The sequence below is a fragment of the Myodes glareolus genome, chromosome 5, assembly GCF_982192425.1.
Source record: "Myodes glareolus chromosome 5, mMyoGla1.1, whole genome shotgun sequence".
NCBI lineage: Eukaryota > Metazoa > Chordata > Mammalia > Rodentia > Cricetidae > Myodes > Myodes glareolus.
Window position 1 is genome coordinate 59,552,941 of NC_142030.1, and position 144,179 is coordinate 59,697,119.

The 144,179-nt window shown below is 42.2% G+C and overlaps 1 long non-coding RNA gene across 1 annotated transcript; it reads right to left on the minus strand.

The window, feature by feature from the left end:
- Positions 1 to 43,456: 43,456 nt before the first annotated feature.
- Positions 43,457 to 97,456, minus strand: LOC125391903 (uncharacterized). Its single transcript, XR_015001348.2, has 4 exons — positions 96,921 to 97,456; positions 96,075 to 96,115; positions 45,780 to 45,923; positions 43,457 to 43,893 (listed from the first exon to the last, which is right to left on the minus strand). It is a non-coding gene; the product is annotated as an uncharacterized LOC125391903 (long non-coding RNA).
- Positions 97,457 to 144,179: the final 46,723 nt, after the last annotated feature.

Here is a 144,179-nt window from a genome sequence, read left to right on the forward strand (position 1 = left end):
CACATTAGCCGAGAGCATGTGTGTATTTAGAAAAATACAGTCTGTTTTGCAAATAGTAGACACCACCATGAGTTAATTCTTTCTACTAAATAAATCCCCAAATGCATTCCCTTTAATCTCCTAAACCTATTTTTATTCCTATTTCCCTAGGTTAAATCTAGGTTTCTAAATTTCTCTTAACTTCAATTAAATTAAGAGAACTAATTTTCACGGCCAGTTTCATCATGGACACTGCTCTGGCAGCTACGAGTGATTTAACTGCGACTCAAGGTTTCCCCTTCCCATCACAGAAGATATAATGTGGGATGCAGTAAGGTTTGGATTTGCATAGCAGCTATTATATAAAATCTCCTCTCCTCACCAGAGGCAGCAAGTCCCACCTGTGCCATTGACCTCTGCCCTTTGCGAAACATGATACTCCGGGCAGGCTGCTCCTGAAACTGAAAGGAATTGGAACTGGAATTAAATAAATATCCTATGAAGAGAAAGGGTGGTATCCAACAGATCCTCCTACCTTCCTCCCCACTTTCTTGGCTGGAAAGTCAAGAAATATGTTTCCAGGCAGCAAGATGACGTTGCCTCCAAAAGGCTACCCTAGAACAGAATGTCTGCCTCCCAGGATCAAGCATGTCATCGCCACATTCTACAGTGATGGGAGCTTTGGCAGAGTGCAGAAGAAGCTGCTGAGAGATGCTGAGAGGGAGGAAAAGTACCCCGCGCTTCCGCAGTCTCTTGGGGCTACTTGGCACTCTCACCACAAGTCGCTCTCTTCCGGGAGATTCTTTAACTCCCTCAGAGCACAGTGAACTTGTGTGTAATGTTTTTGGTCCTTAATATCCACTTAGGAAATGGAGGCAGCCATGCTTAACCCACTGACATTTCCTTGTGCCTATAGACTATGCATGCTTGGGTTCAGTGAGCAGGATTCACATAAAACACTCTAACAAAAGGCCTGGAATTGCCCCGGTTCTGTCTCCGATAGTTTAATTCACACTTAGACCTTGAGGAGAATTTGAGTTGCATACCTTTAAAAGTTATCTAGCCCAATACAGTTTCACCATGGCTCAGGAGTATTGATTAACTCAGAAGTTTGTTTGCTATATTGAAGCACAGTAAAATATTTTTATTTTCTCACTTACTTTTTTGGTTGCTTATAAGAACTCACTGAGAGTGACCATCATCCAGAAAATCTTCTACTAGAAATGGCACCGCCATCAGATCTAGGTAGTAGCTGATAGAAACCGGGAAAGGGATGGCAGTGCCTGACGTTAAGAAGCCTGTTAGTCTGTGCGCTTGTGGTAAGCCTCTGTGCTCTGGAATCAAACAGCCCAGGCTTTGAGACTTTGCCTTGCCACTTTCCGGTTTTATGATTTTGAGGAACATAAACAAAATCCTTGAAACCTTAGCATATTCATCTGTAAAATGGGGTAACACTAGTATCCCCTCATTGACGAAAGGACCCAAGTGTCAATACTTGGATTACGGTGATCCACAGAAGGACTCAGAAAATCGCAAGGAGGTTTCTCAGTGGGGCACATTTATCTTTGTTGTATATCTTACCAATCAACATAGATTTGCAAAGTTTCAGGCACTGGACTCAACACCAAGACATTAAACTATAACTAATCTCCAGGTTGAGCCTCAGGTTCTCCTAGCATTGAGTGTGACCCGTGAGGAGGTGAGGACCCAAAAAGACCAGCGCAGCACAGAATATTAAAGCAGTGCAAATATAAATATAAAGCATGAAGATGCACAGTAGAGGTCCAGTGGGTAAGGCGGGGACAGCCCAGTCTGTTTCCTTGACAACTTGATGCCTAAGATACTTTGGAGGGGGTGTGGCAGAATCTGGACGAAAATGAGTGGATAGTAGAGATAAGGGGGAAGTATGCCAGACATATATATATCATATATCACCACATGTGATATATAGTTGTGATTGTATACACACACACACACACACACACACACACACACATATAGTCAATTATGATATCAATGGCATGAAAAGAAGAAAGGTTACATGTTCTCTCATAGCATATTCTAAGGCCTTTGAATTTTCACAGAGTTGCTAAAATTATAAATTCCACTTAGTCACAGGGGCATATTGTAAATCTCTATGGTAACCACAAAAAGAATATTTAAAAGGGAATAACAAAGAAGGAAAGTTACCAATAATAAATATGCTTATTAACAGAGAAGCAAGGAAAAATAAAAATCATGGAATGAGATTTAAAATAGAAAACACGTATATTAGACGAAAAATTTTAATACCCGCCTGATGCAGGTCTGCTCAGACGAGGTCCAGCCTGCTAGGACCCTCAAAACCCCCGCAGGTGAGAAGAAAGCCAGCCTGGGTCCTTAGGCATGTGGATCCCATCATTTTAAGGAACTATGGGGTGGAAAAGTGGGAGAGACAGAGAAACAGAATGGTCCATGCGCCGTGGAAAGACACATAAAGGAAGAAAAGTCGATGGAAAGGAGTGGGAAGATGTTGGAGGCCAGCTTGCTGCCTGGGTCCACGGCTCCTGTGGCCACCGAGCGCCATCGAGTCGGCTGGGCTGCTTCCTGGGGCCGTGTTCGGGTCCACAGCTGCCGCTGCGGCCGTACTGTTCCGGATGGCCTTTACCATCACCTGGGACCATGGTGACAGCCAGACCTAGGCTGCTGCCGAGGACCATGTCTGCATCCGAGGTCCTACCGCAGCTGAGGTCTATGTTGGCGCCCCTGTCCCCACGGTACCACCAAAGGCCACATGAAGTCCGGGGTTTGGGCTGCATCCTGTGGCCTTGTTAGTGTCCAGGGGCCATGCTGCTGTCGGAGTCATTCTGATCTGAGTAGCCAGAGCTACCACTTGGAACAAGGATGTCAGCCAGGCTGAACTGCTGCCTGAAGCCATGTCTAGGTCCGTAGCCCAGCTGCAGCTGGGGTCCGTGTTGAACTCTGTGGCACAGGTTGCCAGTGGGATCCATACAGAGGTCTGGGATCTAGACCTGAAGTCTACGGTTTGGATGGAGTCAGCTGCTTGGGTGGAGTCAGGGGGCCATGCCACATCAGGGGCCATACAGATATGGGTGGCCTGTGCTGCCACCCGGGGCCAGAGTGTCACTGGGTACCAGGCTACTGCCGAGGGCCATGACTGGGTCCCCATGGCTCTAAAGCGGCCAGGGTCCGGAATGACGTGTGGCTCCGGTTGCCACTGAGTACCATGAAGAAGCTCAGGGCCAGACCAGCCTCCTGAGTTCAGGTTGGTGTCCGAGGACCAGTACGCATGCAGATCTGACTAGCCTGTGCCGCCACTCAACAACATCAGCTGGGCCAGAGCTGCAGCTGAACCACATGTCAGGGGCCATGGCCCTACTGCAGCCAGAGTCTGTACTGATGTCTGATGCTCTTGTTACCACGAAAGGCCTAATGTCTCAGGGCCAGACTGTCGCTGGGGGCAATGGTGACATGTAGTCCCAGTTGCTGCCGAGGACCATGTTGGGGTTCATGGTCCTTGAGCGGCCGGGATCTGAGCTAAAGTCCAGGTCCTACATTGCCACCAATAGTCACATAGAAACCCAGGGTGCAACCTGAAGTTTGGTGGTGTCTCGCTGGTCACTACAGCAAGAGAGCTGGGCCCTGCACTCAGAAGAGAGGATCCCTACCCTTCATCACAGGCGAGGGTGAACCTACCCTCAGGACATGCCTGTAGGGGAGCTGACTCCACCCCTGCACCTGAGACAGATGGCCCCCGTGTCTCAATCTGACCTGCCTGGCTAACACCCAGGCCCACAACTGGGCCTTGGGTTGACCCACTCTAGCATCAACACCTACTGGAGTTGGTGAAGGGACTGGGCCTGAAGAATACCAGGAAGATCTCCAAGACTTGGGGAGGCCATGGAATACCCCAGAGGAGCTCCGGTGAGGACCCAGTACGGATGGTGTGCCCAAACCCAGGAGCCTTGAACCAGACCAGCGACTCATTACAATGAACATTTGCCAGTCAAGTTGCTGGGGCCAAGGGGTATACTATATAACACACCGAAGCCTCCAGTGTCGTCAGGATGGGTGGAGAGGTAGTGGCGAGGCAGGGGAGAAGGAAAAGCAGAGATTTTTCTGTTCCTGGTTTGCTTTTTGTTCTGTTTTGAATTTGGGGGGATTTTTTTGCTCCTGTTTTCATTTGCTTGCTTGCTTACTTTGTTTTGTTTTTTTGGGGGGAGGGGCAATGCAGCAGGAATAAGGGAGGGCTATGGTGGAACCAGGAGGGGAAAAGAATTGGGGTGCATGAAGTGAAACCCCAAAAATTCAATAAAGAAGTTACAAAAATTAAAAAAAGAAAGAGAGGGATGAAGAGTTAGTGGGGGAAAAAAAGAAAAAAAAGATGAACGATTTTAGCCCAAGTTACCCTAAATGTGCTTAGAATAATCCTGAATTAAAAATAAAATGTATCACACTGGGTGGGTGAAATAAATATGATTCTATATTCTTTACAGCAAAGCTCTTCTTAAATATAAAGACCTAAGAAGACTGAAAGTAGATGGATGAAAATAATTTGCTTGAAAGACTAACCACTTACAGCCGGAAGGATTCTGAGTAAAGCAGACTTCACGCCTAAAATATGTAAAATGTGATAAGCAGCTTTGGGACGTAGATGCAGACATAGAGATGCATCCATAAAAGTATCTATAGATTTATAGAGAACAATGACTATACATGTCTATATAGACAAATAGAGGTCTAGATGGATATACTGTGTAATGTTAATATACAAATTATTAATAAATATACATACTTTGTGTTGGCTCATAAACAATGTCTAAGCATATTCCAAAACATAATTTTTCAAAGTATTCATATCAAAACATAGTGGATTTAGGATTAGTGAATTTCTGCTATAAAATAACAGCAGAAATATGTTTCAAAATTTCTCAGCTTTATAGGAATTAATCAGTACTCCCCCAAACATCCATTAGTTCAGAAAAGTAACTGCAATAGAAATTTAAGGTATTTTAAAATAATTAAGTAGAAAGGCATAAAACATATAACTATCAAGATAAGTCTAAAATGGTACTTAGCAGATGAATATACATATAAAATCTGCCTTAAAATGCATAGAATGAAAAATACTGAGCTGACATAAATAACAAATAATGGTAAATAAGGCTTTTTTAAAAAAAGAGCAAACTAAAACAAATCTCAACAAACTAAACCTAAAAGAAGAGGGGAGGGCTGGAGAGATGGCTCAGAGGTTAAGAGCACTGACTGCTCTTCCAGAGGTCCTGAGTTCAATTCCCAGCAACCACATGGTGGCTCACAGCCATCTGTAATGAGATCTGGTGCCCTCTTCTGGCCTGCAGTCATACATGGAAGCTGAACACTGTGTATATAATAAATAAATCTAAAAAAAAGAAGAAGAAGAAGAAGAAGAAGAAGAAGAAGAAGAAGAAGAAGAAGAAGAAGAAGAAGAAGAAGAAGAAGAAGAAGAAGAAGAAGAAGAGGGGAAAATATAAACGTAGAAAACGACGGGAAGCTGGTTCTAGACTGAGGAAGTGGGTGGTGGCAGGTGAATTTATCCCTGTCCCTCCTCCCCCTTAAAGCACAGCTTTCCACTTCGACAAAGTGGGTTGTAGAAAACAAGTCGCTGGTTTGGGGGCACATTAGCCGTGGCTTTTCCTGTCTTCCTGCATCTTGGATGACTGTGAAGAAAACAGTTCCTCCCCCACACAGTCCTGTCACCAAGAACTATTGTCTGTGTCTTGCTGTCTGCCTCACTTTCCCCACCATGATAGACTGAAACCCCCTGAAACCATGAGCCCAAACTTACTCTCAGCCCTAACTGAATTCTCCTCAGCCCTAACTCTCACTCACTCTCCCCCTTCTGCGGGACCCTTTGCAGCACACTATGTGGGATCATTCTGCACTACTCCATTGGGCAATTCGTTGCTTTTGAATCTGGCTGATCTTGTGTGTTACTGCCCTTCCTTTCGTTCCTCTACAGAGGCTTGAACACGGTAAGCTTCTTCAGTGTGTTCCCTGGTAGCATTCCTGCCACAAACGTCGTGATTGAACACTGGGATTACGCCTTCCTGCCACACTCCAAGGCCTTTTGAAGCCTGCGTTTCCCTTCTTTGACCACAGTTTGCTATTAAACTATTTAACCCCCCGACACTCCCTCCTTTCTATCTCTTTGATCTGCTGTCGACTCTTTCGTGAACAGTGCACTGGACCAGTGTTGAGGGAAAGGAGTCAATCATCCTCTGATTTTGTTGATTTTTCAAAACTCTGCACTACCAAGGAGTGCCTTGCTTAACCATGTTGAAAACTGGGTTCTAAAATCAATCCACTATCGTTTCATTTAGCTTGGCATCTTATATGTTTTTATAGCTAGTTCATCTCAATTAAATTATAAAAACTGGGAGGAAAATAAGCACAAGCAGGACTCAAACTAGAGGGGGCTTTTCGTTGTTTTGTTTTCTCAGTTCTGAGTTCCTATTCTGTGACGCTGTCTTTATGCTTTATGTTTTGAGGCAATGTCGAGATTAAAATTAAAGGAAGCAGAAGACATGCACAGGCTTCTAGAGTCAGAATCTGGAGGACGGGAGCCAACTTAAGTTTGACTAAGAAGTTGTTTGGAAAAAAATTAATAAAACATTACTTAAGACATAAAGTAACCCCAGGGATAAGAACTTGACCTCTTCTGTGAACAAAGAACTCAATGAAAACTAAGACTTATGTGTGAACGTATTTTTGTTGAAGTTTTTCCATTGAGAATGAGGGAGGGTGCGCTGCTTTTGATAAAAGGAGAACTGACCTCGGCTAACCCAAGACTCTTGCCCAAAGCACAAAACAAAGCCCCAATCTAACTCCGGTCTCAGGAAAAGTTCAGAGAAAGGTCGGGAAGGGAGGGCCAGTGAGGGTGTAGACTGAGAAGTGAAAATGTTGGGATGAGGCTCCTCTTCCTGATCAAGACTTGCACTGCTAGAGTGTCGCCAGAAAGGCTGGGTCTGCAAACATCCCAGCCCAGCTGACGTCCATGCCGTCAGCTCACTAGGACATTTTACTTCGTTCCTGAAAAAATGGTTCCTCGGGGCGGGTTCTTAGTGATCGAAAGCAAAAGTCTCACACCCTTGTCCCAGCAAGGTGTAAGCGGGGTCTGGACAGTTATTGAGAGTTCTAGTGTAGCAAAGATTTTCAAGGAAAGGGTTGCACGAAGTTAAAGGCAGCCATTGTGTGGAGTGGCTTCTTAGGGCTGCTGATATGGAGGCTGGACCCAGGTCAACATCTCCAAGCAAGAGCACAGGAACAATGTGCAGATGTTGATGCTCCCCGAGAGATACCAAGCAGCATTAGAATTAATCTGTGCTGAGAAACCCATGAGGTCATAAGAATTGTTTTGTTTTGAACTTTAAAATCTGTGGATGATATTAGAAGTCCTTATGCTCTGTTCCAAGGTTTACCTTCAGGGGTCATAAGAGAGAGGGGGTGGAGTTGAATAGGCCACTGTTTTGATTTAATGTGACACCGATCATATTTTACTAGAGATCTAGGCAACCATTTGAAGGGCAGAAAGAAATTATTTGGGTAAAGCATGCTTAGAGTAGCAATTATCAAGCCTGTACTTTAGTTAATCACTGAAAACACAGTCAGCGGGAACAGCTCGGTGTGTAAAGAGCAGGCAGGTCTTAGCTCTCAGGCAGGTCTTAGATCTCAGAGCTCTGGTTTTACCACGGTCCTTATTTTCTATTGAACCCTAAGCTCTCCAAGAACAAAAGCCAAATCTTAACCATCCTTCTACCTGCAGTACATATAAGGAATTGAAAATGTGGCCCCAGCCAGAGCATGGAAAAATGAAAAACTGATCCATGTGACATAAAGTCTTTACACTGACTGGCTGGTTTTTATAGATAAAACTCTGTGCTGTCTTTTGTTGTTGTTGTTGTTCAACTTGACACAAGCTGGAGTCATCTGGGAAGAAAGATCCTCACCCGCATTTGAGGAATTGCCTCCATGAGTTTGGACTGCGGGCAAGTCTGTGCAGCATTTTGTTGATTAATGATTAATGCAGGAAGGCCCAACCCTCTGTGGGAGGTGCTATACCTGGCAGGTCCTGGTGTATAAGAAAGAAAACTGAGCAATCTAGGGATAGGAAGACAGCAAACAGTTTCCTCCATGGCTTCTACCTTTGCCTCCTGCTTGAGTTCCTGCCCTAACTTCCCTCGGTGATGGGCTATGATCAGGACATGTAAGCCAAATAAGTCCTTTCCTATCCAAGTTGGTTTTGGTTATGGTATTTATAACAACAATTAGAAATTGAGCTAGGACAGATGGAGTGACATAGGAGAGGAAGACATTTGATAATCTGCTTAAGGAAGAAATGAATTAGGCATTACAGACTTCTCAAATACTGCTGTTCCCTACTTTTTCCATCTAACTAGCTATGCAAACAATTATGCTTTTCACACTGTGTATAGCAATAGCTATACTGTATTATGTTTTACAGAAAGCATGGGAGAGAAGCTAATTCAGTTATAAACAGATGTTAAGCACCAATTTGTGTGCCAGGAATTGTACATGACAGAAAATAGCATGCATAAGATTTGCTTCTGTCCTGGAAAAGATTATGGCCCAATAAACAGGAAATAGGCAAACTGGTCAAGGTTTGAGACCGGCAGGATCCCCCCCCCCCCCAGAAACATGAAGTTACTAGATCTTTTGGAAGATCCAGTAGAGTAGAATCCAAGGCAGCTAAGCCCAAGCACATGGTACTGGAAGTGGTATCTTGGGAGAACTGCATTCTGCTTTCCAAATGGCACTTTGTTACTGCGTCCTCTGGAGGGGACAGGGCATTCTCACGTGTTCAGTAAGAATGAGACTTAATCACCTCACAGAGATCACACCTTAAGATAATATTTCACAAAGTCTGTTTCAACATGCGTTTGGAAAGGAAACAAAACATTGGAACATAGTAGCGTAGTAGCAGGTACTGGGCAAGTAAACTAGGGGTGAAAAGAGAGAGAGAGGGGGGAGAGAAAGAGAGAGGGGAGAGAAAGAGAGTTCTGTGTCTTTAGCCTCAGTTAATCATTATAATATACTTTAGAAGTAAGAATAATTTTTGTCACTTTCACTGAGTTGCAGAGAATTCAACTCATTTTCTTAGGTTCTCATTAATTTTAATGGTCTTAAATGTTAAGACTATATATGCACTAACTCACTCAAATTCACTAAGTGGACACCACTGTGGGACTCACCATACAGTTAAGAAAATGAAGACCTAGGAAGGGAGAGGGAGGAGTGACATGCTTTCCTTATGCAGCTGATAGATGTCATGTTGGGAGTTGAAATCATGAACTTCTGACTGGTTGTCTCAGCTGGGGTTTCTATTGCTGTGATAAAACACAATGACCAACAGGGAATGACAACCTCGGGGAGGAAAGGGTTTATTTCAGCTTACAGTTAAGAGTCCTTACCAGGGAAGTCTGCACAGGATCTCAAAGCAGGACCTGGAGGAGGAGCTGATGAAAGGCTATGGTGGGGTGCCGCTGACTGACTTGCTCGTTCTGCTTTCTTATACAACCCAGAACCACCTTCCCGGGGTGGCACTGTCCTCAGTGTACTGGGCTCACCTGTGTAGTCATTAATCAAAAAACTGCCCCCAAGGACTAGCCTACAGGTCCATCTTAAGGAAGAATTTTCTCAGTTGAGGTTCTCCTCTCTCAAGCTGACAAAAATCTATCAGGACCCCAGTCACTGGCCAGCCTGAAATACCTTACTTAAGTCTGTCTGGCTCTAAAACCCATTTTCTTTTCTGTACAGCACATTTGTGGCTATGCACACCATATGCTTATTTAATCACAGCAACTTATTTACCATAATAAATAACTTCCTAAGAAAAACAATTGTCCCCAAAGGGAACAGATTGTAAGCGGTGAGTCCCACTCCTCCTGTGTGTTGAAATGGAGGTCACACGGCAATTAGAAAAGTCACTGCAGAAGGATGTCAAACAAGGTATTGAGCTAAATCGCTCCTGTGGGTTGAGTCCCCACCACAATAACAGAGCAAGTCCTAGTTTGACATTTTCCCATATGATTCCTAATCGATTAATTTGGAATCTTCGTGTACTTCGTCTTGATCCTTTGTTCTAGTTTCGTTCACATGTTGATAATCTAGGTAACCCCAAAGCCTGTGTAGCTTGCAGCAAGCAGAGTCATTCCCCTCCCCTTAGAAAGCAGTTAGTTTAGGCATGGGTATTGTTACCATTTTAACAAAGACACAGTTATCAAAGGCAGTCTGCTGAGGCTCCGGGAAGGCTTCTCTCGCTCCTAAAACAAGGAACTAGTCTAGCAGTTTCATTGCTGCCTCTGAACAGTGTGACCTGCTTACAACAGCTTCAAGAAGAAAACTACCTGGTGCCGTTGTCGGAGGACAGCTGGAGTCACTGTCACTGCGAGCAGAGAAAAGGATGGATACCGGAGCTGCGGTGACGTCACTTACTATGAACTAACCAGCTTCTGAACTTCTCTCTCTCGCTCAGCTTCTGCTCATGAGAGAAGTAGAAGGCCTTGCTGCTTGCTTGTGGTTTTTGTCGTTTGTCTTGTTTTTTTTTTTTAACATATAAAAGCATCCTAACTGATAAATTGAGCCACCACAATTTATTCACAGAACATTGATTCTCCAAGGATCACACCACAAAATGTGAATTTGTCTAGGAAGACTATGAAATTAAAAACTAAGAGAGAAATAATTCATAAAACAAAACCATAATCATGATCATTGGATTTTACAACAAACAGAGACCTGGGAAAAAGATAAATGTAGATTCAAAACTCATGTCTTTATTGGGACAATTCAGTAATCGTGAAAGAATTATCTAACTTCTGTGGTACTCATGCCTTTGAGTTTTACAAAGTTATATGAAATTAGATTGTGTACTGGTACATACCGGGCAGCAATAATTACTCATTCTATCTATTGGTTTGCTGCTCTTCTGCAAGACCATTACATGGAAACAGCTCATCTGGTACACATATGCTAACAGAAATGGGGAATGGACTCACCCAACACATTATACATTGTGGTCTGGTCTATCTAGGAGTGGGAATGGAGCGATGAACTGATCAGAGAATGGGACAAAAGCACTGCTTCTTGAAGGAGGTTGGGAGGCACCAGTGCAACCCTGGATGTTAAAAGAGATGTAAACCCAATGGGCAAAGGATCTCAGACCAGCCCATATCTCCTTCGGTATTTTTCTACATGCTGGCTGTCATTAAAACTAGAAAACAGGAAGCAAAAGCCATGTTGTAAATTGTCAAAACCAGCAACCCAGATGAACTCTGGGAGATATTTTTTATTGTTTTGGTGTGTGGGAGAGAGTGTAGGCAAAAGTTTTCTTTCCTGCCAGCCAGCTCCCAAATAATCACACAGAGACTTCTTATTAACTATAAAATCTTGTCCGATAGCATAGGCTTATTACTAACTAGCTCTTACAACCTAAATTTAACCCATATTCTTATTTACACTCTATCATGTGGTAAAATCTTTTTAGCACAGCTTGATCATTTGGTTCTCAATGTGTCTCCTGATGACTCCACTCTGTTGTACCATAAGCTCTTTTTTTGTCCACAAGTCCAACTAACCCTTTCCTGCCTAGCTGTTGGCCAGTCAACTCTTTACTAACCAATAAAAGTAATGGATACTCACAGTATATACAAAAAAAAGATTGTTCCACAGTAGGAACACTTTGTGACTTATATTGGCCTGGATCCACCATGTTGCCCAGATTAGCTTCAAATGTGTGGCAGCCATCCCACCTCAGCCTACCAGGTACTGGGATTGTGGTTGTAAACCACCATGCCCGACTGCTTCGCCCTCCTACTAGGTCTCTTTGGCTTTTCCATTCTTTTATTAAATGTAACTCTGTGCTTTGAGACATTCAGGAGTTTGACAGTTCCTCAGAACTCCAAGTTCTTCCATGTTTTATTTTATCAGTTCCATTTAAAATATTAAGCTGGTATCTTTAACTTTGCTCTGAACCCAGAGCCAAGTCGGCTTTTCTCCAAAGAATGCTGGCCATATGATTCTCCTGTTTGAATACCAGGAAGTACACCGAGCAGAGAGTTCTAGCTTCAGATAAGCGGTTGATAATGGATGACTGTGACCGCATTCCTTACCGGGGTCACTGCTGACTTGCCTTTGAAACAAGAGCACTGAGTCTCTTCTCTGACTTTACCTGGCCCCTGTTTGTGGCCACTTAGTCATGTTAGCATTTTCAGTTTATGAGCAGTAATGTTTGTCCACATAGCTGCCATATTGTACAACTATCTCCCTCTGCCTTTTTCTGTCATGGCCAGACAACCTAACAGAGATTACTGAGCTCATTTCCAATTCATCCTGATATAAAGTTGAAATGACTTTCCTGGCTACCGTGTAGAGGTGAGGCAACATGACCGAGTCTTAAACAGTGCAATATGTGGCAAACAAACGTCCAAGAGTGGCCCTGTAAACAATGTCCCCTTCTCTCTCATCTTCTAGTAAAGCCAGAGACCTAGTAGCAGATTTTGAGATTCTTGGATTTGTGGATACACACAACGGAGGCCATCTATTTACCTCATGCCTTAAGACCCCATCCTTCCTGGCCCTCTGCTATCTCTTACTGAAGTAGAGCATAAATGAAGAATACCCTTTTATTGTTAGGCTACTGAAATTTGGGGCTGATTTAGTCATAAGTTTTGGCCTACTCTAACTGTACATTCAATTCTAAAGTGCCTCTTTAAAACCAAGTGACATTTTGTCTTCATTTACTAAGGCAAATTATGAACCCTGATAGATTACTTGGCTTTCATACACACACAAAATCAAAATAATACTCTATTTAAAAGAATTTTAAAAACAACAACAGCAAACAGCCGAGTAGGGAGGGTGATGGTATAGGCTTGTAAGTCAAGCACTTGGAAAGAAGAGGCAGGAGAAAACATGAGTTTGAGTGAGACCAGCCTGACCATAGAGAAAGTTACACATCAGCAAACCAAGGCTGTATTTGCCTTCTTCATCAAGCCCACTCCTGAGAGAACTACATCCTTATGAGAAGAACATTAATTCACACAAGAGGCCAAGATACCCATAACCTAAGCTCCTCTTTTTAAAGTCCAGCTTCCAGCACTGTTGCCCTGAAGAAGCACATAAACGTTCAAACTAGAATATGAGGCTACTTGCCCCACTCCGTTCTCTTTTGCCTCAAACCCATTTAAAGCTCAAATATGTATTATATATAAAATAAGCAAACTAAACTAATTTCCAAAATATTAATAAGGAAAAATATTGCACAAATATTGGTTTACAACTAAATCTATTCCGTAGGGAAATAAGTTAACAGCTGCCCATTATTTTGAAATAATCAATACAATAAGAGCTTTTTGGATGGGAAGATAAACTCAATAATGCCATGTGTTTTAAGACTAAGGGGAACATGTGTCATTGGCCACTAGATTCTTTGAGACAGCATCTAATTCATCTTTACACTCCAGAGTCTAACCCCAAGCCTGGTACTTAGAAATTATGTGATGTTTTTTGCTGGATTAAACTGAATGTGTTTTGGAAACTCCAGGGGTAGATCCTTCAGAAGGCTTCAGGAGTAGTTTATATACAGTGAGGTGGTAAAATAATGTACATTCCTAGAATTTTAAATCAACACATTGTATTAAGAAAATATTATGATTGGCTTTTTTAATCTGAAAAATAAGGAAAAGCAAATGTTAAAATTTAGTTAGTACTCTGTTTGGTTAAAAAAAAATACTTATTTTTACCAAATTGGGGTAAAATGAAAAACTACATGGCAGAGTAAGAAATGTTGTATCTTAAAGAAATGTTGCCTTATAGAAAATGAAAAGAGCTGAATCAGACACTCCTGGTTCTTCCATAGAACTGTATTCAAAATAGACAGATAGGAAGAAGAGGAGATGCAGGGCAAGAGGGAACAATGGAGCCAGATCTGCACTTTCCCAGATTCTAATGATGCTCTGGCACAGAATTACATAAGAGCTTGGGATATGGTGTTCAAAATACAAGAGAAAGATGGAAAAGGCTCTGCTGTAATGAGGACCCTACTTTATTTCAAAAGATCCCTTGGGTCAATCAGGAAAGTCACTTCATGGTGAGCTTGGAACTTATGTTCAGAAGAAAGAGCTAACATCAACTCCCCCGCATTTGACAGCAAACTCTAAATAATCATGCTCAATTTTCTTCAGTTTTGGAGCCTAGAGACTGAAAAACAACTAAATTTTAACACGGTTGTGAGTGCAGTTGCTTTTTCATGAACAGAATGCTGCTGGATCTCCATACTTCACAGGTCTTATTAGTATGATAGATGAGTGGATTTCTAAGCAGAAAAACAGCATCACTGGCCTCACTAGATTATTCAAAGAGATGGAGTCTAGGAAGCAGAGGGCTTGATTCCAAGAGGCTCTATCAGGTGCGACCCTGGACTTTATTGTGTCTGGAAGACACGATACATGGCTAAGTTGTCTTTGTATCCTTTGTAATACATAACTTGTGACCTATGTTCAAACCAAAGAGCTGAACTGAAGCAACATCACATCCACCAAGCTTTCACGTGTACCCTACCAAAAAATAAGACACTCCAGCAGGCTTCAATAAAATAGGAAGTAGTGAACTTGAGCCCACTGCAGTAGAACTGTCCATCTTTACCTTAGGGGAACACTTTCCGGGATTCTTAGTAGATGCCTGATACTACAGATGGCCTACTGGTTAGGATTCGGTAATCTCTCCTGGCATATATGCTTGTTATAGAGATAATTTATAAATTAGTTATAAGAAGAAACTAGCAATACATAATAAAAAGTATAATAATAGTACATGATAATAAAGTATCACTTATTTTTCTCTCTCCACTAATAGTTCATTGCACTGAAGATTTTTGCAATCATAGAGTAAGAATTTCTTTCCTTCTTAAGCTGAAAATGTTTATTCTTCTGCTTGAAAGATCTACATTGTGACTTCTTCTTTTCATGCTCAAGTGGCCACCATCACTTGTTCTGAACATTGTGGTCATTACGTGAGGACTAATTGCCACAAACACTGCCAACAGCAAGCCAGTCATAACTGAGATAGCTGAGTTACTAATGTGCTGGTAGTGTATACAGCAGGGATAGTGTGGTCGGAGGAATGATTCGTGTCTATGAGAAAATAAAATAGTACAGCATCAGATCTCATCTTCTTCCTACCAGAATGGCAGGCAATTGTTTATTTGTAGAATTCATTTCACTTACTTCTGAAACTTAATCTACTGTGATAACTTCAACTGTATAAAATGGCATCAAAGATAAATTTGGAATAATGAACTCATATCATCAGGGATGGAGAAGATATTGGCATATTGTGAAAACAGATCCTTTTAGGAAAGTTGGTTCCTGATAGAATATTTCAGTGTACATATAATACACAGGCACAAAAGAATTCAGATGCTTTGCCCATCCCTTCTCACTGACCTTGGTGAGACAGCTTACCTAGCCACACATAGAAATATATAATATGCAGATGACCATATATCTTAATGATTTTTAAAATTATTATATATGTGTATGCACACATTGGTGTGGGTGCCCAAAGAGATCATTAAATCCTGTGGAACTAGAGTTACAGGTGGCTATGAGATACTTGATGTGGGTGCTGAGAACCAAACCCCAGGCCTCTGCAAGAGAAGTAAGCACTCTTAATTTCTGAGCCATGTCTCCTGCCCCTATTTTAATGTTTTTAAAGACAATCAAGATGTCTAATACTATACTCCAAAACATCATTTTATGGTACAGAAGAGTAGAGATGATAAAAAGAGGTATATAGATAAGAGAGAGAGCGGGGGCGGGGGGGAGCTGGGAAGCTAGTCAGTTGCCAGAGAGTGGAACTCCAGTGAGGTGCCACTGGCACACACTGGATGAAGAAGCCTGCAGAAAGTGCTCGTGCTCTCTGGGCGGCTCCAACTTTCTCTAAGGACTTATGTGCCAGTGCTTTACATGGAGCTTGAGTAACCAAAGCTGAAGCATCCAAAGCTAGAAGGACTTTTCAGCACCTTGGCTGAAGGTACACCAGAGAAAACCAGGACCACTCTCCAATACTACATTTTAAGTTGGGCAAGTAGAGGTAGGAAAACCTCACGCCAATGAAGTGTTTAAATTTGTAAAAATTAAGAAATTTTTTATTCTATAAAAAAACCCATTTATACAAGTGTCAGAAAATGCGATTGTCAACAAATGTGCTCCAGTTTTTACCAAGGTCAGGTTACAATCTTGATTCTGTGCAGAAAGAGATATAAGGCCATAAATTTTGAACTCTCTCCTAGAATTGTATTTTGTATGTATGCTGCATGTGTGTATTGAATAACTAAATAAATGACTCACCTATTCTTCTCATCTCATAGACCTAACTTCTATTTTAGCTTTCATGTGCTTTACTGAATTACTATGTTAATCAACTTTCCCTTATTGCAAAATAAAAAATAAAAAAAAAGAAAGAAAGAAGAAGGGAGGAAAGAGGAAAGGAAGGAAAGAAGGAAGTTAAATAAAAGATTTATTTGGGTTCGTGGTTTCATAGGTTTCCATCCATCATCAATTGCCCCAGTGCTTTATGGCTTGTGGTGGCTCTCGGTGTGGAGAATGGGATGGAGCAAAGTTGCTCACTTCATGGTGGCCAGGAAATAAAAGGAAGAAAAATAACCAAGATACCAAGATACTAACACTTCTTGAAAGGCATAATGACCTACGGCACCCCCACTAGAACCCACTTCTTTGAGCTTTCACCTCTTTTTTTTTTAACCCCTTTATAGCACCATGGGTGACCAACTTGTAATGCCTTTGGTGAGAAAACCAAGTACATTCTACAGCAAGTTTAATAGGAGAGTCAAGGCCTGATGACTGTGTGGCTTGCTTTGCTACCCAACTAAATCCAACTCTACTCCCTTGATGAGAGAAAGACAAATATCCCAACTTCACTGGTTTAAAGAAAGATTGTTTTATGATTGATAGAAGGACTCTAAGATGGTATAATGCCCAGTGACACTACTCCTTGTTCTTCCTGGATGTGGTGGGTAGGACCTGTGACCAGGATGAGAGACTGCTCCTTAGTTATATCACCTTATATGACAAATGAACTTACTGATGTCATGATGGTCACATCTTACTCTAGAGCAGTGGTTCTCAACCTTCCTAAAGCAGTGACCCTTTAATACGGTTCCTTGTGCTATTGTAACTGTCAAATGTAAATCTATTTTCATTGCTACTTCATAAGTGTGATTTTGCTACTGTTATGAATCACAATGGAAATATCTGTGTTTCCCATAACCTGAGGTAACCCCTGTGAAAGGGTCGTTTGTGACCCACAGTTTGGGAACCACTGCCCTAGATAGTTGGGTAAGCCCTCAACACTTGGAGCAACAAAAACTGACAACCATGTTGTGAACCTTCTGCTTGTGCAGAAGGGCAGTCTCCAGGAGCCAGGATAAAAACAAGAGAACACGGGCCACGGTCACAAGAGCACAAACAAACAAGTTCTTCCAGCAGCCTGTGTGACCTAGAAAAGGGCCTCTCAGAGAACAACTGAGGCCTCAACCAATACCTTGGTCACCATCTTATGTGACCTGAGCAGATGACCCAGCTAAGTTCCTTGCCTGTGAAAACTTTGAGATTGTGGATGCATTTTGCTTCAGTTGGTATTGACGCAAAAAACACAAAATCTAACCTCAAAGAGGTTAAGGGATGGATTGTTCTAGAGCAAACTGTGAATGACCATGGTTCTGAAAAAAGATTTACATTTCCCTTAATTCCATGTTCCAATATGTCAGCAGCTTGATGGAAAGGTCAAGGCAACTTTCGAATACCTTGGTGGAAACATTAACTAGGTGGATTGAAGTAAAGTAGAGAAACTTCCACTATAGACCTTGTAGTGGTCTGTCCTGATCCTTTAAGAGACAAGCCCTGCCCATTCCCCCATACTCCCCCCCCTTCCTTTTCGCCTCTCTCCCAAAGAGGCAGTTTCTGCCTCTCTCCCTTCTCCCCATCCCCATTCTCTTTCCCCTCTATAACCCACTAAATAAATACCCACTTTCTCTGCATGGCGTGCATGGTCTCTGTCTCTCACCCACCATGGCTGCGGCTCCTCGTGGGACTGCCTGCCCCACCGCCGAGGTCTCTTACCTGCCACATGGCTCCCTGCCTGGGACCTGCTGCCTTTGTGGCCCACCACGGTCTCCTGGCCTGCTGCCTGCTGCCCACTGCCTGCTGCAGCCACTCGGGGAATGATACCATTATATTTTTACCATAACAGACCTCAAATTTTTATTTTTATACTTTTGGTTGTTGGAAACTAGTGTTTCATTAAATTGATATAATCAAGGATGTTAGGTCCAGCACAGATGTAGGCAACGAATGACATTTATGGGCTAGTGATAGGCCAAGATAAAGAGTAATTAGGCTCTAGATCTGCAACCTTCCTACCTCTCCACAGTTACTGATGGTCTAATCTGTTAGCAAGTGTGGCAGAAGGTTCAGTTTAAAGGGCAATTTCTTCCTGGGAACTGTGTTTACAGTGGTAACTTGTTGCACATCAATAAAAAAGTTAAAACAAGACCACTATCAGGCTCTGCATGGTATTGACATCCCACCCACTCTCCCCTGCATCTTGCCCAGGGCTATAAGAGCACATGAAGGTATAACCTTCATGAAAAGAGTGTTTAATTATGTGTATATCTAAGGCATCAAAGAACTTGAAACTTCTTTAGTACCGTAACACGTGGATTTTCTCCACTCTACCAACTCAAAAATAGACGAGCAGATTTTCTTTAGAACTTACCCAAAATAAAGATTGTTCTTCAGGGCTAAAATCAAGGCTGAGAAATGCTAATCTAGAGAAGGAAGGAAGCTTAAGCCATGTAAATAGCTTGAAATAGGCTCCATAGACTGACCTTTTGTGTTCTCTGGAGAGAGCTGCTCATTTTTTTAGAACACAAGGAAGGCTTGGTTGCAGTTGCATGCAAGGTACTGAAAGAGGCCTGTGTTGGTTGATGCCTAAGCTTTCTGGGGAGTAGAATCTGAACTGCACTCAAGCGACTGTCCCTGATCAATGTAATGCCAAACTCATCTCACCTCCAGACCTGACCCTGTGAGGCCACATGGTCCTTCGTGGCTTTAAACAGAATTGTGAGTACAGCAAAATAGCATGAACATAGCTCTCCCTTTCCCTCTCTCTTTCTTTCTCTCCCTCTCCCCCACCCATCTGTGTGTGTGTGTGTGTGTGTGTGTGTGTGTGTGTGTGTATGTGTATGTTTGTATTCACTTACATATGGGCATACCTATGTTGGTGTACCCATATTTGTGATGATCTGCTGGCCTGGTCTGTCACCTAGGTATCCAGTCCGTTTAAGAAAAAGCCCCGCCTACTCTCAATCCCCTCCACTTCTGCCTAGGCAAGCAGATCTCCTAGCCTCCTAGGAGATCCTAGCCTCCTCTAGCCTGCACACTCTCTCTCTGTCCATCCCTCTCTGAAGAGGTAACTTATGCCTCCCCCTTCCTCCCCCTTTCCCATTCCCCCCTTTTCTTTCCCCTCTACAACCCACTAAATAAACTCTATACCCAAACTCTCTCTGTCTCTTCCCACCTACCATGGTCTCCTACCCACCAAGGAGACTCACCAAGTCCTGGGGTGTCCACTGCTGCCCCGCCAAGGCCTCTGGGGACCAACCACAGCACCTCATGGGACCAGCCCTCCCCCTCCCCAAATATTTAAAAAAGAATAGCAATGTTCATGTGTACACACGCATTTGGAGGCCAGAGGTTAATGTTTCTCACCAGCAGGCCACTTTACATATTGAGGCAGGATCTCTCACTTGACCCCAGAGCTCACTGGTAAGTTAGGTGCGCTAGACTGTTTCCATGGGAATCCCTCCTCTGCATCCCAAGGCAGTCACCACACCTTCCAGGCTACCATGCGGGCTCTGCGGCTCTGAGCTCCCCTCCTCACACTAGGACAGCAAGTGCCTTATCCACGGAACCATTGCCCCAGTCCTTGAGCTAGTCTTGAAGGTTCTTTTCATTTCTGAGCTTCTGTAATAAGATCCCTCTCTCTTTTTCTCTTCAGTTTCTCAGTTTTGTTACCAGAGGCTGAATACAAGAAACTAACACAAACCACGAGTGCGATTTAGTTATAGACAAGGAATTAACAACGTCACTGTAGCTGTTGTAAAACTCTTTGTCACGGGGCTGATTTCCCAAGAGTTTTCATTGCTTTTCAGATCATTATGCATGACTTCTCTCCAATGACAGAAGCGCTAGAGACAGACTTCTAGGTAGAAGCAGCTGTTACAGGGAATTCCAGATTCTTGGCCTTGACGCCTATTTAGACAACCCTTTACAGCTACTCATAAATTCCAGCAGAGGGCTGGGGTTCCATGCCCTGATGGATATCTCCACCTGGAAGCCTCCTGTCTTCAAACTCAGCTCACCCCAAATGAAGTTTGCTATTTATCCTCCCCAGGTCTCCTTATTCCTGTTTTTTCAGTCTTAATTACTCAGCATTAGCATGAACTTAAATCACCATTTCTTCTTATTTGTGTTCTTTACAAATACATACAAAACTTTATTTTTTTAAGACAATTAAAATTTCTTTCAGTGTGTTGAAATCATCTTTTTCAAAGTCACTTGGAAAAGTGATTGAAACCAATTTGTGTTCTTCTTCAGGGTTCCCCTTGACCTAAGTGGCTCACTAGTCAACCTTCTCCCTATCGCCAAACCTCTGCCAATGAGTCTTCTGGGACTCTACTGTGTTCCCCCGTGTATTCACAGGTCCTGGGACCTTTGGTGGTGGGAGCTTGTGGTTCCAAGTTGTTCACACATCAGCAGGGAACTTGGACTGGAATAGGGACTCAGTTATAAGCATGAGTGCCTACTCTCTCAACAACCCACTTCCTCCAGCAAAGCCTCTTCTCCCAAAGCTCCCAGGATTGCCCAAAACAGTGCCCCCAGCTGGGCCCATGCTTGCAGACACTGTGGGAATCATTTCACATTCATGCCATGATGGAACTATGGCCTCTCTGAGAACGTGGGTCTCTTTGGTAGCCCAGGGCAGTAAACAAGCAGACTTCCATGCGTTGCTTTGGTGAGGAGGATAAAATCCTTTCAGCTACGATGCACCATCATGCTGAAGTAAACCAGGGACTCTCAGAGACAGTATGATGATATTCATGACAAATTCCTGCTTAGCATACTGGCAATTACATTTCACAGCTGGTTTCCTGGGGTCCTTTGCAATTTTTACGAAGATAGTCTCAGGAGGTTAGTAACAGAGATTATTCTCTGGTTTCCTTTCATTTTCTTAGCTGAAAGAAGCAGAGAACAGTATTTTAAGAGCCACACTGAGAATATTCAATATAAAAATTAATGTGGGAAAATAATATATATTGTTTTGGATCTCTGAGCCAGTAGCACTGCTTCACTAAGAAACTTTCTTATATTCTAAAGAGAAGCAAATAGCATCTCATCAATTCTGCTCGTGATAGTAGTCCTGGGAGAAGAGGATGTCTCTAGGCCTGAATTCCAGCAGACCTGGCACATCTCCCCTCACCCTTGCCCGTTTGCTATATAACAGCTTCTGAAAAATAATAAAGCATGGTTTGATCAGAAACCCTGTCTTGCTGTCATTTCTCGTGTCTCTTGTGTCCTTCCATTCCTCTTCCTCCTCTAGGTTTATCAGGGACCACCGTTCGTATCCCGCTAGATGGGATAGATGGGGATGAATTTCAGAACTAAAGCAATGGCATTGCTAGAAGAATATAGAGAAGTCTTGGTAGTTAGGGATTATACAAAGCTTTCTGAAATGAGAAACACACAATTCAAACTTAAAAAGAAAAATGGCATTAAGGTGAATACAAATTTAAGGTTTCCTCTTCAAGATGGCACAGTTAATGGGGAAAAGAAAAGTCATAGATTAGGAAAAGATTTGAAAGTACATATCCAATGAGTAGCTTTGTGTGTTTGGGATATATATATATATATATAAGGAATACAATTTAAGAATAAAAAAAGAGTTCTATAAATATGAGTGGGGTAAGGAAGGGTTTTAATAGACTTCTCATCGATAATATGTGTATTGCAAATAAGTACATAGAAAGATGCTGGTTTAGGTTTCTGTCATATGGAAAGACACCATGACCATGGCAACTCTTATGTAGGAAATATTTCATTGAGGTGGCTCACTTACAGTTTCACAGGTTTAGTCCAATGTCATCATGGAGTGGAGCATGGCAGCGTGCAGGGCAGAGGTGGTGCTGGAGCATCTTAACACAGAAGAAACAGGAAGTTGACTGACAGTCATGCTGAGGGAAGCATGAGCAAAAGAGACCTCAAAGCTGCCCCCACAGTGACACACTTCCTCCAACAAGGCCACACCTCCTAATAGTGCCACCCCCTTTGGGGGCTATTTTCTTTCAAACCACCACAGGCGCCCAGCATTGCTAGTCACTAAGGAAACATGTATTAAATCCACATTAAGGTACCACCCTGAACCCACTGCCATGGTTAAATTGCAGCATCAGTGATGTTCCTGTCAGGACCTAGAGGAACTGTAAAGCACAAACACTGAAAATGGTGCATCTGTTTTGAAATAGACTCCAGAAATGCCTTTATAATCAACAAGTAATCCAATAACCCTATTTTGTTTTATTTTATATTTAAGTGCTTATTTTGTGTTTGAGTGTTTTGCTTATATGTATACCACATGTATTCCTGAGATCCTAGGAGGCCAGAGGAAGGACTCATGTTCCCTGGAGTTAGCCATGTGGGTGTTGGAAACTGAACCAGAGTCCTCTGCAAGAGCAGTAAGTGCTCTATTGAGCCATCTCTCTGGCCCCTACTAACGCAATGTCACTTGTTGACCTAAAAGAAGGAACAAGTGTGGCAGCACAGACCTGCACCATGATGGTGAGTACAGGCTCATTCATGCCAGTGAGAAACTTGAAACACCCAGTAAGTGGTGAATAGAGGATCAAATTGTGCTGTGTCTGTATACTGGAATGCTATTAGCAACACAAAGGGGCAAGCTGTTGACACACCTGGTGTCATGGGAGACACTCAGAAACATAATACTAGCACAGACATTACTAACAGTAAGATTACATTTACATGAAATGTTAGAAAAGACCAAACTATGCATTGATAAAAAGCAGGTTATGGGATTTTACAAGGATCAGTAAATTGGAAGAAGGAAATAAAAATTGGATGAAAGAAACAGCTTTTCTCTTAATTTGGGATATAGTCACACAAATACAAACTGCTATCAAAATCTATCTGACTGCATGTCTAAGCCAGTGAATTTCATTGCATATAAATTGTTCTTTAATAAAACTTTGGCAAATAATATATAGTGATAGATTACATAAGAATTTGTTGTATTTCCCTGCTTTAGGTGATATATATACTTTAGTTCCTATTTTTAACTTAATCATAAATAAATATTTACCATGGTGCTGGAAACTTTAATTCTTACATGATTGACCATGTAGATGTGTGTAATCAAGTATAACCATTTCCTAAATTTTAGAAATTTCTATTGTTTTCAAATTTCCCTTAGTTAGTTGTTGTAAATAGGAGGAGGGGCAGGCCACTTCCCGCTGCCTGGCTCCTGGCTAGCTTTACCCAAAATAGTTACACAGAAACTGTATTCATTTAAACACTGCCTGGCCCATTATATCTAGCCTCTTCTTGGCTAACTAACTCTCACATCTTAATTAACCCATTTTTAATAATCTGTATTTCACCACGAGACTGTGGCTTACCGGCAAGATTCTAACCTACATCTGTCTCAGGCTGGAGAATCATGGCGTTTGCCCAACTCTGCTTTCTTTCTCCCAGCATTCTGTTCTGTCTACTCTACCTCTTTAAACTGCTGTCCTATCAAAAGGCCAAGGCAGTCTCTTTATTTAACCAATGAAAGTAACACATAGATAGAAGACCCTCCTACACCAGTTAGTGTACTGACATACTTTGTTTACACATTCTTACAAATTTTAAAACCTTTCTTTTGAGTAGGTTTTTTTCCCCAAAGATACTGTTATTACATCGAAACACAAGCAGACACTAATAACCTTTAAACATGTTAAATGTTTTCCCAGGAAGGTTATACTGATTTTACTACCACAGTTAGAGTGTGGGAAGAATGGTATCATTTCATCCCACCATGAGTTGTAGCTTTCTCTATACATTTATGCTTGCAGGTACAGTCCACAGCATTCACAGTACTATGTTAGTCTGTTCACCAGGACCAGGACATTTGCAGAACCCTTGGGCTGTGGGACACCTTCCTAATATTCAACAAGCGTGGGTGATTCTCCATTGCTTACTTCGGCCTGCTTAGTTATGTCTTAATGTGTGTTTGGAATCCCTGGTGTTTATAACACCTCTAGTGCTTATAACTTCAATGTAGCACTAGATAACATACCTATGTGTCATGGTTCTTCTTTTTCTATGATGTATATCTCAGAAGCCAGGCATAATTCAGCCACAGTGTGGATTTTCATTCATTGATATTTTATCTCCTGATTCTACCTTTTAACTTATGGCTCTCATCTCCCTGAACTGGCACCTAGCAACTAGCACTAAGCAATGCTCACATACATAATTAAATGATCATCATTCAGAAGACATTTGAGCTCTCTCCTCCTTGGTCCTAGGCTGGTCAACTTTCAGTCTATCATCTCTTGTCTCACCCCCACTAGACTCATTGTTTCCTTCCTCCTGTCCTAGTCCTGAGTCAGTTTTGAGCATAGCTGCTTTGGGTCCATCAGGCTCCAGCTGGATCTGAAGTTGCCTTACGGTGGGACAACCACTGACTCCCAGTAACCTCTGAGGGTCAGGGTGGGCATCCCTCTGCCTGTTGCTCCTAGGACAGTCTGCTGCTCTTTGTGTACTCTTCAGTTCCCTTTATGCACACCCTACCTGGCGTCTAGTGATGACAATCTTCCCTACCAGAGATAAGCACCCAGAAGGGCAGAGTCTAGCTCTTTCACTCTGTACAAGTGACAATTTGTGTAGTCCCGGGCCTTGTTTTCACTCCTGTTTCCTACAACATACTCTTCAGAGGGTGGCTACATTATTTTTTCAGATAATTAATAATTTTCCCCTGCAATTCATAGATTTTAATAGAAAGATGTTTGTGCCCTTCTTCCCTTCAGGGCTAGGGATGATATGTTTTTGTTTTGACTGATGGATGTATGGTCCTCTACCTGTTTCATTTGTTGCTACTATTATTGTCTATAGCACTTAAGAGTCATGAGCTCTTAACACACTTTAAACAAAGCAGTCCATTTCAGTCACTTGATTTTGGGTGCTCAAATTATTCCACCTTATTCTAGCTAAACATCCTTCAGACTTGCCCTAGGGGAACCCTTTGATATAGTTCTATTATTTTTGGTAAATTCTTTGCTTACAGACACTACAAGGTTTCTCGGGTTCATCTTGCCTGTTTTCAAGCCAAGACTTGGGATCAGTCCTCTTTGCAAGAAACCTTAGCCCCTTTGGTCTAAATGTTACTTAGATTTTGCAATCTGACTACCAGGAATATTTTTTGACCCTGGTTTGTCATTTGGCATTTCTCCTAGAAATTCAGGGTGAGAAGAAATAAGGCATGTACAATTATTTTGTTCTTCTGTATGACTTAAAGAGTTTTAACAAAAACTTTAAAAACCCCAGAGTTGACGAGAATAATTTTCCTTTTTAAAAAAAGTGATTGTAGCTGGGTGTGGTGGTGCATGTCTTTAATCCCAGCACCAAGGAGGCAGAGGCAGGTGGATCTCTGTGAGTTCGAGGTCAGCCTTGTCTACAGAGTGAGTTCCAGTACAGACAAAGATAGGCAGAGAAACCGTCTTGAAAAACCAAAAAAAAAAACCAGTGATCGTTATTAAATGTAGAGGAATGAATAACATATTTATAACTATTAGTGAAATCATCAGTTGAGGTAATGAATATCAACAGATGCTAAAACTGTGGGTGGGGCCCCCGCTGGGACTGTCATGATGGAAGAATCAGGCTACCTCATCTGAACTCACTTATCAATTTTAAAAGTCACAGCAGAAAGATACTAGACATTATTTGCCACATGATGTAATGCACTTACACATCACAGTTTTTCAAATGTTCCTCATTAAAAAAAAGCACTGGAGTTAAATGTAGTCAAGATTTTGATTTAACTTTTGGTTTGCAGAACAGCCAGAGGAGAAAAGAAACAAGTTCAGTGTTTGGAACATTTGCAGAGCCATGAAACCAGTTTCTTCAACAGGTCAGGTATGTTCTAAGGGTATAGATTTTAAGAGCTTTACAAGCAAATAAAATAATTAGATCTCGCTTTGATGCTAATTTAAATGAATCCATTGTAAAAGTCTTTTGTGAATAGGTCAAGTGTGTAGGGCAGCACACGGGGTAACTCTAGACCTTCACTGCTTCAGTTCTGCCAACATCATCCCCCCAGCCTTATCTCTAGCTCTGCAGCAGAACACCTGCTGAAGCCTTCCTGTCCCTCTACCCCACCTCTAGTGGACCACATCTTCTTGTCCTCCATCACTGCTTTGTCCCAGCCCCCAACTCCAACAGGCATTGGAACCCTCCTCCATGGGAACCCTGGCCGCTCCAACCAGGGAAGCAGGGAAGCTAACCCAAGATCTTCACCTATCCCTCCACCCCACATCCAATCCTTCAGGCTCATCAGCAGGTCTGTAACAGACCATCTGCTGTGGCCTCTTCTCACTCTCTGCACCCATTCCCAGGGGACTAAACAGATCTTTATGGAGCACCCTGCTTTCCTCCCTCCTGAGAACTCTCTCAGCACCTCCCCACCTCAGCCTATCCACATTCCTAGATATCAGTCCCCAGTACCTAGAAATAATTCTACCCATAACCCCCAGGGACCACATCTGTCAGGATCCCAGAACAAGTTCCTTGCTTTCTACTAGGCAATACAAAGAAACACACTCTTCTAAGAACCTGAGAAGACAACAGAAACCAAGGAACAAAACACTCACCTTACAAAGACAAGACCAGATATTAGCACCTGGAACTACAATCTTCCTAAACCCAGGTGCCTAGAAGCCAGCATAGAAACACAGTCAGTAACAGGACAATGTCTCCACTAGAGCCCAGCAATCCTCTCACAGCAGGCCCTGCTAAAATACAAGAAAAAGACATTAAAATATGTATATTTTATATCAATATGATAAGGATTCTTTTTTATTGAAAGTAGATTCTTTGCTCATACAACATATTCTGAGAATAGTCTTTCCTTCCCTTTACTCCCAGTTTCTCCTTCCTTCCCCTCCCATCAGGATCCACTCCTTTCCCATCTCTCATTAGAAAAGAACAGGCTTCTAAGAGATAACCAAACCTGACAAAACAAAATAGAAAAAGAAGCAAAGACTTTTATATTGAAGTTGGGTGTGGCAACCAGAGGAAAAGAGCCCTGAGGACAGGCATAAGAGTCAAAGACCCAAACATTCTCACAATCAGGAGCCCCATAAAAATACTAAGCTAATAACCTGTGGTGAGTATGATAGGGGTTCTTTAAAAGGAAATTAATAATTCCCTTAAAGAAATCTATGAAAACACAAGTAAAGGGTGGAAGGAAATGAATAAAACAGTTCAAGACTTGAAAATGAAAATAGAATCAATAAGGAAAACTCAAAGTGAGGGAAATCTGGAAAAGATAAATTTAGGAACACGAACAGGAACCTCAGAGGCAAACCTCATCACCAGAACACAAGAGAATATCAGACATTGAAGACAAGATATAAGATACAGATATCTCAATCAAAAAAATATTAAATCTAAAACACAATGAGAATCCCACCACAAAACATCCAGGAAATATGGGACACTATAAAAAAAAATCTAAGTATAATAGGAATAGAAGGAGGAGGAGAAACACAGGCCAAAGGTACAGAAAATATTTTTTTAAAAAATCATGGAAGAATCTAAAGAAAGAGATGCCTATAAAGGAACAAGAAGCATGCACAATGACAAATAGACTAGAGCAGAAAAGAAAGTCTCCTTGGCACATCATAGTCAAAACACTAATCATACGGAAAAAAGAAAGAACATTAAAAGCTATATGACAATAAGACCAAATAATACATACATGCAGACATACTAAAACAACACCTGACTTTTCAATGGAGACTCTAAAGGCCAGAGAGGCCTAGATAACAAATGGGAGACAGGAAGGAGGTGGATCTGGATGGGAGGGGATATATTATATGAGGGGAAAAAAATCTAATTCAGTAAAAGAGAAAAAAGAAATGAGGTTCTATTAATTGATTTATGTTGACTCTGCTAAACATGACAGTAGGTTGCTGATGTATAAATTAAAATAACCACTGAGGCACATGTGACTCATATCAACATCCAGCTCTTTGGGGGCTAAGGCAAAAAGACTGTTGTGAATTATTCAGCATATATATATATATATATATATATATATATATGCATATATATATGTGTGTATGTATGTATGTATGTATGTATGTGTGTGTGTATGTATGAGATTTCCTTCTGTATGCTGTATTGGTCAATAAAGAAACTGATTTGACCTATAACATGTTAGAATAGAGCAAGGTAGGGAAAACTAAACTGAATGCAGGGAGAAAGATGGTGGAGTAGGGGAAACACCATGTAGCTGACAAAGAAGAAAAATGCTGGAATCTTACTAGTAGGCCACAGCCTGATGGTGATATGCAGATTCAGGGAAATGGATTAATTTAAGATGTAAGAACTAGCTAGAAATATGCCTAAGTCATCAGCCAAACAGTGTTGTAATTAATATAGTTTCTGTGTGATTATTTGAGTCTGGGCAGCCAGGAAATAAAAGCGTAGTCTCCATTTACATGTATGTATATCTAAATAGATATATACACACATATATATACATACATATATGTGTGCTATATATGTATATATACTGAATATATACATATGTGTGCATATATACATATGTATCACTAATATAAAGTTTTAATTACATATTATTTGGATATATACTATAAAATTGGGATTCAAATATAATTCACTAATATATAGTGAGTTATTAGGGTTAAAATGACAGCATAATAATTTGCTTTAAAATAAGCAATGAAATAAATGTGAAAGAAAGACAGAAAAGACAGAAGAAGGAAAGGAAAGAAGGAAAGGAGGAGGAAAGAAGGAGAGAAATGGGCAGCAAGAGTTATTAGGAAGGATCATCACATTGCTCTCTGCACAATCAACATTTCTGCATTCCAAAGTTTTGTGGTTGTTAGAAGGTCCAGCTGCGACAAAATACCCAGGAAACCACTAAAGGAAACAGGATGAATTTTGGCTCGTGGTTTCAGCCTTCCACAGTAGAGAGAGCATGGCAGAGTGTGGCAACTCATATCATGCCAGCCAGGATGCGTAGGAGAGGTGAGGTCTACACAAGGCTGCTAACTGAGTTCAATCCCTGGGACCCACATGGCAGATATGTCCTCCATGCGTGCACTAAATGATGGCATGGACACACAAGCATTCACACACACTCTCACAGACATACACACATACACACACACACACACACACACACACATAGAGAGAAATATGATGGATGGATGGATAGATATAGATAGATGGATGATTGATAGATAGATAGATAGATAGATAGATAGATAGATAGATAGATAGATAGATAGACAGATAGACAGACAGATAGACAGACAGACAGATAGATGGATAGATAGCACTTTCAGGAGACTTGGCCTTGTTGGAGTAGGTGTGGTCTTTTTGAAAGAAGTGTGTCACTGGAGGGGTGGCTTTGGGGGTCTCAGAAGCTCAAGCCAGACTCAGTGTCTCTCTCTTTCTGCTGATCCAGATGGACAGATTAGATAGATACAATTTTTCAAAAATGACTAAACACCTAATCTTTCAAAAACACACATTATATTAGATCATTCCTACTTCAACTTTCTGAACTGATGTGTTACTATGATAGTGTTTTGATGGGGTAAGGGTTAGAGGAGGATACTTAAATCAGGATTAAAGATGACACTTGGGAAGCAGAAACAAGCATATCTTTGTGAGTTTGAGGCCAGCCTGATCTAAAGAGTGAGTTCCAGGACAGCCAAGGCTACAAAGGGGCAGTAGAGATGGCTCAGCAGTTAAAAAGCACTGGCTACTCTTGCAGAAGCTCTGGCTTCAATTTTCATTACCCACAGATGACTCACAAGCATCTACAACTCCAATTCCAGGGATTCCAGTGTTGCCTTCTGGCCTCTGTAGCCAGCAGGCATGAAAGTGCTGGGCACAAATACAGGCAAACAAAACACTCATCCACATGAGATAAAACTAAATAAGCATTCTTAAAAGAACACAGATAATCATCCAAGGTCACGTGGATATGATGATCTAATCATTACTATTAGATCATTCTCACCCAGGCCTTACTTAGTTCCTCATATCCGTCAGCAACAGCCATTGCTTTGTGGCATCTATTTCCAGCCAGGAGAAACGACTCATCCTTGCTGCTGTCACATCTTGTCATCCATTCCCTGGACACTTACATGTCTTCCTTTATGCATTTCTCGATTTCTGGGAACCTCCTCTTCCCAGGATTGTTGCCCAGACACAGGGGATTTCACACAGATATGTTCCAAGTATTGATCAGACGTTGAAGGAATGTCTACCGGGGCTCAGCAGTTGTGAGAACATCAGTAATCTGTATCCCTGAAGATTCAACATTCCCTAGGGCTCAGGGCAGAGAGCGTCATCCACCTAGACACAATGTGCCACTCTGCTCTGAAAGTATAAACAAGGAAGCAGCAGGGGACTCCTAGTTTTTCTTGGCTACAAACGTCAGGAGGAGATGAATAGAAACCAAGTATTGGAAGAATATTGTGCACTATTCTATAATGGAAAACACACAAAAATATGCAACAAAATATTGGGGATATTTACGGATTGGAAGACTTGACCTCTTGTATTTAGGAAAGCAGTAAAAACAAGGAAATTGCACACACGAGTTTAGTCAAGCATGAGGCCCTTCGCTGACTTTGGTTTGTAACTTAAGTGTCTCCTTATGTTCTTGCACATCTCCTCCTAGTTATCTGTTCCCTTGATCACCTCTTGCCCTTGTCTAAAGCATACTATTCTTAAAAACTTCCAACAAAAGAGAGAGTGTCTTCCCTTTTTGTATTCTTTTTGAGTCTTTCTGAACCAGACTGTTAGAGGTCAGGAGTCTATGAAATCAGACCATAATCGGGAACTGATTATGCAGGGTGGAAACAGACAATGGAGAAAGACCACTGGATTACTAGGAATAAAAAAATTACCATCCAAGAGCTTACAAGAAATTAATATAGGAAAGCAGAGTTGGGAGAAACAAGGAAAACGGGGGGGGGGGGGGAGCAGAAAGGAAACAATTATCTTCCATCTATTCTGTGTCATCTCCAATTGACTTGGTTTTATTTCATCCTTTTAATTCTAAGAGACAGGTTTATTATCCCTAGTTCACCAACCAGGAAATAGAAATGCAAAAAGGTTAAGTAAATTTCTAAATGTCACCTGGCCAGTGTATATTGTTAGCAAGATTCAACAGCAGTTCTTTGTAAACTCACACTAGCTCCAAAGAAAAATGGGAAGGGGAAATGGGTCACAGAGAAACAATGGATACTGGGATATCAATTTTGATGATGTCATATTGATGTCACTTCTTCAAATAGACACAAGAGTTCTGCAGAATTATGCTTAACCATGGCAATTTTCTTTTGAAAACAACTGGAACAGATTGGCTTAGAGAGCAACCAGCCAACTCAGACAATGATTAAAACAAGGCTGGTCAGATATCTGGGAGGTGTATTTTCATTTTATTGGAAGGTTGCACTCCCAGAACTCTTAAAATCTGGAGACAGGAAGAAAATTAGGAAGAAAATATGATGTGGGATGTCCTTCTGTATATGTGTTGCTTTTACTGGTTAATGAATAAAGCTGTTTGGGCCAATGCCGTAGCCGAGTAAAGCCAGGTGGAAAATCAGGAGAGGGGGAAGGGGAGAGAGAGAGTAGGTGGAGTCAGAGACACCATGTAGCTGCCAAAAGAGACAGACGCTGGACTGAACCTTATGGGTAGACCACAACCTCATGGCAATAGATAGATTAATAAAAATGGGTTAATTCAAGATGTAAGAGATAACAAGGAATACGACTAAGCTATTGAACAAACAGTATTGTAATTATATAGTTTCTGTGTGATTATTTGGGTCTGGGTGGACAGAAAACCAAGTGTAGTCTTCTTTTACAAGACTATTATGTGTGCATACAAATTTCATCACCTGCATGACCTTGTGCTAGAGGACAACGGAACTTGATGCAGTCCTTGACAGGTATTACTGATTTTAGCTAAAATGCTCTCTATTGCCTTCCGCGTTTGCTTAGAGAATTCTTGTTGATCCTTCAAAGCCCAATTTAGATGTTCATTATGTAGAATTTAGTGTAGATAAGGAAAAAGCTGATGGTGATTGTCTCCAGAAGCAAACCATCAAATTTGCAACTATAATTTTAATACTGCATTAAAATCTGTGGTCATCCAAAACCTTCACTGTTTTCAACATTGTTCTTGGTTATTTCACTCTTGAGATGTATTTCCATTTACAAGGCAAACAGGATCACAGGAAAAGATAGCTGTCAGTGAAATAACTAGCTCTCCATCCTTTATGGGGAAAATGACCATGAAGGCTAAGATAAGGAGCAAACTTCTTGTTTCCATTATCATTTTTCTCCCAGGTGGCCCTTACACTTTGAATAAGTGAGAACAGAAATAACCAATTTTTCTTTTTCTCTCCCTTTGACTTTGCATTCCTCCTGTGCTGATCTGTAAGAAGAATAACTTCAGAAACCAAGTTTGTTTTAGAATGTTAATTTCTATGAAACAAAAAAACCTTTTCTCTATTCTTTTTTAAAATTGAAAGTGACCTTCTCTACTCCTGAAAAGTGAATGAGTGTTTGTTGGCTATTACCTGGCACAGTGATGGAGGACCGTGGCAATAAGAAGATTGTGTCTTCACTCTCTTTCAGTTTTCATTTAGGGATGAACTCTTAACTCCCAAAACTTTCCTTGGCATGGAGCATGGCTATTGCTGAACATTTAAAGTCATAGTTTAGGACAGAAAGCAAGGAGTCTCTCAACCAGTGGATGAGCCTATTAGCACCCAGATATACTGTTGGACGAAGTCAGAGTGTGTATCACAAATGTAAGGAGGGCACTGTAACATCCAAACCGGTAGCTCCTTTCTTGTAAAAGAAGTGGCACGGGCACAATATTAGTGAGGAATCTGTATAGCTTTCCCTGCCTTAACAGTTCAGGGATCAGAAAAGAGAAAGAAAAGTTTTTCGTGGTCCTTGGGTACCCTTGAGTGAGAAGTGGGAACATATGACTCAGGGGAGCAGAACCAAAGTGGGCGGACATGACATCCTACAGGAGAGAATAGGTCTACACAATCATACAAGAAGGTTCAGCATGGCTGCGAAGTGCCTGACAATGCAGCTAGCATGAGCCATCCTCCATGTCTCATATTCTCCCTCCTTTCCTCCCTCCCTGTTCAGATATCCTTCTAAACTTTTCTATTCTGTATAACAGAGGGAGGACTTGTACCATGGAAAATAGAAGGTGCCAAGGGAAACAAGGTGCAGTGTGCAACCACCACACACATGTCTGTAGTGCTGAAGCTGTCAGGGAATAAAGGGATTGTGACCCAGAGTTAGACATTATGCTTCCCAAAGAGCACAGCAAAGTGTAGCGCAAGGGACAAGGTGAGTGTCACATGAGTCATCACGGCACTCCCTCCATCACCTAAATGCTCCCTTGGGAAGACTGGAAGGGCATCAAAGATCCCATGTCTCATTCCAATCTTGATTACAGAGCAACTAAATTATGTGGATTTATAACTATCTGGGTCTAATAATCTTAGCTTTTCATTCTTTGAAGGCAGAAATTTGGAGGTAATTTATCTTGTTCTCTGTCCTTTGTTTGCTAAAATGGGGGGGGGTGCGCATTCGCCAAATATTAAGGAAGGAAAAAAGGAGGAAGGGAGGAAAGAAGGAGAAAGAGAGAGAGGAAAGGCAGAAAGAAGTTTATTCCCCTTAATAGCTCAAGATTTGACTCCATAAAGCAATTTTTTGAACTTGAAGATACTTGAAGTTTGTAAAGAATAAGTGTAAGAAAGTGCTCCCCATACATCACTGATGAAGATCTTGACTCCTAAAACACCAGGGAGACAATATGAGCCGAGGTCAAGAGTTTAGTATCCTGAATGTCCAGAATGGAAACACAGCCTCCTTCTGTTGGCTCAATGGAGACAGCTGATGCCAGAGGAAACCCAAGACCAAGTCTCCACATGAAACTTGCAGCACCGCTGCCTTCCACAGAGACGGCTGTGCTAGGGAGTTGGGCCAGGAGTAAGCATTCTTAAAGCTAGCCAAAGGCCTTCTCCAGAGTGCTCTTTATCAAATACTCTGCAAATAAAAAAAAAGCAAGTGTGGAACACATTTGGTGGATACCTTCACTGCCAGTGAATAGGATTCATTTCTTCTTTTAAAAATTATTATAGTGTTTGTTAGGGTGCTTAGCCATACAGTAGCGTGAACTATCCCATAGAGAGTAACGCAGGCGTTACAACCACCCAGAACTGGTGTCACAAGTGGTTGTGCCCCATCACGTGTGATGAATGGGAATTGAACCTGGGCCCTCTGGAGAAGTAGCCAGTGCTCTTAATCACTGAGTTGTCGCTCCATCTGACAAGATTCATTCCAAGCAAAGAAATATCAAAGGGGATTAGGAAACCTGGGTTCAAATGACTTACGGTGACTTGTGCACACATGTCCACACTTCTTTGGAATCCAGTAAGTTCTTGTTCTGATTCAACAGACATCTGGGTCAGAGATGCCCATGCTAAACCAGCCCATTCTTCTAGCTGTAAGTACTACTTGACCTCACTCTGTTCTAGAAAAAAAGCCTCCTCTCGATTTGGCTACGTCATATCCAATCTTCAGTGGAAGTCCAGATGTTCAGGTAGCTGCTACGGCCCTGAGCATGGCCACCACTGAGACATGGTCCCCTTCTTCACTACTATTAGCAGAAGTCTGTGCTGTTTGTTAATGACTGAGCAAGAGGAAGCTCAGAGGAAAAAGAATCTTAGCTTAGCCTAAATGATGGCTGCTGCTTTAAACCTCTCTGCTCAGCTCTAACACTGGGTGCACTGGAATGATGGGAATGTGGTTACAGTACGGAAGAAGCAAGAAGCCCAGAGCAACTACATCTTCTTGGTTGAAAGACTTATCCTATTTGCTTCCTGGCGTGATTCTGAGAAATAAAATTTATCTGACAAAGAGCTAATAATGCCTTCATCTAAGGGGTGACTAAAAGAAGGTCCCACTGTTTATCTTTCTTCATCTCTGCTTTTCATTAAATCCATTATTAGACAAAATAAAATTGAACTCCTAAGAACCTGCTGCACTTAGCATAACTGTTCTGAGACCTGAATAGTTTTGTCATAACAAGAATGAGATGGGAAGAGAGTCGTGTTAGATCATAAAAAACCCAGGGCTGGAAACTAGCTTAGAAGCTTCTTCTTCCAATCCTTCCCATTGGAAGAACAGGGAGTTGAGGCTCAGAAGGAGTTTAGAATTTCCTCCAAGTCCGACCGAAGTGTGGTGATGGAACCAGGTAGCTCCAGGGTACTCTAATCTTTTTATTTCTTCCTGTGTTGCCTCAACCAGACAGTGCTGAGGACAAATTTATTCTTATTTTTCTCCTGCTAGAAGATTTTCTCAGACAACAGGATCCTGAAGCTTCCATATGACACTCAACATTGTCTCTGCTCTACCAGAGTTCTTCACAAAAGTCAGAAAAGAATCCAGGGGGGGCATGATATGGAGAGGACTCACTGCTCTGGTCTGATGGCATGGTGTGGCTTGGATGTTCTCATGCAATGACAGGGTCTTAATAAGACTGTGCAAAGAGACAGATTCATGGTATCAGTCAACAAAGGCTATTTTGCCATTTCTTTCTCAATATCCATCAGATGGAAAATCCAACAGGGCACTCAACCTTCTAAAACTGAAAGTAATGTCAGTGATCAGAGCCATGTTATCTCTTTTTAAAGTGTGTACATTAATAGGAATATGAAAATTTTGGGAACTTGCCTGATTTCCTAGGACACCAGTGTTTTTCTTGTGTCTGTGTAAATGGGGACCTGGCACACGTTCAACCTCAGTTTCAGTTGTATGGGCTGAATATAGATCCTTCAGAGCTTGGATCTCTATTAGTTTCCATTTCTAAACTTAATGCCTGAGGAAACAGACTGACTAAACATTATATCATTTATGAATACATAATGCTTAGTTTAAAATGTGGGGGAAAAAAGACTTAGAAGCTAAGAGAATAATCAGGCTTAAATACCAAAAATGTCTTAACTCATTAGCCCCAGATTATTGAGGTGTATTAAACTGACAGTTTCTCAGTGTTCTAACTTATCTTCTTTACATTTAAAATATTAGTTCGTATTTGCCTAAGCATCAGACCGTAACAACTAAACAGTAAACATCCCAGACTCGAAAACATAATTTTTCAAACATGGAGAAGTCAAATAATAATGTCTTAAGGAATCTACTTTATTCCAGGTCCTTGGCCAGATGATTTTGGATGTGTTGTCTCTTAGCTTTGCATGGGAAGTACCATGAGACACATGCACGAGACACTTAAAATTTGGTTGGCTCTGAGAAGGACGACGGAATACATTCATAATCCCAGCACTGGGGACTTGAAGGCAGGAGGTTCAGTAATTCAATGACATTCTCAGTTACATTGAGAGTTTCGAGGCTACAAGTGACCCGGTTTCAAATAAACAAATAGATAAATAAATAGTTTACTCCACTGGAGCTATGCATGCTAGAGGGGAGGGATGTTCAAACCTGCCACGGTAAAGCCCTGGGAGCTCTTCCTCATGAGAAGCGGTGGAAATCCATTTAGATCTAGAGACAGAAGATATAGGAAGGTGGAGGAAGGAAGAAGGTGAGGAGTCAGAACTTCACTTGTACATTTTAAAGCTTAATCAAGATCTAGGATTTAATGTCTTCATCTGTAAATGAGAATGCTGGAGTCTACTTCCAAAGATTCTGGGAGGATCAGATAAACCTCTGTGAGCTATGGGAAGGAGTTTGAAACTGTTAAAAGTAACCAAAGGAAAGTATTGACTTGGTGCTGGCTGCAGTGAGCTACAGCCTCCCATCCATCCTGGGGAGGCCCTGGAGAGCTGAGCGGAAGCTTAACTTTCTTAACAGGAGTTATTTGCAGTCTATGGAATTCCATGAGCTCAAGCACTGAACAAAGTTATTCTTAGAAATTTAGCTTTTCATACATGCACGTATGTATTTGTATATACATGCATGTGTATGCAATAACAGTAGAGGAAAAAGACACCATTACTTTGCAGGAGAGAGAAGAAGGGTATTTATGGGAGGTTTTGGAGGGAGGAAAGGGAAGGAAGAAATGTTGTAATTAAAATATCATCTCAAAAATAAACAAAAAATAGCTTTTCTAGGCAATCAAAACAGTCTTGTAGAATATCAAAAGCCCAGAAAATATCTTCACACTTTTGTCTGGGAGATAAAGACCATTGAGGATGTAACTTGGTAAAGTCTTCAGTAGAATCTACTTTATTCAAATGTCAAAGCACTATAGAAATTATGTAACATCAAACCTCAGTTGTGTGCATGAAGAAATTCAGATACGAAGATGAGGACACACAGTGTCTTGTTTAAGGTTTCTATTGCTGTGAAGAGATACCATGACCACAGTAATTCTTATAAAGGAAAATATTTGTTTGGAACTGGCTTACAGTTTCAGAGGTTTAGTCCATTAACATCGGGATGGAACATGGCAACACGCAGGCAGACGTGGTGCTGGAGAAGGAGCTTAGAATTCTACAGAAGCAACTGTGTACCACATTGAGTGTTATTTGAGCATAGGAGACATCAAATTCCATTCCCACAATGATGCATTTCCTCCAACAAGGCCACGCCTACTCTGACAAAGCCACACCTCCTTATAGTACCACTCCCTATGGGAGCCATTTTCTTTCAAACCACCACACCCAGCTTATCAGCAACAGAACTTCAATCTGATATCGTGCCTGCTGACCCTGTTTGTGCTCCCATTCTACATGTGAGTTGCTCCTCTAATTCTATCCACTCATACAGCATTGCTTATAAACTTAATGACACCTTGCTAACTATTTGGCTCCATTATGAAAGATGTAGATGGATCTGAACTTGCTATGTGTCTCAGTTAGGGTGAAAAGACACATGACCATGGCAACTCTTATAAAGAAAACATTTCCTTGAGGTAGCTTGCTTACAGTTTCAGAGGTTTAGTCCATTATCATCATGGCTGGGAGCATGGTGGCATGCAGGCAGATGCGGTGCCGGAGCTGAGAGTCCCTGATCTTGACTCAGAGGCAACAGGAAGTCAACTGATACAATTCTGAGTATATGAACTCTCAAAGCCCACCCCAACAGTGACACACTTCCTCCAACAAGGCCATACCCACCCCAACAAAGCCACACCTCCTAATAGTACCACTCCCTATGAGATTATGGCACTATGGGACTATGGGGGCCAATTACATGCAAACTGCCACACTATGCAAGCTTAGAAAGTTTCTTCTTGTCTATGTCTCCATATCTTCAGCTATAATGTAGGAGCTATCATACTTAGAAACCTTAGAGCATTGTGATAGTCGTTCGTGAAAGTCTAAGCACAGTTCTAGCAATTGTTCACTTATCGTAGACTCAGCAATTCCTACGTATATCAAAACAAGCCCATGACTCTCTGGGGCTTCCTCCCTGGGACAACCCCAAACAACAGAAAGTCTAGCAGACGGTGTTCTGCCTGGGACCTAGGAAGATCCTGTCAGAGGTCAGTCTGTTCACCCCCAAAATAAAAGTATCTGGTTATGGCTGTCTGGTGGGAGGAGACTAGACATGGAGGGAGTGGACACGTGATGCTGCTTCCGAGCCCGCCAGCTTTGATAAGAGGTGTACTGCGCAGAGATGGCTCCTCGCTCTACAGGCTTACAGAGATCTGCACCTCTGCTGGAGGAGCTGCCCTTGTGCTAATGAGCTAAGCTGGCTCAGTTGAGCTGCTTGTTTATCGCACTCAGCATCTGGGGATTCAGTGTCGGTAATAATGAGTGCATGTCTCACTAATTGCCTTGTCTTGGAGCCTTGAGCTTGGGTGTTGATTCACCTCTAACAAGCAATAGTCCAGTCCTTGCCTGAGAGCACAGGACCCTTTCTCAATAACTTACAAGTTTGGGGGTTTTGTTTGGTTTTTACATTTGGGATGACCTTAAAGCCTTGTTTACCAGCTGCCTACTTGGTACACAGTCCTAACTATTTACTCCCCCATTTCCTTGTTTTCGCCTTTAACCGTGTCAGAGCAATAAGTAAATATCATGCATTGAACTACTTTGATGAGGTCCTAAATTTAGCCCTGTTTTCCCCTTTTTGGCATGATCACCTCCTTTTTCAGGGTCGTGACCCAAAGCAAAGAGACTCTCCGAAAAGAGAATGGGTGAGTCTCGGCACACTGATCCATACGCTCGTATTTGGTGAATTAAAACTGAACACAGCACGCCCAGATGAAACCTACTTTGCCGAGTCTTTTCTTTTTCCTTCCTGTTTCTCAATATTTCACCAATGGAAACTTGTACTAATTCAAAAGGCATTCCTAACCACGGCTCAGATTTTGATAAGAAAAGTGCATTATGATAAAATGTGCCTGGAAGGAACACCTTAACCCCCGCAGGATAATGCCACTTTTATGGGCCACACCTGAGATTATAATACACAGAGCAAATCTGAGCCTAAGAGGTCTTTATATCTCTTTTCTTTTATGATTTTATTTCCCTTTCATTCAATGGCTTTCTGAAATCATTGGAGAAATTAAATACAATTCCTAGGCCCTTATGAATGCAGATAGTAAAGGTCACTCAAGTGGTGGGGGTGGGGAGTCCTTCAGCAGTGTGGCTGGGTATCTGAAAGTCTAGTGTAGCACAGAATGTAATCAGTGGTTCTGGCTGGACACACCCTGCCCTGCCCCGCCCCCTTTTCAAACCAGTAATGCAGGTACCAAGGAAATACTAGAAAACAAGGAAGTCACAGAGCAGACTCAGAAAGATACTCAAAGTCTCGCTCTGTCACTATCTCAAATCAGGATGTGTTGTTTAATAGCTCTTTATTTCTCTGTCTATGAACATGAATATCACTAGTGCCTTTCTTTTAGACTTGATTTGAGGATATGAGAATATGCACACAGAGAGACAGACGGATATTTGTGAAGGTGTGTGTGTGTGTGTGTGTGTGTGTGTGTGTGTGTGTACGTATATACATAATCCTGCTCAATAAATGTTGGATGACATGCCCCAGGCCTTAGTTTCCCCATTTCTAAAACAGGAAGTTCGATCAGTGGGCATAAACTCCCTTCCCATCGAGTTGGGTGAAATGGAACCGCCTCTCAAATTCATAGACTTTCTGAAAACCTCCATCCCAACTGGCTGAGCCAGGGAAAGTTGTTTCAATTAAGGGTTATGGAGAACGATGCCATTTGATTCAGTGATTGCTTTGCAAAACTTTCTTTGGAAATAAATTTTTTTCTAATAAGATAGATACCTCCAAAAAATGATTGTAGTTTCTTAAGAAAAGGCGTTCATTTCAGAAAAAAAACAAAACCAACAAGCTGCTCGCTGGGATGAATGCCAGCTGTTCAGACTGCGAGTGCTTGTGTACGGTGCGGCCATGAAGACTCTGCACAGCAGAAGTGCCATCGAGATGGCTTCTGAGCAGGCCAACTCATTCCAGGGCCGTCAGTCCAGCCGTTGATCAACAACATGGGTCCAGGATGGGGGAGCCAGGCCGATCACAACCAATCTCATGATTCCCCAAGACCATGTTGAATGAACTAAAGAACACTTTTAACTCCCACAGTTCACCTGCAAAAAATAATTGTTTTTAATGTTATTTTGAAAGCATTGTATGGATTAAGAGGTGTTAATATGCACTTAGCCTTCATGAGAACTGGGGAATTAAGAATTCCTACATGGTTTCTTCTGTGAGAGGCCTTTGATGAAACACATGGTGACCGAATGAGCTTGAGCCTCTAGTTGGTCACTGAGCTGTTCCAAACCAAGGACTCAGATTTCTTCCTTGCAGGAGAAAGCCATGGAGGTGGGTTGATACGGTAGCTCTTGCCAAAGAATTTAAAATAATACTGAAAATTTAACAGATCTGACTTTGCCATTTATTCCTCATACATTAAATATTCTCATTTAACCAATTGTCTCAAACTGCCTCTCCACAGTAGAAAGTTAACCTTTATGTAGAATCTATTTTAATAAATTATCATTCCAGAAGCAATACTAAAAGATGACTTTATAAATTACTTCATCTATTACATCTTCATTTTCTTTTCCACAAGATGGAAATTAACATATTAATCATCATTAATGTTTATTTGTATATTATTTACACAGTATTTTGTTGGGTGCTTTTAGATAGATTATCTTCTTTGTCCTTAAAACATTCATATAGAGCAGAGGCTGATTGATTATCCCTGTCTTCTAGGTAAAGAGCATGGGTCCTTACAAAGTTCAGAGGCTTGCCCGAGCTGTGCCCGTTAACAACGAGTCGGAGCCAGAATTCAAACCCAGGCATTTCACAGTCATACTGCCTTGACCTTGAAACTTAGGGTCTTCCCACAACACCCCAACCTAGGGGTAGAGTTCCAGGAGAATTTCCTCAGCCTGTGCAATCCTTGTCATGGCAAGAGTATGTGTGCAATTATGGACAAGATTGCAGGCACGGATCATTACACACTTACTATGTTTCTTCTAGTATGCCAATATTCGTGTAGGTTGGAGTAGCCCTAGGTTTGTGTCTGAAGGTGTGTGCTCTGTATTCTCGGAGAGACACGCGCCACTGACAGTCACACAAGCTGTGTTTCCCTGGAAACAGCCAGAGACACGAACAGGGAAAGAATCCCAGAGTCACAACTGGCTAGCTAAACCAGAGAACCTAGATGTGTGAGATTTGGGAACTGAATCAACCAATACCAAAAAAAGATGAAATTAGGTCACCTATGTGAGACTCAAATGCATAAATTTGGCTTTGCTAATGTGCATCATTGATTAGACAAGTTATCTCCTAAAAGCTGCATTGAAATCAAGTTTATATGAAAAAGAATAGCTACTCAGCAACTCTCACTACTAGACAATTTTGTTGGTTCTGCTGTTGGGTTTGTCTGTTTGCTTGCTGGCTTGTTTCTGCATTGCTTGTCAAGGTATCAAATTGTTTCTGTATTGAAAGAAAGCCCTGGGGTCAAGCTGTGGACCCATAGACAACCTGGAAGGACCTGACCTTCCCCTTCTGATCTCAGCTCCACCCTAAGTGAGGGCAGTTGTCAATGCCCTTTGTATCCCACAGGACTCTGAAAGCAGAAAGATGGGGAAAGTTTTGGCATGGTTTTTTAAGAACTACGATCTTGTTGGATAACTTTTCTGTTTGATTAAACATAGGCTATAGTTTGAGATGGTCTTTTTTAGAAGTGTTCATTTTTTAAAAAATGTTAAAAAATAAACTTCTAAAAAAAAACCACCATTTACGCAAATAGCTTATTTCAATTTGGTTTTTGTCTCCCTCTATCAAAAAGTACAAAGCAATTACTCAGAGAGATAATTGTGGGAGTCAGAGGAACTGAAGACCTGACCGATTAGCAAACCTTCCACTTCCAAATTCTCCGGCTATCACAAGCAAACCAGTATGCTCCCAGCTGCCAAACTCAAAGACTGTGCAGGGGAGGCCCAGCGGCAGGCTGAAGGCAAAGGCTGGAAATATCAGCAACTTGAAAAGAGAAGGCCCATTTGCATTCGTGAAACTATTTTTGAAAGCTATCCTAAGTAGTTCACTGGAATGTTTAACAAGAAATAAGAGACATGTCCCAAAAAATGAGAAACTGAGCACCCATGAAAGAAAGGACAACTCAGGTTTCAAACCTGAGTCAGAATCATAATTGTCTTCACTTGTGCTGGTCACCAGAACCCTGTGAGCCTCTGAGCTTCAGAGTCTTTGGTTCTCCCTCCCTCCCCTCCTCTCCTCCTTCTCTCAGTCTATCGTCTCTCCTTCCCCACCCCTCCTTCTCTCAGTTCATCATCTCTCCCTCCCTCCCTTCCTTCTTTTTTTTCTTCTTTAATTTATAGTGCTAGGGGTCAATCCCAGCACTACAAGCACACACTGTACCACCGTGCTACACTCTAACTCAGAGTTTCGGTTCATCAAATCCCATTCTCAAGATGCTGTGAGGACGTAATAATGAGAATACAAGAGACGGGTTAAGTGCATGGACTGCTGGACTCCACAATTTTATTTTAAAACAAAATTAGAACAATTGAGGTGGCTTGGTTACAGAGATGAAATCCAGGCAACGGAATCATAGAGTTACATAAAGATACACAGAAAAGATCAACAAGTTACATAGAGATACACAGAGAATATCAACATCCTAGTTAGGTAACGCTTCATGTCTCATCATTAAAGGGATCACAATGCACTTTCTGGTTTTTAAAAAGAGTAATTTTTTAAAAATATTTATTTATTTATTTATTTATTATGTATACAATATTTTGTCTGTGTGTCTGTCTGCAGGCCAGAAGAGGGCATCAGATATCAGTTCAGATGGTTGTGAGCTACCATGTGGTTGCTGGGAATTGAACTCAGGACATTTGGAAGAGCAGGCAATGCTCTTAACCACTGAGCCATCTCTCCAGCCCTAAAAAGAGTAATTTAAAGTATTTGCAGTTATAAAATCCAGATAAATGCTTTCAAAACTCCAAACTATGGAAACTATAGGAAAAAAATCTAAAATTATGCTAAAATTATTTAGCTGAATTTTCACAGAAAATCAAAACATTTAATACATATACTAACAATTTCAAGATGAATCCAAGGTTCAAACACCAAGAAACTATGTCTTATGTCAATTGTAAAACATACTTTGCTGTATGCTTGGGAGAGCTGTATGACATGGAGCTTGTCCAATTCACATTACATGCTGCTGGAGGTTTGTTCCATCAAGGAAAACTATGATAAAACTTTCCATACAAATTATTATTTGCATTGTCCCTTATTTTACCTTTTATGTAAATATGGACCTTTTAGAGGTCATCTGATGAGTCATAGATGCCCCACCCAGCTATGCCCCTCACTCCAGCCCCGCCCCTCACCAATGGTCACTCAGAAACCCTGGAGGGAGGGAGGTCATATCATCCCGAACCAGGTCCAGAAGAGAGTCTTGGTGAAAAGCCAGGCTGCCAGAGCTGTCAGACCTGGATTTGAGACTCAGGGTTGACACCCACTAGATACAGCAGTGTGGACAAATGCCTCAGCCAACAAAAGACTCTGCCTCCTTGTCAAAGGGGAATGAATAAGAGATCTGACTGTTCCCAGCTTAAACAAGAGACTGTCTTCAAATCACGGAGAACAGCAGATGATTGGTTAGTTTTCTCTTTGCTGTGACAAAATACCAGACAGAAGCAATTTAAGAATGGACTGGGACTGGAGAGATGGCTCTGCAGCGAAGAGTGTGAAATGCGCTTCTAGAAGATTGAGTTTGATTCTCAAAACCTATGTCAGCCAATCCACAACTACCATTAACTCCAGCTCCAGGAGATCTGATGCCCTCTTCTGGAAACATATACGCACTGCACTTACATGCATATACCTACCCATACACATATATAAACAAAATTTAAAAGCCATCAAAGTATTTTTTAAAAGAAAGTAATTGGGAAGTGTGTGGTCTCAGAGTTTGAGGCTACTATCCGTCATGACAGGGAAGTAAAGGCAGCAGAACTGTGAGGCAGCTGGCCACATTGCGTCTGGAGTCTGGAAGCAGAGAACTGAATGCTGATTCCCTGGTCATTTTCTTCCTGTTATTCAGGAAGGGAGCCTTGCCCATGATGGTGCCACTCATATTGAGGGTGGTCTACCCTTCTCAGTGAAGCTTTCTAAAAGCGCCTTTATAGACACACCCAGAAGTGTCTTTCCGTGATGATTTCAAATTCAGTCAAGCTGATGATTACAATTAACATCACAGTGTCAACCGATGTGAGCTACTGCTACTCTTCCCTAGTCGGCACAGACGGCAGGAAGAAGTTATTCCGTGCAGCCAGGTCCTTGAGCTCTCATGCTATGCTCTTCATACAGCATCCAATGTGTAAAGAGCACAATAAGCCCACCAAGGACTTTGCCTTTTAGACCCAATAATGGAACTCCATTAGCTTAGGGAGGAGAATAAAAAAAAGTGAAAAAAGAAAGACTATGTACGTCTTTCCTTGTACCTCTGTCGCATCTTATAGGGTTCCTAAATTTCAGGATAATAAGAGAATTAAAAATATATGTCAGTTGATTATTTTATGTGCCTTTTCCATTTATTTGATTTGTGTGTTTGTGTGTGTGTGTGTCACAGTACACATGCAGGAGTCAGCGGAAAAAATTGTAAGTGGATTTTTCTCTGCAGCTGCTTTCCAAACAACCACTCAGAGTCTTAATATTAATTATAAATGCTCGACCAATAGCTCAAGCTTGTTATTAGTTAACTCTGACACTTAAGTTAACCCATATTTCTTATCTATACTTTACCACCTGACTTGGTACCTCTTCCCAGTATGGCATGCCCATCTTGCTTCTCGCTGCATCTGCTCGCGACTCCAGACTCCGCCATTCCTCTTCGCAGCCTTCTCTCTGTGTCAGGCTGTTTCGCCCAATCTCTTCCTGCCCAGTGATCGGCCAATCAGCTCCCTATTAAAATGAGAACAATGCGTATTTACAGTGTACAAAAATTGGTTCACAGAGACAACTTAATAGGAGTCAGTCCTCTCCTTCACAGTGTGGTTCCAGGAATCAAACTCTGGCCATCAGTCTTGAATCACCCCCGAATCATCTCATCAGACTCGCCATCATTTATTTCTACAAACCCAGAAATTATAGGTCTATAGGAGAGTCATTTCATACAGATACGACAGGAAAAAGCACACAGCAAGAGATCTGATCTATTGGCTTCATTTAGGGCCAATCAAATACTATTGTTATCTTCTTAATAGAGTAGAGCTTAATCTCAAGCTTTTACTGACCATGAAAATGCTCGCAATATTTGGATTTCTCAACTGTGATCGTTCATACAAAGAAGCTTGATCAAGACTCTGTGACACTACTGAAGTGTAGTAGGAGAGACTATGAAAAGTTATTGGCAAGAATGTCCCACAAAATATGAAAACAGCAAAGATTCAAATGAGTTGAAATAACATATGATAGTGGACCACACTGGCACTGGACCACACTGGCACTGGACCACACTGGCACTGGAATTGCTCTCTGATCTTGCCTTCGACCGAAATCCTTACATCCTACTAGACCAGCATTCTCAACCTCTCACAGTGGTCACCTAAGATCATTGGGAAAAAAAAAACCGGTAGTTACATTATGGTTCATACCAGTAGCAAAATTACAGTTATGAAGTAGCAACAAAAATAAGTTTATGGTTGGAAGGGTCACCACAGCCTGCAGAATTGGATTAAAGAGTCACAGCATTAGAAACTTTGAGAATCACTGCTGTAGACTCTACTGAACGTGAGAGAGAAGATAGTGGAAGAACTCCCCCCACTCCTTAGTTTGTTAGTTTGTGAGAAATGATTGCCTTAGCCAATGACCATGTCCTAGTTGCTTTGCTGTTGCTGAGATAAGCAAATTTGTGATAAACCGCTTATTTGGTTTAAAGTTTACAGTCCATCATTGAGAAAAAACAAAACAAGAACTCAAGACAGGACCTCAAGGCAGGAACTGAAGCAGAGACCAGAAAAGAAATTTGCTTACTGGCTTGCTCTGCTTGCTTTCTTATACAACTCAGAACCATCTGCCCATGAGTGATACCACCACATCAATTATTAATCAATAAAATACCCCCGCAAGCACAACCACAGACCAGTCTGATAAAAGCGTAACTGAGGTTCCCTCTAGAAGAAATCTCTAGAGTATGACAAATTGACAAACCAAGACAGCACAGGCTTCTTCGTCTCTTTGTCTTTTGCCTCTGAAATTTGGAATCTCCTTTAATTTGGTTCTAAATCAGAAACCTCCATTAACGATCAGGAGAGAAGAGAGAGTAGAGAACGTTGGTGGCTCCAGGAAGAGAAGAGAGATATGTAGGGGAGGCTCCCTCTAGAATGGTGCTCAGTGCATGGCGGGAGAGTAAAGAGGCCCTGCCACTGCTTATCCTGTCGTGAACACAGCAGGCTGTCCTTAATTCTCTCTGTATAAACATTCTAGGCACTGAAACAGCCAAAATGAGTAAAACTTGCTAAGGTATCATCTTGAACGAGTCGTGACGTTTAGGGAAACCAATACCACATGTGATGCAAATACATTTTATACTACAGGATGGCATGTGCACGTGCTCAATGTGAGACACAAATAATGGCTAAATGGAGTCCAGAGAACAGAAGACTGAACGGGAAACTGAGGCTGTACAGGAGCGTATGTTATACAGGATGGTATTTTTGTCTGAAGGAGGGAGCGAGAGCTTGCAAAGCCCCCGGTTTAGGTGAAGGCAATGGGGAGGGAACGTGCCACGATGAGATGATAAACCTTAGCTGAGGGCCAGAGACCTGAAGGGATGCTGGAAGACTGGTCTTGCTCAAGGATAAAGGGAAGAGCAGCCATTTCAACAGAGGAGATGCTGGGAGATGCTGCAAGCCACCTCACAAATAACTGAGTACATCTTTTTTTTCAAACATCTGTTTTTAGGCAGACTTTCTACAAGAATATGCAACATTGGGTCAGAAAACCTTTTGTGTACTAATAGCTCTTAATAACAAAGGTATATGGATGAAAAGGAGGGGAAAGAATGCCCAACCATTATGGCTTCAATTAAGTAAAATTGATCCTCGGTTGTAAACAAAGAGGTAATATTAATTCTCGTAGTTGATGCTGGATGTGAGTGGTATGATCTCCAGAGAAAACAAGGTCCTCGAATTTTTCTAAATTTGCATGACAAAAGTTTAAGAAAGACAGATTAGAAAACAAGGCATTTCTCCCCACCCCCACACACACCCTCGATAGCCTCAAGACTGAAAAGGAAAATACCATTCACTTCTCCACACCCACACAGATCCCTGAGCCCACACTGTTGCCAGGGCTGTGGTGGTGATCTTGCTTTCCTTTCACAAGGTCCAGGGCAGTATAATCACCCTGAGTAACTTCACACTGAGGACTCAGGTTTCAGATCTGGCTCAGAAGCGTCCAGCATGAAAGCGGTTCACAGACCCAAGCAGGGTCTCCAGTTACTGGGAATGAACAAAACCTGTTCAATAAGAGGAAGTGGGTGTGGGGAACACAACCGGAAACTGCTGGATTTCTCAGTTCCTCCTCTTCCTTTTTCTATTCCAAGTCCCCGTGGTCCTACATCTTCAGAACCACCAGCTCCTATCCCATCACAATGTAAAACAAGTCACTACAAACTAGGGGCACCAAATTTTAATACGGTTAGTTGGGGAAATTTTTTATAGCTTTCTGTACTTATAAAATATTGCCCAATTACCCAAAAAAAGTCCAAAAATAGTCCCTTTTCTTCCTGTAGCATATAGATGGAAGACACGGCAACCGAATGTCTAACCCAAACTAAGCACAACCCCAAGGCTCTAGATCTTGCTTCACATTTCCACAGCCCCGATGTTCACTGGAGACCAATCACAGTACGGATGAAACTGCCGGAGCAGAGCAAAGCAAAAGCCATCTCCGGACTCCAAACGAGTCAACGACAGAGCCAAGATTTAAATCCTGACGCCCTCTCACGGGATGTCCACATCCTTAACACCACATTATAAAGGTGCCCAGAAGAAAGGCCTCCGTGAGTCTGTACATATAGAACAGACTACATTTTACTCAAATTTCTTGAGGATGAATTATTCAAATGGGTTATCGCATCTTCAAGGGAAACTACTGAAAACCACCCTAGTATGGATGAAATGCCCAACTCAGGTGTGCGAGGTGAGAACATGTATCCGCATGAGTGGCTTGATTACTGTTCCTATCCATCGATGCCTGCCCCATCCCTGAATACCAGGGGTACTGGACCCCTGGCCTTGAAAACAGATGATCCTTTCAGCCTTGATTATACTCAATCAACAAACTCCTCATCCAGCTCTGCATGTTTGACTCACCCTGTAGACACGTGTAGTTGGTGTACTATGCTGCAACGCTGAGGATTTATCTGCTCCCATGGTTTCTGCAAGAAGGCAAATATCAACTAGAGCACAATGTCCATGGGATTATGGGGTCTTCACCAGGAACGACTCTAAAGCAAGTTCTAGCGGTCAGCACCTTTTCCAGAGTCCTCCACATGTCACATTGCCCTGCAAAGCTGGGAATGCAGAAACAAAGGCTTCCAGTGTCATTTCCATTTCTGAGAAGACTGAATTAACGTTGCCAGGGAAACAAAATCTCGGTTTCCTATTAAATTCACTTTCAGCTTACCTGTTGGGCCTCTCAAAGCTGGGTTGAAACATAATAAAGGGAGGGAGCTGCGGTCCTTTTATTAAAAGCTCTCGGAGCACATATTTCCCAGGTAAAGATAATCCAAAAAGAATAGATTGGGGCAACACTCATCTTAAAAGAGATTCAGCTCCTCCCAGACTGAGTGTGTACTATGGGGGGTGGCAGGATCGCCATTAGATGGTGCCCTCCAGGGTCCTTCTAACAGTAACCGAGGAAGTGCCGGACTCCAAAATTTCTCATCTCTGTTTCTAGTGGACACAGTTGACCTCAGGATTCTCTGTTCTGATAGAACTTGCAAGCTATGTGTATGAGGCGGCAACAGAGCAGAGAGGACTGGGACTAATGACTCGGGGAGAGCTGGAGTAGCATCGGGAGAGGAGAGACCATGTGGGAAAGGAGGAAAGAGAGAGAGGGAAACGGCCTGGTGTTTAAGGTTGAAGCATGAGAAGAGCTAACACCGTAAACCATAGATGACACCGGTGCCGCTTGCGTCAGGGCACAGCAGGTGGTGAGGGTGATCTAGAGAAGGGCTATGGGTTCCACACAAATGTAGATGTACCTGCGCGAGTATGGGCTTTTCTCTGCTTAGCCAGAATGCACCGTTGTCTTCAGCCAGAATGGCAAGAATTTCACAGAATGATTTTGCTAGTATCTGAGCACTCCCAGCGATTTGGTGAAGCCCAGTTTTAATCCATCATCAATCCCTAAGGACCAGGAAGAGGTTTGCGCTTTTCAAATCTCAGCCAAGACATTGTTTCCCGAATACAGCTAGCCCAGCTCTGCAGACTAGATTTAATCCATGTTACAATCTCTCAAAGCTTTGCTCCCATTTTCGTCAAATCACTTACCATTAGAAGCTACACATTTCTATTTTTCTTTCTTTCTGTTTTCCCTTTATTAGACTGCAAGATTCTTACTATTAAAAAATATGTATGTTTGCTTCCACTAAGAACTATGTTCTCGGTTTCTGCATGGAGCCTAGCACATAGTAGGTGCTCAGCAATGTTTGTTGACTAAATAAATGGACCTCAAGCATATATGTCCAAGAGGAATCAAACCATCCCATAAGAAACAAGGAGAGCAAGTCAGCCTGGCCCTTGAGAGACTTACCTAGCAGGTACCCATTTCCTAACAGTGTTGCTCAAAGGGTGAACCAGATAAAATGTGGGTCCAGGATGAGTTTGAATAGCCTTATCATCCACATATAATGTTGTCTCCATGTTTAGCTTTTTGCTTATGATAAGCTTTCAGAATGATATTCTGAATAAGTTCTTGGGGGAGGGGGGCTGTTGACTTCAGCCAAGGATCACTTGTCTTTCCTGAGACCGGAAAGATTTGGACCTCGTGAGTAAACAGCCTGTTGGATGAGACACAGAAACCTCAACAATGCTTGGCAGACTCCTAGCAGGTTACAACGTCTGCCCTTGCCAGCTCAACTTGGGCACTTGAATGCTGTTTCCTTGTCCCCTCAAAGTCTCTGAAAAGACCTCCTGCTGAAAGCGGGCATCCAGAGTCATACGGAGAAGGGTAGTGCCCAAGAATTCTTTCCTCAACATGGATTAAATCCAGCTGCAGTGAGACGCGGCAGACCATACATTTGAGAGCATTTAAATAATTAGGCTGGGTCTTAGTATTAATCCAAAAGTAGTCTGTTTGTTTCTGTTATTGCGTTTGTGCTACTAAAGCCATGAAGAAAATGCGTTGAGAAAAAAATGACAGACAGAATCCCCTAGAGTAGATCTGTAAGGCCACCCTGACAGCTGAGTCAACATCCAGAAGGACACGAGGAAGCACGAGAGAGCCGGAAGCCACCAAAGCTATCCAAGGTCCAGAGTTTCCTGAGGCAGAAGGAGTCGGAGTGCTTTGAGTCAGAGACACCTCCCTTGACTTCGGACTCTACTGAGGTGACTGACCTTGGAGAAAGCTCTCCACCTCTCTGAGCCTCTGTTCCCTGATTTTAGACCTGAAGATAACAGCACACCTGACTTCCAGCATTACTTCCAGGCAAGAACCATACAAGGAGCCGCCATCCTGTGCCAGCCTGAAGGAAGTATATTTGTTCATTCTACTGGGCATTTTTCTACGAACTGTCCTCCTCGCTGCTCCGCTTTTTTATCTCTGTTACAAAAATGAACCAATTATGGATCATTTATTTGTGCCACCGACTCGTATATTTTGCTTAATCAGTGGTGCCATTCTTTCGGCTGTAATGAGTCTGCGGCTGTAATGGTGTGAATCAGAGTAATTGTGTTTTTGCGGTCTCCGAAAACAAGAAAAAGAGACAGAGCGGGAGAAGAAGAGGAGGAGGAGAGATTGTGGACTAGAGGAAGAGAGAGTAAACGAGGACAAGCACATCCCAGAAGCAGATGCAAAACCATATTTGATTATACACATTTGTCAGAGGTTCTGGTCTGACCAGACACACATGGGTGGTGGTGATAAGTACGTCTGGGAAGGCTCCTGGCTGTCTGCCTTCCTCTGTGCCTCTCCTCCTCTTCTCCACACCCACTTTCCTTTAACTCCCCTCTCCAGCTCCCCAAATTCACTCTCCTTGACCCCCTCCATAGCCAGTTTCATGAACTTTGACCCCTTGTGCCGACTCATCTTATACCCTCTCTGCTTTGTCCAACTCCAGCGTTCTCTCCTCTATGTTCAAAGCAATTTGGCCCCCAGGTTTTTCTCTTGTAACCTGTCTTCAAAAGATTCCTCAACCCAAGACTGACTCAGTTCACTTCTTGTCCCCAGTTCTGTCTCCGGAGAGCTCATTCCTGTTTCTTATCGCCTTGAACAGGAGGACCAGGAAAATGTCCTCTTGATGATGCTCACATAGCCCAAGACTCTTTGTAGCTTCGGTGCCTGTCCTAGACCTAGCTCTGGGATCCGCCTGCCTCTGCCTCCCGAGTGCTGGGACTAAAGGCATGTGCCACCACCACCATGCTAACACTCTGAATTTCAATTATTCACACTGACATATAATAAGATGCAAAAAACATGGGTTTTTCGATCATGATTTCTAAAGTCAAATATTTAAAATTCTAGAAATAGTAGAATCAACCCACACTGTTAAACAGTTTGGATATCAGCATTTCCATGACACAAACAAAGCAGGGCTGTTGACCAATGAAAGAAAGTTGTGTTGTTTAAATACCTGAATTGACAAATTGAGAAAGTGCATCAACTTAACTTACTTAGGATCAGTTAGGAAATAGTATTTATACAGTCTCTAGCATAAGTCGCAAAGGGGAATGTTCAATCAAAATTGCAGTGACCTTGCTACCCTTTCGTGTGGTTTGAAGGTATCCCTCACAGATTTGTATAACGGAATCCTGTCCTTAGTGGAGTTCCTGATGGGAGGCCTCTCAAGGTTCCTTGAAAGGAAATATTACAGTCTGAATGGAGCCACAGTTACCCCCAAAGAGCAAGACTAGCTATTCCCCACTCTCCTTGGCTTCTTGTCTCATCGTGTGTGCTCTCTCTCTTATAATACTATCCACCATGAGTCCTACATCAGAATCTAAATAAAGGAAATTAATTACACAATTTTGTATTTTCAGACTCCAAAACCTTTCCTCTAAAGAAGGTTTTTTTCTTTTTTTTTTTCTTTTTGGCTTTTCAAGACAGGATTTTCCTGTAGCTTTGGAGCCTGTCTGGAACTACCTCTTGTAGACCAGGCTGGTCTCAAACTCACAGAGATCCACCTGCCTCTGTCTCCCAAGTGCTGGGATTAAAGGCGTGAGCCACCACTGTCGGGCTCAGAGGTTCTTTTCTTTATACATTACCTTGCCTGCGCTATTTTGCTATTTTAATGAGAGGCAGACTTCAGTTGGGCAACCAACTTGAATGGTTCAGGATCAGGACTTTCTCCTAACTAAAAGCTGCCATGATGAACAAAAGTAACACAAAGTCTGTTCCTCTAGTTTCTAGTTAGCTTCAGCCCTCAGATTGACACAGCCCAGAGCTCCATGAGCGGGTTCTGTAGGGGGACTGCCTTGACAACATTGGCCTATGAGCATGCCTGTAGGCATTTTCTTCATTAATGATTGCCGTAGTAGGCCCCAGCCTGCTGTGGGCGGTCCCGTCCCTAGGTAGGATGTCCCACATATATATAAGAAATGCAAGCTGAGCAGATGCTAGAACAATCCACTAAGCAGCTTTCTTTCATGGTCCCTGCTTCCGATTCTCTGATTCTCTTGAGTTCCTGCTTTTTGTGATAATGAGCTACAACCAGATCCATAAGCCACATAAACTCTTCCTTTCCAAGTTCATGGCAACAGAAAGCAATACACCTAGTTTAAAGCTTTCATATTACATTCTACATTATATTATTAATATACCCAGTTTAAAGCTTCTATATTACATTCTATTATTATTCTACAGTCTTTACTTATTTTTAAATTCTAGGAGAGAGTATAAAAGCTAAGCAAAGGTATACTATTATCTTTTATTTGTAAGGTAATATTACATGATTAATTGTAGTCTAGTGCACACAGGCCAAAGGCTGTCAGTTGCACACTTAAAATTGAAGTATCTATTAGGACACTCAGATGTTCAAAATCACATAGCAGTATCTGGGATTTTTCTTAGCCAAATGATGATGCTAAATATTAATGACATTCACATTCTTATTATTATTCAGGAGACAGACAATATATAAAATATATAAAAGAAGAATTACTTTGATCAAAAGTAAGGATAAATGACCTTAACCTACTTTTCTCTGCCTTCATCCTCCCATGTCTCTGGGGAGCACAGTAAGAATAGCTGGACTTATTTTGAAATGCAAAGTTTTATAGTCATGGAAGGGAGGCGACAGGGAAAACTAAAGGGGGTATTAACCGGTGAAGCACATAAAATACATCAGCTTCAAAGAACATAATTCTAGAATTGGACTTGATAGGCTAGATGCTGTGAACCTGGTCTTGCTAAGCACTCAGCCTCCTCTGATCCAGCCTGTTTTCCGTCATCCAGGGGCCACCAACCCGAGCAAGAGGAAAGCTGTCTCTGGATAGTGAAGTCTCCTCTCACCTGCACACGCAGAGGCCTAGGAGAGCATGGGGCATTGCCATTTAATTACTGTACGTGGCTAAAGGGCCGTCCCTGTTCGAAGCTCCAGTAATCATGGCAAAAAAGACCCACACTCTCATTCATCCTGTAGTACAGCGATGACCAGAAAAATGTGAACGATCAGTGGTGGTGTGTTATGAAGAAAGCTGAAGTGGATAGACCAAGAATCATGCCCCACACAGCATGATCTTGAGAAACCAATCTAGGCACACCTGCTTAGACAGTAGCAGCTTTTGAGTTGTTTTCCTCTTTCTATATTGGATATAAGATGGACCTGGAGTTCATTCCTGTGTAGGTTGGGATTCTTTTTCCTGAAAAAATCCCTCTAGAAAAAGAAGTTTCTTTCCTCTGGGTTTGAGGAAGAATCTCTTCTGTACATTCTTGCTTACTTTTCCCTACCAAAGTAGTGAGAGACCCAGGGTCAAGGATAGAAATCAAGTTGAGAGAAAGAAAAAGAGTAAGGCTACTGAGCATCCCTTGGAAAGGAGTACCAAGCATCCCTTGAAAGAAGAGCACCAAGCTTCCTTGGAAGAGGAGTACCAAGTTTCCTTGGAAGAAGAGTAACAAGTTTCCTTGGAAGCAGAGTAACAAGCATTCATTGGAAGCAGAGTACCAAGCATCCCTGGAAGAGGAGTACCAAGCTTCCTTGGAAGAGGAGTATCAAGCATTCATTGGAAGAAGAGTACCAAGCTTTCTTGGAAGAAGTAAAATGGTGCTGGCCTCTAAGTTACAGCCATGGTTTCAAAAATTTCAAGTGAGTGATTGTTTTACATCTTCCACATGAAGATATGAAAGATATGGGCTCCTCATGAAGACCTTCAGAGCACAAGATACCCAAAGTCTCCTTCCTCCTCCTGCCATGAGAAAAAAATTAACATTGTTGATGCTTTTTTGAAAGATTTACCATTATTTGCATGAAGCTAGCAAGCCAAGAGCCTAGATTTGCCCAGGCCCCACCCCCAAGCCTTGAGAAATGTCTTTAAAAATGCTTTCACAGCCAGGCAGTGGTGGCATGCCTTTAATCCCAGCATTCAGGAGGCGGAGGAAGTGAGTTTGAGGACAGGTTCCAAAACTACACAGAGAAATCCTATCTCGAAAAAATAAATAAATAGAAATAAAACAAACCCAAAAATGTGTTCACATGGTCATATATGAAAAAATTGCCAAAGTCCTATTCTCACTTCATTTTTATTCATGCTGATGTTCTCTATATATGCTTGAAGTCCTTAAAAATGTGTATCCACCCCTGTGCCATCAGACACAGTGTAAACAGCCACACTGACAAACACACAAGAACTCAGTGTACCCCTTGTTATGTGAAAAATGATATTTAGCTTCTACTTCATTGCACACAAATATAGATTCTTCCCCAAAAAGCCTATGAAGGAAACAAACTGGTTTGACTGTTGAGGTATACACTTTCTGATAGTACCAGTTACCACGATTTCCACGTTCTCAAACAAAACTAGAAATGTTGGGGCTGGAAAGACTGTTCAGCACATAAGATCACTAGGTGCTCTTGCAGAGGACCCAGGTTTGATTCCCAGCCCTCACATGGCGTCCCATACCCACCATCTACAACTAGTTCCAGAAGAGCTGATTCCTTCTTTGGGGCTCTGTAGACACCAGGCACATGCACGTGGCTCACATGTATACATGTAGGCACTCACACATACATATAAAATAAAAACAAAACTTTTTCTAAAGAAAGAAATGAGAATCCACCCAAACTGCTTTGTTTCCAAAAGTACATGAATAAACACTATTTTGAACTCTTAAATACCATCTGTCTCAGCACAGACGTAATTAATAGTGTGCTAAGCTCCTTTGCTTGACATCGATACTTTAATGGACTCATTAAAATGTTTAAGTGATATTTATTAGAAATAAGTTAAGTCCACTCCCTTCTCGGCCTCTCTTTTCTCCCAAGGGTAAGGGTGATGATAGGGTAGGACAGTGAACCACTAACCACAAAACATGAGGTCAGCCATATAACAGACTTCCTTAAGTAAGAACCTAAAAACAAAATGCAGCCAACATGTCATAACAATGTGCTAACATCCGCAGATGATCAGGTTAGCTGCAGGGGGCCGTCAGAAATCTCCCTGCACTTATCTGAAAGACAAACATAATCTCTGTGTTCCCAGGAAAGTAGTAATTGAGTCCTTTACTCGAACTTACAAGACAATGACCACTTACCACTAAATATGTGCCCAAAGTTGCCCACAAAGGCTTTGTGCTTAGTTCTTGGGTGCAACCCTACTAACCCAGATGTGATACATGAATTTCTGTAGGTGTGGTTTCCTTTGAGTGACACCTAATACAGAATCAGCTTCAGAGTATCTGAAACTTCACCTTCGGATTCATCTTTCCCATCTAGAAAAGACTTTTTAGAAAGAAAAACAAAGCTGTCTAACCACATAGGGAGTTGTTGTGTATGTGTGTTTGTGTTCGAGGGGCTCAATCGAAGAGTATGCTAATACCTACGGCATCACAGACCATGGGAAAATAAAACACCAGACAGGTGCAGGGAACAGCAGGTGACACCACAGACAGAAGCAATGGAGATTGGGAGGCACTAAAGATGACTCCTGGTTTTTCCAAATTCCATGGTTTATCAGTGTTGGCACCAAGACTATGTATACAACAGTCATGTGTCCTACAGCACTAATGAGGATTTAGGATCAATCATAAACTATCCCTCAGTTTTCTCTAATACCAATGATACCCACACACCACGTAGCTCGCTGTCTTAGTCACTGTTCTGTTGCTAAGAAGAGACACTATGACCACAGCAACAAGGCTAAGAGAAAGCATCTCACTGGGAGCTTGTTTACAGTCTCAGAAGTTTAGTCCATTGTCATCACGGCAGGGAACATGACGGAATGCAGGCAGGCATAGTGCCAGAGAATTAGTTGAGAGTTGTGTCCTGATTGATCTGAAGACAGAGAGAGAGAGAGAGAGAGAGAGAGAGAGAGAGAGAAAGAGAGAGAGGAGAGAGAGAGAAAGTCTGGGCCTGGCATGGGTTTTGGAAACCTCAAAACCCACCCCCAGTGTCACACTTCCTCCAGCAAGGTCCCACCTCCTAATCATTCTCACAGAATGCATCGCCCTAGTGACCATGCATTCGAATATATGACCTATGGGGGCCATTCTTATTCAAACCACTGCACTTACTGAGAGCAGAAAGGAAAATTCCAGAATTTTAGCAAGGATTTCAGTATTTCTGGATGGTTCAGACAGTTCTGTGTGAGACTGAAGCCTCCTCTGCACATGTTTCATTAACACCATGTCCTTCTCATTAGACCAAAGCCCACATGACCACATTCAGTGAAACATTTCCAGATTGTTTACACTTAAAAGACACGACCAGGATAAAATTCCTAGTAATGCTCACATCTCTAAGTGTGAGACAAGGAATGCAAAGGAAAAGTAAGTAAATGGAATAATATATAGAAAAAAATCCCCCCTCTCTTCTTCTCTGTCACTTTCCCCCTCCTCATTTTAGAAAAGTGGGGAGCTGGTGGCGATTCTGTCCGGAGCAAGAGCGTCTCTCATTGTGGGCATAGATGGAACGTGGTCCTTGGTGCAGAAACATGCCTGGCATTTCTAAGAAATATGGTCAGCACTTCTAGATCACACTGAGGAAAAGCACTGTGTGTGTGTCTGTGTGTCTGTGTGTGTCTGTGTGTGTCTGTGTCTGTGTCTGGTCTGTCATTTGACCAAAAAGGTAACAAGGGAGCATAGCCACCATGACCATCATGGCAGAAATGGAGATACTCTACAGAAAAACTGTACCTGCCCCCAGACTGTTGGAATTTCCCCAGGGGTCCCATGTTAGGAGAGAAAAGAATGAGGCCCTGGTGCTTGGCAGAATGAGAACTTGTCCCCTGGAAAGCGATTATGCTATTCTGAAAACAGACCACCTTGCAGGGGGAGAGCTTGCTGAGACAATGGTGATGCATAGGACCGTACCTTGAACCTTGAACAAATCTGCTAAGTTAGGTAAATCTATTTGTCTATATTTAAAGATAAACCTTATGTCAAGGCCACAAAAATGATTCGGGCATGACAGGGGGTTATCAAAGGAACTCTCTGTTCCTCTTCCTAACGTAGCCACATAGAAAAAATAGATCTCCTTTTTCACAATGAATTATGTAGATGGCCCTTTAAGAATAATTGACTAAAATTGACTTCTTTGTTCTGCTAGGACCCAGGCCCTGATCCTAACAACTCTAGTAGTAGAGGCTTAGAAAGGATTTTGGGATTTCTTCCAAAGACGATGAGACATCAGCTCTAGCTGGTAGAGGGTTTGGATCAAGAGTGACGTGTTTTGCATTGTGCTTTTCGACAGCGCAGAGTTCCCTGAGTAAGCACCATGGAAGCATTAGAAGCAGTTAAGAGAGTGGTGCGATTATTTGGATCAGAAAGGATGGCTTAGACAGACATAAGAAATGGTAAGTCTTTCAGTAGACTTAGAAGAGGGAGCCAAGATGATTGATAATGCCATTAAAATGAAATAAAATACTAAAGGAGGGTGTTTAATTTCTGGCCCAAACTAGAAAACATAATTAGCATTTAGTAATATGGGAAAACCTAAGGAATGAGGAGTTTTACCAAATGCGTGCCACTTTTGAGCATGGTAACTTGTAGATGGTTTTGCAGAGACAAAGAAAGTAGCGAACTGTTGAGAAGGGTTTTAGGTAATTAAACAGAGCTGCCGAGCAAGCAGTCTCTTGTTCAGAAGCCAGGTCTCGGGCGTTACACAAATGTGGCAGTCGTCCCCCTGAGCACAGCCTTGTCAGCCGTGGTCAGATGGATGCCCAGGCCAACAGGAAAACAGAGAAGAGAAAAATCCTTCTGGAAGGATGAAGCACAAATACATCCATCATCAGGGTAATAAGTTTCATTGAACCGTTGAGGATAAAATTTATTGCTATTTATGCACATATTATGTCAATCAAACTTCTTTTGGGGAAAGAAGGAAAAACACATATAGTAGTGTTTTACTTGGGTGTATAAAGGTATGTACATCTCATAAAAAACCATGGACACACCACTACCAGAAAATCAACACCACTGCTACAGCAATTATACTTTTTCACCTAAAACTCAAAATCGTTAACTTTACTTTTTCTTCAACATCATAAGCATCTGGCAACCAAAGATTGTGCTTTCTCCACTGTGTTTTTCCACAGAATCCTTCTGACATAAATGCATTAAATAAATGAAGCATTAAAAATAAGGAGGTTAAGTTATAACCAAAAATATCTCAAGAGCTTACAGGGAAAAGATTAGCAGGGTCTTTGAAAAGTCATAGAGGGGTATGTGTAGAAATGGTCATTTTCGATCAGATAAATTAACTTTTAAATATAAAAAACAATAAATTGAAAAATAAGCATTTCAGATATTTATTAAAATTGTATTTAAAGTCATACAAGATCCTCTAATGAAAAACCCCATTGTCTTCCAATCAAAGCAGGACAGTAATAATGTAAATGAGACCTACATGGACCGAAAATCCAAGTTACATCTAGACCTTCGGGAGATCTCTAATATACTCTTCTATCAGTGATGAAATACACTGGTGAAAAACAGCAAGTATTTTCTCTTTCAATACCAATCTTATTTTTGATCAACCGTCTTCTAATTTATCCTCAGTGGCTTTACTGTTTTCCTAACGTTCAGCTCTGAAGTCACACATGGTTGCTCCCACACATGGATCTCCCTCAGAGGGGGAAACAGACTAGAGTTTATGGGTAGACTGGGGACAGAGTGGAGTGGACATTCAGAATGAGAGGCTCAGATGGGGAGGGGGAGGGAACATAGGGCTGAAGGAAAGAATTCCAGGAGAGATAGCAAGAATTGGTAGGCATTTGAAGGATGGTATGGGAACCTAGTGCAGTGGAAACTTTCTAAAATATATGAAGTTAATCTTAGTGAAGTCTCCAAATAATTGAGGGAGATGAAATCCTGTCTCTGGTCCCCAAACACAACTTCTAGGACCGGGACTAGATTACACCTTATTGAGTTGTTTGCCAGAGAGGTACCAAAAAATCCCAAACAACCCAGACTGTTGCCAAGGCAATAGGTTACTCTTTGAAAACTGGCAGCAAGGCTTCATTGCTGAAGACAACACCAACTCACTGAACATGGAGAGGGTGAACTGGTGCCGACATAGAATCTTTAGCTGTGTATTCTATTGTCCTTGGTATAGGAAGGTACTCTGCAGACTATCAAAAAAGAAATATAAACACCAATCCAGTCACAAAATTGTGTTCTATACTCTGTCCTGACCGTGAAATATACTAATACAAGCTTGTGGAAATAACTAAGCAATGTTTGATTTGACTTAAGGCTTACTCCACAAGATAGAACTTATATCCGATACTGCTTGAGTGACCAAGAATCAGAGACGAGATAGCCCAGAGACCTAGAACAAAACCAAATACTACTGGTCTAAACAAAACAAAAAGCAGTAAAAATGACTCCTAATGATATTATTCTATAATTATAGGTCAGTGCCGAACTCAGGCACCATCACAGACGCTTCCTCTGCAGCAGAAGGGAGCAAATACAGAGACACACTGCCAGACATTGTGCCGAGAGAGAGACTTTGGATCACACAGCTCTAAATGGGACATTTCCATCAAATCCCTTCCTCCAGAACTCAGGGGATCCAACAGAAGAGGAGGTAGAGAGAGTAGAAGAGCCAGAGAGGATGGAGGATACCAGGAGAACAAGGCCCTCTAAATCAACTGAGCTATGAACTCACAGTTAAGGAAGCAGCAAGCACACAGTTGCCAACAGGGGTCTGATCAGGATTACTGTGTACATAGTATAACTTTCAGTTTCCTATTTTTATGGGACTCCTGAGTGTGTGAATGAGTGGTCTCTTGATTCTTGAGACTTATCTTAGGGCTCTTTTCCTTCCTTTGGTTGCCTTATCCAACTTTGATGTGATGGTTTTATTTTATCATATTGTATTTTGTTAAAACAAATAAAATAGCCTTTATTACAAAAAAAAGATGGTCCCAGCTGTTTTTTTTGTTCGTTTAATTTTGTTTTATAAAGTGTGTATGTGTGTGTGTGTGTATGTGGGTGAGCACACGTGCATGTGTATAGGTCTCTGTGTGTGTATGTGTGTGTGTGTGTGTGTGTGTGTGTGTGTGTGTGTGTGTGCATCGCATGCATGTAGGTGCCCATAGAAGCCAAAAGAGGTTATTAGATGACCTGGACCTGGAATTACAAGTGGTTGTGAGCCCCATCCCCAGTGTATGTGTTGGGAGCAAAGCCCAATTCTGCTTATAAAGACATTAGTCTTTTATTCTGTCACTTGTATTATTTTTAATAAAACTCTGATTGGCCAATAGTCAGGCAGAAAGTATTGGTGGGGCAACCAGGAAGAAAGTAGAGGTGGGCCAGTGAGAACAAAGGAATTCTGGGAAGAGGAAAGATTCAGCCTGTAGTCGACACAGAGGAAGCCAGACATAGAGCAAGCAAGATGAGAATGCCTCACTGATGAAAGGTACCAAGCCACATGGCTAACACAGACAAGAATAATGGGTTAATATAAGAAGTAAGAATTAGTTAATAAGAAGCCTGAGCTAATAGGCCAACCAGTTTATAATTAATATCGTAGACCTATGTGTATTTCTTTGGGACAAATGGCTACGGGACTGGTCGGGACAGAAACTTCTGCCAACACAGGTACTCTGCAATAAAGCTCTTAAACTCGGAGCCATCTTCCCAGCACTAAGACTGGATTTCAATAATTTTTCATTTGGTTTATAAAAAGTTAGATTCTCATTTTTACATTAAAATACAGATGTGTTTTGTGTCCTTTCTTGAAGAAAAACTGGTGTATTAACTATCAGAACCATGTTTTCCAGTATAACTTGAGTTCTGCACTAAATAGCTCCCTCCTTAAAATAGAGGGAAGTTTCTCCATTTGTCCACAGCTCCTCCCCAGTCTGTCCTTCACCTATGTTACTGCAGGGACCCCTTTTCACCTAAGTTCATAACCTCTGAGATTGAGAGCGGGTTTTTAATCTGAAATTTCTCTTTAGTCTGATTGACATTTATAAGTACAATGTGTTGGCCCAAGATTTTACCTGCCACCTTTATCAAGGAAATACTCTAATTAATATTTGGCAGCTCCAGGAATCTCAAAGGCAAATTAATGTTGAAAGGTATCAATGCTATACCTAAATGTTTTTACAAGAAAATAAAGATCAGTGAGGTAGAGGTAAATCTTATTTAAACAAAATATTATATATATATAAAATATATCCATGCAAAATAGTACACACACACACACACACACACACACACACACACACATACACATGTGCCAACCAAAGCTGTAAGATAAAGAGCATGGAGATATAATCCATCAAAAGGGGAAGGAAAATATCTACTCTTTATCTCTCCTCACATTAAAAAATAATTAAATATAACATAGTTGTGCAGACTTCACAGTTAAGAGACAATATGCTTCATTCATAATTATGTCTCTAATATAGTTTTGAATAAAACTTGATACGACAAAGAGGGTTTTACGGGATTCAATGTCTGCAACAGATTAGAACATGTGTGTGTCCTGAAGGGAACGCTAATAGAAGAATCCAATGAAAGATCCATAGCACTTTGAGTCAAAGCTCAGTGTCTTTTTTCAGATTATTCTTCTTCCTTAAGAAAAACATAATTTGTTTTTCTACTAAGCCTTCTTTGAGAATTCTTCAGAAATATTAAACTTAAGTCTTTGACTGAGATTGATAACACTACAAGAAAACTGACAAAAACAGATGCGAACATCTTCTAATAGAAGACACCTTCACACAAGGGCGTCGAGAGTCTAACAACCAAAGCGTCATTGATGTGAGGAACCAATCCAAATTCAGAAAAGACAAGAAGAAAGTTCCACCATATGCCAGAGAAAGCAAACACACAATTGTAGCACCAGACTTCTCACCAGGAATTTACAACTGAACAATGAGACAGACTGAAAAATAAAAATGTTTATAATGATTACATCAAAAAAAATGGGAAAACAGCATGCAATTTTTAAAAAAATTAGCAGGGAATTTTAGTTGAAAATGCTTAAATTTAACATATATTCATTGAAATTGTTTATCAGTAGTAAAGCTAAGTTGAAATAAAGATACAAGTGTAAAAAGAAGTTGTCTATGAAGAAAGTAAAAAGTGTACTAGAGATGCATAAAGAAATGAAAACTGTAAGAGGGAAAGAGTCATGGAGGATGAAATTAGATGACTTGATGCACATGTCTTAAAGGGTTTGGAGGAAATAAGCTAGTGAATGAGAAATTTGAAATGTTTAACCCTGAAAGACAAAAATCTTGAAGTTTGAGAACCCAGTGAGCCCCAAAAATGAGAGTATAAAAATAATCTCACATGTCACACTGTATTAAAGCCATAACACACAAAAGGTAAGGAGAAAATATTTGAAATATCTGGCGAAAAGAGACACGTTATCTACTAAGAAATAATGTGTGGTTTAGTTTCAACCAATTCTACAGCAGCAATGTAAACTAAAATAGATGAAATAATGTATTATGTGTTGAGCTGGAATAACTCTCAATCTATAACTCCATGTCCAGTTAAACTATCACTTAAGAACAATGATGAACTAAATGTGATATGTGGGGTTATCATTAAAATGTCCTTACTGGAAGAACTTCTAAGCATGTGATTAGAAAGGAACTAACAATCTAGAAGGAAAAGAAGAATAAGCAAAGAGGCTGAAAAACATCAGAAACTGTATGAAATCAATCACTTGTGTGACGTAATTACAGCAGTTATTAACTTTAGAAATACACAAGCAAAATGAAGCTAAACTAGGTATGACAAAATGATATGTGATTATAGAGCAGGCCGGAGCAAGCTGCCTCCACAGGAGCAGATAGGAATGAGCAACTGCCGAGGGAGCAGGCCCAAGCCAGGGACATCTGCAGGACCAGGCCTGAACCAGAGACCTCCACGGGACAAGTACAAGGGAGCAACTGCTAAGAGATCAGGCCCGTGCCAGATACCTCCAAGGGACCAGGCCCTGCCAGAGACCTCCAAGGGACCAGGCTCAAGCCAAGGAGATCCAAGGGAGCAGGCCCAAGCCAGAGACCTCTGCAGGAGAAGGTATGAGGAAGTGACTGCCAATAGAGTAGGCCCTAGCCAGAGACCTCTGCAAGAGGGACTCAAGCCGGGGACAACTGTGGGAGCAGGACCAAGCTAGGGACTACCATGGGAACAGGCCCAAGCAAGTTACAGAGCAGGAACAGGCCCAAGCAATCAATCTTCACCAGAGTAGGCCCTAATAAACACAGGAATTGCGGAGCAACCCCTTGAAGTGTCAAGCAACCTCCAGGAATGGTGAGTAACCTCTGGGGTGACAAAAATCATGAACCAAACTGTATTACAAGGAGCAACCATCTGAGCCTTGGATCCACTGGCATCTGAAAGATTAATCATCAGAGACACAGTCCCAACTACACCAATCAGAGGAAAAGATGGGTAGGCAAGGTAAGAACACACACAACACCACAAAGAGCAACACGACACCAACAAAAACTAGGAAGACTTGAACACCCCAATAGAGATGAATCAGAAGAAAATAATGTAAAAATATAACTTTAGGAGAATGTTTGAGGCCCTAAAAAAGGAAATGAAAAATTTCCTCAAAGAAATGGAGAAGGTGAAAAAATTGGAAGAAATCAACAAATCCCTTAAAGAAAAGCAAGAAAAAGCAACCAAATAGATGAAAGAAAAGATTCAAGACTTGAAAAGCAAAATAGAGACAATAAAAAAAAAAACACAAACTGAGGGCATTCTGGAAAATATGGGGAAATGATCAGGAACTACAAATACAAGCATAAACAGAATACAAGAGATGGAAGAGAAAATCTCAAGTGCTGAAAATACAATAGAATAAATAGACTCATCGGTCAAAAAAAATCATTAAATCTAACAAAAATTTAACACGAAATATCCAGGAAATATGGGACACCATGAAAAGAACACCTGAAAACTCTAAACCAAAAAAAGAAGCAAACTCACCAAGGAGGAATAGATGGTAGGAAACAATCAAATTAAGAGCTGAAATCAACAAAATAGAAACAAAGAAAACAATACATAGAATCAATGAGACAACAGTTGGCTCATCGAGAAAAAACAACAAAATAAACAAACTTTTATCCAAGCTAACCAAAAGGCAGAGACAGAATATCCAAATTAACAAAATCAGAAATGGAAAAAGGGACATAACAACAGAAATGGAAGAAATCCAGAGAATCATCCGGTCATATTGAAAACCTATACTCCACAAAATTGGAAAACTTAAAGAAAATGGACAATTTTCTGGATAAATATCACTTACCAAATCTAAATCAAGACCAGATAAGCAAATTAAACAGTCCTATATCTGTTAAAGAAATAGAAACAGTCATCAAAAGTCTCCCCCCCAAAAAAAGCCCAGAACCAGATGATTTCAGTTCAGAATTTTACGAGATTTTGAAAGAACTAATACCAATACTCCTCAAATTGTTCCACACAGTAGAAACAGAAGGAACATTGCCAAACTTGTTTAATAAGGCTACAATTGCCTTGATACTCAAACCCCACAAAGACATTACTAATAAAGAGAATTACAGATCAATCTCATTCAGGAACATTGATGGTTCAACATGTGAAATTTGTCAATGTAATCCACCACCTAAACAAAATGGAAAAAAACACATAATCATCTCATTAGATGCTGAAAAAGCCTTCAACAAAATACAACATTCCTTCATGATAAAGGTCTTGGAAAGAGCAGGGATACAAGTAACATATCCAAACATAATAAAGGCAATATTCAGCAAGCCAACAGCCAACATCAAACTAAGTGGAGAGAAACTCAAAGTGATCCCACTGAAATCAGGAACAAGACAAGGTTGTCCACTCTCTCCATATTTATTCAATATTGTTCTTGAGGTTCCAGCTAAAGCAATAAGATATCAAAGGGAGATCAAGGGGATATAAATTGCAAAAGAAGTCAAACTCCCACTATTTGCTGATGATATGATAGTTTACATAAGGGACCCCAAAAATTCTACCAAGGAACTTCCACAACTCATAAACACGTTAAGTAATGTGGCAGGATACAAGAGTAGCTCAAAAATATCAGTAGCCCTCCTGTATACAGATGATAAATGGACACAATAGCCACAAATAACATAAAGTATACTGGAGTAACTCTAACCAAGCAAGGGGAAGACTTGTATAACAAGAAGAACTTTAAATATTTGAAGAAAGAAATTGAAGAAGACACCAGAAAATGGAAATTATCTCCCATGCTCTTGGGTAGATAGAATTAACACAGTAACAATGACAATCTTACCAAAAGCAATTTACAGTTTCAGTGCAACGCCCATCAAAATCCCAGCAAAATTCTTCACAGACCTCAAAAGAATAATACTCAACTTTATATGAAAAAGCAAAAAAACCCAAGATAGCCAAAACAATCCTGTACAATAAAGGAACTTCTAAAGGCATCACTATCCCTGACTTCAAACTCTACTACACAGCTACAGTACTGAAAACAGCCTGCCACTGGCATAAGAACAGACAGGAGGACCAATGGAACCAAATCAATGACCCAAATATCAATCCACACACTTCTGAATACCTGATTAAAATAAAGTAAAAAATATAAAATGGAAAAAAGAAAGCATGTTCAACAAACGGAACTGGCATAACTGGATATCAATATGCAGAACAATGAAAATAGATCCATATCTATTACTATGCACAAAACTCAAGTCCAAATGGATCAAAGACCTTAACATAAAGCCGGCTACACTAAACCTCATAGAAGAGAAAGTGGGAAGTACACTTGAACACATTGGCACAGGAAACCACTTCCTAAATAAAACCCAACAGACACTGAGAGAAACAATTAATAAATGGGACCTCCTGAAACTGAAAAGCTTCTGCAAAGCAAAAGACACAGTCAACAAGACAAAAACGACAGCCTACTAAATGGGAAAAGATCTTCACCAACCCCACATAAGACAGAGAGCTGATCTCCAAAATATACAAAGAACTCAAGAAATTTGTCATCAAAAGAACAAATAATCCAATAAAAACATGGGTACAGGCCTAAACATAGAACTCTCAACAAAGGAGTCTAAAATGGCTTAAAGACACTTAAGGAAATGTTCAACATTCTTAGTCATCAGAGAAATGCAAATCAACACAACTCTGAGATTGCATCTTCTACTTCTAAGAAAGGTCATGATCAAAAACACTGATGACAGCTTATGCTGGAGAGTATGTAGAGCAAAGGGAACACTTTATTTCTGCTGGAAGTACAAACTGGTAAAGCTGCTTTGGATATCAGTATGGCGTTTTCTCAGAAAATTAGGAAACAATCTATCTCAAGAACCAGCAGTACCACTTTTGGATATATACCCAAAGGATGCTGAATTGTACCACAAAGACATGTGCTCAGCTATGTTCATAGCAGCCTTGTTTGTCATAGCCAGAAACTGGAAACAACCTAGATGCCCCTCGACCAAAGAATGAATAAGGAAAATGTGGTATACTTACACAATAGAGTACTACACAATAAAAATAATGACATCTGAAATTTTTGGACAAAGGGGTGGATCTAGAAAACATCATATTGAGTGAGGTAGCCCAGACCCAGAAAGGCAAATATCATATGTACTCACTCATAAGTGGCTTTTAGACGTAAAGAAGAAAGAAGAGGAGGAGGAGGAAGAGGAGGAAGAAGAAAAAGAAGAAGAAAAAGAAGAAGAAGAAGAAGAAGAAGAAGAAGAAGAAGAAGAAGAAGAAGAAGAAGAAGAAGAAGAAGAAGAAGAAGGCCTACAACTCACAATCCCAGAGAACCTAGACAGCAAGGAACCTAAGAGAGACACAGATGAATATAATCTACATGGGAAGTAGAAAAAGACAAGATCTCCTGAGTAAATTGGGATCATGGTGATCATGAGAGAAGGTAGAAAAGGAGGGAGGAGAAAGAGAGGGGAGGGGAGAAAAATATAAAGTTCAATTAAAAACAATTTTAAAAATAAAATAAACGAGCTTTAAAAATGATATGTGACTATATTTCCATCTTTCCACAATCATCTTTCCAATGGAGGGAAGAGATGGTGATTAATTGCAAATTTTTTCAAGAAAAGCATACATATTGGAATTTCAAGAACATTGTTTAAATTTTTAAAATGTAACTACAAAAGGAGTAAGCATGAAAGAGATTACCAAGATGCATGATTATGACAGACCAAGAGACTGTGAAAATCAGTATACTAATAATAGACATGTGGTCCTTATCCTCTGAGTCAGACATACACACAAATACTCCATCATCCAGGTTTCTTCCTTGACCTGCAGGCTACACACAGCTGAGGCTAACTATAAATGTAGCTCCAAACCATAAACTTAAATAAAGCAGTATGAGATTTTTTACAATTATTTTTTATAACTCAATTATACAGTTCTAGATTCCAAATCTTGTAGATGGTTTTAGCAGGTCCCGGGTTTAGAAAGCAAGGGGCTCACACACTCGGCATGACTACTCCATCCATACAGCCCCATTTTGTCCCACATCTATCAACTCACATAGGGTTCTACACGAGCATATTTTGAGTGTTATTTGAGAAGACTTAGAATGATATGAGCAAAATGCTACCTAGAGACCATTCTGGAGGGTAGTGGAAATGAGAAACCCTTTTCATTAAACAAGATTGAAATGATTTAACTTGTATTTTGCCTGAATATAAAAATTTTGCTAGATAATTATCTGAATCTACTGGCCAGGTTCCTCGGAGGAACAAAGCAAGGGGGTTACTGACAGGAATTTGGATGAGAGGTTATTTATATGCAGGAGAATGGATGACTCCAAAACAGCTGTGTCACTGGCACCCCAGTCAGGGGTAACTCATGAAAATTATATCTCTGGGGTTCCCTGCATGACTTGACTTGCAGACAAATCCACAGGTCAGAAAGCCTCTTCTCTTCAGCTATTCACATCTAAACTTGGGGGATGCAGTTTATGAATCTTGTAAGTCTCAGAAACATCCTGCGACTTCTTAGTTGTTTGTATCTTAACTCTTGTAAGGTTTGCCTACTTTCTGAATCTTAATGAGGATCTCACCAGGGTGGGATATTTTAATTTAGGAGAATTGCTACAAACACCTATTTCCTAATTTTCTGTTAGATCCAATGTGGATCTATTGAATGTTAATATAAAAATGACAATAATCACACAGAGGATTAAATAACCATGCAGGAGATTAAAGAAAGTTGTATTCAGCCAGAAACTTAAGTAGAGTAAAAGGAAAATGAAATAGAGTAAAAACAAAAATCAAAAACTATCACTTATTTCCTATCATTCATTAAAACACAGACACTTGAGTCTCACATCGGCCAAAAGGATTCATTCATGGTCTTCTCTCTCACAAGCACACCTCATAAAAATAACTTTTTTCTGTTAAATATGTTTTAGCCATGATTATGCCTTTTTTCTATTGTATATGTTTCCCCGAATCAATATATGTGCCTGCTTTGCACTGGAGAGAATGAGAATTAGTCACCTGTGCCAATGCACAGATTAAAATGAAGCTAGTTCTCTAGTGGGTTGGCAGAAGTAGAGTGTTTAAGAGGAACAGAATTGCATTTAAATCAGTCTGTTGTGTTGTGCTTAAAGATCATGAGAGCCCTGAGTACTCTCTAAACCATTAACACACACTTTCAAACATCATGAAAGGCTTCTACTCAAGTGCTGGTGTCTATTTCTATCTTTAATGATGGTTGTGTATAAAAAATATTCTATTCAAGAGGAAACAGTCACATTAAGTAAGATATACGTGTAGATTCCCATAAGGCAAACGATAGCACAGTAAGAACCAACACTGAAGTGTTACTGGCTGCTGTGGCAAGACTCCCGACAGGCTGATGGCCACTTGGAAAGCAATACTCAGAAGCGAAAAGTTGGGGTGAAGGAAAGTAGATTTATTCAACAGCCAGCACCCTGAAAAATAGAGCTAGAACAGAGAACAAGTCCATTCCCAAGAAAACCCACTCCATGTCAGGAAACTAAAAAGTTAAAAACCTCAAAGCATTTTATAGGGAAGGGAAGTAGGGACTGTGTGCGTTGAGCCAAAGGCTACGTGTTGGACTGGTGTTTGCAATCCAAGATACATGTCTCTTTTAGCATTCCTCTGGCCAGGACAAGGAATCAACATTGACACTATAAAAATGCCTAATCATGGTTAAAATATATTTGTTAATTGAAAATAAAATCATTGTATTTATGATGTATACTTGTCGAAGAAAAGGTTAATGAAATACTATTGGTATGTTAGACTGGTTTCTGTAACTATTTAGGCACAAATATATTCTTTCTCCAAACCAAACCTCCTAGTGTATGTTCCGCGTCTGTTTTATATAGTATCGAAGAATAAGGTGGATCACTACACATTCTGATGTAATTTCAATATCACAAGATAGTCTGGATTTTGTAAATAAAATAAAGATCATTTCTTAAGACTTAGAATCAATTATTTTGCTTAAGCTTTTCTTTAGAATTTAGAATGTTGAGCAAAAGGAGAGAGAGGAACTTTGCACAAGGGAATGGATAAAGATGTGGCAATGATATAAAATGTAATTTGAAATCTTGTTATGAACAGGGTTTCTTCCAGGAATTTTCCCATTTGTTATTCATAGGAACTAAATTCAAAATGACCTTCATGTAAGGACAGATAATATCAGAAGGTAATGAGGAGAGACAATCCTGAATAGGTCACAGACATTCATAAAGTAATTGTGCACTTTCGGGGCAGTGTTTAATGATGCCAGTAAACATCTATAAGCCCTCCTCTCCGTTGTGAGATTTATTGAATTCTATGCTCTACCATGCTTTCTATGCAGTTTGAGACTGTTTGTTTCTAGAGTCAAACAAACACAAATCAGTCAGCTTAAGCTGCAAGTGGACAATAGAGTTAAATATATTATTGTACATTAAAGGACAAGAAGAAATCAGAAACCAATAACCCAGGATTTCAAGCACAAGAACCATGAAGGAAATGTTACCAATTAGCTAACTTGAGCCTTGAACACAGAGGAAGCTCTCTGTTAAGAAGACAGAAGCAGAGTAAGAGTGGGCACTCACCAGCAGTTCAGAGTCCAGTACAGAATATAAGTACATAACCGATTGTGAGTTAGGGATTGGGCTGTGTGAAGGAGTGAGGGAAAAGAGCCATTGGCAAACCCATTTTTTGTTCTGCTAAAATGCCACTTGATTCTTAATCTGCTAACCAATCTACATTGTTTCCTGTGTTCGCCACCACTGTGCTCACACACCCAGTGCTTTCACGCTTTGGTGCTAAGCTTAGTTGCCTCTCTTCTTATGGTCAGGTTCCCATTGCTGAGAATGACCTTTTTGTCCACAAAGCCATCTGTCAAAGTCAGTTTGTTTCGCCATCTCTACTTCCGCTGCTTGCTTTACAGCTACATGCTGAACCACTAGATCTGTTCTGCTCTTGATGTCTGCAGTCCAGTGCTGTGGGCTCTCCCGTCCTTCTGGCTCTCTCATTCAGTTGCGCTTCTCTTACTCTTTGTTCACACCCTCTCCACGCCTATAATTCCATTCTCCCTTCCAAAGACCATGTCTGCCTTCACATCTTTCCCCAGTCAACCTGGACCGCATACCCCAACACTAAAGATGACTGTCTTGTGAAAACTTCTGCTGTTTTACTTTACTAACTTTCTCACATTTGTAGAGAGACAAAACACATCTAATGTAAAGATCTCAATAGTCTTTGCCTGCGGTTCTAGAATTGAGGCACTTTCTGTCCTGTAAATAGATAAAGTGTTGTGAGGAGCCAAGCAGGAGAGTCTCAATTTATTAGGAAAGAAAGAGAGAAAGAAAGGAAGAAAGAAAGAAGGGAGGGAGGGAGGGGAGTGGTAACTGGATAGTTCCAAAGTTGTTTTGCTTGTAAGATGAGGACAAGAAGACAGAACAGAGGACTGAACATGAAGTTACTTCATAAATTTTTTTTTAGTGTTATTGGTCCAACTTAAGCTGGACCGTTCAGGGGAATGTGGCTATCTCTACGCTTTGATTTCTCAGAAGGGCAGGTACACCTTGTTTTCTGTCTGATGATGTGGAAAAGCTGCAATATAGGTGACTGTTTTTAGGTTTATCTTTTTAGGAAAAATGAAAAAGCAGAGTGAAAAACGGTGGCTTTCTATCATTTTAATTTATAATTTTTATGTAGCCATAGACAAAATTAAGCCATGCACACACTGCTTTTGATTCGGCCTCTATAATATATTATAATGTTGTATGACCTTCCTCAGCCATGTCACTCCTCATTCTTACCAAATAATCTTGCTTTTTATTTCACTGGAAAAATAAAAACCATGAACTGGAAATGGCCATTTTGCCATTCACCTAACTCCACCCGCATCAAGCAGTTTCCAGTTCTTTGCCTCCCTGCCCATCCAATGCCGAAGCTGTTTCTCCGACTGTTGGAGACTTCCTCACCCATACTCTGGATCTCCTATCTGTTAACTTCTGTTAGACAAATTCACTCTTCATACTTTAAAAATGCAATGATGTTTTTTTAAAAATTAATAACCTAATCATCTGTGCCCTATCTTCTACCGGTGCCTTTACAATCAACATATCCGTCTATAAAACAATCAGATACATAGCAGAGAGACAGATAAGCAATGGACGCATGAAACGCAATTCAAGATAGAAAATTCTAAGTTTCATAAAGTACAGATAAAGCACAGACTGTGTTCAAAAGCGGAACACTTAGTCCAAACCCATGGCAGGAAGAACTTTCTTAAAGGGGTACAATTTACACCGGGGTAGGTAAGGTTTAGACCCGTGGAAACCAATTTCAAAGCTAGACAATGGGAAAGGGATGGCCACAAGCATGGCCCCTGTCAAAGGTTTCCAACCTCTCTACCTTCATAAGGGCAGCCTTATATCTTCACATCTCTATTTGATCCGCTTTGAGTCCAGCACCTACTGTCTCTTGAATCTCAGGTTAATAACTGCTGATCTTGTTCGCTAGATGACAGAGAGGTTACAAACATTTTTCAATTGTGTTTCATTTCTAACCAAGGATGAGAAACTTAGGGTTGCTTTAAAGAAAGAAATCTGAAGGCAATCATTAGATAAAACCAAAAGACTACGTTGTCAGAGAGTTCTGGTGACAGATTGTATCAGGACTCTGCAATTATAAAGTTTTCAACAAACTAATATGAGAAAAATATTTGAAACAACTTGAAAATGCCACTTGTACCCTCATCAGAGTAACAAACTGAGCTCCCAAGGTCCAGTTGAAAGACAGAAGGAGGAAAAAGAAGAGCAAGGAAGTCAGGACTGTGAGGGGTTGGTCCACCAACTGAGGCAGTGTACCTGTTCTAATGGGAGCTCACCAAATCCTGCTGGACCAGGTCTGAATGAGCATGCGATCAAACCGGACTCTCTGATTGTGGCTGACAATGGGGGCTGACTGAGAAGCCATTGATGAAGGCACTGGAACTTGTTTTTACGGCATGTTCTGGCTTTTTGGGACCCTATTCTATATGGATGCAAAGCTCCCTAGGCCTGGATGTAGGGGGGAGGGCCCTGGACTTCCCACAGGGTAGGGTTCCCTACCCTCTCTCAAACAGGGTGGGAGAGGGAGGAGGGGGTGTGGGGGAACGGGAGAGGATTGGGAGGAGGGAAGGAAGTGTAAATAATTGAATGGAAAAAAAAGTCATTAAGAAAAAGAAAATGCCACTGGGTGTAAAAATTCTACTTGATATACAGTTTATACAGTTGGAATTTCAAAGAGACATGTTATGTCGTCTGTTTTTACAAATTTCATAATCTTATTTTTTAAATTAAGATATTAAAGTACAAATAACACCATAAAACTGAAAATACACATAAATAATACAAATACAGAGCCCAGCAGTACAGAGAAAATGAATTACGCCTCAGCTAGATTTTAATTACATAGGCAATTGTTAAAATCAAGCTTGCAAGAAAAAGAGTTGGCGAGCTCTCTTTATGGACCAGAGAGTAAATAATTCAGGCCCAGAGGAATACGCAACCTCTTGCAAACACTCGGGGCTTCCACTGTAGCTAGGGAGCAGCCCCAGAAAACACATGTTCATAATGGTTGTGCCTCAGTATTAGTTACAGGAACATTCCATGGCTGTTCCTTGGGAGCTACAGCTAGTGGTAGTTGAAAAAGTGACGAGAAACAGCACAGCTAATCTTATGGTACAGTCTCTAGTAGGACCCAGTAAATCTTCCTGTCAGAGAAACAAAAAAGGAAACAGTTGCCTTCAAGGTGGCCGAGCACGGAAGGTTGCTTTGCTGGTTGGTTACCAACTCTGCAAAGAACTAACTCCGTTCGCCAGTATTACTCCCTTCTAGGACAGCCCTCCCCGTGATTTCAAGGCCCCCACTGCTACAAAGTCCTGTCCCCTCAACAGCACAAGATGAGGAGGAAGCACTGGTGCATGAGCCTTGGGGGCGACAAACACACCCGGAGCAAAGCGCAGTCTACCAAAAGCAGAAGAGAATACTCAAACTCCTGAGAAGAAATAATCAGATTTTAAGACAGTGAGAGAATAGTATAAGCAACTCATCCAATGAGCAGAACATCAATTTATCAGAACATTCAAACCTAAAAGAATTATTTCCCGTGAATAAGAATATTCTTGATATAGAAGCATGATGCTGTATATTTGCTATCTATATGTTTCATAAAGTCTTAGTGTATTCACAGTCAACAGGATCTTAGATTTAGTACCATTCACACTGCTGATTTTGTCCCCTTATCGGTTATGAGTTAGTCCAGCTGAGAGTCTCAGAATTTAGGATTGGTGAAACAAAGCATTGACCACAAACCTGCTGGACCAGAGCCTGTCTCAAGTCTTGTGTGCCTAGCTTGCTTTCTATGGCTGTGATAGACATCATGACCAAAAGCACATTGGGAAGGAAAGAGTTCATTTAAATTATGCATCCTGATCACAGGCCATCACAGAGATAAGTCAGGGTCGGAGGAGAAGCAGGAAGCTGGAGGCAGGAACTGAAGTAGAGGCCATGGAGGGACACTGTTGACTGCCTGGTTCCCTGTGGATAACTCAGCCTGCTTCTTTCTGTAGCCCAGGCCCACCACCCAGGGGTGATCCAGGTAGAACAGCGAGGATCTGGTCCAGGCAAAGTCTCTGCAACAGTACATGTGCAAAAGCAATGTGGAGCAGAAGGAAGAACACAGACTTGGACTAAGATCTATTAAAGGTGCAAAGTGAGAATGCTAAATCCAGGGCAGTGGTAAAACGCTTAAGAATGGAGAACATGGGGGAGCGCCTAGGGTAGGACTGGTGTGCCAGTGTGGTGTTAACTAAGTCCGTCTGGCACACTTCTCCCATCCATGGCACCTGGGGGTGGGGGTAAGGGGGTAGGAATGCCCCTGGAAAAAATCTACCATGCTGTAGTTAGCTGGAGGAAGCACACCTGCCTAACCAGATAGAGCAAAACTGGCCATGGTGTTAGAACCATGGCCAGACTAAAGGGCTACAAGAGCAGGAGAAAGGCATTCTGCGCTCTCCCACCTGGTAAACCAGGACCAACAGGAAATTTACAAGCAAGCAGACTCTTGAGCCCTAAATGTGATGACTTCGGTAGAAACTTTGCTTCTTTATCTCCTGTCTGGAATAGTCTATCAATATTTGCTAAATGAGTAAAAATAAGAAGGCCCTTTTATGCAAGCAGTGTGATTAATCCCACTTAAAAGGCAACTGAAGCAAAAAGAGGTTAAATCACTTGCTCAAAAGTCATTCAACAAAGTCAGAATTTGAAAAAGAGATCTCATTCTGAAATCTCTGACTCAACTTCCCAGTTAAGCCATGAGGCATGGAGGAAAGAGCTGGCATTGAGCCCAGTACTGCAGGCGAGGTCACCAAATGTTCTTTGCTTACATGATATAATTCTCAGTTATTTGGATATCAGTTTTTGTTGATGTCAGATTACTTATTTGGGCTAGCTTAACCTTTATGTTAGCAAAGATGGACATTCAGCCATATTTTTAAAAGTGTGAGGCGTTCCAGCACAAGATGTGAGACACTTTGTAGAAAAAATAATAACTTCTATTGGTCATAAAATATTACATGAATTACTTTAAGGAAGTTTTGGGCTTTTCTGTAGACTTTCCTAGTTCATCAGAAAGTACTATATGCTTGCCTGCCCGGGCCTGCAAGAGCTTGGAGAATTTATCAGTCCCAACTCAGGCTCCATTAGGAATGCTTCACCGGCTTTCACTTTTGCCAGATGCCAAGCAACCTCCTGTTTATTTCAGTGCGCTCTGGAGTCGTGGTGGGGGTGCTTACAATCAAGAGCGGAATCTGCTGAAGTGTGCACTGGAGCAAGCTGACTGAGACTGTTCCCAGCAAAGAGCCTCTCCAAGGGGTCCGGGGACAATAACTATGCTGTAAGGAAACGCACAGTGGCAGCTGAGGTAGATAACAGGTATGTTTCTTAGTCAAAATAAAAATGCTATTTCCGGTCAAGGTAAGAAAACCTGCTGCTTTGCCCTCACCAGAGAATTATAGGAAATACAATTTAGGATTGTTCCAGGAAAAGGTTGTTCCAGGAAAAATGGTAGCTGTGCTACCCTTTAAATCTGAAGGGTCCCCCAAAGGCCCACGTGTTAAATATGTGCGTCTAGCTCTCCATTCTCAGACCATGTACTGCTAAAGATCACTATGAATGCAACCGAGTGCAAAATCATAAACTTACTTATAACATTATGAACGGCTTTTGGTTATTGTTATTTTTTATAACTCAATTATACAGTTCTCAAGGCTAAAATTTTTAGATGACATCACGCAATGTCAAAAGGATGAACATGGCTGTAAGCCTTGGTCTCCAGCCTCCACCTCTGAGAAGTGGAGCCAAGTGGAAGTTTTAAGTTGTCAGGGGGTGTGCCCCCAAATTTAGTGTAAGTCTCCTCTTTTCTTTTACTTCCTCAGGTGAGCAGCTACCTCAGCTTCACGTGCCCACTGGCATACACCACCTTATCACAGGTCAAAAGCAACAGGGCAAACCAATCATGGGACCAAAAGCTCCAAAACAAGAAATCAAAATAAACCCTTTTTTTAAAAAAAATATGTGGTGCAAAGCTAACAGAGATGGTAGCAATTATTATGCCACTACCAAATATCACAGATAATACCAGCAGTTTCAGCATTATTATTTAATTCTCCCAACACCAAGGCCACTCATATAATGGCAGAGTTAGAGTTTGCACTCAGGCGTTCATGATTACACACCCATCGCTCCTCTCACTGTACTATCGTTTCACTAAGCTCCGTAATATCTTGACCAATTTGCCTTTAAAACTAAATTCGTGAAGGCCATGAGCCCTAAGGGGAGAATCTATTACAGTTGCTTTGCTAAACAGGCATGCTGTGAAACGGCCTTCTAAATATCTGTGTTTATACCCAGCGATCAGCGCTACCCTCAGCCTTGGTTGGAGAAGCGCATTTCTGCAGAAGGTAGTGTTTAATGTAGAGATTCATAACTGGTTAAGGTGTGTGACTGTCTGTGAGTGCTCAGCCCCAAACAGGACATACATGTATATCCCTCCCCCCTGCAAGGCTCAGGGAGCATCATGGGAAAGAGGAGGATGGGGAGGAAGGCTGTGAAACGCTGTCTCCAGGACTTCACAGCACTGGCGCATCATGAACTCAGAAGCTGTGTTGTGCACACAGTACCTGTGCAAGACAGAGCCCATCCATGGTCCAGCATTGATGGCGGAGGGGAACCTGAGGCCCTCCCCCACCCGAGGAATTAATGGTTTCTGGGGATGGGAAGTCATTTTCTCCAAGGTGTAGCTCCAAGTAAGTTGTCCATGATACAGCAAATATCCCCACACCCATGTACATACAAATCACCTGAATTAAACCCAGGTTATATTTAACACACACACATACATACACACACACACACACACACATGCACGCACGCGCACGTGTAGGATGGGGTATAATATATTCTCAAGAGAGTAAGGGGATAAAAAAGGAATGGGAGAGTAACTCTGATCAAAATAAATTACAGACATGTATGAAATTGTCAAAGAATAAATAAAATTATATTTTAAAGTAGGGAACAAAATATTTTTATGTTTACGGAAAAAATTAATTTAAGCTGTGTTTAGAAGTAGTTTTAAAAGCATTCAAGTAAACTTATGTTTGTGTGTGTGAGAGAGAGACAAAGAGACAGAGACAGAGGGGTGTTTCATACCCTTTCAAAGGAATGTGTGATGATTTTGAATATGAAAATCAGTTAACATTTTCCTTTTGTGTTTCTAGCTTCAATTTTGGGGAGGAAGTATCAGAATTTCAAAGCAAAATAATTTCAAAAAAGAGTTTATTCTTTAACCTGGCTTACTAAATACCTAATATGTATGAACTCTGAGCTAACTGATTGAGGGTCATAAAGATTAGCATCATTTTCTGCTCTGCAGTAGTTAGATGGTGTTTACTCAGAATATCTATTAGAAAACTAATTTTGAGAGTTCTCAGAAGTGGTGGATAAAGCCTCCATGCAGCATAGTGGTGAAGGGCCTATAATAGTATCAGAGATCAAATTCTGAGGTGATTCTGTCACTGGTAAGCTAGAATCTATAGACAGTTCTCTTGATCTGGTTAAGCCTTAACTTTATTATCTCTTAGAGTTGCTGGAAGAGGTTAGATAGTTATAGGTATTAGTAGTTTATAGTGCTAAAACTTGCCTATCTGGGTAGCTAAGGATGGTAACCTGTCAGGGTCGTAAGACATTTGACCTCTGAGTTCATTTGCATTATATGCGATTCAACTGCAACTAATTTCTACCAAGGTGATTCTTATATCTCATCTTTCATGTCGCTCCGTCTAAGAGGCAGCAGTTGCTGAGGTCACGTACTGTAGAGATACAACAAACATCTCTCCAGAATTGCTGTCTCCTTTGACTTAGTCGAGGACACCTGTCCTCAGAACAAGCTCCTGACTCAGTGGTACCACAGGCTGTCTTTACGGTGTGGCTGAGCTTTATCTCGGGAGCATCACACGCCTCAGCTTCCTTCCAGATAGGATGCTGTAGGAGCTCTAACCATAGCAGAACAACTCATCTTAAAAGGCAGACGTCCAGATGCTAGCTTTATGCACCGTAAATCCACGTGACTCGGAAACAAGGAGCAGTGCCGAGAGCTGACTGAATTCCTGTGTGACATATGAAAATAGTCTTTTTTTCTCCCCCAAATGTTCGCTTGATTGTTCTGGGAGAATAAATAGATTGAGTAACCTGACATTAAAAAATAAAAAGTGTTTATTTTGCCGATGGATTTTTCGAGAGAAGTTTTATTTGGCCTTTTTCGCTTCGATTCATGCTTTGTTAAAATAAGGTTAAACCTTAAAATTATTGTGCTTTTTCTGTGCTATCTCCACTCACTGTGACAAATACCGTCTGCTTTGGTTCCTTTCTGAGTCACAGACTGTTGTTACTGACATTGTTCCTCCTCAACTCATGGAATTAGTCATAGCAACCAAGAGTCAAGAGAGTGATTACCAGCCAGTTATTAAAAGCATGATGAAGCATATCACGGAACATAATAAAACCATCATGGAGGCTCAACAGAATGCCAGCAGAGTTGACTGAATCTAGAAGCAATCGAAAAAATCATTCTTTTTTTCATTTTTCTTCCTAGATGCTACTGCTCTATCAGGTATGTGATGTGGTTGTCATACGAAATTACACAGACAAGTTGTTAGCGGTATCACAGACACAGCATTTAACTGGACTAGCTGGGCTTGCTTAGTGGCTCCAAAGATGCAAGGGTGCACAGACTCTTTAAGAAGAACACGGAAAGGAACCAATCTTCCCAAGAAGGAGACATGATGCTCGCACTAATCTCTCGTCAACTCTGCTGTGACACTTACCTTGAAGAGTGGATCTTTGAAAGGCAGAGCATGAATAACTTTTGAGCTAGGTGATGAAGGAGACAAACAAGACAATACAACCCCAGCAGTGCTCATGAATACAGCTCTGGGGGAGCGAGGATGGCCACAGCAGTCTACCGTAAAGAGAAGAAGTTTGATAGTAGACTATTAAAGACAAATGAAAGTTGTGCATCTGGGCAAGAAGATTCCAGAGAAGCACAGTATTTTCAGAGTCAAGGAATGTCAGAGCTCTAGTCTCTAGAAATAAAGCAGAGTCAAATGATTGACCGCTGTCAAAAATTAGTATTTCAATTTATGGATGAAACCCAAAACCTGTGACTAAGCAATCAACTGAAATTGGAACAAATTTTCTGAAAAGGGAAAAGATCGCTTTCACAGAGATGCCATTCCACTCTTGGAGAGAGAAACTTTGAAATGGAGGGAGCCAAATTATTGTTGCCATGAGAATTAAGAGAAAATCATGCAATTCGTTATTTATGATTTCCATGATCCTCTCTTTCTGTCTAGGAAAAGACCTGCAACATTGGCTACATATTTTTCTGAAAATTGCCTCTCCTGACTTTCTTTGCTTGTTGGGATTCCTCCTTACTCCTCACTAGTGTATCTAGTTCTCAGCTGAAGCTGAATGAGCTTCCTATGGACACATGCCATTGCAGCCGTGCGTAGCCCTCAGTGGGCCTCTCCCTTTATTGGTTTATTTACGATTCTTCTCAAGACACCCCATGAGATCCTGTGGTTCTATACAAACAGTGAGAATGTACGAAGAGTAAAACTAGAAGAAAAGTCATCATATGTGGTGGTTTGAAAGGAAATGGTCCCCAAAGGGAGTGGCACTATTAGGAGGTGTGGCCTTGTTGGTGTAGGCATGGCCTTGCTGGAAGAAGTGTGTTACTGTGGAGGCAGGCTTTGAGGTCTCCTATTCCTAAGAGATGCTCAGTGTCACAGTTCATTCCCTGTTGCCTGTGGATCAAGATGTAGGATTCTCAGCTACTTCTCCACCTCCATGTCTGTCTCCATGTCTATCCTGCCATGATGATAATGGACTAAACTTCTGAACTGTAAGCCACCCCAATTAAATGTTTTCCTTTATAAGAGTTGCTGTAGTCTTGGTGTCTCTTCACAGCAACAGAAACCCTAAGACACGATGAAATCGCTCCTTATCAGTTCCACGTTGTTTTGTTTGAACTAGTACTCAGCTGTACCTTAATTTACTCATTTTCGGATTTCAGAGAATGCTTTAGTCTTCAGATTCAGACATAAGTACTGAGAGGCAAGCTCACTGAGCCTGCACGTTATTCCTGCCAGGCGACTCTTGCATTCCATTTTTGTCCTCAAAGACACATGGGATTTCAGAAATGAAAAGAACCTAAAGATACCTCATTTTATGGATGGAGAGACCAAAGCTTTGAAAGATGCTAGGATTTGCTCAAGGTCATGGAACTAATGGACAAAACGGAATAGCTTTGGGGTTAGCAACATAATTTCCAATTCGGATCCCTGATGCTAGCTGGCCTGACTCTCACCATCTCATCCCTCCTCTTATTGAGGCCCTGAGCAGCCACACTCTAGCTAGCTCGTCTCTTAAAACACAATAGGAAAATGTGGGTGCCCAAATCTGCGAAACCCTACTCTCTGATGCGGGCGCGCGCTTCTTGTATCGAACCACGAGTCTGGATCAATATCCTACGAGTTAAACAGACACACACACAGAGACCAGGATCATTTGCCCAAAGGGTAAATGTTGACTTTATTCAGCACATGTCAGGTTTATATACTTGGGGGCAAAAGGATGAGAGCCCCCTCCCACCTGGGAGTGAGATCAAGTGTTGACTGCTTGGCTTGGAGTGGCAGCGCAGCCAAGCAGGGGGTATAGAGCTGGTGGCAGTATCAGAAGGAGCAGGTGCTGCTGCAGGAACCTTTGCTTGCAGGTGGAATTACCATATCAAAAGAGGACAAAGCTCTCTAAGCTACCTCCCCAGTGGAGCGAGCAGAGGAGAAGACAGGAAGCTAGGCTGGTAGGAGATACAGCCCTGCATAGCACCTCGAACCAAACCTGGGTACCAACAGGAAAAAACTTTAAAGATTTGTTTCTGTCAAAGACCATGCTTCAAATTTGGTTTTCCAGCACTGAGTTAGGCAGCTCACAACTACCTACAACTCCATCTCCAGTGGATCCAATAACCTCTTCTGGCCTTTGTGAGCCCTGGAACACTAATGCACACATGCACAGACACTCGGACATAAATACATCAGAAAAAAAAAATTGTGAAATAATGAAGTCACCTAGTTTGGTTTAGAGATCATAAATATGCGCATTCATTTGATAAGGTAGCTAGTTTTACATTTGTGTGCAAAGATGAATGTGTCTATACATGATAAAAACAAAATATAAGCTGTACATGCATTAAAGTCAAGAGAACATTACCAATATGAACCCTTAAAAAAAAACTCCCAGCCCTTCTTCTCAGCCACCTCAACTATATGTTTTGTAGTTTTTATTTATTAAATAAGTAAGAAAGATCTGAACAAAAGCTATTTGTTTTTACAAATTCTAAAACAGAACAAGTTTCTGAGATCAAAAGTCTCAAACCAAATCTGTGCCATATATTAATGGCTTTCACTTTGGGTTCCTAATCAACATCAGGCTACTACAGGCAGCAGAGATATTGGCCTCCTATAAACATCAGTTTCTCTGGGACAAACTAGCCACACCCATTTGGAGAAGGAAATGGAAGCTTGTACTACTGAGTGCCAAATATGTGTGAGACTCTCCCATATACCTCATCTCATGGCCGTGTTCACAACAAGCCAGAGAGGTAGACACTGTTATTTAGTGTGTTCTTTTAAACAAATGAATGAACTGAGAGTGTATCCTGTACAGACCTTATAGGCAGAATTTAAATACAATATTAGTATAGTTACTGATGGAATTCCATAAACTAATGATGTCTGAGCAATCTGTTTTAGGTAAGTCAAAGAGAGACACAGAGAAAGGATGGGCAAGATATTAGTAGTCTTCTAAGAAGTAAGTCAGTCTATGCATGCAGGTCAAACTATAGTAGCCATGTCAGCTAGACTAGAGGCAGGATTCTAGCTACCAAAGACAAGAACATCATTAACTATAAGTTAAGCATGGTTACTCCCAAATAGATATCACAGCTTCTGTTCTCCACCTGAGTTAAGAGCTGATGATGGGCCTGATGACGTAGCAAAGAATGAAACCTAAACAAAAGAGGAAGTGGAATGTCTATAGTACATCAGTGCTTGGAGAAGTTTCATAGTGTGGGAAATCAGGGAGCCCTGAAATGTAGATTTCTTGCTATTGCAAATTAGCTATCTCTGTTGGTGGTGCTCTCATTATTTCTTCCAGAGAACTGGATTAGATGCCCTCTTCACTGGAAGCTGCACTATGGATTATTAATGAAGTAACTTAAACTTCAAATATGAAGGGTGCATATGTAAACACGTGTCTGCATGAGTCTAGGTTAGGGAACAAGAAAGAGAAGGAGCATGAGATAGAAGGGCTGAGGAGGGACAACAGCCACAGAAAGAAAGCACTTAGCATGTTACAGTCCCATGGAGAAGGAGAAAGCACTTAGCATGTTACAGTCTCCTGGAGAAGGAGAAAGCACTTAGCATGTTACAGTCTCATGGAGAAGGAGAAAGCACTTAGCATGTTACAGTCCCACGGAGAAGGAGAAAGCACTTAGCATGTTACAGTCTCATGGAGAAGGAGAAAGCACTTAGCATGTTACAACCACAGGGAGAAAGCATTCAGCATGTTATAGTCACAGGGAGAAAGCACTCAGCATGTTCCAAACCCTGAATGTAAGACTCTGGTTCACATTTTTAAAGAAGCAAAGTTGGAGTGTGATTTGAACTAGTTCTTTTTAATTCATTCAATCATTTACTTATTTATCTGTGTGTGCATGCATATGTGTGAGAACACACATTCTGTGACATGTGTGAAGGTCAAAGGACAGCTTGGGGAACAGGTTCTCTCTTTGCACCATGTGAGTTCCAGGGGTAAACTCAGCCCATTGGACTCGACAGCAAGTCATCTTGCCAGCCCAAAGTAAGTTTTGGTATAGATTTGCTACAGGTATTAAGGTAGAAAGAAGCCTTTAAGAAGAGTACAGTGTACAGCTGGGTGGTGGTGGCGCACGCCTTTAATCCCAGCACTCGGGAGGCAGAGGCAGGCGGATCTCTGTGAGTTCGAGGCCAGCCTGGTCTACAAGAGTTAGTTCCAGGACAGCCTCCAAAGCTATAGAGAAACCCTCTCTTGAAAAAACAAAATTAAAAAAAAAAAAAGAAAGAAAAGTACAGTGTACACTCAAGACACAGGAGCATGCTTCTTGAGAGGAGCCAATGTCATGAATCTGGCTCTTATATAATAGATACTTCCTATGCTTAGAGAAAAGGAGTCACTAGACTACATTAACATTATAACTCAAGTGATTAAATACTGTCCATTTTTTAAATATTGACTGAACCACGAAGAAACAGGCAACTTAACACTAGTGCTTAGCTTTTGTCCAACTTGGGGCTCTTGGCTCCAGTTGATGGAAAACGAGGATGTTTATGAATCAGCAATGAGGATTTTTGCATCTACAATCACATCTACAGCTTTCCAGTTGAAAAAAAAGTAACATTAGCAAACACAAGCTAAAAGTGATCATCACATGATCCTTGGTGTCCGAAGTCCTTCTGACTGTGTGTTGCTTTTATTGGTTAATAAAGAAGCTGCTTTCAGCTGATGGCTTAACAGAGTAAAGCCAGGCTAAAAGATATATATAGAGAGAGAGTGGGCAGGGTGGAGGAGACGCCATGTAGACCCACCGGAGACAGACTCCAGGGATGGAACTTTACCCAGAAAGCCACAGCCACATGACGATGCACAGATTAATGGAGATGGGTTTGTTTAGGATATAAGAGTTAGCCAGAAATATGCTTAAGCTATTGGCCAAACAGTATTGCAAATAATATAGTTTCTGTGTGATTATTTCAGGAGTCTGGGTAACCGGGAAACAAACAAGCAGCCTCCCCCAAAAGATACTCAGGAAAAGAACAAGCGGCCTTCCCCAACAGATCCTCCTAAGTTCTAATGAAGTTTCAGTGGCGCAAAACGTTGTCCAGTCAGGAAAAAAAAATTTTTTTCAAGTTCAATTCCAGAAAAACCATGATGCTTAACCAACACCACTCCCCACCCTTTTTGACTGTTACACTGGAAGTATAGGTTTCCTTTTTGTAAATACATTTGTAAGCTGATAAACTTAGAGCTAGTGATGTTATTGGTGAGAACATTGAAAGAAAGTTCTTGTACGCTAAAAGTGACACACGACCCTGGAAGATGAACCTTGGCATGAATGCCTTTCTGAACCTTCGATCTAGATGTTTGCCCATGGTCTTCTCAGTTGCACCCCTCGTGGCCAAATTCTTCCTCTCTTTACGGTCTTCCTTCTCTCCTTTCTTCATCATTTGCTCCACCATTGTTCATTCGGTTACATCCGGGATTTCTAGGGAAATCGCTGCTGTATCTCAAGCTCCCTGTGTGGCTATTGGGAAATATTATCCTCCAAATCAAATATTCCCATCCTAGAAGGAGGAAACTTAAGACTCCATAAGTTCCTAACTGAAACACTGCATTCTAAAAAGAGGCTCCTTAGGATGTAGGAAGTAAACAAGATTCACAAGGCCTCTTTTGTCCCCCACCCTCGTTATAGAATCAGTACTTCTTGTTGGAAACAGAGGGAGACTCTTCAACCTCCTGATGCCTGCTGGTCTTGCAGAGAGCTCAGAGATGCAACTTTTGTGAGCCATCATCCATGCTAGCATGGACTTTTTGGTAATACAGCTGCCTTTGGATTGTCCATTCTCTGGTAATTAGCCACAGTAAACTCGCCAGTTTGCCAAACTAGATTTTGGTAGAATCATTATTTTGGTCTGTCATTGATTCCCTGTCTGGGTTTACGTAGGCATTTGCTCATGTCTCCCAGAAAAACTCACACAACAGTTAACAGAGAAGATGCCAATAGACAAAGACCCCTGCCCCCTACTTTCCATCATTTTCATCCTCAACCTCCTTTCTGGTCTACTCTCTGACGTCATCTGGATTATCCTTTCCTTCTCATCTGCACGCTGTTATCTGATATCAAACCCTTCAAACCTATTCTCATGTCCTTGCAAGTTTGGACCAGAAGTTGACTTACTGTTATCTCATATATTAGTTTCCTAACATTGCTTTAACAAGCAGCTTAAAACACACAATTTTTTTACCTTAGTTTTGAAGGTCAGAAGTCTGGGTCAGATGACACTGGACTGACATCAAAGCGCTGGAGAGACTTCATTCCTTTCTAGAAACTCCACAAAAGCATGCCCGTGCCTTTTCCGGGTCTTAGTTGCAACCCATACTCCTTGGCTCCTAGATTTGCTCCTGTTCTCAAAGCCCGCACTGGCACACAGTTCTTCTTCCTTTGAATTACTGTCTTCCTTCCCCATTATTTAAGAAACCTTGTGATTTTGTTGGAGCCCCTCAGATAATCCGAGATAATCTCCTTGTTTTAAACTCCATAATTTAGCAATGTTAACTATCTCAACTTTGCAATTCAACATCTCACAGCTTGTGAGCATGGCAGAGGGGGTGTTGGCCCACTACACTCCATCCCTAAGAGTATACTCAGTGTTCAATATGATAGACAGGAAGTCTCCAACTGCTAAGACAGCCTGCCAGAATGTCTGATCTTAGCCACATAGAAAGAAGCGGGACTGTCTCTTGGTAGTAAAGCTTCATTTTAAAGGGACATAAATTTTGAAAGCAAATGAACCTATGATTAAATTCTAGTTTTTGCAACTTAGGAGCTTTGCGGCCTTGGTAAACCTGGTAAACCCCCAAATCTCCATTTCCTTGGTGTTAATTTGAGAATATTTACTTCACAGTGTTTCTAAACGCAGAAGTAAAATAATCAAAGCAAAAATCCTGGCTCATAGGCTCCCTACTGATGCAGATTTCCTACCTCCACAAACCACAGCAGCTCCCGCCTCACTCAGGGAGACCACTATCGCTCCCTGCCCTGATATCTAATCAATCAGCATGCACTGAGAAGCTATGTGATACAAGGGACAGCAGAGAACCTGAGGGTGACACAGGACATGAGATGTCAACCTGGTCAGGGAATCTATATGTTAGGTCACAGAAGCAGGCGGCTGTCACCCCTGACATCATACAACTCACCCTAGCGAATCGACCTATCTTTAATACTGGTTGAATTCAAGAGATGAAGAGTCAACACTGAACTAGAATGAGATGAAGCCACAGCATCAAGGGCATTTGGGAGGGCTTGGCAACAAAGGCTGTGGTCAGAAAACCTGTGAGGGTGCTCGGAGGTGGTTTGTGCTGAGCAAAAGCTTTGAGTTCTCTCTTCCGTGACCTTCAACAGTCCTGTTTACTTGTTGGGAAGCATTTAGTCTGAGACAGGGTGAGTAAGTCACAAGAATACCATCCCTACACACTGCCATCTCCCACCTCCTCCCTCTGACAGCCTACCTCCTTGCCAAGTTCCTTCCCTCCTCCCTCCCCTATCTCAACATGATACAAAACAGCCTTTCTGCTTTTCTGGGATTAGTGAGAAGCAATGCCCTGTAATTATAGTCATCTTATCTCCTTTGAATTCACCAAAATTACCCCTTTTCTTTAGATCAGCATCATTGCCGCATGATGGATGGTATTGGTAAGCTTTGTGCAATGGTGAAATGTTGTTTTCTTAAAGTGACATCTGCTGCAATAGACTAATGTTCCTATCTGCCTGACTCATTTGGGGGAACATGTCCACATGCCAATGTGGATGGGTGGGTGGGGTGGCATGCAAGATGAGCGGAGCATCTGGCAGAATATGTTTCAATGTTTCAGATGAAGAGTAAGACTATTCAGTTTCCTGCAGAAGTACAGTAGACACTAACCCTTCTACACTGTCTGAAGAATGGAGACGTGCCCTGCTTCCAAAAGCCTTTTTGTCTCCTTGAGGAATCCTCATTCCTGTCCCCTTGTCCTCCACAACCTGAAGCCTTCTTGGTTTGTCTCTCCCTGTGCTCTCCTCCAAACCCAGGGTCCATATTGGAACTAATGTCCTTAGAAATCTGCAGCCCTTAAAGACCCCATCCAAATGTCACTTCCTTTATGATGTCACCTTTAGATAGAGCTGAGGTCCTGACTGCTGTACCTGCTCATACCTGGAATGTTTAAAAGGAAATTAGATCAGGCGGTAAAAAAAAAAAAACAAACCCAACAACATGGTGAAGCAACTCAGAGGTCAAATAACATTCAAGGAACTGGTACCACCTATGAACTGAAAAGACAAAAGAGGCAGTGTCCTGTGAACCTCCAGGGCTCTCAGGGCTGAAGCACACCATCACTATAGCTATGACATGAAGCAAAGACAGATGGGACAAAATGGCCCAGCTTCCCCTTCCTCCTGCCTTCCGTCTCCCATGAGTGTTTTCCATGGGGTGAATGCTTGTAAACACCAGTGGACAAAGGGACCTAGGAGATACAGCCTACAGAACTCAGCTTTCTGACAGAGAAACAAAAGAAAATGGGGTAATCTAGAGACTAGGATGCCCACGCCCAACAGCACGGCTTGAGTTGTGGATGCACCTTCTCTACACTGCTGCCACACTGCCTCGTCATTTACTGTGGTGTAGATGAGAAATGCCCCCCTCTAGGCTGTGTAATTGAATACTTCTTCTCCAGTTGGCAACTTTTGGGGAAAGTTATGGAATGTCAAGGAGACCATGTTTTGTGGGAGGAAGTAAGTATATCACTGGGAACTGACTGAGTTTTATTGCCTGGTCTTACTTCCTGTTCTCTCTCTTTCTCTGCTTCCTGTGTGCAGAGGAAATGGGACCTCTCTGTTTGCTGACTGCCAGGCAGGCTCCCACCTCCTGCTGTCATGCCATCATGGAATAATGAGCTGTCTGGAATTGGAACGTTAAACCAAAATAAACCCTCTCTTCTCTAACTTATTTTTGCCGGGGCATTTTATCACAGCAACAGAAACATGACTAAGACATCACTCATTTAAGTATTCTTCACCTTTCCTTTCCTTTCTCCCAACTGGGTGGGGTAAAGATGCAATGGCAAGAGCTGAAGCAACCATCCTGAACTTCAAAATCCAAAGTGTGCTTTGAGGAGGAAGAAGAAAACAGAAGGAACTTGAGTCCCTGATGATGAAGCATCCATTAGTGTTGTTTGCTGGACATCAAAGGAAAATGAACTTTTCTGGGGCCCGTTATTACTTTTAAGGTCTTTTCACATGAACCCCCTCTTCATGAACACAGCAACCTCTTGCTTCAGGAAACATTTTTGAGCATGTGAAACTCCAGCACCTCAAAATACACCTTTAAGGGGATGGAATTAATTTCTTATTTTTGTGTTCAGAGACAAATGTCTGCCTAGTAATAAACATTAACAGTATGGAATGATGTTGAAATAACCAGGCTAGCTAAGGATAAAACAATTATATTTTATTTATTACAAGGGGAAAACTCACGAAACAGGAAACGAGAAATCCAAGCACAGCAATGTGGCGATGTTTTACCCTGGGTCCTAACGAAGCCACGCCTTAACTAAGACCCACCTCTTAAAAATGATTGGCTTACAAGGTTCTCCATCAGAATGAGGAAAAATATTGTGATGAGCTGAGTCCCTAAGAACAATGCTGCTCAGACTTTAGCATGGGGGCAAAAGGGCCTGCAGAAGTTGATGAGACAGCGATTGCTGGGTCCTAGAGGCAGAGATTTTGAATCAGCATACTTGGAGCTTAGGGGTTCTGAGACTTTGTATCTTAACAAGTTCCAGAGCGACAAGGAAGCCACTGCAGAGAGAAAAATGAGCTGCCAGAGAGGAGAGAGACCAAGTCAGTGTGTGCTCCACTTCCACATTCAAGGATGCTGAACCTCTGAAAACCATATACGCGGGACTGAGGAGATGGCTCGGTGGGTAAGGGTCCTTCCTGCTCAAGCACAAGGATTTGAATTCAATTCCCCAGGACCTATATAAAAAGTCCAGATGTGGGGGGAGGAGGGTGGACAGGAGCAAAAATGTCAAGAAGATGCCTGGGGCTTGGTGGCCACATGCTCAGCCCTAAAGTGACAAGCCCCATGTTCAATGAGAGATCATATCCCAAGAGAATAAGGTAGAAAGCAACAGAGGAGGGCACCTGGCACCCTCCTCTGGCCTGCACATGCTCGCACGGGCACACACCTGCATGAACATGTTTACACACCTCTCATACAAGCACACACAAACTCTCAGAGGTGAAATGAAAACACCAGAGACTCTCCACATTCCTGCATCAGGAAAGATTATTAGAGAACCAGAGGAGGCCCTGAACTGAAGTTGGTGGCCTGGGTGGATCCAAGTGGTTCGATAAAAGAGCAATGTGAACACCTACAAAGAAACTGGTGGCTGCCAGTGGACAGGGTATCCACTGTTCTGCCGTCCACACTGCTGAGGGACAGATTGTATACTCACAATGGGGCCACCGCAGTGGCCTCTTCTAAGCAGAGACTGCTGGGGAGACTTTCTGCTTTTTAGCTGTCACAGATAAGTACACAGTGAATGCTCCAAAAAAAGAAAGAACCAAAGGGGGGAAAAAAAAAACTTGCAATGTGAATTTGCCATTCAAACGCAATTTCATTGCAGGTCTGCAAGCTTATCAGCCTCCTTCAGCTAAATTACTACCCCTGCGTGCCTCCCACACAGACACACTGGTGTTGCCAAGGAGCGTGGGTGAACACCCTACCCCGCTGATCTAATCCACTTCAGTGAAATGTGTATGAGATTTCACGCCGACAGCAGGGCAGAATAAGTGATTTTGCGGGCCTAGAAATAAATTATTGGCTGTCTAAACATCTACCAAATTTAGATACCAGCGGAACTAAAGACTTCTTCCTTTTCCTGTTCCTCCTTTCTCTTTTTCCTCTGCCCAGGCCATCTCCTTCCCCCTCACCCATGCCCCACTGAGCAGTCGGAGCTTCTCTAGCACAGCTTGGCTTCATACTAAGGAGCATACCCTCTCCTCTACTGAAGAGGCAGAGCCGCCAAGATGCTCAAGATACTCAGCTTTGGCTGCCAGTTTGCTCTGAGGCCTTTGCTTTCCTGAGCCTGACTGATCTGGACGGGCTGTAAGTCACTGCTTCTACATCTGAACAGCTCTATCGGGGAACAAAGACTGACTTCTCTTCTGGCTCTACAGGGCTAGATGTTCATGATGTGTAAATTCAGACCATAGTCCCTCAACTGCTCCCAAGAGAAAACTGCATGAAGTCTTTATTTCAAGAGTTTTCATGTTCTGTTAAGAAGAAAATAAGAACAAGAAAACCTCATTTTATTTATCTATCATCTCATCTGTCATATCATATCTATCATATCATCTGTCATAATCTATCAAATCATCTATCTACCATCTACCTACCATCATCTATTTACCTACCTATCTACCTACCTATGCACGTCTACCTACCTACCTGTTCATCTATATATCTATCTATAGTTCTCTCCTGTCAACCGCTTCTTGGTGTTTCTGGCCTCACATCTCTCTCTCCTCTCCACTCAGCACCTTCTTACCTCAGCCTGTGAGGATAAGAGAATGCTTACAACTCTCCCAGGCACAATCAGACCAAAACACAGTGTTTGATCCCAGGCCTCCTTGCAACCACGCATGATTTGTGGAACACACTGGGAAGGAAAGGCCATTGTCTTAGTCAGGGTTTCTACTGCTGCTATGACTTGCCATGACCATAAAGCAAGTTGGGGAGGGAAACACTGTTGTTTGCCTCTGAAGAAAGTCAGGACAGGAACTCAAACAGGGCAGGATCCTGGAGGCAGGAGCTGATGCAGAGGCTATGAAGGGGTCCTGCTTACTGCCTTGCTTCCCAAGGCTTGCTCAGCCTGATTTCTTATAGAACCCAGGACCAGTGGCCCAGGGATGGCACCACCCACCAGGGTTGGGCCCTCCCCCATTGATCTCTGACTGAGAAATGCCTTAGAGCTGGATTTCAAGGAGCCATTTCCTTATCTGAGGCTCCTTCCTCTCTGATGACTCCAGCTTGGTGAAGTTGACACGCAGCCAGCCAGTCCACCCGTGAACACATTCTAGAGGAGCCTCTGTCAGTCTCTGTGGAATAGAACTCCTGGGCGGGGTGTGAACTGGGATTTAGCCATTCTGTAGCCAAAACTAATATTGTAAAAACTTACTGATGAATTTCACGCTGAAGTTCCCCACTGTGAAGTCAGACAAGCAGCAGATCGCCTTCCAGAACACTTCCTTGGATCTGGTTTTAGTATTTGTTTTTAAGAACTAGAGTGAAGGCATGCTAAAGAGCCAAGAAATCGTCACCAAATAGAGTCTTAACCTTGATGGGAAAAGCCCCTCCATGACTTTCCTGCATGGAAGGTCATCTTCCGAGAAAGAGAAGACTAGCTATGTTTTTTGTCAAAACATGGAAACAGGATCGTCTGGGAATTCATTTTTATCCCCCGTATTTGTTCAAATACTTGACTGCAGAGGAACACCGGTGCTCCTGAAAAGTGGGCTGATGACCACACGTGTAAAGCAGTTTGTAGTCACTTTGGGTCTTCTCCTCATGCTTGCTTTGGAAATAAATTTTAAAGCCTAGTGTCTCTCTCTCTCTCTCTCTCTTTTCCAAGACAGAGTTTCTCTGTATAGCTTTGGTGCCTGTCCTGGAATTCACTCTGTAGACAAGGTTGGTCTAGAACTCACAGAGATCCACCTGCCTCTGCCTCCCAAGTGCTGGAATTAAAGGTGTGCACCACCACCACCCAGTTTTAGGCTAGTGTTTCTAAAGTGTCTTATTTTACTTACAAATTTTGTTATTCTAGTTCTCAGTCTAGAAAACTCTAACATTACTTGTAGAAACTTACATGCAAGTTGAGTAAATAACAGTGAATTGGTGCTCATAAACATATTGTGCAGAACCAATAAATGCAATCTATTTTATTTGCTTCATTAATAATTCTAATAGAACCTTACCAAATACTTAGATTGTTCTTATAAATGTAGTATTTAGTGATTATTCTTACATTATGGTGACTAGTTTGTTTTTGTGTTTTTCAAAACTGGGTATCATTACATAGCTCTGGCTGTCCTGGAATTCACTATGTAGATCAGGCTAGCCTTGAACTAACAGAGATCTGCCTGCCTCTGCCTCCCTAGTGCTGGGTTAAAGGCATGCACCACTAATCAATCCCAGTGGCTAAGGCTACTTTTATGCCCTTGCCACACCACAATGTTGAGTATAGATATGGTAAACTTCTCTTCTGCTTTTCATGTAAAAACAACCACACATCTAATTTAAATTGGAATTATAAACCCTACCAATATGCTAGGAATCTGATTGTTTAGTGGTACATAGTAGACTTCTCTGTCTTAAGATAATATATATCTTGCTTTCTTACAGGCTGTAGGTTCGCTGGACTTCCAAGGGCACTTATCACTCAACTGCAGCCATATGCCAATCCAGAATGGCACCAGTATGCCCTGGAGGCATGGCAGGGGGCAGGGGTTGTGCTACAATAGCTAGCTACCCCCTTCATTCAAGTCTAATACACATTTGAGAATGGTCACTTCTTACACAAAAGATTTTTAAATTATAGATTGTTAATTTTAAGACTTCCTATATGTGTTTATTAGAAATTAATAAAGGTCTGTGGAACTCCATGATGAACAGAAGCATAATATTTGTGTTTTACTAGCAACATCTAGTAATTGTAGAAATTTCTCATCACGAATATAGAAGCTACATTAGTCAAACATAAAACATGGCAATAAACACTAGTTATAACATACAATCACAATGCAGTATGTTTTCCATTAGTTTGTTATTGTACCATTGGTATGCTGCCTAGACACAAATATATGATAAATGAGGCTGATTTTATTTGTGCGTAGATGATATAGTATGAAACACATATGTATTAGTATATTATTAAATATCTTTAATAATTAATTTTACTTTAAAAATATTTATTCTATTTAACTATGTATATATGTATGTGTGTGTTTAGAGGGTATGTACATGTGAGTGTAGGTAGCCGAAGAGAGAAGAGGGTATTAGATTCACTATCTTGCGTTACAAGCAGTTGTGAGCTACCAAATATGGGTTCTGAGAACCAAATTCAGGTCCTCTGCAAGAGCAGTCTGAGCTCTTAACCATTGAGCCGTCTCTCTAGCCACAATAATTAATTTTAAAAACCCATATTTTATCACGTTGTTTAGCAAATTAGACAGTTTAGAATCTACGAACTTTATATACATTTCTATACATACATTTCTCTTTCTCTGTACACAGATCTATACTAACACATACTTAAATGCACTCTGTTAGTGTGTGTTGCTGAAGCTAAGTGTCTCACACATATTCTTTCCAGTAAGGCTCAAGGCAAGCAATCAGGTAGATAATTAACCTCATTCCTGCGAGCTGAAACGGCTTTAGTAACTGACCGAAAACACTTAGCTTCTCAACATGGAGCGCAAACATAAGTCTAACTCTAGTTGATTCTTTATTGACATGCTATCTATATTCCCAATTTATATTATCAGCTGGAACCTACTTCTGCAAAATTCTCAAGGAGCTGAAGAAACTGGAGAAAGGTGGTAGTCATACGGAAGCATTACTTATAAACAAATACAAAATATGAAAGTGATTATTTAATACTAACTAAAGAATGCAAACTTTCTGCAAAATAGTGATTCTACATATAAGAAACTCCCTGAGTACATTAAAAATATTATTCAGCCTGCCATAAAACAAATCATACATAATTTTCAGGCTTTAATATGTCTTGTTCTTGTGAAACAATGGTCTAGGATTTGTGTTGCCTGCCTTATTTCTGAGATAAGCCAAACGATAAGAGCCTGCATCAGCCCATGCTTCCTAATATTTATAATGTTTTTTTGTCAGACACAAAATGAAGGCAGAGATGGCAGGCTTTCAACCTGCTTTTAGCTCTTGTGTAGGCCAACTGAGAAGCCAATGCACTTTTAGAAAAGGCAGCTTCCAGAAGCCTGTGGAGTTTTTCCCTACAACATAGCATAAACTCAGCCGCTTTACGTTACCTTGTAACTTGTTCCTCACCTACCTGTGACTTGCCTCCATGGAAGATGTCAAGATTCTCGTCTATGGATACCCTGTGAGGGCATGCGCTGCACACGTGTGAGTACACATGATGGAACAGGCAGAAAGTTCCCACAGAAAGTCTCCCTGGGTACAGCTCCTGTTACTGCTTACCTTGGCTGATCCACCGTGGCAGGAGCATGGATCCAAAAGGCCTGTGATGAGAATACCATCTTGGGATAGATATTCTTTTAGGCTCTCAACAGTATCTACCTATCTCATGTTTCCCAGCTAGATAGGCAATCCCAACTTTCCTGCAGAATACAGCTCCCCCCAGCCTGGCCAAGTACTCAGCTACTCCATGCTGAGAAAGATAAATCTTATAGGTCAATCATACTGAAATATATTTAAGATTTGCTGAACAAATAAATGAATAATAAAAAACAAGGTCCTTTCTACACTGAGTTCTTTCTTTTCCAAAGCTCAGATCTGTGAGAGCATTTTCTCATTTTTCCTTCATTTAGTGCAAGTTTGATTTGAGCTAGGCCTTCATGGGGGTCCAGTTCAACCAGTCATGACCGTGTTTGCTTTATTTCTAGTATACCTGCGCACACCCATGGCCTGCACCCTCCCGAACAGCATCCAGAGACACCATAGCAGGTGCTCTGGGTGTGGTTTCATCTAACTGCGTTAGAATTTCAACTTTCGAGCTGGATTTTTTTTTATTAAGTCTACACAATTTTAGTAGGTGGGAGAAGGGCGAGAGGAGGGAGGACGAGGGGGCCCGAGGGAAGCCTGGAGGTTGGCCTAGTGTTGAAGAGACTCAGAACTTTACAAAGGCTTACTGGTATGGAGGAAAAAAAAATTCCAGGGAAAGTTAGCAAAAGCATGGGGCCTGTAAACACCAAATAATAAGAACCCGTCATCAGGAACGCAAGGGACCTTTTCAGGAGAGAAGCATCGAGAATTCCAGGAAGCACATATTCAAAGCCTGTTTCCTAGGCAGCTGAAGCCACCCACCTTCCTTTGAACAAACGGAGGCCAATTCAGTTCTCAAATGTGCCATTTGCCTCGGCTTTCAAAATAATCCCAAGTGTTCAGCTCGGTTCTCTTGTCTTTTGAAAGCAGCCAGTAGAAGGGTTTCGTGTTGTTCTCTAGCAGACCGCGGACACACTTTAATCACACACCTTGCCCTCTTACAACAAGGCTCCACTTCTATGATGTCTTTAACCTAAGCTGCACCTTCAGTATCTCCAGTACCTTTTTTTTTTTGCTCCTTTAAAATGAACAGAGTGAGACATCTATTACTGGTATCTGAAACCCCACAGTAGCTGCTTAAAAAGTCTGGCTTGACTTCAGGGAAATGCAAATTAAAACTGCTTTGAGATTCTGTCTCACCCCAGTCCAAATGGCTATTATCAAGAAAATAAAGAACATCAACCGCCTAGGGAAACAGAAAGCCTTACTCACGCCGGGAGGAGGGTAAACTGGTGTAGCCATTGTGGACAGCAGTATGGTGGTTTCTCAAAACGCTTAAAATGGACCTATTGTATGACCCTGCTATTCCAATCCTGAACGCATACATACAGGACTCCATGTCTTTCGACACTGTGTTCATTGCTTCTCCATCTACAGCAGCAAGGAAAAGGAGGCAGCTCAGACGTTCGTGAACAGATAGCGAAAGTGTGGTGCACAGACACAGTGAAACTTCATTCTGCTACAGAAAGCAGAAAGGTTATGAAATTTGAAGGAAAATTAGTGAATCTGGAAACTATATTAATGGAGAAAACATGTCCTCTCTTGTGCAGATAAATGTATGTATATGTAAGCCATGGAATTATGAAAGAAGGCAAGAGAGAGAGAGAGAGAGAGAGAGAGAGAGAGAGAGGAAAGAAGTATAGAGGAAGATGGGTGAATAATAGAACAAGTGTCGTGAAGACAGGAAGGAGGCTGCTGGGGATGGATGGGTACGCAGCTGGCAAGGGCATGAAGGGGAAGAAAGGAAAACAAAAAACAAGTTTCAGATTTAACACATGCACACACGTAAATGTGGCTTTAGTTAGACTGTGGTACATTTATATGATAAAATATTATATAGCTAGTATTGAACATATTCTACAAAAATAATGATATACAGGGAAGTTTAGGACATAGCATTATTGTCATTATTACAGTGGTGGGAAAGGATCAACAAATACTCTCCCCCTGAGCTACGCCCACAGAATATAGAATCAAATGAAAGTAAAATCATAAAATCAGCCCAGCAAAGTAAAAAGGTGGGTCTGGAAAGAAAAGAACCAAAATGTTAATTATTTAAAATAATAATAAAGAGAACACAACGCACAAAACAAACAAGAATTGTACAGTATAAAGCCACGGGGCTGGCACGGAGCTCGGCAGGAGCGCACCTGCCTGGCACACTTAAAGTGCTAAGGTTCAACCCGCAGTTTGAAAGAAAGCGCACAGGGTTTTCTGTGATCTCAAACTCTTCTTCCAGATCTCTTCTCTCCACCCAAAGCACCGAGTCTCGTCTTCAGAGGCCAACATCTTATTCTGTCCTAGGTATGTAAGAGCTCTTTGAAAGCATGTCCTGTCCTCAGGACCGTTCTTATTTTCCTCTTGTACACAGATACCCACCTTCGAGGACTAAGCACAGAACTACACACAGCAGGCATAGGATTGAATGCTTCGGCAGCAGAGCCAGAGCAGTGTGAGGCAGGAGGGGATGTTAGGGTACAGAAAAAGTGATGAAGCTCACTCGCTTAAATAAGATGACAAATAAACGCAGAAGGGTGTTTTCATGAGCCTCTGCATTCTCCAGGAGGAATGAATGACGTTTTAATTTGAAAACAGTCTCTCTCTCTCTCTCTCCTTTCTCTCGTGTGTCTGTCTGTCTGTCTCTGTGACTGTCTGTCTCTTCCTCTGTGTGTGTGTGTGTGTGTGTGTGTGTGTGAGAGAGAGAGAGAGAGAGAGAGAGAGAGAGAGAGAGAGAGAGAGAGAGAACAGAGAGAGAGCTCCTCGATAGGATCCCTTAGCAGTCAATGTAGAATGGTCATGCTTAACAACTACACCTGCACTGAACAGAAGCAAGCACCTGGTCTCCACCGCATTGTACCACCACTTCCATCCCAAACTCTAATTTTGAGGTCAGAGGACACACAGAGAGGAGCATGATCAACCTAAGCACCTATGGGATCCTAGCTGGAGCAGCCTTTAGAAAAAAAAGAATACAGCAGAAGTCGCTGTAGGCAGAGAACAAGAGACAGCCAGTCCTTTAAAAGTCACCCCCAACACCCTCTACTATAGTTTCCCAGAGAGCCTGGCATAGTTGCCCTTCTGTGAGGACACAGCAAACCAGTCCTTTCCTGCTACGACTGGAATGTCTTATAGGGTGGGGATTTGGAAAAAGGCTTAAGGTAAGCCTTGGCAAAACCAACTCACAGTCCAGCGGCCAGATGTATTTTTGTTTTGACTTGTTTTGGCTTGACTTTGAGTGTGTAGTGTTTTATAAACACCTGATTTGCGATGGCGCAGGTGTGCTCCAGTTTGCCCAGGCCCCCCTCGTCCTAGTCATTCTCGTCACACTTCTTGTAACTTATATTTAGCATCCTCACTGCTGTTAGGAATGCAACCATGGGAACAGAGATTCTCGTAGCAGGAAGACTATGGTGAAAATACTCATTAGTAGGCAGCATCCAGGAAGTGCTTCTGCTGTACTGGATTCTATCCTGAGTTTTATATATTGACAGCACCTAAGGTTCCAAGCAGGCGAAAGCCTACACTGCTGGGATTCTACGCTGATTCCTTCCAACCATTTCTGCTAGGCTGAATGCATCCAAGTTAGGTATTTGGAACTCTTGTTCAGATGACTGTCTTAAAGACAGTAGAACCTTGCAATTTCCTGAACTCCCAAACCCCTTCTCAGCAATGACATTGGCTACAGGGTTGCTTAGCTGGAAAGCTCTCCACACAGAATCAGGCTGGGGCTTCACCTGAAACCTTATATTCAATGGGCTTCTCTTACTGACACATTTGATTATTCATATTTCATGCATAAAGACATCAAAAGCCAGATTCACACATGTTACAGGTCCTGAAAGGCAAGTTGCAGAGCTAGCTCTATCAGACCTTCTGTGAGATTTCTTATGGTGCGATAAGACATGAAAGGGAGAGATTTGTTGGGTGATGGTGGCACACACTTTTAATTCCAGCACTCAGGAGGCAGAGGCAGGCAGATCTCTGAGCAAGGCCAGTCTGGTCTACAGAGTGAATTCCATAACAGCCAGGGCAACATAGAGAAACCCTGTCTCAAAACCAAAAAACAAAACAAAACAAGTGAAAATGAGTAAAAAAGAAACCGCAGAAGTCATTTTTACAATGGTGGTGCTGGTTTATCCAGACATTACTGGGTCTCCCTCTCTGTTCACTCTCTGTTATCTAGGGGCTCTTACCTATGGAAATTCTATGTTCACCAAAGGATTTTGCTGAGGAGTAAAATCATTAGAGGCCAGTATATGCATTAATAGACACCTTTGCTAGTAGATACATTGTTCTATGCAGCCAATAAATGATCCTTTATCACCATACTGACCAAAAACAAAACAAAACAAAAAAAACCACTCAATAGCTTAGTTAGCAGCTTCACATTGTTGAAATTGTTTTTGAAACAAATATAAACTAATAAGTTATATGTTCACATGCTTAACTACTACTAATTGCAACCTATTCTGTACAAAGACCTGTAGCCAGAGTGGGACTGCAGTGCTGACCAAAGCGGGGCCTCTGCAAAGCTGACTCTGGGGAGTTATTCCTTGAAGCGACGACCATTGCTTTCCGTAAATATATGTGAAGTATGGTGCTCACCTTTCTCAGGCTGGCTCTGACCAGAGAATGGCAGGACCCTTTCTGAACTGGTCTGCAACATTTTTGGAATCCTATCAGGTTCTGCGTTTTGATATCATCCTTAAAATGCCCCCCCTCACAAGCACAGCAACACCATTCTGCATTTTAAGTTAATTCATTACTTATTTTCTCTGTTTACACATGGATTCTTATTGCAGTAGAATATTACTTATATTACAAATATGAGGTAAATAATTATTCAAAATTTCAAAAGGCTAAGATTCTTTTGAAGGTCACCAAAATAAATCACAACAAAACACACACACATACACACACATGTCCTATGTTTGCGGAGGCCTTCAGTGCCTCTCTTCTTTCTTTCTTCCTCTCTTAGAATAAACATCCTAAGTCCTTTATAATTACTTATTCATCTTCCTTCCTTCCAAAAGCAGCACACAGATCTTTGTCCTTAAATTTACTGACCATTTTTGTCTGCCTCCATCTAAGAAAAATAAAAGGAAATCTTTCTTTTCTATTTTTATTCTTTTAGTGTAAAAGATCATCTTGAAAATTGGTTATAATGCTTATAACATTTATTCTATTTCCATTATTGAACAATTATAGAAAATGTCCTTATATTTCTGTTTCATTGGTCAGTAAATTATTTAATAATCAACCAGTTTTGCTCCTTGATCAACTTAGTTATAGCCTGATATCAAACACATTCTATGGTTGAAATCTCTAGTGGTCAGTTTAGGTCAGTCTCTTTAACACAAATAACAATGATTATACTGAGGCCCTAGCTTGTAACCTTACAGAGGCAAGAGACATATCTACAGTTTAATACAGTTAATTGAAGTACCCCACCCAGAGAACCCCACACCAGGTAAGTGTCAACATCCAGAGTGGAAAAGGAGAAGCAGGAAGAAAATGAGTTGCTGAGAGCTAATGCAGAAAACCAAAGAAATTGCAAAGATAGTTAGCTAAAGATGTTTAGCTGAGAAAAAGGCAAATTGAACTTTGAAAGAGAAACTCTATGCTTTAATATTGTAGCTATATGGCTTTCCACAGTCCTATGCCTCCTTCATATAGCACATGTCTCCAGGGTCCCAGAGCTTATAAATACTTATGAGTGACAATCATGGAGAAGCCCACAGGCGTACCTATCTACTCGACTTTACATCAACCTCTGAATTACCTACCCCCTAGGACTACACTGCTTACATAATTCAGGAAATCCAAGTAGGATAGACCTAGAAAATGCTAATGTGTATAGTCTGTAAAGGAATCCCCTACGTTCCTGCCTGTCATAGCAACAGCAAAATTGGCTGTTGAAAATGTTTGAAGGATCTTCAATCACTGTAGTTAGGGACTTCATGCTTTGCAACACCTTTGGGAACAATCACCCGTTTATATCGTATGGGTTGGTGGCTAAAGTACTTGCCACGAGAGTGTGAGGACTGGAATTCTGACCTTCGGAACCCATTAAAGTTGTATGAGGTGTCACGTGTCTGTAATCTCAGCGTGCCTTTGAGGAGACCGCAGGTGGAGAAGCTTGCCAGCTAGCAATGCATGACAGGAGGCCCTGCCCCAACCAAGGTAAGAAGGAGACCAGCACCCAAGGTTGTCCTCTGACCTTCACTTGTGAGTTGCTCACACATTTCCCCTGTGCGGGACTCCAGACCAGTGGTGGGAGATGCAGAATAAGTAGTTTCTGTCCAGATGGTTCCTAAAATGACTCCTGGGGCTAATGATCTGTTTGTCTCTGAGTTATCATCTCTGTAATCAGACTTTAACACAGCCACGTTTTACCTTCATTCTTTGGGTTTTACATCTGAACGTTCGCCTCTGAGTTTCCAGTGATTTGTCACCATTGTAAGATGGTGAGCGGAAACGATGTGAAAACCTATTGCCTTTCATCCATGTGGGAAGCTGTATAGACAAATAAGGCCCCCTTCCCAAAGTTATCTGTGCCTGTTCCCTGGTTCTTCTAAATAGGTTGAATCATACGGCAAAGGGACCTTTACAGGGCCGTGATGCTTTGAGGCATTAAGAAGAAAAGATTCTGAGTTATTCGGGGGACTCGATCTTACCTCATAAACTCATAGGAAACCCTATCAGCACTTCTGTCCCCCGCCTTCAAGACAACCTTATTTTAAGACGTTGGAAGGCTTGGCTGGCTCCTCCAGTGACTTTAGACTAAGACGTTGCTCCTTCTGTGGCTTCTTGTTCCCACTTGTTAATTATACTTTTCAGTTTTACCTCAAATTGTATTCATCTGTTTGCCTCTACATGAAAGAAACATTAGGCAACAAGAATCAGGAGAGACGGGCTCCTTTGAGGAGAGAGGCTCTTCTCAGAATTCCTGAAGCTGTGAAACCACAAGCCCAGCTGGACTTTCACAGGGCGGAGCTTGTGGCCAGGACCTGTCGGGACCGGCTTCTCAGGCAGCTCTCTGCCTTGCTTATCAGAATGATACTCGTATTTTTCCTGGATTGCTCACTCACATCTGACCTTTTTCAACAGTTGTAGGTTGTTGTCCAAACCTGTGCTGGGTAGATCTCTCTGAGGAAGTGGTTTCCACCTACAAATGATGACTGCGATGAACTTGGAAAATAGCAAGGGTGATTATAAACCAGAGGCCCTCGGAGACTCCAAGTTTATAATCCACCAAGCTGGAGCTCCAGTGCTGCCCTGCATTTCCTCAGAGTTTGCTCATTAACGAGAGCTGATGGCGAAGAACACTGGATCCAGTCACCCCTTTGAAGACAGAGAGCCTCAAACTTCTGTACACACGTCTGGGTCAAATTGTACTGTCATCTTGTTTCCATGCAAAGCCAGCCGACTTGTCTTGGACCTATATGGGGAGCAGATATCTGGAGTGCACATTGTAGACAGGATACCAACACACACAGCAGCCAGTACATGAATGCGTGGGTGTCAAGTTCAATAACGACTAACCTATGCATAGTCCCAAAGCTCAAGTGAAAATGTGACTACGGGTCAGGGCATTTGAGGGTAGCAAGTGACTGGCCAACCCCATTTGCCGGAATTTTGAAGCATTGTAGAAAAGAGATATTTGACTTCATCCACCTTCTCCAGCTGTGTTTGAAGGACCTGAGCCAAAGCACAGGATATTTTCACTGTAAGGATTTCGGATGATCATCTGGACTAAAAGTACAGAACACCTCCGTGCCATCCCAGGTCATTGACCCGGCTGTTCGCTTTGGTTGGATTTCCACCGGCCTCTTGGGGCTCTGGTTAGTTAACAAGCCCTTGTGGTCAGATTTTCCAGAAGTCGCCACAGCTTCCTTCCAGCTTATCACAGATAAATCACTCAGTTGTCCACATTTTAAATTTCAGCACATACAGTATCTTGTATTGGCTTTTCCCACCACCGCCCATATGAATTTTTATTGTTTACTCTTTTTAAATGTGTGTCAAGATATATTGTTGCTATAGACATGCTTATTTGCACCATCTGTTCCAGACTATAAGAGAAAGATCCTCAGGACAGAGGTGAAAAAGAACAGGAAGCCCATTTGGACTCTGGGATTCTGGGTTTAAATCTCTCTGTAGCGCTGAGTGCTGGGTGACTATAGAATTCCGCTTTACGCCTATCCTCATCTGTAAAGTAGGAGCCGTCATATCTAGTCGTGGCAAAGGAGCCTTTGAAATCTGTCTCCACCTCCATGCTTTGCTCAGCCAGCCTTTCTCTACCTTCTCGTCTACCCGTCACCAACTGTTGCTTTTGCTCTATCCAGCCACCCTGCTCTAAGCTGCGTTCCTCAGTCGCGCCCAGCAGCCTCTCTCTATCAAGGGCATTTGCCCCTCCCCTTTCTCCTCTCCCCAGGTACCCACCTAATTTGCTCTCCCATGTCCTCAGGTGAGTGGTTCCAGCTGAAATCTTTCCTGGCCATCTGCATTATGTGGCCAACACTGCCCTGCCATCCCCGCAGCACGCTTCCTAGAGCTTTCCCTCTTGGGTGCTTCATAGACGCCACCCACTCTTCCAACTGCCTGGCACAGCACATCTTTATTTTACAGACTACCCTCACCCCCACTGACTGCATAAAGAGTTGGGGCTGCCTCTTTTGCTCATTACTGCATCCACAGCACTAGAAAAAGAAAATAATAATGGTAACAGGACAAAAGAGGATAATGGGGAATGAATATGATCAAAATATATTGCCATGTATGAAACTGTCATAACAAAATCCATTGTGATTAATATAGATGCAAATTAAAGTTTTCAAAATAAAATGCTGAAAGAATGGCTAAGGAAACTTATATAAAATGCTAAAGTCCTGCACAGGAGTTAGCATGTTGCTGCAAAATGCAGACTATTTAAGGGGCAATCATAGGAAAGTGACATTATAGTTATCTTCCTTGTTGATTTAAATTTTTTTAATTGAGTTCTACATTTTTCTATACTCCCCTCCCTTCCTCTCCCCTCCCCATGCTCCCAGTTTGCTCAGATCTTGTCTTTTGCTACTTCCCATGTAGATTAGATCTATGTAAGTCTCTCTTAGTGTCCTCATTGTTGTCTAAATTCTCTGGGATTGTGATTTGTAGGCTGGCTTTCTTTGCTTTATGTTTAAAAACCACCTATGAGTGAGTACATGTGAAAATTGTCTTTCTGTGTCTGGGTTACCTCACTCAAAATAATGTTTTCTAGCTCCAGCCATTTTCCTGCAAAATTCAAGATGTCGTTATTTTTTTCTGCTGTGTAGTGTAACATGAGGGCCTGCTGCTTGTTGGGGTTTCTGTCTGCCCAGTTCCCACAGCCATTTAGCCCCAAAGAATAACACAGAAGTCTCCATAAGATTATTAGCAGATTGGCCCATTAGCTTAGGCTTCTTATTAGCTCTTGTAGCTTATATTAGCCCATTATTCTTATCTATGTTAGCCATGTGGCTCAGTACCTTTTTCAGCAGGGCAGGACACATTCTGCTTCTTTGGTGATCTGGGCAGGAGTGCAAGAGAGCTTCCTTCTTCCCAGAATACTCCTGTTCTCATCGCCCTGCCTCTACTTCCTGTCTGGTTGACCCACCTATACTTCCTGCCTGGCCAATCAGCGTTTTTTTAAAACTTGATTGACAGAATACAAACAATTATCCAGCACCAGTGTAGTACTCCATTGTATAAATGTACCACATTTTCCTTATCCATTCTTCGGTGGAGGGGCATTGGGGTTGTTTGGTGATTTAAAATTGAAACTCGCTTTATGACTTAGACTCTCAACTCCACTCTGAAGCCATGTGTTTTGTACAGTTTAAAGGGTAATCTAAGGCAGCCATGTTTGTAGTTTTTGAATGAGTGCATTTGTTAAGTATAAGGTGATCCAAAGTCAAAGAATAAAGAGTGATAGAGAGACAGTAAGATATCGTGAAATGAGGCTCTAAGCAAAGCTCTAGCAGAAACCCACTGAGGGAGCCCCTGACTTAAGGCAGCCAGCTGGGGTTCCTAACTGAGAGATCGGGACAGAGCGGAGCGTCTCTCCAGCAAGGCTTCCGAGTGAATGAGTAACAGCAGAGAGGTAGCATCATCAACTGGGGTTTCCACGTTTAGCAGAAATTAGTGGGGGAAGCCCATTTAAGGCTGCTAGCTTGAGTTTCCGATTGAGAAGTCCAGGCAGGGCAGAGCTTCTTCATGCGAGGTTTCCTCGCAAAACAACGAAGAGCAGCAGAGAGAGGCATCCTCGAGTCAGTGGTTCCCAGCATCCAGCAGAAGCGGGCTAAGGAAATCGAGATGAGCAGTTGGAGGTCCTATTGCGTGTTCCCTCCGAGGAAGAATTGTGGTTTCTCTTTCATGTTGTAGGCACTTTTGTACTACCGGATAAACTATGGTAACACCTGTTGGAAATGGTTTACCTTCTAGCTGTTCCCAAAGCTCTTCCGGTTTGACTTGGGCTTCCTTGCTGTCACCTTCCCTCCCCAGCACAGAATTAGTCTATCCCAGACCTTGGAAGACATTGTGAGACAAACTTGGATCAGAAATGGGAGGGAGAAGGTAACCTTCCATCCAGAGCCAATTTCTCAGTGATTTACCAATATAACATACATTATACCATGAAAGAAAGTACTATCTTATATCTAAGGGATCAGACTTCAATCACCTTAAAAGTAGTGACCTACCTCTTCAGTAAGGAACTCAAGGCGGCTCTGTGATTCAAGACAGAGTTGACAAGATGGGTAATGGAGGGGAGGACAGTATTGACTCTCTGAGTCACATCCCATAGACTGGCCACTGTATGGGATGCTATCACAAGATCTGGATTCAGTTCCTCATTCTATTTAATAACAGAGGGGAGTAAAATTTTCCCTTCCTCAATCTCGGGTTCTCTTCCTTTCAGTTCATGTAAAAATAACCATCGTTTCCCAATGCTTTAGCTTCATGTGCAAGCCTCATTTCTAAGAAACAAGGCCATGACCCTGAAATTTTGCAAACTATTCATCTCTATGCCGGGGCGGGAGGTTGTTATTATTGTTTAGTGAGAAATGTAGACATTACCCGTTCCCTTGACCTCAGAAGTATGCCTGCCACTTAATCATTTGTTCAAGATTTTTACTTTGAGGTGTTAGGTTCTATTTGGCAAGTTTGTTCCCAGTCTGTGACTTTCTACACTTCAAGCTTTGATAGCTGTCTGGCACGCTCCCTTCCATAGTCAGATGGTCCTCCAGAGACTCAAGCTGCATCCCAGACGGTGATCTCACTCAGCGATGCAACCTGAGAGACAAGAAGAAAAGTCCTTTGACTCTGCTGAACTGGAGGAAAGCAACTTCTGGAAACGCAGGCTATTTTCATCCATGTGTCCTCTTCTTTCTACAGGCCCGTGCCCTCTGTCTGCCCCCACCTATCTCTACTAGGAACCCATCTTATGGTTTCACCCAAGACACAGAGGAAGGGAAGATGGGTGGGTGGGCTTTCTCAGAGTTTTGTGAAAGGCTAAGTGAAATGATATCACTCTTGCTGGCCATCCAAGCAAGGTCTCGGGCTGTCTTCACTCCTGGTGGCTTATCTGCATCATTGACCCAATTACTTCACAAGGAAGACCGTTTGCTTAGACACTTGAGAAACTGGAGACCCCTTCGCTTCCATGAGACTTTTGGCCAGTCCTAAAATTATTAGAGTTAACTATGAATAGCCATTATCCAGATTCCTACTGGGGCCCATAATATTAAGACCAATAATTCTGAAATTATAATAACAAGAATAATAACCAGTAATAACAAATAGAGATTCTGTTTTTGATGAAAACATTCCACTGGGTCCTGGGGTGATAGGAACACAATGTGGAAAACAGATGTGTTGACTGCTATTACCTTCCTGGAGTTAGTATCTGAGACCCCAATACATATCAATAGGACAGGGGTTCCTGAAAAAGACTTAGCAACATTTGACCCAATAACTAATTCTTTCTCTAAAAACAGAACTTTGGGGATGTGCAAAATTCAGAAAGCCATGAGTGGTGAGTGCTTCCTGAAAGTGCTGGGTTATGCTTTTCTAGAATCATTTACTATGTTTCCTTCTGATTTTCTTAGACCTTGGATCTTCTCCCCCAGGCAGCTGTAGGCACAGCTTTAACAAAGGCCCCAGCGGCCAGAAGGATAGCACGCCTGGCCCTGCCATTGTCCAGGGATGGCTCCACAGCTTTCTCTGGGTGATCTTCCTCTTTGCAGTGAACACAGCAAGACTGTCACTTTGTAAATGACAGGACTAATACACAAACAGATCAAGATCATATGTAGGTCACTTGTTAGCGGGAGCCAAACAGTCTTCAAACTACCCAACAATGCCTCAAAGTCCTGCTCACACTTGACAGAGAGTCTTGGTCTTTTATTCGACTCACATATTTCTTGGAAAAGTATTTTTCTACTCAGCCTGACTGATTTTCTGCTTCACACTGTGCTCATTTGCTTGCTAGAGAGCATCTACCTTGCATCTCATTTCTGCTCCATCCTATACTCTGTGAGGCAGCACCCCAGCTAACTCCAGAAAGCAACCAACCCAAGTCTGTGTTCTATAAGACTTTGGCTAAAGGTTTAGGACAGTGTGAAGCTTTAATATGGCAGCATCATTACAAAGCTGGATGTCTCAGTGGGTAGAGGCACTTACTGTCAAGTTTGACGACCTCAGTTCAATACCCATGACTACTTCTTGGAAGAAGACAACCCAAGTACTGAAAGTTGTCTTCTGATCTCTCTGTATATGTCATAGCACATGTATGCCAACACACACATACACACCATATATACATGCATACATACATACATGTAATAATATTCTAGTGGAGAAAAGAGTATGTGTGAACATACGAAGTTCTTAGGCTAACCATACCCTTCTCCATGACTGTGTTTCCCAGCCTATACCTAACTTTCTCCAGACTCTTCCTGGCTCACCGGTGCCAACAGCTCCAGGTTTCTGTTACCTTCTTGAGCACTGAAGGCTTAGCAATCAGTGTTAACATCTGGTCTTCATAGTCTTTCCCAATATGTCCAAGAAGGCTGGTTTTTCAGGACAACAGGTTATCTGCTGCAGAGAAGGGTTGCAGTTCTCAGTCCGGAGGCAAAAGTGGCTGCTAATGGCTATGGTCTCTAATAACACTGTTTATAACATCTTATTGCACTGTGTTTGAAAACTGTATCTTTATTTTTAAATTTTTATTAGCAATGCATATTCTTTGCAGAAAATTATATGTTTAGTACAGTATCTTCATACTTTGCCCACCTTCATCTGTCGTTCACCTCCCCACTTCCAACTGGCCTTCTTCTTTACAAGCAGTTCCCCTTTTACTTTAGAGTAACATGCATACACACACACACACACACACACACACAAATCTATATTTCACATGTAAAAGAAAATATGATGTTTGTCTTTCTGAGTCTGACTTATTTAATTTAACATAATCTACAGTGCCATACACAAAATGACATAATTGTGTGTGTGTGTGTGTGTGTGTATGTGTGTGTGTGTGTTCTTGTTCCTTCCACCACATGTGTTCCGGAACCAACTCAGGCTATCAGGCTTGAAAGCTAGCAACTTTATCTGCTAAGCCATCTCTCTGACTCCTTAAGGAGTCCTTATTATAGTAAAATCTGATTTCCAACACAAGTTCAAGACCTGCCTAAGCTATAGAGCTAGTTCAAGGTCTACCTGGCAATTTAATAAGATTCTGTCTTAAAAGAGGAATAGGACTGGGAATGTAACTCAGTGGTAAAGAGCTTGGCTCAAATATATGAGATTATGGGCTCAATTCTTAGTATAGGGAGGCCAAAAATAGATAAGTAAAAAACAAAAAACAACTCCCTAAATTATGCCTTATGTCTTATTGTTAAAAATGTGAAACATATTTTATTAAGATTTTATTTATTTATTATGTATACAGTGTTCTGCCTGCATGTCTGCCTGCAGACCAGCAAAGGGCGCTGTGTCTCATTATAGACAGTTGAAGTCACTATGTGGGTGTTGGGAATTGAACTCAGGACCTCTGAAAGAGCAGTTAGTGCTCTTAACCACTAATCCATCTCTCCAGACCGCAGAAACATGTTTAAACATTTAAACACACACACAAAATGTAACCAACAAATGGACAAATGAATGGTGTGCATCAAGAGATACTGGCTGAAGAAAACGCACATGTGTGCATGCATACACACATATATACACACACAATTGTGTATAGAATACATATATGCACAAATGAAATTGTGCCATTTGCATGGATAGAACTGTAGATCATCATGTTAAATGAAATAATCCAGGCTCAGGAAGACAAAGGTCACATTTTCTGTCAATATGTGGAATTTACATTCAGGTATAGGTGGCAGGAGGGGAACTCCTCTCAAGCCCCCAACCAAACACTCTCATCAAGAGAAGCTTGGGTTAGGGAGATTATTGACTTATAGCCCGGAGCCCAGAGTCTGTCTCAAGGAACTCAAAAGCATGAAGGGCTTTTTTAAAGATGAAAAGGAGGAAGGAGAGAATAAGGAGCAAAATTGTACATGAAATGACATCTTCATCATCATCAAAGGTACGTGACTCTTTTATTTATATTTTTCTTTTCTGTGGTCTGTATTTCAAGAGACTGTTTTCTACTGGAGAAGGAACCACAAGCACATTCCTTTTCTTCAAGCCAAACACCACAGTGATTTCCATGCTTGGGGGCAGCAGCTGCACCAGCTTGAAGAATACGGAGGGGCAATACTCACTGCGACATAAGTGACATAATCGGAGGGTCACCAGACCTAGGGGTTAACTTCCTAGTTGTTCACTTGTGGCTCCTTTTAGAATGGAAGATGCTGAGCAAAGGGAAGGAAAGGTCTCACAAAGGTCAAAGGGAGACGACCTAACTCTTCAGAGGGAAGCAGACAGTTGTAATTCTTTAGGGGGAAGCTGCCGGAGAGCCACCCTTAGGACTTCTCAATTCTTTTGGGGAATATTAATTTCAGGTGTGTGACTTTTGTTTATGCTGCATTTGTTTATCTCTGTGAGGCTGTGCTGTTGTGCCTGTCTAAAACCACCTGATCATCCTAATAAAGAACTTAAGGCCAACAGCGAGGCAGGAGCAAGGATAGGCGGGGCTGGCAGACAGAGAGCATAAATAGAAGGAGAAATCTGGGCGGAGAGAAGCAGGGAGCAAGGAGAGAACAAGGAGGGGAGGACATCAGGGGCCAATCACCCAGCTACACAGCAGTCAGGGAGAAAGAAGCAAAGAAAGGTATACACAAATAGAGAAAGATAAAAGCCCAGAGGCAAATTAGGTTTAATTAGGATAAATTAGGTTAAGAAAAGCTGACAAGAAATAAGCCACGCTAAGGCTGGGCATTCGTAACTACTTTGTATGTGATTTATTTGGGAACTGGGTGGTGAGTCCCTGCCCCCACAAAGGCCAAAAGAGTAAAACATCACACAACACAGTTCCAATAACCCACCAGGATCTTTCCCATACTGGCACTTTTGCCAGCACCCACTCCCAGCTCCACTACCTAGAACAGACTTGCCCCTACACTGGACATGGCTAGAACTCTCTTTCCTTCGGGTCCTAGCCTGAGCACCCTGTCTTTCTGGTCACCCTTCAGTCTCATTTACCACATAGGTGATACCAGCATTCGCCCTCCTTAGATTTCTTTTTTCTCCCTTTGTAAAAAAGCACTTGTATCTCTGATTGTCTATCTGTCTGTTGTCTTTCTCATCATACCAAGAGTTTGAAAATGTTTTCAGAAGTTGATTATTTGGTGGCTGATTTTGATTTCAAAGTCTAGTACCAAACTGGCCTCAAACTCACGTGCCCCCTGTCTCAACTTTCAAGTACTGAGATAATGGGTAGGTGCCAATACATCCAGTTTGCAAATGCTTTCTGGAAAGAGCCAGAGAGTGAAGACTTTAGATTTGTTCCATTCCAGCATTTGTTGTTACAACTCAACGCCACTGTTGGGTGTAAAAGGAAACCCATACAGCTGTGTCCCCGTAAAACACTGTTGATGGTATTGACTTTTATACTCCATGTGTGTGTCATGAGATTTTATTCTTTTGTTTTTACTGCATTGTGAAATATAAAAATCAGTCTCAGCTTGCAGGTGACAGACGGCGTTTAACCTGTGAGCTGTAGTTTAGTGAGTCCTGAGATTGACCGTAAGGTCCAGGAAGAGAAAAATGAATTCACTCCATTCACTGCTGAGTCTCAAAGACAAAGCACAATGTTTGGCAAGTAATGGATGGTGTGTGTCATGGAGCTCAAAGCAAAAGACTTATTAACCAGTTGGAAGGCCAAAGGAACAAAAAGATGATAGTAAAATTCTGAACTCAGGAAACCTCCCAGCTAAAATCTGAATATAGGATACTAAATACCTGCACTCACATATGTGCTGTCTTAAGAAGAACATCTTTCCTCCATAATATTATGAGAGCCCAATAGACACAGAGAAGGCTTCTGCATGCATTAGTGTCTATGAGGGTCAAGATCCTGTAAAGCCATGTGGTGAATTGCTACAGAGATCTGCATTGGTATGGATCTTGGTTTATTGATACAAATTTAGGTCAATTTTGTTATATGTATATTTCTGCTCTTGATGAAGGTATTGTATTTTGCAGCATATTTAAAAATATAATGTATGATTATGAAATATAATAGATAATCATCTCTAATAGTCAAGCTTGTAGTCATGTTAGTTGGATTTTCTAGATGTACAGAGATGTATTTCAGATGGATAGCATTCTTCAAACCTTTCAAAGACTACAGAATATGACATTTAAAATGTTTAAGAACTTATGACTTTTTATGATAATGTGACAATTCTGTCCCTGGCAGTACCAATCTACTTCAAGAGGATGACAGGTATTAAAGAGGGTCCTTATGGAGTTGGCTAGCCATTTGGGCAAGAAGCTGCTCTTGCCTGGACTGCTTGATAGTATGCTGTGTGAACTGGACATGCAGGACCCATGGAAAAATGCTGAACTTGCTTAAAAGTGAGGTGATCTTTTGGGGTTCCTGCTTCATGAAAGACTCTGCTAGACATTCTGCAGGATACAGAAGAAAGTGACTGGCAAACTGCCAATATAGACAGAACTGTCCTTGAAATTTTCTGCTTCATGGAAAAGTCTGCTGGATACTGTGGGCCTATAGGCTGAAGATGGATGACCCAGTGGTACAAAAGAACTTTGGGTGACTGTTCAGGCAGCGAGATGTCTCTGTCAATTCTAGAGTTTTGGAAGTTGCTTACAATGCACTTCCTGTCTACTTAGGTAGTATTATATCCTTCTGGAGGCTTTGGTGGAGTTGAAGAATTGATAGTTATAGTTTTCCTTAGTCATGATAAAGAATATATAAATATTATAACTGTAATTCTTGCTTGATAACTGTTTTGTTATATGTAATTTTACTATGTTAAATTAAAACCACCCTTTTTATTTAAACAGAAAACAGAAGTGATGTGGGATTCCCCTCTGTATGCTGTGAATACCATTCGTTAATAAAGAAACTGCCTTAGCCTGTGATACGGCAAAAGACTAGAGGTAGGCAGGGAAGACTAAACTGAATGCTGGGAGAAGAAAGAAGGAGGAGTCAAGGAGAAGCCATGGAGCTGCCGCCAGAGATAGACACACTGAAACCTTGCCAGTAGGCCACAAGCCTCATGGTAAAATATAAAATAAAGGAGATGGGCTAATTCTAGATGTAAGAGCTAGCTAGTAATACGCTTAAGTAATTGGTCAAACAGTGATTTAATTAATACAGTTTCTGTGTGGTTATTTTGGGAGTCTGGGCAGCAGGAAATGAACAAGTAGCCTCCTTACTATAGTGAGCTTTACTATTTTCAAGGTTTTGAGATGGTAATAATTTATCTGTTGATAATGGAGAGAGTTGCGGATTCCTACCACTCATTGGGTCTTATCAAGATTTGGGTAGTTTGAGTGATATTTTTAAAAAGTAGAATTTAGCTATTAGATTAAAATGATTTAATGTTACTGAGGAAGCTAGGAAGATAGCTCGGTCAGTATGGTAGTACGAGAGAATTGTCTGTAATCTGTCAATCATGTTTTAAAAACCACTGATTGCCAGGCAGGAAGTATAGGCAGGAAAATCAGACAGGAAGTAGAGGTGATGCAATGAGAACAGGAGAATTCTGGGAAGGAGGAAGCTGATTCCTCCCAGTTCTGCCCAGATGACTGAAGAAGCAACATGTAAGCTGCCATGCTGAGAAAGGTACTGAGCCATGTGCCTAACATAGATAAAAATAGTGGGCTAACATAAGTTATAAGAGCTAATAAGTAGCCTGAGCTAATGGGCCAATCAGTTTAATAATCTTATGGAGTCCTCTGTGTGATTTTCTTTGGGGCTTGCCAGCTGTAGGGTACCGGGTGAGACAGATACCCCAACAAGCAGGCCCCTTCATGTTACAGTTTGGTGCCTTTACAAAAGCATGAGAGCCTGAGTTCAGATAGATAACCATTGCACATGGAAAGGCCTGGTGTGGTAACATGCATCTTTAACCCAGTGCTGGGGAGGAGTGGGAGCAAAGACAGATAAATCCCTGGACATCAGTCGTGAGCCAGCCTAGACCATGCATAAGCTCCAGGTTCAGTGAAAGATTCTGCCTTGAAAGCTAAGAGAACACTTAAGGAAGACACTCCACATTGACCTCTGGACTACTTGTGCATCCATACCACTCTATTACCCACTCACAGATACATATACATAAACCATACCCACTCACAGATACACATACATGAACCATGCCCACTCGCAGATACACATACATGAACCATACACATTAATACATGAAAACAAAGACATCATCAATTCAAAATGTAAATAACTTAAGATTTCTTTTTAAAAAAAAATAATGATCCCAATTTTTAATGCAAGTAGCAGCGGCTCACAAGAAAGGCACAAGATTCATGTGTTTGTGTGGGTATATTTTACATCCTCAGGGGCAACTTTTGTAAGTGATTCTAGTATTTTGATTACTTTGAAGTTGAATTTTTATCATTGCCTAAACCTTGAACTTGTCCTTGGCCCATCCTTGCTGAAGACTTTTGTGTTCACTTCTAATGAGGTTTTGGTGTTTCAAGTATTTAGGGAGAACTTTTAATTTTCTAATCTCATGTTTTTGGTGAAGAGACCTCCCTCTGAGAAAGAGTCTTTGCCTAAAGCCCACTGGGCCTGGGGATAAAAATAGTGGGGATTGTGTTTGGACTCAATGGAGAAAAGCATATTCAATTTCATTATATTCATATTTATTCATTACGTATTAGGCATTCCTCCATCTCTAAATATAGACATCAACATTAACAGTATCTATGACTTTGACCTCAAGTAAAGTGATAGCTATTTTATATTCCATTACATATACTGAAAAGTACTTTGTGATCATTGCAACTTCACAACTACACTAGTTATTAGATTTCCTGCGAACTCACTCTGGGTAATGAATTCAAGGACCTAAGTACAAAGGATTTATTTTTCTAAACCCCTAGACATTGAAATACTTTTATAATTGAATTTTAATACAATTTCTTTTTTGTGATTCTATGCGCTTCATTAAAAGAATTTTTTAAGTAATTCTGAGAAAGGAGTTTATGTGCTTTTCCAGGCTACAAACGTGTTCTATGCAACCAAAAAATTAAAAATTCCTGCCCTAAAATAACACCCATGACTGCTCTTAATTTCTTTTCTCGCTCTCCTTTCGGGGAAAGACCATTGTAGTTTAGAATAAAATGTATCTCACGTTGGTCCCTGCTTTGAATGTTCATTCCTATTTGGGCATTTTGGGAGGCTATGGGTCCCAGCCGCTAAAAGGATACTTGTGAAAGTCCCAGCCTAGCCTCAGGCTCTGCCCTGCTCTCTACTTGGTGGTCGGCCCTGACCTAAGAAGTCTTTGGAAAAGGCTTCACCTTCTTACCTTCCACGCCATGACAGAAGGAGAACCTCTGAAACCATGGCAGAAATAAATCCTTCCCACCAGATGCTTCTGCCAGTTGTTTTGCACAGCAGCGTGAAAGTGATTGATGCAAACTTGATTAGCTACTTTTCTGTGGCTGGAATAAGATGCTATCGCTAAAAGCAACTCAGATGAATAGGGGCTTGTTTTAGCTTACAGTTTCAGAGTGGGTACATTCTGTCATGGCAGTTCAATCTTTTCCTTTTAATCCAATCTACTTCCTTATGTTTAGAAGCAGCTAATGTGTTTTCTAGTCTTCTGAAAGATTATTTTATTTTAAAATCATAACCTGAAATTTGTCTTACTATATGCTGTGACATGGTGGTCCTCTAAGTGGATTGTTTTCTAACTTCAAACAACTAACAAAAGTAATCAAGGATATATTCGTGGATATAATGCAATAATAGTCCCTCATCTTTTTCATGGCATGGAGATTTTTGCTGCTTGCCTACTAGTCCCAAATCTAGTGCTTCACAGTGTGACTTCAACATGGAACAAGACTCACTCCCTTCCTGAGTGTGACTCAGGGTCTGATTTATTAGGTCGATTCATCTTTTCATGTGTAAGTCCCATAAGAACTTCACTACCATAAACTAATAAGATACAGTGATATACATTACAGTTTGGATCAATACGATTTTCTGTATAGGAAAACATCTCAATACTTGGTAGCTCAAAACTATAAATAGTAGAAGCTAGGGAAATGGCCCAGTTGTAAAGTGCTTGTCTGGCAAGAAGAACCTGAGTTCAATTCCCAGAACCTGCATTTTTCCTTAAAGCCAGGCAAAGCACCATGCATTTATAATCCCAGTGCTAAGAAAGCAGAGAAAGGTGGCTCCCTGGGGCTCACTAGCCAGCCAGCCAGCCTACTTGGAGAGTTTCAGGACAGTAAAAGATTATCTCATGGTTTAAAAAGTGAACAATGGATTGCACCTAGGGAATTATACCCAAGGTCCTCTGGCCTTCACATGTGTGCATGCACGTGCACGCGGCGCGCACATACAAACACACACACACACACACTCTACAGGTACCTGTTAGTCTTAGTGACTGCATAGGCTAGCCAGACTTTGTTCTAATTAGGGCAAAAGAGACAGAGCAGAAAAATCCATAATGACTTGCTTTATTCATGGTACCAATCCCATGAAAAACCCTGTCGGGTGCCGTGGCTCTTCATCTTCAGGGAAATGTCCCTGGGCTTGTTTCCATGGTGTTCTTCAGGTCTATGCAGCAACAGGGACAAGTGTCTGTGAACAAACATCTGTCAAACCCTGCTGTGCCGTATTTCTTTTTATTCCACTGGCCAGCGTCAAGCATGTAACCATGTACAGACAGAGTCCCGGCAAAGGGTGACACCCGTGGGTCTGCTGGCCAAGGATCTATGAGAACCCTTTTCAGACAAGCTACAACAGTAGATCTCTAAAAATATTCCAGACTTCTGAACCTTTTTCTCCTCTCAGGTATCATTTTAGCCAAATCGTCAAAGCCTCTGAAAACAGTACCAATGGCATGTTTTGGAATGTGATAAATCTATAAATTAGTAGAGACATGAAAACTGAATTTTATTTAGCATGGCATGTACCCTTATTTAATTAAATCTTCTTTTATTCTTTTGACATTTTTACCCATATACTCCCTCATATTTCTAATTATAATGATTCCTATGTATGTTGCATTTTTCTTGCCATCTTCATTATTCTCAATTATGAATTCAGTTACATTTTGAGTGTATGATATAAGGGAATAGAAATAAACGCACCAAACCAGTCTCTTCTTGTTCCTGTCCATGCATGTCTATGAAATGGAATAACCCTTCAGTAAGTCAGTGGAGCAAGCTTGGCAAACGGTTTGCATTTTCATGGAGATAGGACAAATGGCCATAATGAGAAATGTTAGTTGACCTGATTGTTTTCTGCCCTTCTAGACTAAAAATGACCGAGTCTCCATATGTAACGACCTAGGCAAAGAGGCAGTGAATAAAGAGTAGTCTACACCTCAGCAGAATCCCTGAGTGGAAAGAAAGAAATGTGTAGCTGGGGAAATGGACACTAACAGGAAGTGACTGTGTGGCCACAAGTCAGCCAAGGTGACTGCGCTGAGGTGGGAGAATTAGGGGCAATCTGAGGGTGCCTGGACCTCAGTAAGTGAGGACAGCATTTCACCAACATTGTTGCTTTCTAGCATGGTGAGTGAGACGAACGCAAGGCAATGTCAGAGTCTGAGTCAAGGGAGATGTCTCGGCGCAGGCCTGGGTCTATCAGCCATGCCCAGCGTTGTTCTTCGCTAAAGCCCAGGGTCAGCCCTGCCCTGTCATCAGCCTATCTCATAGAACTGTGCCGGAAATGCTGGCAGTTCACGGCAAACTTGCCACAGCATTTCAGGTCATGTGACCTACCTAAGAGGAGCTTCAGGTGATGGTCAATGTGTCCCTGCCCCACCTGCCAAAGAACTCAGAAAACCAAACCGGGTCTGTCTCATGTAACTCGGCGCGGGTGTGTGGGTTCACGCGGGTCCATGAAATGAAGACTCAGAGACACCTTGAGAACGAACTTAGTGTCTGAGGCTGCAGGGGACTGTCTCGGTGAACTGAAGCGCTTTCCCTTTGCCTCGTGGCATCTTTATTTTTTTCTGATTTTACACTTTAGCTAGTAGGCTTCCACATCGCAAAACAAACTGAATGAAGTTGCCTAAAACACAATGCCAGGTGCAAATACCTGATTCATGAGGCACCGTGGTTTTCCAGGTTTCCTCTAAACCAAGTTTTGCATAGGCTTTGTAACCAGGGGAAACTCTCAAACAAGTTTCACACAGGGCAACAAAAGGTATCTGTAACACAAAGGCTGGATTAGGGGCGGGGTGGAAACTCTGGAGCTAGACCAGGTGTAGCCCAGCAGGGTCTCCTGGCTTCTGAGGGTTACTTGCTAACCCTCTGGCGCCCGGCGGGAATGAATTTCTGCCACGGCCTCCTGCGGCTGCCCCACCATTCCCAAATCTACGCCTCTCCCTGCAGACAGGCTCACTCAGAGTCCCAGGCGGGCGGCCCAGGTTGTGGTGTTACATTACACATTCGTACACACACACATACGCGCACTCACGTGTCAAAAAGAACCTTAAACCTGCTGTGACAGCCTCCATCACAGTCCCAGCTCAGCCTTTCCTGACTCTCTCTCTCTCTCTTCATGTTCTACAACCTTTGGCGCGTTTTCCTGGCTCGACGCCATCCTCAGTCACTGAACTCACGACTCCTGTGTGCCCCGTGATAATCAAATGACCCCCGCGCACCCCAGCCTCTTCCGTTCATCTACTTGGTTTTTGTCTGCATCTTGTTTCTGTCACCCCCGATCCAGTTTTTACAAGTTCTTCATTGTGCATACCTCTAAGCTGCTATTAACTTCTGAGTCTGAGAAACGTATTGCCAGGAAATAAATACAGTCCCCAACCCAAAAGCCTTGAAGAAAGAACCCCACAGGAGGGTAAATGTTTCCCCAAATGTTTATCAGGAGGCTCCAGCTGGAGTTTGGGAGAAAGGCCTTCCCAAAGTCATTTCTTGATTGGATCAGGTCAGATCTAGAGTGTGTAAATCTTAAGGGAGTTTGTGCATCTACTGAAAGTGTTGGGGGGGGGGGGACAGTCCACAGCCCCATTTGTATTCAACTGCTTAGCACGAGGCATCTACTCTAAGCTATTTGCAGGCTGCACAGCCTTAGCAAAGGAATGCACACAGATAACCACACAGACAATAGCCGGTAGCGAACACAACGGGAGCTCCTGCAGTGGCTAATCCCCTCCTTTACTCTCCCAATCAACACAGGGCTACACCAGAATTTATGATCCGTGGATCCCCTGACGTTAACAGTCAACTGCACACACACACACACACACACACACTCCAACTGCCTTGAGCCCCTAAATGATGGTTGGGCCCCAAACATTGTTCTTGGACACCACTCTTTTCCTATTGTAGGCATTCTCATTCACTCCAGCTGACTTTAGTTAAGAAAAGATATCCCAACAGACCAATTAATATCGTTGAAATGTCTAGATTACCCAATATGGTCTAGAGATTTAACACCATCTCTAGCAAAATTCCATTCTTCACAGAAATAGAAACATTTATATGGAAACACAAAGGAAATAGAGATTAAAATCACAAAGAAATATCAGCTTACTGTAATTAGACTGATTATTATTTTAAAAGATTTTTTTTAGACCAACACTTGTAAAAATGCAGAGGAAAATGTAACACTTAAACACTATTGGGAAGAATTAAATTAGTACAGTCATTATGAAGAATTATATGGAGGTTCCTCAAAAAGCTAAGAGCAAACCTACCATATGATCCAAGTATTCTACTGATAAATTTAAATCCAAGGAAAATAAAGTCGGTATAACAAATTGATGGCTGAAGTCCTGTGCTTACTAGGAATCTATTTACAATGCCCAAGATGCAGAATTAACCTAGATTATACACTCATGAATGAATTGGCAAATAAAATTACAGATGTATGTGTATGTATGAGTGCTAGTCAATCTTAATAAGAGTGAAATCCTATCATTTGCAAAAGCCCATGATATTGGAGGGCATTATATTGAATGGTATTAGCCAGATAAAATAAAATGAACACTGAACATTCTCTTTCTTGTATGGAGCCTACAAAAGATTTCCCTGGATGTAGTGTAATGATTACTGGAATCCGGAAAGGGTGAGGGAGAGAAGGGGTAGAAAGGTTCAGACACTGAATACTATAACACAGCTAAATATAAGGAGTGGTATGATGTTTCATAACACAGTAGGGTGACTATAGCTCTCAGTAACACTATGATTTATGGCACAGGGGTGACTCTCTGCAGGTGAGAGGCCATGGCGGGTAGGAGATAGCAGATAGGCCATGTAGAGAAAGCTTGGGTATAGAGTTTATTCAGTAGTTGTTAGGAGGATGTAAGGGTAGGGGAGTTAGGGTGAGGGAAAGAGAGAGGGATAGAGAAAGACTAAAGAGGAAAGGGGGAGGAGGAAAAGATGGAGAAAGAGAGGAAAAAGGAAGCCCTCCCCCCAAGATCAGTTTGCCTGGCAAGGAAGTGGGAGATTGAGAGTGAGCAGAGCTTGTCTCTTAAAGGAACAGGGTACCCAGGTGACAGGGCAGGCCAGCACCATTATAATTAAAACAAGCACCTACTATAGACTTTGTAGGGGTCCGGAAAAGAGCTCAACTATAAACATAAGAAAATCAAAGAGAAGGAAATCATAATTTGCTGAAAGCAAAGACCTGTATTTTGAGATCTGCATTTTGGTTACAGCCATCTTAAGCTCACAAGTTAAGAAAAAATATTTACCTCTATCCCCTCTGCAGGGTCTAGGAAATCAACCTGGCATCTTATCTCCTAGCAGAGACCTGCAGGCACCAGTCTCCGAAATCAGTGAGCATTTTCCTTTGTTAGTCAACAATCACAGACCCTCAGTATTTACTTATCAACTGGGGTTGTCTCCGTACCTGAATTTCAACAGACCTGAGTTTCCTGACACTCTTCCCTTTCCCCTGACACCGTCCCCTTCCCTCCTTTGCCAGTTTGCTATATAACAGCTTCTGGGGAAATAAGCCAGACGGCTTGATTAGAAATCCTGTCTTGCTGTCACTTCTCGTGTCTCTTGCCCCGTCATTCCTCTCCCCTAGGTTTATCAGGGATCACCCATTCGAATCCCGCTGGGCGGGATAAAAATCAGCCTGACTTAATCCCAGCATCTTCTGTGAAAGTGTTAAAATTAAGTTACCCTAGAAATATGTGCAATTATTACATGTTATTACATGTTAATTTGAATAATACTTTAATACTTTAATATTTTAAATTAATATATACTATAATATTATAGTAATCAAATCGGCATGGCACTGGCATAAAAACAGACATATATACATAAATGGAAAAGAACAAAGTACCTAGTGAAAGACCTGGATAAATCCAGATCCCCCTAACAGGAAAATAGAGCCAAAAATCTAGCAGGAAGAGAATAATCAGAAATCTAGGATTAGCCAGTTTCAGGGTTTCAGGAACTAGCTGAAGATAAAGGTACATTGTAATCTTGAGAGTAATCTTGAGAAACAGGGAGATTCCCCCTAGTAATTATCACCCCCTAGTAATTATCATTGGTATTTTTAGAATAGGAACTAGCTGATTATGACCTTGAGAATGATCTTGAGAGGCAGGGAGTTGCCCCCTTGTAACCATCACTGGAATTTTCAGAATTTTCTGTGACACCCTCTCTGCCCCCCTTTCGGATTACTGAGCTGCGTGGTTTCTTCCTATAAAAACTACTTCTCCCGGTCACTCAGGGTCGAACTCTTCCCCTGCGTGGGTTATGAGTCTCAGCCCCAGTGCACTGGTTTCCGTTTTATCATTAAACCTCGTGTGATTGCAGCAAGGACGGTCTCTCGTGAGTTACTGGGGGTGTCGCGTCATCCCGAGGCTTGAGTGAGAGTCTTCCGATAGCGGGGGTCTTTCACTAAAAATAAACTGATGGTTTACAGTCAAGTAATACTTAATGGAAGCCAAGAAGACACAATGGATAAAAATACAATTTCTTGGGTGGTGTTGAAAAACTAGATATCCCCAGGCAGAAAAATGAAAGTGGACCTATTTTATATTACTCACAAAACTGGCTCAAAGTGGATTGGATACTTAAATATAAGACTGAAACCACAAAAATTTCTTTGAAGAAAATATAAGATAAATTGGTCTTAACAATTACTTTTTTTGAGATAACATCAAATTTTCAGGTCACAGAAGCAAAACTAAACAAGTTGGAGAGCAATGAAGTTTCTGTATAACAAACATTTCTGTCAGCAAAATGTGAGGCAGTAAACATGTTGACAGAAGATATTTGCAAGTCAAATACTAATGAGGGGTCAACGTTCAAAATACATGGAAAACTTATACAACTCAAAGGCAAAATAAGTAATTATCCAATTAAAACTCAGCAAAGTACCTGAATCAACATTTTACCAAAGAAGATGTACAAATGGCAACCTTGAATGCTCAACGTGGTTCACCAGGAAAGTGTGCTAGGTACTATGGAATGTTGTAGTTCATATTCTGAGTAGAACAATGTTGAAGCCATATTGACTAACAGAAGTCAAAGTTAAGATCTCATGCAGAATGATCAAGAAGACATGAGGAATACTGGAGTTTATTTTGGCCTATAATGATGGCCCAACTTGGGAAATGAGACTATTAAAAACAACATGTTTACACATGCACACTTTTAAAAACACTTTGGCAGGATTTGGGATCAAATTAAAGATGTCACTCATGCGCGGCAACCACTCTCCCACGGAAACACATCCTTAGCCCTGAAATGAGATGTAAGCCTTGTTTTCATAGACTTGAGAATGGCCATACGCAGGGCAAACGGGTTTATTTGGGAGGACACAAAACAATATCAAGAGATAAAAGTTACAGGGAGGCATTTCACCTCAGTATGAAAGAATTCTTCCCTAAGAGTCTGAGTGGCTTGAAATAGAACATGCTATAGCGTGGAGTAAAGTGGCGTTGGAGATACTCAAGTCGGCCACTAAATCTGCTCTCTGGAGGATTCCTACACCGAATGGTGTGACGGAGCAGATAATCGCAGAATGTCCCACTCACACTGATAGCAAAGCCATCTTATCTAGAAGGAAAAGTGAAAAGTGAAGGACAGCTCGGGAGGCCGTGGCTGAACTCCACTGAGGACTGTGACATTGTGCCTATTAAGCCAGCTGCTGTGTGACGTTGTGGAGTTCTTGGGGCCCACTCTTGTCACAGCTCCCATTTAGGACAATAAGCAAACTGTCATTTCCTTTCAGCTTCACGTGTAATTATTAAGAACACATTTCCTAATGCTTCTGCCATATGTTAGTTACATGTTCCGCTCTTGTTGTTTATTCATTCATGCAATAAGACTTCAGTGAGCACGAGTTAAACAAAACAAAGAAACCATGCTGACTATATTTGGATTTGTTTCTTGATTTCCCTCCTAGGTAAACGCTTACCTATATGCTCACAGTGCAACATGCTTGGAATGCTATTTCTAGCCAGATCTGAACAGGGCTTCGTTGGGATACCCGCTGAGGATGGTTGAACTTCCTACCTTTGTCATTTGTAAGCAATTCCATTTCTACTCTGTGCATTAATTACTTTTCACATCGTTGTGTCAAACTACAACGGGACTTTAGGGAGGGTGGGCGTTTATTTAGGTTTATGGTGTGAGGCAATGCAGTTCATCACGGCAGAGTGTGAGGTGAGTGGCCACACTGCTTCTAGTCAGGAAACACAGAGAAATGGGTGCTGTGCTCAGCTTGCCTTCCCTTCTTGCCTTCTTTATTCAGTCTGGGAACCCAGTTCACAGGTAGCATCTGCCACACTCACTGTGGGTCTTCCCTCCTCACTTACAATTCTCTAGAAACACCCTCACAGAACACATCCAGGGCTGTCTCCAAGGTGATTCAGAATCCAGTCAAGCTTAAAATCAAGGTTAACCACTACAGTCTATTTCTATAATTGTTAAAACTTCTAATTTTGACTGTCTTAATCAAATGATTGCTAAAGGTTCCTTCAACCCTGTTGCTACCCAGCCTCCACTTAACAGCCAGACAGAAATGGCTCCAGTCTGATCTGCTTGAGGCAGGTGGCTCCCATCATGTTAGAAACATGACTTCTTCCTGAACCCCAGTGTGTCTCCATTCTTGCCTGTGCGAGCACACCACAGGGGGAAAACAAACAGGGTTGCACGGGTGACCGAGTGACCTGAGCTTGGGGAGGGCCTTTAGACCGAGTGAATACTGTTTGCTAATGTTGGGGCTGCTGTGTCACCAGACCACGTCCCTGTCTTGTGGTTTTGTCCTCCCAATCTGAAGAATTCCAAGCACATTGTCTTACCTACAGAAGACACCCCATAAAGTGCATACAAAGTTATTAATAAATCATAAGAAACGTGAATCCTGTCCTCAAGAAGTTCACAGTCTATGGGAGAAGCAGATATACAACTCACCTTATGCACCTCCCTACACACACACACACACACACACACACACACACACACACATACACACGATCCTTCCTGACACACTGTATGTGTTTGATGCCTGTTTAGGAGTATTAATGATTGCCATGTGTGAAAAGACCAATACTAAGCTAGAGAGATCAACCCTCAAACTCCCCAAACCTACCCTGCCCGAAGAAGGCAAGTGATTGATCACACACTCTCACGAGGTTCTTGGGAGAGTCAGCTACCATCTCCTCAAACCACACAGCTCCTTCCTGCCAAGCCACACTGCCCTCAGGGAGGAGATGCTGGTAAAGATCTCTCTTAGTCTGGTCCCATACCTGGCCATGTTTAAAGCCCCCCATCCATTAGTGCCTCCTGAAAACATTCTTCTCCCAAAAATGTATACCACTTAATCCCATTGTAGGGCGGGGATACTCAAGGCTAGGGAGTGTGATAAGTAATGGTTGGGGCCCATTCCTAGTTAAACATAGTGTATTCCTGGAGGTTGGATCGTTCCTATGACAAGGTTTTAGGAACTAGAAGCAAGATCCCTTCCATACCATGCTGGACATAGTTCTTTGTGGCTAGGATTTAATTCACCAGTTATCATGTGTGGCATAAGGATACTGCTCTGTGGCAGAGCACTTGCGTAGCACACACAAGGTCCTGGGTTCAATACCTGGTACTGAAGAAAGAAGGGGTGGAGATGGCTGTTAGTGGAGAATGAGAAAGAGCTCCCAGCTATCAGTGAAGGAAACATCATGGGGGAGGTACATGGAGAAGCCACAGGGGATGCTGATTACAAATAAACATTCCTGTGCTCTCTACACCCAAACACACAGATTCAAAACATCCAGAAATCAGGGTGATGAACATGGCTTCAAGGAGCTCTTTCTTTCTAGACAGGTTTGTACATAGAGAAGGAGGCAGCGCTGGCCACCACAAATCTATCAGCATCCTCAGAGCTGAGACAGTTAGTAATTTCCCCTGGGCCCCAGCAGCAAGCAGTGCAGCGGTGGCAGAGGCAGGACCTGAATGTGCTTATCCGAGGGCCGTGTGGCATGCCGTTTGATTGTTTTCTGCAGCATTGCTCCCAGGGGCCAGAAGGCTATGGCCAATTTTCTTTGATCTGACACCGAGGAGATTTCGCACGGCTGCCTTTCTCAGAGCTGAGCCAAAGCTGCACAGGCGCCAGGTACCACGTCTAATGCGGAACTGCTTTCTAAGTAGAACACGCTGGAGCATCCAGGTTCAAGGGCATTTTGAAAGACACAACTTAAGAAAAGGACTCAAACTCCTCCCTCCTCCCAAACTGTCCTTCTGTATGGAGACTTCTTGGGAGCCTCCCTTCTTATTCATTCCCAGGTGTCAACATGAGGTTGGCTAAGGGGAAGGATAGGTGCTGGGGAATGCTGTGTTTATGGGCCCAGCTGGAAGGAAAATGTAGAATACATACACCTTCCCTTCCAGGACTCCTCCCTGGTCCTTGCACAAAGTGTCCAAGGCATAATTGTGCTCGTAGCCCAGAGGCAGGGCATAGCCCAGATACCAGGAGAAACAGAACGGGAAGGCGAGAGGCAATGATTTAAGATGGACTCATCCTTATGATGTAACATTCTAGCAAACGCTGCGAAGAGACGAGTTTGAATCTTGGGCAGGTACCCAAGGGAATGAAGAGGTGGAGACAGAAGAACAGCTGATGCGGAGACCCTGAGAGGGAAACTAAAAAAACATCCCAGGGGCTAGAATACAGTGAGCAAAGAACGGAGTAGGGACAGTGACGTCCGGCAAGCTGAGGAGTGTGACCAGCATGCCTGCTGTAGAGACCCTCAAAGGGCACTCTCAGGATGCCAACTCTGCGTTGATTTTTAACAGAAGTCATTTTATGCCTTAACTAAATCAATATGGCTGTTGCCCTGAGACTAGACAGACTGCTCTGTCTAGGGACCAGAACAAAGGGTGAGAGAGCCCTCTGGGGACAATCAAAACTATCCTAGTGAGACACAGTGCCGGTGATGAGACCAAGGTGGTAACGAGGCAATGATCAGAAAATGATGGCAACTTGCCAAAAAAAAAAAAAAAAAAAAAAGCAGAAGAGAAGCATAATAAAGCGTGGGAAAACTGAACTGAGGTCTGAATCAGGGTGAAGGGCACTCAGGGATCTTTATCCTCTTCTCTCCACCTTTGCATATGTTTCAAAATGGTTACAAGAAAGGTTTAAAATGAACACACATTCAAACAAATGACACTAGTAAATCACTGAGGATGCAAAGTACAGGGAAGGAGCAGAACATGATGTGGGGCACGGGTCAGGCCTTGGCCTTTCGCAACGGGAGAGAATAAAGGATTGAGGGGGACAGTGCTTAGACAAGGAGCAGGGAAAAAAGAAATAAAGGAAGGAGGACCTTCTTAGGTAACCTCAAAATTCTTAGCCAAAGAAGAGGCCAAAATGACCTCCCCACTTTGGGCCGAAGCAGGGGAATAAACAAGATGTCGGGTTGGGGTTTGAAGAAAAGAAGTTTTGATGCCGCCATAGCACAAGAGGCCAGAGAGGCTAAGACGGTGGGGTGGGATGGGGGGGTCTGACTGGAGTGGGGGCTGTGATCAGGCTGCAGGCTCCTGCTGCGTCTCAGTGGTGTGTTCTGAGACCTCACCACAGTTCTGCCATGCTGTTTCTAGATATTTCAATGCCTCACTCAGAGTGTATGATGTCAGGAAGGTCGAATACCTTTTGAATGGAGGCTAACTTTCCTCTATCCCCTCCTTTTCTCCAGGATCCTGGGGACTCTTTCTTATTGCAATCCTCTGCAGCCAGCTCCCAGCACTCAGGGAGGAGCTGCCCAAACACTAGATGTCTTCAGAACCTTAGTCATTAGTCTGAAAAACATTCACTCTACACGGGTCTTCAAGATTCAGAGAGAGAGAGACCTTCAGGATTTGGAGAAATTCATAAGTTGGTCCTACTGGGGAAGAGAAGAAGACATAGGCCAGCTGTTCCCATCCAGGGAGAAAGAAAAGCAGAACACATAACATCAGCTCACTTTAGTGTCTGACACAGGCATCCAGAAGCACTACCACCTCCCTGCATGGGCTCTGAGGCTGGGAGCATCATGGAAATTTACTGCTCTCATGGAAAATTTCCAGGACCACAAACTGCTAGAGTTGTGTCTGCGCGGCACTGGTCGGGCCATCTGAAAAGGAAAGGCTTGTGAATTAAATGGCAAATGTCAGCTAGGGCCCCAGGGAATAAATTAACATACATATGGGGTGGGGTGGGGGTGCTGAGTATGATGGGGTATCTTTAAAAGACTTTAAAAGCCTTGGTATGAGCCTAGCAGGTACCAAGCTCTAGAAAATGCCTGTCCTCTTGTATTTACTGATTGGAGGGGGATATGAGCAGAGCTTCTCTGGGTCAAGTAACACATTGTTCTTTTACCTAGGTTCTGGCTAAAGAGGTACGCTTGAATTCTGAAAAGTCCTCAATCTGTGTTCATAGGATCCCCACACTTTTACTTATGTGCTAAGTTTGAACTAAAAGTTGTTTGCTTTTTATGGGCTAGAGAGGTAGCTCTTCAGTTAAAGGTACTTGCTGTACTAGCACGGTACTAGAGTTCAGATCCCAAGAACCCATGTGACTAGCTGGGCATCCATGCATGCCTATAACTCCACCTCTGAAGGGAATGGAGACAAGAGAATCACTAAGGCTTCTGGCTTCCAGGGCCAGGGAGAGATGTTGCCTCAAAGGAACAGAAGAGGATGCCTGATCTTTCACCCAGGCACCTGTATCTTTCTCATATGTGTGTTCAGATGCTCACACAGAGAAGCACATACACAGATAAACAAATAGACCTCCTAAAGTAATTAAATTTTAAAAAATATTGCTTATCAAAAATTAATGATTAGTTCATTAAGTCAAGACTGTCGCTACTTGAGTCAATTAAAATATTTGAAGTCGGGGTGGTGGCACATGCCTTTAATCCCAGAGGTAAAAGGATCTCTGTGAATTCAAGGCCAGCCTGGGCTACAAGAGCAAGTAACAAGACAGGTAGGGTTGTTACACAGAGAAACCCTGTCTGGGGGTGGGAGGGATGGATAATATAAAATATTTGAAATTTCTAAATTTCAATATTTTTCAAATATTCATAATTTGACTTTTTATGTGACCATACTTGTTATAGTTTAAGTAAAAATGTTGTAGGTTCCTGAGTGGCTACAACGGGCAGTGGAACATGAGACTATTCAGCAGGTCCCCGAAGTGGCAGCAGGTAGTGGGCAGCGGATGGCATGAACAGACAGTCCCAGGCAGGGATGTTACAGTTCCCCAAGTGGCTACAGTAGACCATGAGGGGCAATGAATCCTAGGCAGGGAACTGCAGCTCTAGCAGGTAAGAGACAGACAGATAGGCACACCATGCAGAGTAAGGTTGGATATTTATTTAGTGGGTTATGGAAGGGAACGGGGAAAAGGGGAGAAGAGCAGAGCAAGAGAAACAGAGGGGGAAAGAGGAGAAGGGAGAGACAGAAGCTGTCTGTTTGGGAGAGAGACAGAAAAAGAAAAGACTTGGACTGCAAGCAGGAAGGATGAGCTGCCTGCCTCAGCAGGTGGGAGGAGTGGGTGGGGCTTGTCTCTTAAAGGGATAGGACAGACCATTGTAATACTTACACAGATAAAACTAGGGAAAATTTCTGAAGCTTATAAGATATCCTATACATTATTATAGATTACTTATTATATGTTATATATACATATGTGTGTGATTTTTGAATGAATGACTTTTACCTTTTTAATTTTTCCTCTTTCAGTTCTAGTCAGTATTGTTTAGGAATTTATTTAGCAAGCAAGTATAAATAAAAACAAGGAATCAAAGAATACATTTATACACACTTGTACACACACACACACACACACATAAAATATATTACAACATCTATTCTTCCTTGATAACACATTGCAGTTTTAATCATTTAAGTACATGAAATTCATGTATCTGTTTCCAATCTGCCTATCCTGCTAGATGTGTGCCATGAGAGGCACACAGGATATTCTCATTTCTTATATTCCTTGCAACCAACAGGGCGCTGAAGAATGGTGACAGACCTAAGAGCTGTTAATAAGGTGATTCAACCAATGGGTCCTCTACAATCTGGAATTCCTTTGCCTCCCTCTTTTGTCTAAATAGCAGCCTTTAAGAGGCCAGCCCATTTTGGGTGTGCTCCTAAAGACTGTTGGCTGAAGGAGTTCCCACAGCAGGGCACCTAGTTCATAGGCAAATACTCAATATTTGCTGAATGCACAAACGGAGAAGTTGAATGGATGCATGAATGTGAAATCTAGCATTTGTTGTCGTTGAGCAAATTCTTTGAACAAGTCCTGGATAAGACATAAGTTCGCGTCCCCACTGCCATAAAGAATCCATGATAATAAATAGAAACAAAAAGGCCTTTCCAGGAGTTGTTCACGTTCTTTATTGTGTAAATTGTTCAAATAAATGTCAGAGCTTTGTCCTTATTTTTATTACACAAAATTTTTCATCTTAGAAGCACCTTGAAAACAGGTTCCCATCATTCTCAATGTATTAATGAATCTTCCCTTTTATACCTTTATGATCAAGTCATAAAGGACCCAAGGGAAAAATAAATGAAATATATAAGTTAAAAGCTGAGCTATTAATAGTGATATAAAAGAAATCCCCTATGCCAAGGACAGAGAAACCACAATGGTAAGCACAAAACGAAGAGAGGAGAAGGGCGTTGTGTCAAAACACGCAGGCACTTCAACAAGAAATGGCAGAGCTGAGAGAAAAATGATTCCTGTAACTACCTGAGTGTGTGTGGAGAATGAGCACGGAGCCCACTGGGGAAGGCTGCTCAGGTGCAGACCTGAGCAAGGCTGGACTTGAAGCAGAGAAATCCTACCTTCAGAGTGGCACCCTCACCCACCACACGCATTCCCACATCCTCACCCACCAACAGAGTTCCTGCCTTGCTGTTGGTCAGCCTCCCCCACCTCCCTACAGAACTGTATTATCAACAACCCTTCTGGGGAGCATCTCTTACTTTCGGACATTTTCTCTTCAGGCCTAAGGCACATCTTGTTTTGTTTTTTTCCATACAGGGTTTCTCTGTGTAACAACCCTTGGTATCCTGGAACTTGGTTTGTAGGCCAGGCTAGCCTCAAACTCACAGAGATCCTGCCTGCCTCTGCCTCTCAAGTGCTGGGATTAAAGACATATGCCACCACACCTTGGCCCAAGGCACATTATTTTAGAACCCAGACTCTGTTTGCTTCTTACAATTTTACTCATACATCGTTCTTCATCTTTGAGTAGCAACTGTACAGAGGAAGAATTCACTGGCCACGTTGGTCATTTGTTTACAGTAGACAGGTCAGTGGCTTTAGTATATATTATAACTACATGATCGTCACCATAATCAGTTCTAGTATAGACTCACGACCCTAAAAATAAACTTCATTACCCAGATCTAAGCAACCACTCCCCTGGTTTCTGGCTCTAGAGAGACACTTTCTATGACTGGAACAACATAGTATGTGGTTTGTCGTGTTTGGCTTCTTCCTCTAAGCCAGAAACTTTCAATGTTTATCCCTGTTAGAGTGGAAATCAGGGTCAGTATCTCCTTCCTTATTTCTGAATAACTCTCCATTGTATGAATAGCCTGCATTGTATTTAAGGATTCCTCGGACAATGGATGTTTGGTTTCTTCCTACTTCTTGGCCATGGTGAATAATGCTATTGGCCAGTCACAAAGTGTTTAGTGTTCTTTCATGGTGTGTTAGAACCAGAAGTGTAGCAGTCACCTGGTATGATCCCTGTATAACTCAGAGCTCTTTTCCAAAAACCCTTATAATAGGGTTTAGCCTTATTGGAGTGCCTCCAAAAATGGGAAACTACCCCTGTGAAGTAGAAAACAAACATAGTCCTGCAAAACTCACTACTCCATTCCAGAGCAGGACTGTCACATCAGCGGTGAGTTCACAGGTGACCTTGTGTCTGAACACCATAGTTTCTCTGCAGTCATTCACTGACTCTGGTTCTTAAGAACTTTCTGCCCCCTCTTCTGAAAGCACCCCAAGCCTCAGGAGAAAGGATTGGATATAGGTGTCCTGGTTAGGGCTATTAACCCTCTGAAATTCCACTTCCTCATCAACATAATTGGAATATCAATCCACTTCACATCATAGGTAGCTATGAGAAATAGACAAACCAAAACCAAAGGGAGGCTAATGTTCCCCATCATCGGAAAGAGACTGCCATATGTCCTCCTGTGAGCCGTCAATACTAGTTATCAGCACATCAATGAAAGGTCCCTTGCTTTCCAAGGTACCAACATAGTTTCCACATTAGATTATCTGGATATTCCACATATCTCAGGAAATAATATTGAGCACCATTAATTTTCCTAGATATGTTATATTGGCATATAAACACCACTTTCATTAAACTATAACATTCTGGAGGGAAAATGTCTTCCCCTATGCTGGTAAATACCAGAATCAAATGATCTTTACTTAAGATGAAAGGTTAAATTAGTAATGACTACTAAAGGAGACTCATTATAACCAAATGAGGGTTTCTAAAAATAAAAGCAGTTTGTTTAGGATACCACACAAAAAGTAAATTTTCCTTTGAAAGGGAGTATCTAATGAAATGGTCATCTTCTGACATCACTGGACATCCCTAATAGCACTGGTAATTGAAATAGATCCCTGCTGATTATAGGGGTGATCCTCCATAATAAGGCTGTCAATCATAGCCTTCGAATGTCTTCCCTCAGGGAATTTCTGGGCCAGTGTGTCTACATACAATGATTCTGGGCTTTATTAGCTGCAGCGGGATCTTAACAACAGAGGACATGAAATCCCCCGTGAACCCAAAGCAACCATCTGATTCACATTTGGAGGCTTCAGCAACAAGAACATTTGGATAGATAAGGCCTCAAGGGACAAAAAAAGCAAAAATAGAAAGCAAAACCAACTATGTAAGAAATGAGATCGCCAAACAAATGAGGACAACTTCTGTTCCTGGTCCCTTTCTCAAGCACACCAATTTCTGTCTGTTTGCTCCTGTGCTCCTTCCATGGGACTTCTCTCATTCCCATGGGATTCTGGAAGCTGAGGTAAGTCTCCCCCAAGACAGTGTCTCTATGGAGACAGGAGAAAGTTCTGGAAAGTATGACTATCTAAGAATTGACTCTTATGAGAGGCAGCTCCACCAGAAACAGGGTCAATCCAGTATCCATTTAGCGAATACTAGAATAGCTAAGCATTTCTCAGACATGATGGCATGCATCTGTACTGTCCATGTGTCAGACATGAAGACAGACACTATCAGTCTGTGGGAGTGCACATCTGGCTCTGCCTTCAAGAGCTGTGGAGACTTCCACAATATATTGGTTCTGGGAAGCATAAGTCAGAGAGATAGAGGAGTCTCTCTGTCAATTTAGGAGGAAACCAGAGAGAAGAATATGAGGGCTCTACAACTCTCTCATGGATTTCCACACGGTTCCTGGGGGTGAAACAGCAAGAACCCCTCACTCTAGTTTCTTCCTGGGAAATCTGAAGAACACCAGCTGTACCTAGAAGCTTCTTCTGCCGACACTATCTGAAGGGAACTTCAAAGCCTGGAGAACTAGTCACAGAGTCAACCATGTGAAAGGAACAAACAAATCTGGGTCTTTTATAACAGGTAGGCACTTCCGTTTCACAAAGTCAGCCTTGGAGATCAGGGAGAGCTGGGAACCTAATAGCTCACATGTGTTCAGCACTGTGCACATCCTAAAAGTCTCTCTGTCCAATTCTGAAACCAATTATGGCGCCCCTAATGGAAGTCAAGCCATCTACTGGGCGCTTTGAGTCTACTAATTTATTGTAATTTTGATAGCTATTATGTTAGCTGGTTATTGTCAGAAGTTCATTGGAAATTGATAGCTGGCTCCATGTTCAAACATCTAGAAAATGATAACAAGATTGCATTGCCACTTCTATGAAGTCTCTGTTCACTGTACCCTCTTCATCCCCCCACCTCAGTCATTCTCTGTCTAGAATAAACATCACTAATAGCTTAAGGGTCATACTACAGACTAAGAAAATGGTGAAAAGAATTCACATTGGTCTTATGGACTGAACTATTTTCTGGACTATTTGTCCCTCCGAATGTGTGTGTTGAAATCCTAGTATCCAGGACTTGAGAATGCAGGTCTAATTAGATATGGAGCCTTTAAACAGGCAATTAAGATGAATTCAGGTCTTATGGATTGGTTCTATCTAATATTTTTGGTGTCTTTATAAGGAACAAGACAAGACAGTCCAAAGAGTGATCATGTCCACACATCGTGAGAAGGCAGACCTTTGCAAGCTAAATGAAAGGGAGAAGCCTCAGAAGGCACCAAACCTGTTGGCTGATAATTCATGGCTCTCTGGCCTCTTGAACTGTGGGGAAATGAATTTTCGCCATTGAAGGTACCTGGTCTGCAGAATTTGGTTTTGGCAATATTGACAAATACTGCTCTGCTCATTGCATTTTTCTGCTGCCTTGGTAGAGGTAAATGTGATGTCCACTTTCCACGTGAGCCAAGAAAAGGGAGCCAGCGAACAGGAGAGGGCCAGTCCCACAGATTCTACGTTCTCTTCCTTTCCACCCCACCTGGCCTCTCAGGCCACAGTTTTCTAACCCTGAAAGATCTTTGAAGCCTAATTCCAAAGCCCGAGGCTTGAAGATTCCCAGCAGATTAGGGGTTTTCACGGACAGTGTCGGGAAACAGCACAAGAGTGTGGGATGGCAAAGGAAAGACTGCCCGGTTAGATGGGTTGTCACTGGTGACTGGGATATTTGCAGAAAAGCATTTAGGAGAACAGCCTTCCAGCCTTGGCCTCCGAACCACAAGGGTTTTTTTTTGGTTCAGTCTTATTTTTGCTCCATTGTTTTGTTTTGACAGCGTTTCACTACAAGGCCCAAGCTGGCCAGGCGCTTGTTATGTAGACCCTGCTGATTTGGAACTGCTAGCAATCTTCCAGCTTCCACTTCCTGAGTACTGGGATTACAGGCATGCTCTACCATGGCCAGCTAAAGGAGTGTGTGTGTGTGTCTGTCTGTCTGTCTGTCTGTCTTTCTGTGTGTCTGTGTGTTTCTGTGAGTGTGTATGTATCTGTGTATGCATCTGTATATGTGTATGTGTGTATCTATATATGTATATAGCTGTGTGTGTGTCTGCATATGTCCATACAGGAGATGAAAGCCACAGTCTAATGCATATTAGGCAAGCTCTCTAGCCCTGAACTACATCTCTATCCCCCAGCTAAAGAACCTTTCTTTGCAGGAGCACTGACCACATCTTCTGGGTTCACAGGACACAAGAGCTGATAATGGATTTTCAGCTGGACTCTCTCCCAGAGGACTCTGCATCTCTTCATCTCCTCGACAGTAGCACAGGGGGCGAAAACGCTTCATTTGCAGACTCCATGATTCACATGTGCAGAACTAAAAATGTGAGCTCTTTTACTCATCTCTAAGCTCACTCTATTTCAGGCACCAATTTTGTTCTTGTTGGCAGAAAACCTGATCTAGTCAACTGAGATAAAAACAGCTGTCGTATTTAAATGTGGTCCTTTCCATATCCCTAGTCTTTAAGTAGCATCAAGGTTTGCGGGTATTTCTGAGGTATAGATGATCTGGAGTGAAGCAGGCCTATGGTAGCTTTCCTTACTCTATTATCAGAGACATCTGTGGCCAGTGGCCCTTCCTGGGACACCTGAGGTTCTATCTAGTTTCCAGACTTGGTCCACATTGGTCGCTCTGCATCTGCTTCTTCCAAACCTCTAGAAACAGAGGCCATCACTTGGATAATTCTTACCTGCTCTTTACCCTCTAGTAGGGTATTTGGGTCCTCCCAAAGGATCATCTACACAGGAGAAGACTGTGTTTAATTCTCTGTGTTGCAGTATGCACACACATACACACACATACATACACAAACACGCACACATGAATGAGTTGGGTGTGGTGGTGCACCACTGTAATCCCAGAAGACTGTTGAAAGAGCCTGTCTCCTTAAACTCCCTTGCTAGAACTCCCCCTCCTCCCACTCTACTTCTACACCAAGAGATGACCTTGACTCAGACTCCCAGGTCCTAGCCCTCCCCTTTAAATAAAGCCAGGAGGCCTCATTCTCTATTGTCCTTTTGCCCCAAACAGTCTCTGGGAAAGGCCTGGGGCCCCAACACTGCCCAGAAGAATCTTGACTTTAGTTAGATTTAGATAAGACCAACTTCTTCTTTTGCTTTCAGTTTCAAGAAATTCTAAGCTCCTGGTTTCTTCCCCTTAAAACAACATAATTATGCCTGCTCTCATAAGGGAAACACAAGTGAAACAACCTATTTGGGGGTCACGAAAGCTCAATTATAACTTGGTACTGCTATGTTTTGTGAAATCCTTGTCCTACACAATCATACTACCAAATAAATAGAGAGTAAGTCCAAAGGTGACAAGGAATTGAAAGGGAGAAAAAAGATCAGGTGTTTAGGTGTTCTGTTCATATGTTACCTCTTCAAGTGACCTCATTCCTGCCCCTTCTCCCACTGCGGCCCGTACCCTATACCCTCACCTTTTAAATATTAACAGCTTTTTTTTCACTTGATATTACCCATTTATATTGTTGTCTTTCTGTTCTTCTCTATTCATTACCCACTACTCTGCCCCCATACACACACACACACACAGAGAGAGAGAGAGAGAGAGAGAGAGAGAGAGAGAGAGAATGTAAGCTTGACTGGTCACTGACAAATTCCTAGTGGTTAGAGTACATCATGATAGAATAGAGTATGTCAGCATTAGCTGCAGGAAACAATAAGTGGGGGAGGAGGGAAGGAGGGAAGGAAAGTGGGAACTATTGTCTGGCCATCACTCTTCCTCCTTAGTTTTCTAAACTTCCCAAGGCACCAAGAGTCTCAAAGACATTGCCCTAAGCGTTATTCTTCTTCTTTCAGAAATCAAGTTTATATTCTTCTCTGCTTTTTTCCCCACCCCTTAGCTGACCCCTGACTCAGGAAGTTCTTGAGAGGCCACAGGTCTCCCCTTAGGGGTTTGCTTAGTATAGTATACCCTACAGGGAGAGCCCAGTGTTCCATAGACATGGTACAACCTACAGGGAGAGTCCAGTGTTCCATAGACATGGTACACCCAACAGGGAGAGCCCAGTGTTCTGTAGACATGGTACAACCTACAGAGAGAGCCCAGTGTTCCCTATGACATCACCCTACAGGGAGAACCCAGTGTTCCCTGTCACAAATGCTTCTGGGCCACTGGAAGGACACCCCAAGCCTTTGTCTCCTCTGCTCAGTCCACAACAATGAGGGGGAGAAAGGGACACCATGAGCCAGGAATAGGAGTCATAGGACAGACAGCACTTCACTTTCTTCAACCAAGGCTACACCCTGAGGTCTTTATGTTGGCCCACAGCCGTCACCCTCACAGGGACAGCCAGCCTCCTCTTCAGAGGCCACCTCCTCCGTGGACCTCCCTTAAGTGTGGGCTCTCATATGGCCATGCTTCCTCTCATCTCCCCTTTGAGCTTGTGAGCATGGTGTTGAGGCATCTCACTCCAATGCCCTTCTCATCTCATTTGCCTGGCAAACGTCTTCAAGATTCAGCCCAAACCTGGAACTTTCGGGTGCCACCTCTAATATTCTTTAAAAAAGGCTACAGTGCCCCAGGTGGCAGCTGTAGGCAGGCAGCAGACTCTAGTCCCAAGGCAGAGATGACTGAGGGGGCATGTGAGCAGAGACGGCTGTGGGTCCCTGCAAGATCCCCGGGGGGCCATGTGAGCAGATGGCGAGCTCACAGCGGGAGCGCATCTCGGAAGAGAGGCTGGCTGTGGGCAGGCAGACACATGGCAGGCGGGCAGGAGACAGACTGGATAGTCATGTAGAGTGAGATTGAAATATTTGTTCAGGGGGTTATGGAGGAGAAAGTGAGGGGGCAGAGAGAGAAAGGGAGAAGGAGAGGGAGAGAAAGAAAGAGAGACAAAGACAGAGAGAAAGAGAGATGGGGAGATGGGCTCAGCACCCAAAAAAGAGCAGTAAGAATGTGTGTTCCAAGGGCTGGAGAGATGGCTCAGAGGTTAAGAGCATTACCTGCTCTTCCAAAGGTCCTGAGTTCAATTCCCAGCAACCACATGGTGGCTCACAACCATCTGTAATGAGGTCTGGTGCCCTCTTCTGGCCTGCAGACATACACACAGAAAGAATATTGTATACATAATAAATAAACAAATAAATATTTAAAAAAAAAAAAAGAATGTGTGTTCCAAGATGGCGGGGAGAGGTCAGGGGTCGCCAGGAGTGGGCGTGGCTTGCCCCTTAAAAGGCCCAGAGACCAAAGGAATAACAACCTCCTTCTCAGTCTGGATTGTGTTAAGTATTTTCTGGTCAACAAACCTCTCCACCGACGCAAATAATCCCAATCAGACCAAATTTAAAAGCTGCCCAGGTTTAATGGGTGCCAGGGCTCCGAAAACCATTGGGTTGGGGGGTGGGGCAGAGGAAAACTGAAATGACCACCAGAGAGGGAAAAGGGGAGACCACAAGTTTATTCTCTGGGGAGCAGTTGAAATAGCCCGTGGGATTGGTCTTGACCTTCCCTGGGGAGGGAGTCACCGTTTGGTGGGCTTTCTCAGAGGTGGAGTTTGAACTGAGGCAACTCCCAGGGGAGAGAGCTTGGAATGGAGTTTTCAAGCCCAGCATTTCAAAACTGGATGCCAAGGGCCTGGGGTGAAGCTCCCAACTAAATAGATTGGTTCTCCTCCTTCTCCTCCTCCTTCCCAAACCCCAGTGTTTGTCACTCTGTTTTGTACTTACAAGTGCCCTCCCCTTTCACCCAGGTGGAGGAGGCGGGGTTTTGCTATTGAAAACAAAAGCCTCTTCTGGTGTCTGCTCTACCGGCTGTCCCTAGCTTGGGGTCTAACATGTGGTCATAAAATGAATGTTTGGGCTTTCATTTCTTCATCCCACATGCTAGACCGGCACTAAAAGTACTAAAGCAAAAGCATCAGATACCATCTCTATCCCCAAGAGGGTCTGCGTTATGATTGGCTGGGGTGTAAGCAGAGCAGGCAGCAACCAATCAGATAAATAATTTGTCGTTATTATTATTAAGGCAATTAAGGAATAAATAGTATTTTGATTAATATTAACAGAGGGGTGTTACTTTAAGATGAGTAAACAGGAGAAGCACAGGAAAAGAGATGGATGGATGGATGGATGGATGGAATAATAAACACAATGAAGTTGGATCCAGAGTAAAGCCTAATTTACACTAGAAGTCTGTAACTTGGGAGAATTTCTGTCTCTGCTTGGTTTTACAGGCAGATGACAATGTAGACTAATTTACCCAGAAGTCTCCTTCCTAGTTGCTTACATTGTGGAGCAGTGAGAGGGCTAGAAACTCGATCAGGATAAAATGCAGTTACTCCTGAGAGTTCACTGTGCTAAAGCCTACAGGCAGGCCCTGGAGACAGCAGTAAAAGATGCATGGAGTTCCTAGGCCAGCCCCTGGGAGGCAGAGGCGTAAATACCTAATGATGACTCAACAGAACAACATAACAGAAGCAGGGACGTGCACAGGACTACAGAAGCTTAGAGGACCGACAGAGAGCAGATAGCAGAGACAGATGAGGAGAATTGAGACTATTTTGAACTATACTTGTTTGGGAGATTAAAAGAAGGGGCGTGAACAAGAATGGTTCCAACGAATAAGAAAGCAGAAACAAAGGGAAGCAGGAAGAGGAATGCAAGGCACAGGCCAGGTGTGTTGGGCGCTGCAGCACAGAGGTGGAGAAAGGAGGAAAAGGAAGTGGGTGGGTCCAGCCAATCTGGCAACACAGGAATGTTGAGGCCTCAGTCGTCCTTATAGAAGACAGCTTGCCAAAGACCAGGAAATTCACATGCAAATTTAGTGTCAGTATCTGTAGGAAATATCATGCAATTGCCCCCACCTTCAGGGCAGCAATTACAGGACAGGCCCTGCTCCCCCTGGGGCTATCCACCCCCCCCCACCTTAAGGTATACAAACTTCTGGGTGAGGAGTTGGTGGGTGGGGATTATCTGGGGAAAACTTGGAATATGGAGGAAGTAAGAAGATAAACCAGATACCTGACTCTGTCGAGCACAGATAATAATCTTGAGTTTGGGCCCTAGCAGTTCCTGAAGCTCAACATGACTCAGGAAGTAACTGAGAGAGGGGGGCTGCTGTGCGAAGACCCTCTTGTACCTCCTTCCTGGAGGATGTTTATGAACCTGTCCCTAGAGCAGGTACAGAAACGTGCCAAACCAAGCCTTCAAGAGCAGTCACGTCTCCTGGGACTTCTGACAACCCTGCCTGCATTCAGTAAGGATGACCCCTGTGCTCTCTTACCCCTGGTTTTCCTCTGAAGGGTTCGGACACAAAGACTTCCTTGCAAGAGGTCTCAAAAGACCAAATCTAGTGCCTTGTGGGAAGTGATGGGAAGTGGAGGCATACAGCCAGTACAAGGTTGTTTTCCAGTAGGTAAGCCAGAGTATAAGCGCACAGCATGCTTACGTGTGACGGAACCTGGGTACACACATAAGCACCAAGCCTTCATGTGTAAACATTGGTTAGATTATACTGCACAAGCAAAATCATCTTTCTTCTCAGTTGATGTTGCATTTTGTCCTGGGCTTTCTCAGTGGGGATTCCGACTTCTGCAACTCTTTTTGTAAGGGAGGTCTGGGGAAAGCCACTAGAGGATTTTCTTCTGGAGGATTCAGAAGAATTGACTGCTTTCTTTGTCAGTCTGTATCCTAGCAGATGGAGGCTTACAAAGTAGGGGGGGGGGACGCGTCTAGGGAGGCGCCCATGCAGCAGCTCACACCTCGGAACTTAACTGATCATTAGTTCACCCACACACAGATCACAGAGAACAGGTGCACACAGGGTTGTGAGCCCTGCCCAGCCCTGCCCAGCCATTCACAGAGGGCGCCTGTCTTTACTTCCTCATGGAATTCCCTGTATGATGAATCTGAACCCTCCCTCCTCCCACCCCCTCCCACTGTGACCCTATCGCTGTCTTGCAGCATCTTTTATTCTCTGGGTACAGCTTCCAGTCTCAGAGATCCCCAGCTGTGCACTGAGCTTTCTGAGCTGTCCCTGGATCAGAGCTCTGCTCTCCAAACCCTTGAGCTCAACTCACTTCTCTTTCTGTGACTGGGTCCCCATCCAAGTCACTGCATCATGGAATGGGCAGCATGGGACAGGAAGGAGAGCCGGCCATTAGAGAGCTTTTCTTTCAAAAATAGAAAGCAGAGGACTAAGAAAGAGGAGACAAGGCATAAAAGGACCCAAGAAAAGGGAAGAGAAGACAATGGGAAAATGCCCTGTCATTGAAAAGGTGAAGAGGACCAGATAGGACAAAGCAGAAAGCTTGCTAGACTTGAACTAGGGCAGCCCTCTCTGCCCTGGGCTAAAGACTGAAGATGAGGAGGTTAGGGAGCCAAAGGGAAAGACAGTTGTAAGAGAGAGTTTAAGCAATCCAGGACTTGTTTTGGGACAATGGTCTTCAACATCAATGAATATAAATATCGTATGGGGTGCTTGTTAAAACACAGATGACCATAGTGGGGATGTCACTGGGTAGCCACAGTGCTTGCCTAGCTTACACAAAGTCTTGAACAGTTACACAAACTTCAGCAGGTCATACAGTAGACATGGTACATAGAATCTCAGCATTTTGAAGGTCGGGGCAAATGGATTAGAAGTTTTAGGCCATCCTCTTACAGAGCAAACTGAAGGCCAGTCTGGGCTATAGTGAGTGCATTGGAAACGCCCTTAGAAGGAGAGATGTGGCGTGTGAATTGCCCCCGAATCTAAAGCTTGAAAGGCTCTACTTCGAGATTTATCTACTTCCTTCAGCCATAGATGCAAAAACTGGGCTCAGAGGCATCTGTTTCCGCTTACTGGTGCCTGCCTGAGCCTAATGGTGGGCAGGTGCTTGCTTACAACCACTTTCTTGGCTGTGATGTCAGAGGTAAAGTTAGAGGAACTCCAAGGACCCTTTTATTGGAAATACTCCAGAAATTTCTGAAACTTGGTACCCATCTTGGTCTACTTTGACAGATTCATCTATTCTGAATCTAAAACCTAACCAAACGCTTATCCATGGCCTGATTCTCAAGGTCACTCAGAATCCTGTCTCCAGTGGACTCTTCTGCTCAGCTCATTGCTACACTGACCCTTCGTGTGTCTCCCTAACTCTACCTCTTGGCTTTTGTTCACACCCATCTTCCGCATCCAGAGTTGTCTTCTGCCTTTAAACCCCATTCCATTCGAAAGGTGCACAGTGCATCCTGCGGTTCCCATAGAGCGCATCCCTCTCCTCCAGGTGGGAAACAGGGCAGACACTGTGCCATATCATGTTCTATCTCACGTAACCTGTCGCCTAATTTCTACCCGGTTTCCTGTTAGTTTTAACTCCTGTTAGCCTTTTTTCCCCCTATGAATAATGTAAAAGTTTGAAGACGATATCTGGGTGTTCCTGCTTCATCAAAAGGACCCCTTTAAAGAGACGTTAAACTGGACACAACCCCAAATGAACAGTGCACTGGGTCCTTACAGGCATTCACCCAGGGGTGGCATAATAAAATACCACAGGCAGGTTGGGTTAAATAACAGAAATTTATTTCTTACTGTACTGGAGGTTCGAAGTTCAAGCTAAAACTGCCAGCAAGTTTGGTTTCCTTGGAGGCCTCTCTGTGTGGCTTGCAGAGAGTCACCTTCTCCATCCACTTTCCTTTTCTCCTGGAGACCATTGGAACAGATGAGGGGCTGCCTTCCTCATTTTAATGTCATCAGCTCTGTAAAGGCTGGATCTGCAGATGTGTGTCATATCATAAAGAAGTGGGAGTTGGGGATTGAATTTATGAAATTAAAGGGTGGAGTATGATCCCATCCCCCAAAGTGTTCCAGTCCCCTAGGTTAGCTAGTAATCTGCCACGTGACTCTATGTAAAAGGTTTGTTCAACAAGGTACAATAGTAATTGCCTAGGAAAGTTATTTTCTTTCTAAAGAACTTGACAAGGAGAACATGAAGAAAAGCAGCCTATGGTTCAGGGGAAAGACAGAAGTGTTGACAGTGGTGTTCTTCATTCCTTCTCTCATTTGTCCTTGTGTGCCGTATCCCCACTGAGTATGGTTCAGCGGAGACACATTCCATTAGAGCGCTACGTTTCCAGCCTAAGTTTACCTTTGGGCGCTAGTAGCCCTCGGCCTCATCTCTAAACACCTCGTCCTTGCTTCTGGTTTACTCAAAATCAAAGTGTTCCACATTGACTTTCATAAACAGCTTCTGTAGCTAACTATGGTGGCTCACCCTTGTATCCTTAGTGCCAGTGAGATAAAAGTAGATCAAAAGTTCAAGGTCACCCTCAGCTTGGCTCCATTGGAGTTTGAGGCTAGCCTAGTAGGGCTAGAGAGGTGGTTCAGTGGTTAAGAGTACTTGTTTTTGCTGTTCTTACAGAGTACCTGGGTTTCTCACAACCATGTGTAACCCCAGTTCCAGGGGATCCAATGCTCCCAGCTGACTTTGACGGGATTATTGGTGGTAGGAGAGTGGGATCTTGCGAAGGAACACTACTCAGAGTGGGGGTCCATAGGGACTGTTGACTAAGAGGACCTCAGTCAGGGTAGTCCATGGAAGTCCATGGAAGTCCATCGCCTCTCTATATAGCTGTGCAGACTGCAAAGAGACGAGCCTACGTGTTAAGAACCAGAATCTCAGGGGAACTAGGAGGATATGTTGCTACCTTAGTTTTCAGTAGAACTTCATTTCTGCTGTAATTCCACATGTACTTGGTTCCAAGGAGAGGGGTATGGACTCTGTCCCTCAAAGACAGAGTCAACATCACATTGCCGTGGCTATAACAGGAAAGTACAGTTGTTTAGTCAATGGTTT